At 33.1% G+C, this 144,179-nt stretch overlaps 8 protein-coding genes and 6 long non-coding RNA genes across 14 annotated transcripts; 7 read left to right on the top strand and 7 right to left on the bottom strand.

Moving 5' to 3' along the window:
* Window positions 1-17,488: 17,488 nt before the first annotated feature.
* Window positions 17,489-19,444, top strand: LOC135143923 (uncharacterized). Its single transcript, XM_064075825.1, has 4 exons — window positions 17,489-17,516; window positions 18,558-18,631; window positions 18,684-18,705; window positions 18,921-19,444. Exons 1-4 carry the CDS (start codon window positions 17,489-17,491, stop codon window positions 19,442-19,444), a joined length of 648 nt encoding a protein of 215 aa, XP_063931895.1.
* Window positions 19,445-24,236: 4,792 nt separating this feature from the next.
* Window positions 24,237-26,638, bottom strand: LOC135143924 (piggyBac transposable element-derived protein 4-like). Its single transcript, XM_064075826.1, has 3 exons — window positions 25,334-26,638; window positions 24,982-25,137; window positions 24,237-24,248 (listed from the first exon to the last, which is right to left on the bottom strand). The coding sequence occupies exons 1-3, from the start codon at window positions 26,636-26,638 to the stop codon at window positions 24,237-24,239; spliced, it is 1,473 nt and encodes a 490-aa protein (XP_063931896.1).
* An 8,386-nt stretch (window positions 26,639-35,024) lies between these two features.
* On the top strand, window positions 35,025-35,651 carry LOC135143925 (uncharacterized). Its single transcript, XM_064075827.1, has 2 exons — window positions 35,025-35,375; window positions 35,430-35,651. Exons 1-2 carry the CDS (start codon window positions 35,025-35,027, stop codon window positions 35,649-35,651), a joined length of 573 nt encoding a protein of 190 aa, XP_063931897.1.
* Window positions 35,652-36,910: 1,259 nt separating this feature from the next.
* LOC135143926 (uncharacterized) lies at window positions 36,911-40,156 on the top strand. Its single transcript, XM_064075828.1, has one exon. It carries the CDS (start codon window positions 36,911-36,913, stop codon window positions 40,154-40,156), a length of 3,246 nt encoding a protein of 1,081 aa, XP_063931898.1.
* Window positions 40,157-51,898: 11,742 nt separating this feature from the next.
* LOC135143928 (SET and MYND domain-containing protein DDB_G0277331-like) lies at window positions 51,899-54,827 on the bottom strand. The gene is made up of 3 exons (XM_064075829.1): window positions 54,440-54,827; window positions 53,485-54,389; window positions 51,899-51,986 (listed from the first exon to the last, which is right to left on the bottom strand). Exons 1-3 carry the CDS (start codon window positions 54,767-54,769, stop codon window positions 51,899-51,901), a joined length of 1,323 nt encoding a protein of 440 aa, XP_063931899.1. The 5' UTR covers window positions 54,770-54,827.
* Window positions 54,828-62,832: 8,005 nt separating this feature from the next.
* LOC135143911 (uncharacterized) lies at window positions 62,833-63,734 on the top strand. The gene is made up of 2 exons (XR_010282944.1): window positions 62,833-62,960; window positions 63,013-63,734. It is a non-coding gene; the product is annotated as an uncharacterized LOC135143911 (long non-coding RNA).
* Window positions 63,286-64,393, bottom strand: LOC135143910 (uncharacterized). Its single transcript, XR_010282943.1, has 2 exons — window positions 64,092-64,393; window positions 63,286-64,043 (listed from the first exon to the last, which is right to left on the bottom strand). It is a non-coding gene; the product is annotated as an uncharacterized LOC135143910 (long non-coding RNA).
* Window positions 64,394-65,715: 1,322 nt separating this feature from the next.
* Window positions 65,716-66,988, top strand: LOC135143946 (histone-lysine N-methyltransferase eggless-like). The gene is made up of 4 exons (XM_064075847.1): window positions 65,716-65,897; window positions 66,010-66,445; window positions 66,495-66,697; window positions 66,745-66,988. Exons 1-4 carry the CDS (start codon window positions 65,759-65,761, stop codon window positions 66,858-66,860), a joined length of 894 nt encoding a protein of 297 aa, XP_063931917.1. The 5' UTR covers window positions 65,716-65,758; the 3' UTR covers window positions 66,861-66,988.
* A 244-nt stretch (window positions 66,989-67,232) lies between these two features.
* On the bottom strand, window positions 67,233-67,710 carry LOC135143957 (uncharacterized). Its single transcript, XR_010282958.1, has 2 exons — window positions 67,656-67,710; window positions 67,233-67,608 (listed from the first exon to the last, which is right to left on the bottom strand). It is a non-coding gene; the product is annotated as an uncharacterized LOC135143957 (long non-coding RNA).
* Window positions 67,711-87,455: 19,745 nt separating this feature from the next.
* LOC135143909 (uncharacterized) lies at window positions 87,456-89,088 on the bottom strand. The gene is made up of 4 exons (XR_010282942.1): window positions 88,726-89,088; window positions 88,537-88,675; window positions 88,051-88,485; window positions 87,456-88,000 (listed from the first exon to the last, which is right to left on the bottom strand). It is a non-coding gene; the product is annotated as an uncharacterized LOC135143909 (long non-coding RNA).
* A 34,928-nt stretch (window positions 89,089-124,016) lies between these two features.
* On the bottom strand, window positions 124,017-125,252 carry LOC135143947 (histone-lysine N-methyltransferase eggless-like). The gene is made up of 4 exons (XM_064075848.1): window positions 125,071-125,252; window positions 124,523-124,958; window positions 124,271-124,473; window positions 124,017-124,223 (listed from the first exon to the last, which is right to left on the bottom strand). Exons 1-4 carry the CDS (start codon window positions 125,207-125,209, stop codon window positions 124,108-124,110), a joined length of 894 nt encoding a protein of 297 aa, XP_063931918.1. The 5' UTR covers window positions 125,210-125,252; the 3' UTR covers window positions 124,017-124,107.
* A 1,322-nt stretch (window positions 125,253-126,574) lies between these two features.
* Window positions 126,575-127,682, top strand: LOC135143913 (uncharacterized). Its single transcript, XR_010282946.1, has 2 exons — window positions 126,575-126,876; window positions 126,925-127,682. It is a non-coding gene; the product is annotated as an uncharacterized LOC135143913 (long non-coding RNA).
* Window positions 127,234-128,157, bottom strand: LOC135143914 (uncharacterized). Its single transcript, XR_010282947.1, has 2 exons — window positions 128,008-128,157; window positions 127,234-127,955 (listed from the first exon to the last, which is right to left on the bottom strand). It is a non-coding gene; the product is annotated as an uncharacterized LOC135143914 (long non-coding RNA).
* Window positions 128,158-136,147: 7,990 nt separating this feature from the next.
* On the top strand, window positions 136,148-139,051 carry LOC135143929 (SET and MYND domain-containing protein DDB_G0277331-like). Its single transcript, XM_064075830.1, has 3 exons — window positions 136,148-136,540; window positions 136,591-137,442; window positions 138,974-139,051. The coding sequence occupies exons 1-3, from the start codon at window positions 136,211-136,213 to the stop codon at window positions 139,049-139,051; spliced, it is 1,260 nt and encodes a 419-aa protein (XP_063931900.1). The 5' UTR covers window positions 136,148-136,210.
* The last annotated feature ends 5,128 nt before the right edge of the window (window positions 139,052-144,179 follow it).

Here is a 144,179-nt window from a genome sequence, read left to right on the forward strand (position 1 = left end):
TATTATACATACACTCTATTACCGACATTAAAAAAAGTCTACACTATTTCGTCATATCTGCTGCTTTATTATCAGTTTTCAGTTAGCTACATATTGGATATGAAATTAAGTGAATTTTTTGAATAAATAATAATTTAAAGATCAACCACGAAAATACTCAAGTATAATTATACATTATACATTACCAGTTTATTTTAGAGCCCAAGATTACATTGGAAAAATCTAAACTGAGTGCGAAAGTCAATACACAAAACTCGATGATCAATTATTGTTTCGTATTCAAAGTATTATTTATTTTCCTTACGATGAAAGTGAAGAAATTATTTAATTCATTTTTATTTAAGAACGATATCGCTGACCTTGAAATAGATTAGTTTTTTAATTTCGATTTTTTTCTTTTTGTTGCTTTTGTTGCCGATCAACATATTTTGCATTAGAATTAATAAAATAATGAAATATATCATTTTTTTTTCGAGCTCATTTCAAAATTCTGTATATGTATAATTGTTCCTTTTTGGCAGTGACGCATAGGCAGAGGTTAAAAAATAATGTCTCATTACTAGTCTTAATTCGTATTACCTGTTAGATCGAACATTTTTTAATTCTGATCATAAACTATGTGCATTAAGTCTTTTGTTCTGTTTTATAAAGCGCAGGTCGTTATGGACATATAAAAATAAAATTATAAATAAATATAATTACAGGAAATATAATATGAAAAAAAAAATTAAGAGCAACTCACTATTGGCGTCATCTCGGTTGTGCAAGATTTAAGACAGGGAAGAAATTTCTTTTTTTAAGACTCAGCATCTTTTGTTTATGAATATACTATTTACTTGCAACACAAACATAAATAATAAATATAAAATAGAGCTATATAATACTCGATATGTATGTTTTTAAATGTTTTTTGCTGTTGCCCTGTCACAAACGTTAATTTTCGATTTAACATGCCATTTTGTAAAATCAACTGAAAAACACTTTGCATAATTAACTAATAAAAATAAAATATTCCGAAGCATGTATATATATTAATCAGATATCTGGTAACTACAGTTAACATTACTTATTGGTTACATAACCGTAGTACTCCATTGTGATGTTACAAGGCTTACCTACCAACTATATCGCTGCGACACAATAATGAGATATCTAGTAAATGCAGTTAACATTATGTGTTAGTTACATAACAGGGGTACCACAGTGTGATGTTTAAATGCTTATATGCAAGCTATATCGCTGCGACATAATAATGAGATATGTAGTAAATGTAGTCAACATTACGTGTTTGTCATAGCATGAGTACTCCATTGTGATGTTATATAGCTTACGTTCCAGGTATATCGTTAAGACATAATCATGCGATGTACTTATTGTTCTTTTGTGAGTACGTACCTGTCACGTCAACATCACAACTGGTTTACTGGGAATGCACGAGAGTAAGTACTGCAGATGCACTTCCTACCAACACACTACCAAAAATGTATATAGTTTAATTTTTGTTTTTTTAATTTAGATACAGTTTGGCATCTCAATCTAAACTAACTAATATCCATATAATTCATTTATATATTTCTTTTGTTTAAAATTTCACAAAATTTCACAAAAGGACAGGAGAGGATACCAGCGCAATACTAAAGATTTAAATACTTATTTTTAATTTTTTTCAAAAATTCTAGCTACTTTCGCATCATAACCAAAGTGCATGTACAAGTTTGAGAATACATTTGTCAAATTTACATTTTGGACTGCCACTCCTGAATCACGAATTTTACAAAATTTATCAATACTTTTAGATTTTTCTTAAATAATAGCATAAATTGAAAATTTGTCAATTTCGATTCATGACACCAAAGTGTATACACAATTTTTATAATATACATGCCAAATTTACATTTTGAGCTGTTAGTTGAAAGAAATCACATATACAGTACTTCTGAATTTGACTAAATTCAATAGTACCTTCAAATTTTTCTATACAAACAGCATACATTTAAAATTGGTCACTTTCGATTCATGACGTCAAATTGTATCCACAAATTTGACAATGTATTTGTGAAAATTATATTTTGAACTTCAATTGGCGAAAATCAAATACACAGTACTTCTAAATTATTCACCATAAATGCTAAAGTAGAACTACGTTATGAATATTATTTTAAGAACCGCAATTCTTACTTGTATGAACTCATTCACACCAAATGAATTTAAAAGGCTTCACTAGGAGATCGGTTGTTGTAAAATGCTATTTTCTGTTTAAAAATGTTGATAAATCCATCTAATTCCCGGGAGTAAACACTGTAGATATTCTTCCTAACAACACAATACCAAACATTTAGATAGTTTCAATTTTTTTTCAAATATTTAGGTACAGTTTGGCATCATGAATCGAAAGTGACTAATATCCATATAATTCATTTACATTTCTTTTTTTGTTCAAAATTTCACAGAATTTCACAGAAGTAAAGTAAAGGGTGACAACGCAATACTAAAGATTTAAATACGAAGTATTACTTACCAAGTTGGGCATCATTTATGAAAATTTACAAACAGATGTAGGTATAATTTGTTTTTTTTTGTGCTTAAACTTAAAAGAATATTTATTTCAATTCCTTTCGTTTATTGCCTTAAACTATCTTTTCCTTAAAAATTAGGATTTAACCTACTAATGCGAATTTCGTGAATTACTGTAGATGAACTGACAAAATTTCAATAATTTCAAAATATTATAAATAGTCTAAATCGATACCACAAATTTTTTATTTAAGTTAAGTATTATATTTGCAATAAGTATAAAAAGTTTAAAATTAATCAGACAAAACTTTTCTCGTCCCTGGAGTACAGTTCAACAAATCCTACATCTTCGAAAAATATAAATTCAACAAATTTTATATTTGTTAATTTCGATTCATGATGCCAAACTGTTAAGAACAATCGGTCCAGTAGTTTCGGAGACTACGGGTCTAATAAAAATTGACACAAACGACAGACAACAGACGATAGACGACAGATGACAGACGACAGACGATAGACAACAAGACAACAGACGGCAGACAACAGGCGACAGACAACAGACGACAGAGAACAGACGACAGACAACAGACGACAGACAACAAACGCCAGACAACAGTCAGATGGAAACGGCAGACCCACTTTTTCGTATTCTTAAGTGTCATGAAACGTCGAGAAGATATAAAACTAGCAATGCGTCGAATGGATTCGATTACAATACTTTCTTACCTTACTCTCAGGAAGTAAAATGTTCACCAGATCGTTAAATATCTCAAAATTAGCAAAAGTATTCGAAATGTCAAGTACAAGGAACGGCAGGGGTAAATTTGGTTATTTGTTAGTTTCGATTGATGATGCCAAACTGTGTTTAGATTTTTGACTTTTTTTTTTAATATTCAAATTGTTTATATTATGGTAGCAGAAATCACATGTGCAAAATTCTCTCTCGTGGATTTTTATAAATTTATCAACATTCTAACACTTTTTCTGCAAATATTGCATCGTACGAGAACCGTTCTATTAGACAGTCGTTCCAAATTCATTTGATGGAAGTGAGGTTACGAAAGCAACAATTGCGGTTTCTAAAGAAAATGTGTATAGTATATGTCAATTTTTTAGGGAAGATTCTGCTAAATTTGAGATACCCGGGACAAAAAGAACGTAAATTATTTGCATGTTTGTTAATTTGATATCTGACGCCAAACTGTATTTAAATTTTTTGAGAATATTTAAAAAATTGTTTTGGGTGGTGTATTGCTAAAAATCATATGAAGAGTATATCACTGTCGCGGGTTTGTCTAATTTTTTCAGCCCTTTAAAACCATTAGTATAGATATAGCACTTTACAAAAATCAATTTCATAGTAAGTACTTTCAAATTGATTTCATATGAATTATAGCACGAATCATAGCAGCCTCTAAATATAAAAACTTTAATAATATCGTTAAATATTTAGATAAACTTTAAACACAAAAACGAATGAAATTTTGTTACTTGTTAATTTCGATTCATGACGCCAAACTGTACCTATCTACTACTTCGAAAATATATTTATCAAAATTTACATTTTGAACTCAAATGGACAAAATCACATACACAGAACTTAAGAATTACAAATATGACGGAATTTATCAAAAAGTGTTCTGTTCCGATTCATAACGTCAACTCTATTACCCACTGAAAATACTTCGTTTTGAAATTCAGATTCACAAATTAAGAATGTTTATGATTTTTATAAACCGTAACTTTCTCTGCTCTTCCTCTCTCTTCCCCTCCCCCTCTCCAAGAAATATAAATTTGTTAATAAAACACTTTTCGAATTTTATGATGCCAAATTGTAGTCAACTGCATAGTGCAATTTCGCGTCAAGGGTCAAATTTGATCAAATTTTACTATTATTGTTACTGTTTTATGATTATGCAATTCTACATTTATGTCTAATAAAAGTCCTTTTCTCATCGCTAAGTATCCCTAGTACTTATCATTAAAATTAAATAAGTTAGCGCCTTTAATGCATGTCATCAGCACACTGCTCGTGTAAAACATTGCGTTGTATTATAGGCAAACAACATTTCATATTCTTAATCTCATAGTTTAATAAACCGGAAATGGTAGTAGGGATTATTTTGGAGGGAATAATTGATGAGTCCAAAATGTATGTTAGACACGTTTCCACTTCAGCTTTATGAGGTGGAACTGAAAATATGAATCCAAACTGTATGTTAGACTTATTTTTTGAAGTCAAACTGTTCGTTGTACATACATATATATATATTTCTTATTATATTACATGTATGTATGTAATGCGAGGTTATTTCCGTTTTTTCTTTCTTTTCTTTAGAAGGGAATAAAACTTGAATTGTTTCTCTGTAACTGTAACAACGTTTTTATTAATGTACTCAATCTAATTCCTAATCCTACCTGTAACAACGAAACAACATTCAAAGTTATTATTCACAATCTTTTATATTATTGCATGAAATCTAACTTGCTTCGTCACTCATTGCGACATGCCATAATTAATCATCGCATTCAGAGATCTAACTTACCGACCTAATTGCGCGTTAGATTCAATAAGAGTGAGGATAATTAATCCTTATCCTTACATCTCCCCCCCTTAGATAAAAATTTTGGTACAAAAGTTTTGGTACAAATTATAATACATAAGCAAAAGCAGTTAATAGCTAAGTGCCTGTGGTGGTTTCTTCCTTTGAAGTACTTGGAGCCGGAATGAGTTTGGAGATATGAAATAAATTTGATTCTGATTTTCTATGTGTGGTATCTATTTCGTATATAGAATTTGATATTTTCCTTAGGATTTTGTAAGGTCCAATTCTTAATACATCTAATTTTTTTCGGTTCAATCGGTTACCATTTTCAACATATACTAGTTCTCCGACCTTGAAATTATAATCTATCCTATTTTTGTCATACAGTTTTTTATTGTAGTCGTGATTTTTTTTACTGTTTTCAATGGCAATTGCTCTATCATTCTCTAGATCATTACTATCTTTCTTTTTTTTTCAATTCCTCTGGTAATACTGATGTATCTTTACCTAGTAATAAATATTTTGGACTAAACCCTGTTACTGTATGCTCTGTTTCATTGTATTTATTTACACAGTTATGTGCTATGCTTGTCCATGCACATTTGTTCTTTTTTTCATTTAGTACACATCTAGTTTTATTTACTAAAGTTTGATTGAGTCTTTCATTCAAACCATTCGAGAATGGTGCGTTAACTGCTGTAAAGATCATTGTGATATTTTTTTCTTCTAGGAAATTTTTGAAATCTTTAGAATTTATGCCTGGGTATTGGTCAGTTAAAAGTATTTCGATGTTATGGTTTCTTAGCACATTTTCTGTCAGTTTAATGAAATCCCTCGCGCTTTGTGTCTTTGATGTTACTATGTATGCAAATCTAGTAAAATGATCAACTAGAAGGTGTAAGTATTTTTTAGTGGATCGTGAACCACCGAATGCACCGATTGTATCTATGGAAACCACTCCAAACGGCTTTTTTGCAGGACCGAGATGTGACATTAGGCCAATTTTACTATGTCTTCTTGATTTATTTTGTATGCAAATTTCGCAATTTTTGCAAGCTTTTTCGATATTTTTTGATATATCTTCTGCCGTATAGTAAGGTAGTATTTTGCTTTGCATTTGTTTTATGCCTATGTGGCAAAATTCCTTATGGATATTTTTTTTTAGTTTTTTACAAAACTCTTCTGATAATACAATTTTCTTCTCCTTCCTTTCTTTTCTATAATATATATTATCTTCAAATATTAGATTATTTTTATTATTTGTTAAATTTTCGTTACCCTCTTGGTCTTGTATGATATCCTCTATTTTTATTAGATTGACAATTTTTAATTGATCTTCTTCGTCTTCTTGGGGCTCCAATACTGGGTTTCTGCTTAAGCAGTCTGCTTCCAAGTTATCTCTGCCTGGGCGGTATATTATTTCCATGTCATATTGTTCTAAGTAGAAAGTGAGATCCCCTAATTCTTCGTCCGTTCTAGCTTTAATATTCAATTTTTCTAGTGCCTTATGATCCGAAAACATTTTCAAGTGTTTTCCTATGAGCAAGTGTTGCCAATACTGTACTGCTTCCTTTATTGCTAGGCATTCTAGGTAAATAGCTTTCTTTCTTTTCTGAGATTCATTAAGTTTCTTGGAGAAGTATGCTACTGGTTTTTCTATTTCCGAATTATTATTTAGTTGTGGTTGTTTCATCACAGCTGCTATACCTTGTAAGCTTGCATCTGTGTAAATGTGTATTGGTAATTCCGGATCAAAAATAGCTAAGACCGGCTGCTGGCAGAGGAAATTTTTCATATATTCAAAGGCTTTTTGACATTCTGTAGACCAGGTGAATTTTTGACCTTTTCTTAATAAATTATGTAGAGGTTCCAGAATAATAGAAATTTTCGGTACATATTCATTATAAAAATTTATCTTCCCCAAGAATTGTCGAACATTTTTCTGATTTCTTGGAACCGGAAAATTTCGTATTGAAATCAAATTATCCTTTAGGGGAGAAATTGATTTGTACCCTATTACATGTCCTAAATATTGCACGGAATCCAAGGCAAAGGTACATTTAGAAAATTTTAATCGGAAACCTTCATTCATTATTGCTTCTAGTAATTGCGACAAATGATTAATGTGTTCTTCGAAGGTTTTTGAAAAAATCAGTATGTCGTCTATATAATTGACTGCAAAATCTGATAATTTATGTTTTCTTATTATGTTACTTAATATTCTTTGAAATATAGCTAAGAAGACCTGGACGACCCTCGCACTCCGAATCTGAAGAGTCAAGAAGTCCCAGGATGATTAAAAATCCGGTTGTTCCTAAGCCACTAAACGACGTGCGTCATGATGATATGAGTCATTACCCTGTTTTTGGAAACAAAGGTCGTTGCAGATTTTGCACCACGGGACAAACAAGTGTTCTCTGCGTGAAGTGTAAACTTTGTTTTGTTGAGAAAAGAAATTGTTTTTTTGATTTTCATCATAAAGCCAAATAATAATAAAAACAATGAATTATTATTTAAATTATGTTATATTTTATCTGTTATATGTTATTTATGTTTTTTTTTTTATTCTGTCAAATAATGAATATAAGTATATTTGTAAAAAATTCGTGAGTTGTTTCAATTTGGTGTTCTGGATCTAGTTTGATTATTTTTTATCTATATTTACTCAGATTTTGTTGCTATTTTAGTACAATTAGATCACAGCAACATAAAAATTTAGTTGTATCTTAGGAGATACATCGCCAAGATTGCTTAAAATTGTGGTTGTATCCCACAGTACACACTGCCAGGTTTCGATGAATTTATGCTGTATCCTTAAAATCTGGCAATGTATCTCCACAGATACAGTCCAGTACCCCCTAAACTGGGCAATGTATCTTCTGAGATACATAGTCATAAACAAAAAACGATTGTGTTGAAAATCATTCTGAGCGATTTTTTTACTTTGTGACTTCCATAATGTATTTGGTCGTCCCCCCTAAAAAGTTTATGACGTCACCACAAAATTTTGCTGAATAAATCCTATCTAAAATGTACAAAATATGGTGAGTCTCTTCTTGTGATTTATCATTCCATTCAAATTTTTTCGATTTGCATAATAATAATAATAATAATAATATATTTAATAAAAAACATATACAACAGATATATATGCTAATATGCGTCAAAACAATACAATACAGAATAACGAAAAAAAGAAAGACGATTTACGTATAGTTACATACATTACAAAAAGTAGTCAGATAAACAGTAGCAGTTTTTTTCAAAGAGTAATTGCTTTACATTTCTCTTATAGGTGTGCACATTTTTTACATCCTTAATTACCTGAGGCAATGCATTAAAGAACTTACAGGCATTATAATGCAAACTTTTCTGATACAAAGCAGTAGAGTGTTTCTCTGGTAATAAACGATCTCTGTTACGTGTTTCGTAATTGTGGTTATCCCCACACGTAGTAAAAAGGCTTTTATTTTTAAAAGCAAAGCACAACACTTTGAAAATATACAGACTAGGAAGCGTCAAAATTTTCTGATTTTTAAAATGATGTCGGCAGGAGTCTCGTTTCCTTATATTAACTAGAATTCTTATTGCCCATTTTTGAAGCTTAAATACTCTGACTGTTTCGGCTTCTGAAGATCTAAACCAGTATTCTACTCCATACATAATGATACTCTGAAAACAACCAAAGTACAAGGATTTTAAGATTTCTTTACTGCAGTGCAGCGATGCATTTTTTAACATATAGCAAACATGAGAAAGCTTTCCACAGATGATATCAATATGAGGTGCCCAGGAAAGTTTGTAATCAATGTAAACACCAAGTATTTTTGTAGAAGCTTGTGCTTGAAGATTATGATTAATAGATTTGAGTGCATCATCGATCAATATTTTACTATGGCTACTCTTATCAAACAAAACACATGCAGTTTTATCGTTGTTTACAATTAGCTTATTTTTTACCGACCAGAAAAGGACTCTTTCATATAAAGTTTGAAGCGTACTAATAACTGTGACGACATCCGACTCGGTTATTAAGTAATTAGCATCATCCGCATAGTACACCTGCAGTGCTTTACAGCCTGTTTCTATATATCGTGCCAGATCATTCGTGAATAAAATAAAAAAAGTAGGTCCCAAAATGGACCCTTGCGGGACACCGATATTGACCGTTCTTGAGTCAGATACAGATGAATTATCATATAATAGTTTGTGTGTACGATTAGAAAGGTAAGAGGTAAACCATTGAAGGGCCACGCCATGGAAACCGAGCCTTTGCAGTTTCTGGAGTAAAATTTGATGCGACATAGTGTCAAATGCCTTTGAGTAGTCAATGAATAGACCTAGGGTAACCAATTTGTTATCCATGGACGAGTGGATGGTGTCAATAAATTTACTTAGGGCTGTGTCCACACCTAAATTTTTCCTAAAACCATGCATATACAGGTGACTGAAAAAAATTAATGAATGCGTTAATTGATTTTATTGATTTAATCAGGAATTACAGAACCGAATGCTTTGAAATCTTGGAGATGTTTTAAAGTTATCATAAGCATGGTAATTTTTTTATCAAAATGTATTTGCTCTTCCCCTCTAAAAAATTGATGACGTCACTCCAAAATTTTGCTGAATAAATCCTATCTAAAATGTGAAAAATATGATGAGTCTGTACTTGTGATTTATCATTCCAATCATATTTCTTGGATTTGCATATACAGGGTGACTCAAAAAAATTAATGAATGCGTCAATTTATTTTATTGATTTAATCAGGAATTATAGAACCGAATGCTTTGAAATCTTGGAGATGTTTTAAAGTTATTATAAGCATGGTAAATTTTTTATCAAAATGTATTTGCTCATCCCCCCTAAAAAATTGATGACGTCACCCCAAAATTTTGCTGAATAAATCCTATCTAAAATGTACAAAATATGATGAGTCTGTACTTGTGATTTATCATTCCATTCATATTTTTGGATTTTCAAATACAGGGTGACTCAAAAAAATTAATGAATGCTTCAATTTATTTTATCGATTTAATCAGGAATTACAAAACCGAATGCTTTGAAATCTTGGAGATATTTTAAAGTTATTATAAGTATGGTAAACTTTTGTTCAAAATATATTTGTTCATCCCTCCTAAAAAAATTGATGACGTCACCCTTAAATTTTGCTGAATAAATCCTATCTAAAATGCAAAAAATATGAGTTTGTACTTGTGATTTATCATTCCATTCATATTTTTTAGATTTTCTTAAGAGGTTGCTCAAAAAAATTAATGAAGTCAATTTATTTTATTGATTAAATTAAAGGCAACACTTATTATTAGTATTACATTGGACCAACCCAGTTTGGTAGACACAAAATTTTTTAAAGTAAAAACTCGGTTGAAACATTAAGGTAGCACGCTTATTTACATCGACTATAACATTACAGACCTGCATTTGTTTTATGCGCTCACTAGGTTCCGCGAATGTGGAATAGACATGTTTATAATCAACCAATTGTGAATTCCACCGTCAAAAATTAAAATAAAACCCAATGTTTTATATAATAAGCGGGAGTCGAAGCAATAAAACCGATGGTCGTTTTGTTTACAGTTTCTCTGTTTGACTCCCACGTATGCTGTTACGCTTGTCATCTTAAATTAAGAATGTTTATACATAAACGATTTTCAGTTGCCTCTCATATTACTAGACAGCGGATTTCTGTCGGGCTACGTCACGATTATAGGTGGGGACGCGCTGGATCGCCGAGACTCAGTAGCGGGTGATAGATAATCACTGAATTTAATCGATACTAATTCCATAAATATAATTAACGATTTATTAATCAAACGGCTAAGTTAATGAGAACGGGAATTAACAGCAGAGTGCAACGAAACAGCGTTATTCTAATTTCAAATAAACGAAGTGCAGTCCGTAACCGCAATGAATTCGCATCCCGTACGAGCCGTACCGAGTTTGGCCTTGCCTAGCCCGACAGAAATCCGCTCTCTACATATTACACACCGGCGCCGTATACGTGAGTAAATTGTTTCGTTATTCTTAGTATTACACTACATCTATCCCAACTGATATGCGTGTCCTTGCAAAAATGTTGATATATAATAGGCATGCAGTCGTCAAATTTCCGACAGCGAGGGAAGTACTGTCTAAACTCTTTAGACCAATTTTTTTACAGCAGGATTACTGCAGTAACAGCACAGAGGTTTCTCGAGCGTTTCGCCCATTTTTATACACTTTACACATATAGTAGCAAAACCTTTGACTAAGACATGTCCTGCAAATTGGTTAGAATGAATATAACATGTAATGAATATTGGCATGACTGGCCATTTTACGGTTACTTTACGCAAGAATGGACAATATTACGGTTACTGTGTGCGAACATTGATTATAATATTGTTACTTTGAACGAGCATTCACTTAAAACAGTCTGTTTCATACCAAGGATCCTTAATAGTGACTATGTTAGTGTATACAGCGAGTTTGTGGACAGACCTGTTACAGGGGGAAGGGGGGGCCACCACTCGGTTGTGACGTAGAAAGTACCTCGCTAGGATTTTTGGGATCTTTGTGAACTTCCCTGACCGTGATTACGTCCTGGCTACAAACGTTTTGTAAACACAATACCAGTTTCAACAAAATCGCTCTTGGAAAAAGTAACTAGATTTAAAATTAACCGCGTAGGAGGGACTTTCTACGTCATCAAGATGTCTCTTCAGGGTCATGATATACCCTAACCTAATCACTATAAAGGGATCTTGATTTCATACTAAACTGTCAATTAAGGGAAAACTATGAGTTCGGTTTCTATACCGTAAAATTTTATTCTAAGATTTTGATTTATAACAGATTTGCCCTTTGGTTAAATTTTACAAATAAAATGGAATACAAATTTCAAACACATGTGACTTCGACACATTGTAGACTTGCAGCCTCTTTCGCTAACAGTGCTTGAATGTCTCTGATGTGAATCTAGAGTGAGTAACAAAAGCTGCCCACTCCACAAAGAAGGCAAATCTACCTTACAAAACTGTCATTCTTCATGGCGCTAAATTTAAATTGAACCGGGACACTACACATTTAAATTAGATGTAATTTTCATTCCCCCAGTTAGTAGATCATGTCTTAACAAAATGTTTCGTTAATCGGCGCTCTCGTAAAGTAACTGTTTAATGACGAACTGAAGGTTATAAATTAAAAGTTTGCTCTGAGGTATCGTCATAAAACTGTCAATGAGGATGATTACAAAAAGTTTCGTTAGCTTTTTACCATCTACATGATATACATTACACATATATACAATTTGACAACAATCGATCCAGTAGTTTCGGCGATTATCTGTCTAACAAAAATTGATACAGACGGTGGACAGATAGACAGACAGTTAGACGGACAGACAGACGGAAACGGGAAACCTATTTTTTCATACTCGTAAATATGAAAGTAGTCAGTCGCCCGATAGATTCGATTACAATACTTCCTCAGCTTACGCTCGGGTAATAGAAATATAGAGATAATAAAATACTGGTCACAGCCCAACACATTGAGAAAAAAATAAACGGCTACGTTTGGCATTGAACAGATAAGGGCAGGGCCGCGTGCTCGTCTGAAGCCCACTCAGCCACAAAACTTGATATTCACCTTTACTCTTACGAGATTACTACACTGTGAAATTTTTTTTGTAAAAATTTCTAGAACCTATTCTCCATTTTGTAAAACCCTTACGGGAAAAACTCAAAGCGGATTCGTACATCACAAGTATAGGAGTGAATATATTATTGTACAAAAATTAAATCATTTTGAAGTAGAATCTTTTGAGATAATGTCATCAAATTGTTGATAGGAATGATTAGCCAAATTTTGATTAGCGATTTAACGTCTACATGATCTTTCTAATATACATACAAAATTTTTCAACAATCTGTTCAGGATTTTCGGAAATTATTGATCAAATAAAAATGGGCACAGACAGACAGACAAATGAAAACGGGAGACCACTTTTTCATACTCTAGCGGTCATGAAAATTCGAGAAAACATGTAAGTTTAATTACTCATACAAAACTGAACTCACCCATAAGAAATACAACATTGCTCTTCCATTTTTATGGTTCCCAGTGCCCTCACGACAAGTCTCGGTCCTTCTTGATAGAAAAAAGCGTTAGGGTAACAAGAATGATTAAATACACTGAACAAAAAGTATAATCCGCGTGCGTACGTAATCATTTCGTATCCCTCCACTGTAGGCTCTAGTCGATTTATTACAACCTCATTAATATGAACAACTTGTATGATCAAGGGCAACAAACCCTTAAACATCTCCTCCATGCCCTCCAAATCATTAAACAAATCCGTGTGTTTTTTCAGTAGAACATAAATTATACTAGAAACCCATGCAATAGTAAAGTGCATCCTCAATAACAGCGAATTAGTGTAGGCCTCCATTTTTATCATTTCTTCAAGGTCATGTGATTTGTTCTGACGGAACTGGATTAATACTAATAAAGTTATTTTAAGGCCCAAGGCGAGGCCGTCTTTGATGGATTTTAGGCGATCAAGTACGTCAGACAGGCAACATTCATATTTGTGCGTTTTACTAGCTACAAATTTGCAATATGTGCTACAGTAGAGAGCTTTAGCACATGCGTCGCACGATATTAAGTTATAGCATACTTTTAAACATTCTGAGCAGTAAATGTAGTTGTCTTGTGTCAATACTGCAGTGTACGGTTTATCGACGAGTACTACTTCGCTGATTTCAATATCTCGTGTGGTCGTTACGTGTCTACCAAACTTGTTGTCAGTGTGGATTTTGAAGGAAGTATTATCACATGCAGTTGCCTGTTCATGATAGTTTGGGTATGCAAGTACTTGCGTTTTACGGTTGGAGTTTTGTTTTTTGATGACTTGTGAGCGTCGAAATGCCAGTTTGTGGGTAAATTCCTGCGAATAGTCGTTATAAAACGCTCTTTCAATGTCCTAGAATATTTGGATGAAGTGTGAAAACAGAACAATTACTAGGTACTCACAACTAAACTTTCTTGATACAAGCCAACTTTTGCCAATACTGCGGATCGACCAGAATAAGCTAAGGCTGTGATTCTTTTGCTTTTGGCCCAGGCCATGGCTGTGGTATAGCTCGCAAGCGCTTCTACATACCTATTCTGTTTGAAATGAACGTTGCCACATTTTCGTATTTCTGTCGAATTTGAATAGTTTTTGTTGCTCGTCAGCATTGTCTCTTCGTACATTTCCCACTGGATATTCTGGTTGAGCAATAAGTTTACCCTTTGGAGGTTACATGCACACTTTTCGAAACTATATTTTACTTGTTGGAAGATAGTTTCCATCTCATCCATTTTGGGGGTATTGATAAATTCAACTATGGTTAATTATGGTCGTTTTGATCATGTGATGGAAAATTTACATAAAAACCCGTTTTTTTTTATAAAGGTTTGAAATATTCCACAACTGTTGCTGTAAATTCTGATTATTTCCCAAAAGCAGGGTCGCCAACATTTGTCAACGTCAAACGTTAAAAAAAGGAGTAACAAAAAGGAAATTTTTGCGTGAAACCAGCATAAATGGGTAAAACCGAGTTAGATACGGTTACGCAACATTGAGCTGTAATAGTATAACTGGAGAGGGAGAGTGAATAGCAAAGTCCCTACTCCCTTTAAACATAAGACGAAATGGCAGCCATATATACTAATATATACTAATGCACATAATTAACATTTCATTGAAAGTTCAGCTTACTACTTGGTAAAAAAAATTGGTCTAAACAGTTTAGACAGTTCTTCCCTCGCTTTCAGAACCGAATCTTTATGTCTGTCATAGATTCTTCTCATTAGAGTTCTGTGATGGGATATTTCAATAAATTCGCTTTCACACTGAAAGTCACGGCTCGTTCGTAATTTGATCAATAATAATAACTTGACTGATTCATTAATTTTTTTGAGTCACCCTGTATAAGCAGACCTAAAATAAATTAATGCAATGATAAATTACAAGTATAGTCTGATCATCTTTTGCACATTTTCGAAAGAATTTATTCAGAAAAATTCTGAGATGACGTAACCAACTTTTTGGGGTTGATAAATAGATACATTTTGATTAAAAAGTTAAGATTCTTGCAATAATTTCAAAACGTCTGCAAGATTTCAAGTATTCAGTTTTGCAATTCTTGATTTAATCAATAAAATAAATTGACTCAGAGATAATGACCAGAGACATTTTCGTTAGCGTTTTACCATCAAGATGATATTCCTAATATAAGTACAAAATTTGACAACAATCGGTCTAGTACTTTCGGAGATTCTCTGTCTAATAAAACTCCGGGACGGCAGACAGACGGACTGACGGTAAGACGTACAGACAGACGGAAATGGGAGAGATATTTTTTCTAGGGGTCATGAAAGATACATAATTCGCATTATAAAATGTTTTTTTACTAACACAAAAATCACATTTTCAATGGTAATATTCTTATACCAAAAAATTGGTCTAAAGAATTTAGACAGTACTTCCCTCGCTGTCGGAAACTTGTCAACTGCATGCCTATTGTGTTTTTTTTACTTCCCATTTTTGCAAGGACACGTATATCAGTTGGGATAGATGTAGTGTAATTTACTCACGTATACGGCGTGTACTAGGAGAGGCAACTGAAAATCGTTTATGTATAAGCATTCTTAATTTAAGACGACAAGCGTAACTCTTGCTGAGACTGTATACGTGAGAGTCAAACAGAGAAACTGTAAACAAAACCGATAGTCGTCTAGAGATTTTTATTGTTTCGACTTCCGCTTATCATATAAGACATTGGGTTTTATTACTTCCCGAGCGTAAGCAAAGGAAGTATTGTAATCGATTCCGTCGGCCGACTCTCTACTTTTACGTTTTCTCGATCTTTCATGACCCCTAGAAGACGAGGAAATAGGTCTCCCATTTCCGTCTGTCTGTCCGTCTGTCCGTCCGTCTGTCCGTCTGTCTGCCGTCCCGGATTTTTATTAGACAGATAATCTCCGAAAGTACTGGACCGATTGTTGTGAAATTTTCTAGTTATATTAGGAATATCATGTATTTAGATGGTTAAACGCTAACCAAAATTTGTCTAATCATCCCCACCACTAATGTGATGACGTCACTTCAAAATTGTACATAGTAAATGGGTTTTAAATTGTACAAAATAATATAGTCCTAAACATGTAGTTTACGACTCCGAATTGAGTTTTTACCCGAAACGTCCAGATTTTTGGAAAAAAAATCAAAATTATAAAACAACATTATGCAATTTAATTTTGAATCTGCTAATCCGAATGTTTTGAAATGTTGCAGATGTTTTAAGGCTATAAAGAGCATCATAAATCTTTACTCAAAATATATTTGGTTATCCCCTCCAAAAACTTGATGACGTCAGCTCAAAAAGTTTGCCAAATAAATCCTATGTAACATGTACAAAATATGATGAGTCTGTGCTTGTGATATATCACTCCATTAATATTTTTTGGATTTGCATATACAGGGTGACTCAAAAAAATAATGAAATCTATTGCGAAAAAAAAACATAATAGACATGCAGTCGTCACGTTTCCTACAGCGAGGGAAGTACTGTCTAAACTCTTTAGACCAATTTTTTTCGCAGTGGATTTCAAAGAATTCGGTTTTGTATAAATAAAATAAATATAAATTTTCGCATTCATGAATTTTTTTGAGTCACCCTGTACATGCAAATCCAAACAATATGGGTGGAGTGATAGATCACAGTACAGACCCATCATATTTTGTACATTTTAGATATGATTTATTCGGCAAACTTTTTAGCTGACGTCATCAAGTTTTTGGAGGGGATAAGCAAATATATTTTGACTAAACATTTATTATGCTCTTTATAACCTTAAAACATCTGCAAGATTTCAGAGCATTCGGTTTCGTAGTTCCTGATTAACTCCATAAAATAAATTCACGCATTCATTAATTTTTTGGGTGACTCTGTATATGGAAATCGAATAAATTTGAATGGAATGATAAATCACAAGTACAGACTCATCATGTTTTTCACATTTTAGATAGGATTTATTCACCAAATTTTAGGGTGGCGTCATCAATTTTTTTAGGGGGGGATGAGCAAATAAATTTTGATAAAAAATTTACGATGCTTATGATAACTTTAAAATATCTCCAAGATTTCACAGCATTCGGTTCTGTAATTCCTGATTAATTCAATAAAATAAATTGACGTTTTCATTAATTTTTTTGAGTCACCCTGTATATGCAAATCCAAAAAATATGATTGGAATGATAAATCACAAGTACAGACTCATCATATTTTGTACATTTTAGATAGTATTTATTCAGTAAAATTTTGGAGTGACGTCATCATTTTTTAGGGGGGAAGAGCAAATACATTTTGATAAAAAATTTACCATGTGGTACCGCTTTTACGACCAACCAGGTAATCGCCCGCTAACCTACCCCTTCCTTCGGGCATTGATTAAATACATATAGATAGACCCATGCTATTGTTTGGAGCGAACAGGCCAACGGCCCGCGAACAAGAGATGGCGCACCAACAGTCGGCCGTCAAACGCCGGCGAAAAGCTTGGACACCAATCGCGCGCGTAGATAACCCAAATCGCAGCAACAATACATTTAATAAAGCTACCACTCCACAGAGGGCGACGAAAACAATGTGTAAAAATCTCTAGTAAGCATTTATATAATTTGCAACGTTGCCAGATGAGCCTAGCACAACTTTGCCGTTATTTCTAGTCGATTAGATTTTATTTCGTTTGAAAGTTTCTGGTGAATAAATGGAATTATTAAAATGAATAAACAATACAAACAAATTATTACTTGTTATTTTAAATACTTGTTAGTGTTGATGAAAACATAAATGGTAATTAAAGTTATTCTAAATACGGTCCGGTCCGGTAGCTCAAATTTTACAGTACGAGTGATATGTTTCAGGACGAGTAGGTAGCCGAGTCTTTAATTTCGAAACGAGTACTGCGAAAAGAGTTACCGGACGTATGTTGTTATGTATTTTATTTCATACTGTCAACATACTTTTTTATTCGATAAAATTATTATTATTTTGAGAAAAAATCCAAATCGAGTCACTTTTTCTGACATCGTTAGCAACCGCTCTTTGGTAAATGTTTTAATTTGTTTATTCGTGCAAATCAGCATCATATGTTTAAACACATAGTACTTATAACACTTTACAGGACTTATTGTTTTGTATAATCCGACTCGATGGACGAATGTTTTGTGCAATCCGTCTCGAAGGACCAATGTTTGTGCAACTCGGCTCGTCCTACCAGTATTTTTTGTAATCTGGTTGATACGACAATGTGATACCGAATTGTACTTTGATATTGCTCCAAGGACCTTTGTTTTCTTGCGTGCGAGATAATAGACAGCGTTCGGTTTCGATGTTTAATACAGGACGGTTACAGAAGTACTAAATTTACATTTGTATTTACAATAACAGGTAAAGCAAAAGAGACCCAAAAGGGTCAGTGGCCGCTTCCGGAAATGGAAGACTTGTCCTTTTTGGCCATGGAGGTATAGTCGTCCAGATCGTACTTCGTTTTTATGACTGCACCCTATTGTGTAGGAGTTAAATCCCTTCACAATGGGTCCGTGCCGCAAGTGATCCAGTGCTCATAAACCATCAACAGACCAACTGTCTACACTACACAGGGCCGTACTTTCCCCCAGCATGTTGTTAAAATATGTACCTTATCTTACTATTATTACTTATGGAATTGTTCAGCTGACTATCATTGTGATATGGATGCGACGTTGTACGAATCTTGAGTTAGACAACAATTAATTCCCAATCTTCCTGCAGGAACGGTGATAGTTATGGACAATGCCAGCTATCATTCAAAACTATTAAACAAAATACCAACAACGTCCACAAAAAAAGATGATATTATACATTTTATGAGGCACAATGACATAGACATCCCGGCAGGTAAAGCAACAAAAAAAGATCTTTTAAATTGTATAAAACAACTGAATATGCCAAAACAATATCGAATCGATCAAATAGCCAAAGAACATGGACACATTGTGTTGAGACTTCCGCCGCATTACTGTGTTATGAATCCCATTGAATTAATATGGAGTAGTCTGAAAAGATCAATTCGACGAAATAACACAACCCCTAATTTAAGCGCTCAAGTGGTGGATCTGATTAGACAAGAGGTTAATAACATAACAATAGATTTGTGGAAAAATTGTGTAAAGCATGTAATAGACATTGAAAACAGCTATGTTTCACCTAATTTTCAAGAGTTTGTTGTCCATTTAGAGGACGAAGACAATGACGACGATTTAGTAGACTATTTTTTTGATAGTGATAACGACTGATTTGCAACTACATTTTTTGTTATAAAATAACACTATATGTGGATCTGAAAATAGTATGTAAATTATTTATTTACTTATTAATATTGTTAATTTGTTCTCTTTTGTTTAAAATATTTTGTTTATATTATATGAAAAACTGAATAAATATATTTATTTCACCATTACGCTGATTTTTGTCCACATCCCACACTTCTGTGAATGAAAGCGGATCCGGTCCTGCATAGGTAGCTCTCGAAAACCTTTAAGACGATTTATGAGACGGCTGTTCACACTTTCAATAGACCACCAAATGCTTGCGGTAATTGTTATTGCAGTGCCATAAAAACGGAGTACGACCTGGACGACTTTAGAAGAGTGTCTCTTCTACCTCCGTGTTTTTGGCTCAATTTTATCGGACTTGTCCGTTTTTTTGATTTTACCGGAATAGTTCGATCCAGTAAAACGTCAAACTTGACATAGTATGAAGTAAAATAAATAAATTTTATGATGTAAATACAATTAAGTGTATCGATAATTCGCTACTGAAAATTTATTGAAATATAATTTGTGTTAAAAAAAGATTTTTGTGGTTTTATGGTTTATTAAATGTAATTAAAATAAATAATATCAAGAACTTGTATTATATATCAAAAACATTCATTGTAAATAAGAAAATTATGTAAATAAACCATAAAACCATACAAAATTTTCCTGCGACCTCTATTCAAAATCCCAGTTTACCAATAGGAATTAAGGCACAAAGATGTTTCACTGAATTTATTACCGATTTTTCAAGAAAAGTATGCTTATAAGCCTATAAGCGTCTAATGGGTTAAAACAACAAATAATAATCACAATTTATTTGTTTTATGTGTTCATTACAATAATCTCATTTATTTACCAGAAACTTCTAAATGAAATAATATCTGGTTGACGAGAAATATCCGCAAATTTGTGTTAGGCTCATCTGGCAACGTTTTCGGTAGGTAGGTATCAATGGAATAATGCGATTAGGTATACTGACCGTTTTAAGGAGTGCTCGTCCAATAGTGCGTAAACTAAAAGATTTGGTAATTTTCTTGGAAGAGTTTGTTTCTTCATGAAAATTTATGGTTTTTAATTCTTCGGCCGCTTGAAAGTCTCGCCATGTGAAAATAGATTATTTGATAACCTGTTTCGTAATAATTGTAAATACGAACAAAAGCATATTTGCATATTCTAAACAACTGGCCATATCGATTCCAAACTTGTACAGATATGTTTTTTATTGTTTCTGTTTTCAATGAAATAAATTTTATTTGCAAAATACCTAATGTCTAACGACATATCACGCATACATACTACCCCATTTACTATATTTTCAATCTGTGCATTTTTCGCTTCATTCGTAGGAGCCAAGTAAGAAGTATCAGTGAGACCGGCGGACTTTCAATGGCTCGTAAATGAAAAGATTTAGTAAAGTTTCCTAGAACAGTCTGTCTCTTCATAAAAAAATTTAGACATTTTTACTATGAAATATAGGTACAATACGGTATATTCCACTGTTTGTTTTCTTTGAGATACGACTAGTTCTTGTGCCGAAGTGAAACACCAAAAAGTCTAAAGTCCGGAAATCAGAGTGAATTTTAAAACACATAAAACGACTTCTTTATTTATTTAAATATTGTCCTGTAACGTCCTGTGACGTGGAATGGAGTTTCTTAATGTACAAAAATATGTTAGATAATAACCGAAAAATTTTCTTGATTAAAACTAAAGGAAACACAATTATTACTTGGAATAAAAATAAAGAATATCAAGAACTTGTGGTATGTATTAAAAATATTTAATTTCAAATAAGTAAATTATGTCAATAAACCATAAAACCACAAAAATATTTTTTTAACACAAATTATATTTCAATAAATTTTCAGTAGCGAATTATCGATATACTTAATTGTATTTACATCATAATAGTTATTTATTATACAAGCGGTTAAAGTGAATGTTTAATGAGCGGCCAGTTTAAGGCGAGAGCGCCGTATGCCGCGAGCGCCTTAAGACCACGAATTACACATTCATTTTAACCGCGAGTGTAATTTTTATTCAATTTTGACAACCCCAAGTCCCAAATTGTGAAAAAATTGGTGATTCAAAGTTCACATTCGAGAAAAGTCAGAATTGACAGCGACCAAATAAAAGTTTTATATGCGTAGAATTTAGGTTACAATATCAGGTGTGTGTGTGTAGTATGTGACTCTGGCGACGGTGTTTGTTTATTTTAAACAAACTAAAATTATCGAAAAATTGCAAAATCATGCAAGATTCCAACGGCAAAACTAAACTTGCTACCAAAAAAGAGCAAATCAGAAAGTGTATCAAAAGTTCCTTAGATGGAAAGAGCAGCAAGGCATTAGAGAAATTACAGAAATGGTAACCATGGTTTTAAAACAGTAAAATAAAAATTTTATTTCGCTAGCGGTTTAAAAATTTTATGGTGCTACCGGATAAACCAAAGCTTTAGTGGCCTACTGACGGCAAAATAAACGTTTGTTTACATGTCAAAATTGAATAAAATTTATTTATTTTACTTTATACTATGTCAAGTTTGACGTTTTACTGGATCGAACGATTCCGGTAAAATCAAAAAAACGGACAAGTCCCATAAAATTGAGCCAAAAAGGACAAGTGTTCCATTTCCGGAAGCGGCCACTGACCCTTTTGGGTCTCTTTTGCTTTACCTGTTATTGTAAATACAAATGTAAATTTAGTATTTCTGTAACCGTCCTGTATTAAACATCGAAACCAAACGCTGTCTATTATCTCGCACGCAAGAAAACAAAGGTCCTTGGAGCAATATCAAAGTACAATTCGGTATCACATTGTCGTATCAACCAGATTACAAAAAATACTGGTAGGACGAGCCGAGTTGCACAAACATTGGTCCTTCGAGACGGATTGCACAAAACATTCGTCCATCGAGTCGGATTATACAAAACAATAAGTCCTGTAAAGTGTTATAAGTACTATGTGTTTAAACATATGATGCTGATTTGCACGAATAAACAAATTAAAACATTTACCAAAGAGCGGTTGCTAACGATGTCAGAAAAAGTGACTCGATTTGGATTTTTTCTCAAAATAATAATAATATTATCGAATAAAAAAGTATGTTGACAGTATGAAATAAAATACATAACAACATACGTCCGGTAACTCTTTTCGCAGTACTCGTTTCGAAATTAAAGACTCGGCTACCTACTCGTCCTGAAGCATATCACTCGTACTGTAAAATTTGAGCTACCGGACCGGACCGTATTTAGAATAACTTTAATTACCATTTATGTTTTCATCAACACTAACAAGTATTTAAAATAACAAGTAATAATTTGTTTGTATTGTTTATTCATTATAATAATTCCATTTATTCACCAGAAACTTTTAAACGAAATAAAATCTAATCGAATAGAAATAACGGCAAAGTTGTGCTAGGCTCATCTGGCAACGTTGCAAATTATATAAATGCTTACTATGAGATTTTTACACATTGTTTTCGTCGCCCTCTGTCGAGTGGTAGCTTTATTAAATGTATTGTTGCTGTGATTTGGGTTATCTACGCGCGCGATTGGTGTCCAAGCTTTTCGCCGGCGTTTGACGGCTGACTGTTGGTGCGCCATCTCTTGTTCGCCGGCCGTTGGCCTGTTCGCTCCAAATAATAGCATGGGTCTATCTATATGTATTTAATCAATGCTTCGGGGAAGTGACCAGGGTGTGACCAGAGTCGTCTCCGAACAACCGACGAGAACAGTACGACGAGTGCACTTGTATATAGCAAATAGTTGTTGATGTTGTAAATAAACATATAAAAGCACATTCCATCGTTTTCGTGATTATTGCGCTAACATCATTTTGGTCCTTCGAGCCGGATATGCAAGCCGAACGTGCAAGTTTCACGTGTTAGTGTAATTAATCAATTCTGCAAAATTCAAGTGCGCGTAACCACGACATCAGCAACAGCAAGTTCGCGTTACCGCAACATCAGCAACAGCAAGTTCGCGTTACCCCAACATCTGCAAAAGCAAGTTCGCGTTACCGCAATATCAACAACAGTTCCACGAGGCCAGCATCAGGTCAACAGAAACAACACAGGTCAGATCCTTTTTTCATCATCCTTATTTTACACGGTGTACCTTTCTTTTGGTGTCAACAAACGCATTCATAATCTCTTCAAATCGTAATCATGTCAGAATCATATATAAACAAACGGGCACAAATTATCAATCGTCTCGAGCGAATCGCTTCATTTGTTTCTACAAGTAATGACATTAGTTTAATTAAGGCTAGGTATCAAATACCTCTAGATACATTCAAAGAATTTAATGTTCTTCAGGACAACATTGAAGAACTAGTACCATTGGACAGTTTTGCTGCACAGAATTTGGAAAGAGTTAAATTTGAAGATACTTACTTTTCAACTATCGCCAAAATGGAATTATTAATTGAACAACTTAATGAGGCCAAAAATGCAAGGGTCAGTTCTGGAAGCAAATCGGAACGACAAACGAATCCAAAATTAAAAATCAACCTACCCACAATTGAATTACCTGAGTTCAACGGTAATTACGCAGACTGGTTGTCCTTCCGAGATGTTTTCGAATCTCTCGTTCATAATAATGAAAATCTCAGCAATCTTGAAAAAATGCACTATTTACGCTCAACATTAAAAGGCGAAGCGCTCCGTGCTATCGAGGCGCTTCCCAGTAAACCAGTTGTGATGTTGACGTGACAGGTACGTACTCACAAAAGAACAATAAGTACATCGCATGATTATGTCTTAACGATATACCTGGAACGTAAGCTATATAACATCACAATGGAGTACTCATGCTATGTAACAAACACGTAATGTTGACTACATTTACTACATATCTCATTATTATGTCGCAGCGATATAGCTTGCATATAAGCATTTAAACATCACACTGTGGTACCCCTGTTATGTAACTAACACATAATGTTAACTGCATTTACTAGATATCTCATTATTGTGTCGCAGCGATATAGTTGGTAGGTAAGCCTTGTAACATCACAATGGAGTACTACGGTTATGTAACCAATAAGTAATGTTAACTGTAGTTACCAGATATCTGATTAATATATATACATGCTTCGGAATATTTTATTTTTATTAGTTAACCCTCCAGTGGTGACGTGCTATTTCATGACACCAGTGGTGACGTCGGTCTCACAGACATTTCAACTTTTTCGTGTTTTTTTTTTTAATATTTATTAACTATACTATCTTTACAGCTTATTAATTGTAAACAGAACTGTCAGATTTAGTTTTTTATTTAAGAAAAAAATTAAATTCAATTTTTTTTTGCAAATTCAAATTTTAGAAGACATAACAAAGTACAATTTTCATATTTTTGTGAAATAAAATTAAACAGTTTTACAAGAAAAATAACTATTTATCAATTCTAAACAAGATTAGTTATCGCAAACCAAATTTTTACCGAAACAATCTTCACAGATCATTATACAATGTTCTAGGCACATAAACGTCTTGCAGCTCTTACAGAAGAATCGAGTTTTTCTGTTTTTCTTGGAAGAGCACAATTCACAGCGTCCTGGTTCTGTTGGTTCTTGTGATGTGGAAGCTTCAGGATCAAGATGGCAAAGTTCCCGAATTCTGGTGCGCATTGTTCTTGGTAAATTTTCGGAATAAGCTCGTGCTTTCAAATGGTTATTTATCAGCGCAAAAGATAAGTCTTCTAAAAAGTGTCGACGAAGAGTTCTATCTTCGGGGTTATTTGCGTGAAAAATTACCTCTGAATTTATTGCAGAAATATTTACAAGACTGTAAAAAACCACCATTTGCCACCTCCGGGTATTACGGGCACAATTATAGTTAGCGCACAATTGGTCTACAGTATCCACTCCTCCTTTGGTGGCGTTATAATCAAGAATTATCTGTGGTTTTCCTGTAGCCTCATTGACTAAATCGTCGTCATGCATAGTAGAAATCAGAAGAACGTTTTTATTTTTTTTGGGAATATAAGATACTAGAGTACAATCATCCCTAAAACCAAACATACTAGAACCAATCGGCCGATTTTTTCCTTCAACAAATTCTCGTGGCAACGCACGCTTATTTTTTCTAATTGTTCCTACAGTTGTAATTTTATGGCGCAGCAATAGCTCAGCCAATTCAGTGCTTGTAAAAAAATTATCAGTAGTAAGGTTTCTACCTTTTCCTTTCATTGGTTCACACAGTCTATCGACAACTGCAAGTGCACTGTTATTTTGTGAAAATGGCCCTTCAGGTTGGGCTCCAACGTAGACTTCTAGATTAGCCGTATAAAAAATTTTTGCATCGCAAAGAGCATAAATTTTAATGCCATATTTATTGGGCTTGCTAGGAATATATTGGCGAAAGGAACAACGGCCCCGAAAGCCTTCTAGTTTCTCATCGATTGTTGTGCTATGAGAGAGGCTGTAATTTTTCTTACAGTTGTCTACCACAGCCGTGAACAATTCTCTGATAGGAGCCAGCTTATCCAAAGATTTTCGCTCAGCGCGAGTGCCTATATCATCAAATCTCAGGTATCTCAAAAGAATTCGAAATCTTTGGCACGACATTGTAAGTCTGAATATTTCGGGGCAAGTACCATTCGATTTAAATAAATCTTCAGCGTTCAAGTGATTTGATTTTTTGACACCACTAAGTAACAGAATGCCCAGTAATGCTTGAATTTCTATAAAATTTGTGGGACGAGTATAAGTCGCTCGAGAATAGTTAGCTTCTGCAGTCGCTAAATATTTGTTTGTATTTTCAACTATTATATCTAATACATTCTGATCAAAAAAGTGATGAAAAATTTCAAGTGGTGTTTTGACTAACCGTACAGGACCAATGGGTCCTGGTAATTGAGTAACAAGATTTTTTATTGTTCGTCTAACCTTCCTTTGCTTACAATGTTTTCTCCAAATAGTTCCATCCTTGCCAATAAAAACCAACCTCGTATTTACCTTTCGTTCTTCACTCGATTCTTGATCAGATTCAACGTCGTCAAATTCCAATTCCTGCTCTGTATCTGTATTTTCTTCTCGTTCTTCAAAACGACCGTCTTCAACTTCATCATCTACCGCGTCGTCAGCTTCGCAATCATTTTCATCAGAAAAACACTCTTCCATCAGACGTTGAAGTCTCTGCTGGTCCGCTTCATAACTCATTATTGTTTGCAAATATCTTCTAGAATTGTTTACACTTAAGACAACAGTTTTGTTGCATCTTAAAACTTACCTTTAGCAATAAATTCACTTCACAACACAAAACAAGTAAAAACTTTTTCAATATTACAATTTAACAAAGTGTAGCATAAGTGGTGACGTAGGTCTGAGAGTCCGAAATTGGCAGTTACTTGACAGCTATTAACGCCTGCACGCTATGATGCACACTGCAGGTTCGGAGAACTAAAAAAATAAGCTAAACTGACGCAGAATGACGTATGACGTGCGTAGGCGCTAAAATTCAAAATTTAAATTTTAGTCGGTCTGAGAGACCGTACGTCACCACTGCAGGGTTAATTATGCAAAGTGTTTTTCAGTTGATTTTACAAAATGGCATGTTAAATCGAAAATTAACGTTTGTGACAGGGCAACAGCAAAAAACATTTAAAAACATACATATCGAGTATTATATAGCTCTATTTTATATTTATTATTTATGTTTGTGTTGCAAGTAAATAGTATATTCATAAACAAAAGATGCTGAGTCTTAAAAAAAGAAATTTCTTCCCTGTCTTAAATCTTGCACAACCGAGATGACGCCAATAGTGAGTTGCTCTTAATTTTTTTTTTTCATATTATATTTCCTGTAATTATATTTATTTATAATTTTATTTTTATATGTCCATAACGACCTGCGCTTTATAAAACAGAACAAAAGACTTAATGCACATAGTTTATGATCAGAATTAAAAAATGTTCGATCTAACAGGTAATACGAATTAAGACTAGTAATGAGACATTATTTTTTAACCTCTGCCTATGCGTCACTGCCAAAAAGGAACAATTATACATATACAGAATTTTGAAATGAGCTCGAAAAAAAAATGATATATTTCATTATTTTATTAATTCTAATGCAAAATATGTTGATCGGCAACAAAAGCAACAAAAAGAAAAAAATCGAAATTAAAAAACTAATCTATTTCAAGGTCAGCGATATCGTTCTTAAATAAAAATGAATTAAATAATTTCTTCACTTTCATCGTAAGGAAAATAAATAATACTTTGAATACGAAACAATAATTGATCATCGAGTTTTGTGTATTGACTTTCGCACTCAGTTTAGATTTTTCCAATGTAATCTTGGGCTCTAAAATAAACTGGTAATGTATAATGTATAATTATACTTGAGTATTTTCGTGGTTGATCTTTAAATTATTATTTATTCAAAAAATTCACTTAATTTCATATCCAATATGTAGCTAACTGAAAACTGATAATAAAGCAGCAGATATGACGAAATAGTGTAGACTTTTTTTAATGTCGGTAATAGAGTGTATGTATAATAACTAGAGAGCGGAAAATATGCAGCAAAATTTTGGGAAATATGATCATATGACATGCACCAAATTTATGCAAATATGCAATAACTTTCTTAATATATGCAGAGATATGCAATTGCATATGCTCCAAAAATAAAAAAAAACGTAATAAGCGAACTAAATTTATTTACAAATTGCAAAAACACCTCACCTTTTATTACAAAAAATACATAAATCACATTGCAAAGTGTTTAATTAGATCTCACTGACAAATAAATGACATTTTTTAAGATAATATTCTTATACTCAAAAATAAATATTTGTAAACAGAACGAATTAAAAAATAGTAGTAATCGACTATTTAATTACTATTTTGGTAACAATTTATTTTTAAATATTTTTCGAAATATTCTAACAAAAATTTTTCCGGTGATTCTAAAGTATGTATTTGTAAATAGAAAAACTGCGTACTGCGTCCACAGATGTAAAAATACTTATCGGATTAGAGCAGTCACAACAAAACACAGTTCCTTCTTGAAGAATAAGTTCAGGAAAAGGTTTAATTCATAAATTAATTTGAGTTATCTACACATTGACACACATCTCTATCGCTTTAAATACTTAAATGCAAACTCACGATGAAAAATAATAGGATAACGTCCCTTCGACCATCATAAAACACCATTAATACAACGAACAAAAATATTGAAATGAACGGTATTTCCAAAAGTAATTAGGACCCGAATTTACCTGGAAGGATGGCTTAACACCCGATGGTTCCTCGAAACTACTATAAAACCCAAACCTTTCCCAGTTATTTGAAGCTCAGGACAATATTTGCAATATTATTAATGAAATTTCGTTTTTATAGAAAAATGCCGATCGAATGGCATTTTTTTTTCAAAGTAGCACAAAAATTGATAAAAATGCAAAATATGGACCCGTTACGTGAAATATGCAGCAGAAGGTAAATATATGCAAATATGCAATTTTTTTATAGCTGTTACTTAGTTTATATCGTGGATTTCAAGCCGATTGACTCAGTCCGATCCGATTGAAACTAATGGTATAAACGCTGCAGATCGAATGTTGAAGCGGATTGACTATCAAAATTCGATCCGACAAACTAGTCGGATCGAATCGAACCGATCGGATCTAAGACGGATTCAAATGCTTGAAGATGCGATGTAAACGGGCTTGAACTTTTATAGGTTTATTATTTATGTTGACCACTTCACAGATAAAAAAAAAATAATGTTACACTATTATCTTTCTCCAAACGTCAAACTCAAACCAATTTCAAACTACAAATCAGTAGATCGAACGGACTGTTTTCCGTAATATAAACGCCCGTAGATTAAAGTGAGTTTGACAATTTCGATCGTCTCGAAATTCGATCGGATCGAAATCTACGATATAAACAAACTATGTATTCATTTTTAATTAGCATGATTCGTTCACATATTAAATATCAAGACTTATATGCACAAAATAACGGATATGCAAATTTCATAAAATCCGCTCTCTAATAATAATCAATACATCGGGTATGTTTCTGTTGTTGTCTTCGTTGGACACCACTGTATTTACAGTATCTAAGCAGGTATACGTTTCCGCCCCTAAAATCCCACGTGCGGCATCCTTTGCCCACGTAAATACAGTACCTGGAATGAAAACAGAAACAGAAATAGTTTTACAACACCTTATCAAAATTTAAAAAAACCACTATGGTATTATTTGAAATTTATTGTTAAAGATTATATGGTCAATTAGATGTGGGTCGTCGTATTCTTTAAAAAGTGACCTTCGTCAGTGAGTTCGTAATGCTTAATTAATAATTATATTCAAAGCGAAAAATACAACGGCTTTATTAAAAATATACCAGAGACAAGTTTTTTTCATTGTAATAATTTCTAAGAATTATTTCTGTAAACTTGTTCACTTGAAATGTTATTTTGTAAGTACCTGCTTGGCAAATTATAAATAGAACATCTGTAAGGTGACCAGATTTCAAAAGTCCGAAATCGGAACATTAGTTTCCATTTCCATCGTAATTTGATATATAACTGCTTTGAAAATTTTTAGTTGTAATATACTAACAGTACTGACATATGCTGACATTTAAAACAGTGCTGACAACCATATCGATACAAGTTTTGTTCCCAATTTTTCACAAAATAAAATTACTATTCATGAAAATTAGTGATTTATCCGAGGATTTATTTTTATTCTTATCAGATTTATATAGAAATCGGAACATTCACGGAACGAATGTTTTAATCGGAACATTTATTAGACGAAATTTGAAATAGGAATTATTAGAGTATTGAAATCGATACAGTTCCCATCACATCGGCAAGTCTGGTCACCTTAAACATCTGGGGTAATATAGGGAAGACCCAACGACACAAACAAAGCCATAAAAATTCTTTGCCCATTGTCCCTGAAACGAGACAAGGTTTTGAAGAGTTCATTCGTCGAATTTTGATTTTATAAAGACGTTTATAAAGCGATGATAGGTAGCAAAAAAACTAGAGAGTGGTTAATTTTGATTTTATTAAATTTATTTTATCTAATGAAAAAATAACGCTCAACTTCTGCATTTACTATCCACCAGATGTTTGGGGGGTGCAGTCGGACCTTTGTTGGTTTGGTTTGTCTATGAGTCGGACGATCTCTTTTTTCCGCATTTATGGTTATTGCACTTCACACTCACAGTGAAGCTGTCGAATTCCATTTAGCCATTTCGTTTACAACCACCGAACCTTTCTCGTGAATCCGTAACTCACTTAATTTTTAATGCAGTTTTGTGAAATTGTGCCATTCAGCGTGGGTTGAATTTACACTAGGTAAGTTAATATAATTCTAATGAAGTAATCATTTTAATTTTTACATGCTTCTGTTGTTTTTGATAACTGTACGTAAATAACAACAACAGTTTTTTCAGACAAACTGGAAATACCACCATTAATCACTGAAGATACTCCCGCTGATTTTGAAGAACTTACGGTGATTGTTTTTGAGAGTGAGGCGCTTTGCCATAACATGTTGCAAAGGTATGTTACTGCAATTTTTTATGAACTAGGTGCTAATGAACATAATTTTACTCTAGACTTGAAACAAATACAAAAAATATGTGCGAAATAAAAGAAATTCTAAAGGAAACGAGTGAACAAATCTCCAATATGAAAACGTCATCAAATGTGACAAATCAAAGTAATAGAAGATATGCCGCCAAGACCACAAGTAACCAAATTTTGAGGAATTAGAAGATTATCTCTGCCTACTACAACAAGCAGGTTTCTTTGTAAGTTAAAAAAATACAATTAGTCCAGTCAAATTAGCGATCAACCTCGGAATGAGAGATAATAAGCTGAATTTTCGTATATACCTTCATTTTAGCGTTCTAAAAGTTGTCTCAAAAGTCTCATAAAATCTCGTGTCTGCGTCGTAAATTATTCAAGGTCAAAGGTCAAGAAAAACATTATTTTGCGATTATCTCGGTTTCTATTGCTCTAATGATGTTAACACCTATTATCATAATTGTAGAGCACAAAATTTGGGACAAATTTTATTTGAAACATTTTTTGATACACTTAATTGTTTTTGAGATAGAGGGCAGTGGGCGCGCAGCGTTCATCAATACATACTGTAATGCAATCAACCGTGAATATCTGTGAATACTACCTTGAATTTTGAAAAATTTGTATTATTTATCAGTTAATACATTGCATTTAATAACATTTTGCATATTTTCAATACATTTATTTAATGATACTTACCTACTTTGTGTAATTAAAAACTCTTTAAATGACATTTATTGTAGGTATATCTTAGGTTAGATTATTGTATATCTTAAAGTTATATTAATTTTTTCAAAGTAAATTTTAAGGAAGTAAAACGAGTTAATATATTTTAATTTTATCTTTATTCAGCAGCTGTACATTTCTTACGATTGAAATTGAATTGCAGTGAAAATCTATAAATTTTTAATAATTTAAAGAACAAAAGTATCAATTTTCTTCTTCTTTACCGTCATCTTCTGGACGTTCGGGAATTTCTGTTTCATCTTCGTCATCTTCGGTGCCCTGAATTGTTGTTTCCAGACCTTCCAGTTATAATCATGATAGAAAAATAAGTATTTAAAAACTTACACATTTTAAAGATATAAATAAATTGAGATATACAATAAATATTTCATTAAATGAGTTTTTAATTACACAAAGTAGGTAAGTATTAGTCTATGAATATATTGAAAATATGTAAAATGTTATTAAATACAATGTATTAATTGATTAATAATACAAATTATTCAAAATTCAAGGTAGTATTCACAGATATTCACGGTTGATTGCATTACAGTACGTATGGACGAGCGCTGCGCGCTCACTGTCCTCTATCTCAAAAACGATTGAGCGCATGAAAAAATATTTCAAATCAAATTTGTTCCAAATTTTGTGCTCTACAATTATGATAATAATTGTTAACATCATTGGAGCAATAGAAACTGAGATAATTGCAAAAAACTGTTTATCTTGACCTTTGACCTTGAATAACTTACGACGCAGACACGAGATTTTATGAGACTTTTGAGACAACTTTTAGAACGCCAAAATTAAGGCGTATACAAAAATTCAGCTTATTGTCTCTCATTCCGAGGTTGATCCCTTTTTTATGCTAAAATGACTGGACTAAATATATTTATATGTACTTACATATAACATAATTTTCGATATTATATACAGGTAGATGCCTGTAATACTATAACACTTTTTAGTCACCTACTAAACATGACACATTTCGCTTAACACGTTACATACATAGTGGGTTGCAGAAAAGTCTTATAGTGAAGCACCCTGTATGTTATACATACGCGGTGACTTCCAAATAGATTCGGAAAAAAAAACCTTTAATTGTCACACGGATTCAAAGTAATTAAATTGCTGCTCCAGTTTCGAGAAACAAATACGGAACATCTTGTTAAATGTAAATCATGCGGCAATGATTTATTCAGTTTCCATTGTGACTAAATTTTTTCTTTATTTTTGCTGTGTGTTGCTTAGATGAAAACAAATGGCACTGAATGATATTTTTTCCCCTGAATTAGGACTAGATAAAAGAAATTACTTAAAATTTTCTCTACTTCGTGATGTTGTGGTTTTATTTTCCGAACTTATTTCAGAGTCACTCGATATATACACATAAAAATATTTTCTTCTTTTCTTATTTCAGGAACTGCTATCGTCCCAGACAGGTGGTAATGGGAAAAAGAACAATGTGGGGGGTATATTAAAAAAAAAAAAAATTCAGTGAATTTGCTGTAGCTTGTTGTTTGTTCGGTAGGAAAATTCCAAAGTGGCTGGGACAAAAACAATGAATATTATGAAAGGTATTTTTTTTTTGCAATAAATATAATTATTACAATTTTTATTTTTGAAGAAATTACAATGAAGACCCATTCCGCAATAGAAAAAGAAGTAGAACAACGCTGCTCAGAGTGGCTACGGCATTCTAGTCAACGCCTGAAGAAAGAAAAAACAACGACAGTTTATAGTTTCTGTGTCTTTTTTTAAGTGTAAATTATATTGTATTATTTTCGAATTAGGAAATCATATATATATTTATTTATTTATATTATGAATTTATATTAATTTTTATATTTTATTACTTATTACATATTATATTTTTTCAAACATTGAATAAAATAATAATTTACTGTAAGCTCTAAATTTTACTCTCCATATCCATATCCCTAAATGGTAACTAGATTTTCTGAAATGCCTATTCATATCGCATAGATCATGTTAATAAAATATACTGAGAGTCATATGTTTACGATGTTGCGATATATACGTAACGTCTATGTCCATTTAATACGTTATATTGGCGTTTAAAATAAAACGTAACAGATACATCAAAATGTAGAGAATCTATCGACATACTAACACAACGTTATGATGATGTACCAGCGAGCACGTCTCTAGTCTGAAACAGTGTGGATGTCACCAGTATGTTACAAGCATGGGTCACTGTTGATTACATTACATAGCACAGGGAAAGCAAATGTACGCAGTTTGGGATGTAACAGCTAACAAGATCGTAGACAGAGTTAAGTGGCATTAACATCGTTACGACGTAACTGTGTTTACTGGGTTACAATATCAAGTGCTAATTACGATTCGGCTTGGGATCTTATAACAAAACGCTTTGAAAATCATCATCTGTTGATAGAGGCACATATACGAAATATTTTAAATGCTCCCACAATAACAAAAGGTTTTTATGACTCTTTACGTAAATTAATTGACGACGTAAAAATTAACTTGGAAGCTCTTAAGGTTTTACAACTTCCTACTCATGAATGGGATGCAATTTTAGTAACATGCTTGGGTGATAAATTAGATTTTCAATCGAATCGAGATTGGCAAGGTAAATTAACAACTAACCTTCCCACATTTGACGAATTAATAGAATTTTTGGAGACTCGTTGTCGTTATCTTGAATCTGTTAATAGCAAAGCACGTCCAAATATTCCAGTTATGTTCAAATCAAACAAATTCAATATTAAACATACAAATCAGACACATTCTTCAGTACATGTTACCGTAAAAAACAATTCATGTTTTGTTTGCAAGGGGAATCATTTTATGCATCAGTGTAATGAATTTCTGCAGATGAATATTAACAATCGCATTGAAAAAACAAAACAGTTGAAACTTTGTTCTAATTGTCTCAGAAAACACAATATCTCAGACTGTAGATCATCACATAATTGTCGCACATGTAATTCACGTCATAATACCTTACTCCATCAAGATCAAGTGATAGTTCAATCAACTAGTAATCATGTGTCATCATTTATTAACAATATTGAAAATTTGCTGTCCACGGCAGTGGTATTTATTATGGACAACCTTGGTTATTTTCACAAATGCAGAATACTATTAGACAGTGGTTCGCAATATAATCTAATAACTAGAGCATTTTCCAAGAAACTAGGACTAAAAACAGGCTTCACTAATCACAAACTAACTTTTGTCAATCAGTCTGAATCCAAGGTTACAGAAATGACAAGCGTAAGTTTAAAAACAAGGTTGAGTGACTATACAGCCAACATTAATTGTTTAATTCTAGAAACAATAACAGAACCACTACCCCTAAATTCATTCTCCGCTCAACAATTAAGTATTCCAAATACCTTGAATCTAGCCGACCCCACATTTAACATTAGCGGTCCTATCGATTTACTCATTGGTTCGGAATTATTCTTGGATATATTAACAGCCGGTAAAATCCTATTAAAACCGTTACTTTATCTGCATAATACCACCCTCGGATGGATTTTGTCGGGGCCTTTGAGTGTAGGATTTTCTAAGGAATTCCCAGCTTCTAATAATACTTCCTGCAATAACAATACAGTGACCATAAATTCTGATCTCGAAAATTTATCTAAACAGGTAGCAAAATTTTAGGAAACAGAGGATTATCACACTAATAAACCAGTACCCGTCCAGCAAGATATTATTTGTGAATCACATTTCAAGGCAAACACAAAAAGGGACGCCAACGGTCGTTTTTGGGTTTCCCTGCCCATAAAAGACAATTGCAAGCAATTAGGGTCTTCCTCCGAAATGGCTCGCAAACGATTTCTCAGTTTAGAAAAGAAACTAAATAAGGATCCAAATTTAAAATGAAAATACGTTGAGTTCATGCGTGAATACGAGGAACTTGGTCACATGGAAAAGGTTCCAAATGATCAATTACATAATCCAAATACATATTACATACCACATCATTCGGTCTTCAAGGGAACAAAAATTCGGGTAGTTTTTGATGGTAGCATGAAGTCCGACAACGGTTTGGCCTTAAATCAAAATTTACTTGCGGGTCCAGTTATTCAGCAGGACATTTTCGACATAACACTTAGGTTCAGAACATTTCAATACGTTATCAACGCTGACATTGCTAAAATGTATCGGCAAATTTATTTAAATACACCCGATCGCGATTACCACCGAATATTTTGGCGTGAAAACAGGGAAGATCCCATGCAAGTCTACCGTTTGACAACAGTCACATATGGGACCACCAGTGCCCCATTTTTAGCAATACGATCACTTCAACAATTAGCACACGAAAACCGGGAGTCATTTCCAAATGCAAGTGCCAAAATCATTCGAGATTTTTGTGTTGGTGACTTACTATCAGGTGCTGATTCCCTGCCACAAGCCATGGAATTACAATCACAAATTGACAACATTTTACGCTCAGGAGGTTTTCATTTAACAAAATGGGCATTTAGTGACATAAATTTAATACCTGAAGTTGATCGCACCTTTACCGACAATTTTAATTTCGACAAGCATGACACAAATTGTTCCGGTTCGAAGTTTGTTAATATTTTGTTTTGATTTTGTTTGTTTTCCCGCGGATTGCTGACAAGTGTATTTTGGTCACTTTCCACTAGAGGCGCCATAGTACCGAGCAAAAGGGCCCGGTACTTGGGGTTGGCGCTGTTATCGGAGAGTCATCGAGAAACCCTCAGAGAGGTAACATCGCTAAGGTGGGCGTTAAGTGAACGCAGTTGCCATCTTGTGTGACGTCAATCGCGAATTGTTGTCGCGAAACTTAGACACGTGGTTCCTTTGTGCATGCGGTCTACAAACCCTCAACCCAGGAGGCTGAACAAAACAAGGTAGGTGACCTTTTGATGCGTTTGTCAGCTTCGATCCAAGTTTTAATATTATTTTTTTTGGAGTTGTAAAATCGCCGCGAAAAAAAAGGTGTTTTCAAAGCCTTTACGTTCAACATATGGTCCTTCGAGCCGGATTTAGGGTAATTACGAGAGATTTGTAGATTCCAGCACAAATTTGTTCTAGTTTTGCTAAGCGTGATTAGCACGCATTTTCATTTGATTTTAAATTATCGGAATACGTAAATTCGAGTTTACATAATGGCTACCGTCGCCGCGCTAAGTAATGGACGCGCTAGTTTGATCAAACGCGTGGAGGCTTTAGTGAATCTATCGCAACAAGCCAGAGTCCACGAAACTGTACGAGGAGAGTTTTTTATTCGAGCCGCGGACTTAAACCACATTGTTGCCCAGTTTGAGCAGCGACAGTTGCAAATTGTCGAATTATGCACCACCCCTGAGGAGCTAGACGAACAATACGAGGTGCAATCAAGATTTGACGATATGCAGTATTCAATTAAATCGGTTGCAGCGGAATTAAATCGCGAGGCCGCGCAGTCATCCGCACCTAGGGGCAATTTAACATCAAACAACGTCAAATTGCCCAAAATTCAAATTCCGACGTTTGACGGTCAGATCAAAAACTGGCCCACATTTTATGATTTGTTTCGGTCGCTTATCCACAATAACCCAAATCTTAGCGCAACTGAAAAATTTCAATATTTGTCGACGTCATTGTCTCGCGAGGCGTCTACCGTCATCAAAAATTTGCCGATTTCGGCGGCAAATTATGCTATCGCATTCGATGCGCTGGTGGCGCGTTATAACAATAAGCGCGTATTATTGACGAATTATTGGCAAGCGATCTATAGTGCACCCAAAGTGAATGGAGATTCGCCGAGTTTGTTGCGAAATTTGTTAAACGTGTTCTCGGAAAATTTGGCCGCGTTGAAGCAGTACGATGAAGTCGATTTGTGGGACTTCACCTTGTTAAATTTAATGTTACAAAAACTGGACACCACGTGGAAACAGAAATTTGAGTTGAGTATTGTAGGAAATTCCGTACCTGCTTACAATGACCTCCAAGAATTTTTGCTTAAACATTGTACCGCGTTGGAAACTTCCGTTATGACAATGGGTCATAATTCCGCATCCGCCCTTCATAAACCCACAGCTGCATCTTCCGTACCTGCTAAGCGTCCCGTGACGTCATCGTTTGTCACGCGATCACCGATCAGCAAGGAACAATGTCTTAATTGTTCGGATGAGCACCCATTAACGAAATGCGATGCTTTCTTAGAAATGGAACCACGGGATAGACATAATTTCGCGCGTAAGAAAAATCTGTGTTATAATTGTTTGTCGAGGGTACATGCTGTTAGCAAATGCCCATCTAAAGTAAACTGTCGGGTATGTAATTGTAGGCATCACACATTATTACATTTTGTCCCCAAACCTAGTGCAGAGTCGGGAGAGGCGTCAGGGGTTGTGGAAAACCCATCTACCGACGACGGTGTCAAAGTTATGACTAACGCGATTCCGACCCGAAGTTTCATTCTGCTGGCGACCGCGCGAATAATTGTGGTGGATTCGCGAGGTAAATACCGTGCATTTAGGGCGCTTTTGGACACTGCCAGCGAGGCCACCTTTGTCACAGAGCGCTGTGCAAAGGTTTTAGGGCTTCCTCAAACTAACGCGGTGGTACCTATTCAAGGCTTAAATCAAATGTCGACAAGCAGTACGTCGGGTGTATTAAAATGCGAAGTGCGGTCGCATTTAGTGCGTAATTTCTCGTTGAAGGCCGAGATGGTAGTTGTGCCTCAAATTTGCGGTGACGTCCCCACAATGGCAGTGTCTCAAGATCAGTTGAGACAATTTCGTCACCTACGCAATTTGGAATTGGCTGATCCGGAATTCGGTACACCACAGCAGGTAGACGTTTTGTTAGGCGCTGATGTTTACGGACAAATCGTGACATCCGGTTTCAAGAAAGGTAGGCTCGAGGAACCGTCCGCGTTAAATACTGTTTTCGGTTGGGTATTGATCGGGAGTATTAAACGTAATAAGCAGAAAACCGTGGTCAGGTCCTTTTGTACGTCCATAGATAACTCTGTAGACGCGGCATTAAAACGCTTTTGGCAGCCTGAGCAAGGCTCACAACGCAGTATGGCGGCCCCGCAAGACGCTTGGTGTGAGGAAAAAGTCACGTCGGCGATCTCACGTGACATCCAAGGTAGATACAACATTCAATTACCTTTCGCCGACAAGACACAGTCCTTATTAGGTCGGTCCTCCGAGTCAGCAGTGCGCCGTTTTCTCGTCCCTGAGTCGCGCCTCTTTGCGGCCGACCTATTGTCATTTGCCCGGGAAACCCTCAAGGGTGTGTTGAACACACACAGGGTGTGTGCATGGCCCGACTTAAGAGTAACGCTAACGGGAATTAAGTCGCGGCCCGGTCATTGGACCACTTTTGTTGCAAATCAAATCGCGCCCATACAAGGTATATTCGAACCTTCGGCATGGAATCATGGAAGCGGCCCTGATAACCCAGCCGACTGCGCCTCGAGGGGGTTACTCCTACAGGAGCTTGTCACACAGCCGCTATGGTGGGCGGATCCCACGTGGTTGACAGGCACTGAGTGGCCTCTACAAGTAGACCTAGAAGTTCCTACCGGTACGGAACTTGAATTACACAGAAGGGAATTGCATCATGCGTTGTTAATACCTGTGCGAATGGTACAAAGTAAGGTGTTTGCCAATGAAGTTCGTTCATTGCAAAAGAATAGCACGTGTTCAAAACCATTCCGCAAACTGACCCCCTTCCTCGACGACGGTTTGATTCGCGTTACCGGAAGATTGCACCAAACGGAACTCCTCTATGAAACTAAGCACCCCTTGTTATTGCCGCGCTCGCACAGTCTAACCGAACTAATCATAGAGGCCGCTCATCGGAAACATTTACATGTCGGATTCCGGACATTACAGTATTTGTTATTGCAAGCAGCGGCCGGTAACTGTACCTTCAAATGGCATTTTAACCCCCCGTCGGCCCACCATATGGGAGGATTATGGGAGCCGGGGGTCAAATCTTTCAAATCCCATCTTAAGCGCGTTGTAGGCGAGCAACCCCTAACCTTCGAAGAATTTAGTACCGTGTTGGCGCAAATTGAAGCCGTATTGAATTCGCGACCCCTGTGTCCGGCCTCCGCGAATAATCCCGATGAACCGTTGGAGACAATGCGGTTAAATCGGTTAAGTAGATGGCAGCTCGTGCAACGGTTGCACCAGGATGTTTGGCATAAGTGGAACACGTCGAATAACCTGCCGTCGGTAGGTGTGCTGGTCGTATTCAAGGGTGATTCGGTGGCCCCGTTGCAATGGCAATTTGGCCGAATTGTCGCGCTGCACCCGGGAAAAGACGGTATAGTGCGAGTTGCACAAGTACGTACCACTTGCGGCATGATCACACGTCCTCGAGTGAAGCTGTGCCCGCTTCCTCGTCAATAGTTTGCATTCATATTGTATTTAGTTTTAGTCATTAGTTTTTAGATTGTCAATTAATCTTATATTGTGCTGGAACCTACGTTTAAAAAAAAAAAAAAAATTTGTTTCATTTTCTTTTGGTGGGCGGAATGTTCCGGTTCGAAGTTTGTTAATATTTTGTTTTGATTTTGTTTGTTTTCCCGCGGATTGCTGACAAGTGTATTTTGGTCACTTTCCACTAGAGGCGCCATAGTACCGAGCAAAAGGGCCCGGTACTTGGGGTTGGCGCTGTTATCGGAGAGTCATCGAGAAACCCTCAGAGAGGTAACATCGCTAAGGTGGGCGTTAAGTGAACGCAGTTGCCATCTTGTGTGACGTCAATCGCGAATTGTTGTCGCGAAACTTAGACACGTGGTTCCTTTGTGCATGCGGTCTACAAACCCTCAACCCAGGAGGCTGAACAAAACAAGGTAGGTGACCTTTTGATGCGTTTGTCAGCTTCGATCCAAGTTTTAATATTATTTTTTTTGGAGTTGTAAAATCGCCGCGAAAAAAAAGGTGTTTTCAAAGCCTTTACGTCCAACACAAATAAAACATTAGGTTTATATTGGAATTTTAGTCAAGATACATTAGGGTATAAATTCAATATTAACACCAACACATCTTCTACAAACATAACAAAAAAACACATTTTATCAACCATCTCAAAGGTGTTTGACCCCTTGGGTCTAATAAGTCCCATTGTAGTAAAGGCAAAATTGCTATTACAACAATGTTGGTCGGCAAATTTAAGCTTGGATCAGAGGGTTGCCCAAAACATTCATGGTGAATGGCTAAATCTCATTCACGATTTAACACATCTGGATAAAATTCGTATCAGTCGCAAAACAATACCTCCAAACGTCACTAATATAGAGTTACATGGATTTTCGGACACTTCCGAAAAGGCTTACGGTGCAGCTATCTATTTACGAACTGTCGGCATTGACGGAAATGTTCAAATTTAATTATTGACCTCAAAATCGCGCGTCGCGCCAATCAAAAGAGTGACAATTCCAAGATTGGAGCTAATGGCGACAGTACTTTTATCCGATTTAACAACTCGCATTTCTCAAATATTAGACATCACTATATCAGCTAAATTCTTTTGGACGGACTCGACCATAGTTTTACATTGGTTGTCTAAACCGGCTACACACTGGCAAATTTTTGTAGGTAATCGAGTAGCGCAAATACAATCTAATTGCAACATTGACCAGTGGCGTCTTGTTAACGGTGTCGATAATCCCGCCGATATAGTTTCACGAGGCATGTCCCCAGAACAATTGTCAAAATGTACTCTATGGTGGCACGGGCCACATTGGTTAACAAAAAACTCAAACAATTGGCCAGGTAAATTTCAACTCGATGTTATGCTACAAGATGTTCCCGAAACACGTAAAAGAGTAACAACAACGATAACAAATAATAATTGATCGTTCACGTTAATTGAATCTTTCTCTAATTACAATAGACTCATTAAGTGTGTAGCGTATTTTTTTCGGTTTATTGAATTCATTACCTCGCCGTCAAAAAATAATTTTAACAAAAGATCATTACATCCACAAGACTTCGATGAGGCGCGCATCAAAATCGTCAGATTTGTTCAAAAACAAGCTTTTAGTAACGAATTTAGCGACTTGAAAGCAGGTGGTGAGGTTAGTAAAAAAAGTAAACTGTTAAGTTTAAGTCCATTTCTAGATCAAAATAACATTATCAGAGTTGGCGGAAGAATAAAAAATTGGTCTAAAGAGTTTAGACAGTACTTCCCTCGCTGTCGGAAACTTGACGACTGCATGCCTATTGTGTTTTTTTTTCTCATTACATTTTTGTAGTGGGAATTTAAAAAAAAATTGTGATGACGTCATCAACATTTTTGCAAGGACACGTATATCAGTTGGGATAGATGTAGTGTAATACTAAGAATAAAATTATTGTATTCCCAAATTTTCGGGAAAATGAATTGGGTCGTTTTGAATATTGATTTCTTATAATCAATAAAATAACGAAACAATTTACTCACGTATACGGCGCCGGTGTGTAATATCTAGAGAGCGGATTTCTGTCGGGCTAGGCAAGGCCAAACTCGGTACGGCTCGTATGTACGGGATGCGAATTCATTGCGGTTGCGGACTGCACTTCGTTTATTTGAGATTAGAATAACGCTGTTTCGTTGCACTCTGCTGTTAATTCCCGTTCTCATTTACTTAGCCGTTTGATTAATAAATCGTTAATTATATTTATGGAATTAGTACCGATTAAATTCAGTGATTATCTATCACCCGCTATTGAGTCCCCGCGATCCAGCGCGTCCCCACCTATAATCGTGACGTAGCCCGATAGAAATCCGCTGTCTAGTAATATGAGAGGCAACTGAAAATCGTTTATGTATAAACATTCTTAATTTAAGATGACAAGCGTAACAGCATACGTGAGAGTCAAACAGAGAAACTGTAAACAAAACGACCATCGGTTTTATTGCTTCGACTTCCGCTTATTATATAAAACATTGAGTTTTATTTTAATTTTTGACAGTGGAATTCACAATTGGTTGATTATAAACATGTCTATTCCACATTCGCGGAACCTAGACAGCGCACACGTCTGTAATGTTAAAGTCGATGTAAATAAGCGTGCTACTCTTATGTTTCAACCGAGTTTTTACTTTAAAAAATTTTGTGTCTACCAAATTGGGTTGGTCCAATGTAATACTAATAATAAGTGTTGCCTTTAATTTAATCAATAAAATAAATTGACTTCATTAATTTTTTTGAGCCACCTGTTAAGAAAATCTAAAAAATATGAATGAAGTGATAAATCACAAGTACAGACTCATCATATTTTTACGCTTTAGATAGGATTTATTCGGTAAACTTTCGAGCTGACGTCTTCAAATTTTTCGAGGGGGGATTAGCAAATACATTTTGATAAAAAAGGTAATGTGCTTATGATAACTTTAATACATCTCCTATGTTACAAAGCATTCGGTTTTGTAGTTCCTGATTAACTCAATAAAATAAATTCACGCATTCTTTAATTTTTTGAGTCACTCTGTATATGCAAATCGAAAAAATTTGAATGGAATGATAAATCACAAGTACAGACTCATCATATTTTGTACATTTTAGATAGGATTTATTCAGCAAAATTTTGGGGTGACGTCATCAATTTTTTAGGGGGGATGAGCAAATACATTTTGATAAAAAATTTACCATGCTTATGATAACTTTAAAACATCTCCAAGATTTCAAAGCATTCGGTTCTGTAATTCCTGATTAAATCAATAAAATAAATTGACGCATTCATTAATTTTTCTGAGTCACCCTGTATATGCAAATCGAAAAAATTTGAATGGAATGATAAATCACAAGAAGAGACTCACCATATTTTGTACATTTTAGATAGGATTTATTCAGCAAAATTTTGGGGTGACGTCATCAATTTTTTAGGGGGGATGAGCAAATACATTTTGATAAAAAATTTACCATGCTTATGATAACTTTAAAACATCTCCAAGATTTCAAAGCATTCGGTTCTGTAATTCCTGATTAAATCAATAAAATAAATTGACGCATTCATTAATTTTTCTGAGTCACCCTGTATATGCAAATCGAAAAAATTTGAATGGAATGATAAATCACAACAAGAGACTCGCCATATTTTGTACATTTTAGATAGGATTTATTCAGCAAAATTTTGTGGTGACGTCATAAATTTTTTAGGAGGGGACGACCAAATACATTTTGATCAAAAATTTACCATGCTTATGATAATTTTAAAACATCTTCAAAATTTCAAAGCATTCGGTTTTGTAGTTCCTGAGTAAATCAGTAAAATAAATTTTGCGCATTCATTAATTTTTTTGAGTCACCCTGTATATGCAAATCCAAAAAATATGAATGGAGTGATATATCACAAGTACAGACGCATCATATTTTGTACATTTTAGATAGGATTTATTCGGCAAACTTTTGAGCTGAAGTCATCAAGTTTTTGGAGGGGATAACCAAATATATTTTGACTAAAGATTTATGTTTGTATTGATGAGGCTGATACTTGTTTAAACTCCATATTAATTTTAATAATAATGAAAAAACTTTCAGAGTTTAAATGATATATTTGTAGTCACTGCTACACGTGTTTCGGTACACAGTACCGTCTTCAGGCAGAAGAGAAACTGGGGTTTTACAGAGCTATTCCTGAATTTATACCTGATTTAACAATGGTGTTTTTAAAATTTATGTTAAGTAAGGGAGACTTGTTTATTTCGGTTTGGTCGTTCATTAGTGTATTTAATTTATTGTACCTATTTATTTCCAGACATTCTAACGCGTTTAATTTTGCTCCTTTATTTTCTATGTGTAAAATTTTGAATTTGTCGTTGAAATTATGCTGTTCTTGGATAAGGTGGTTCGCGTACGTAGAATTTGATTTTTTTTTTTTGATTCAATCAAATTCTACGTACGCGAACCACCTTATCCAAGAACAGCATAATTTCAACGACGAATTCAAAATTTTACACATAGAAAATAAAGGAGCAAAATTAAACGCGTTAGAATGTCTGGAAATAAATAGGTACAATAAATTAAATACACTAATGAACGACCAAACCGAAATAAACAAGTCTCCCTTACTTAACATAAATTTTAAAAACACCATTGTTAAATCAGGTATAAATTCAGGAATAGCTCTGTAAAACCCCAGTTTCTCTTCTGCCTGAAGACGGTACTGTGTACCGAAACACGTGTAGCAGTGACTACAAATATATCATTTAAACTCTGAAAGTTTTTTCATTATTATTAAAATTAAAGATTTATGATTCTCTTTAGAGCCTTAAAACATCTGCAACATTTTAAAACATTCTGGTTGGCAGATTCAAAATTAAATTGCAAAATGTTGTTTTATGATTTTGATTTTTTTTCCAAAAATCTGGACGTTTCGGGTAAAAACTGAATTCGGAGTCGTAAACTACATGTGTAGGACTATGTTATTTTATACAATTTAAGACCCATTCTTTTATCCTTTCCTCAAATTTTCTCCCTGTTTGTCCGATGTATACTAAGGGGCAGTCACTACAACTTAACATGTAAACTCCAGAATTCGATTTCTTAGGTGACTTGTCTTTACTATTGTTTATCAATTTATGTAAAGAATTGTTGGTACGGAAGGAAATTTTATCGCCTGCATTTTGCAGTATTTTTGCAGTTTTAATAGAAAGTTTTCCAAAATGAGTTATAATGTTATACTGATTGGTTTCTTTAATTAAAGGATATATTAATGTTGATGTGACTTTTTTAATTTTCTTTTTTAACATATTATCTATGATCTCGTCGGACGAGAAGAGAGCAAAATTTGAATTTTTTCGTCACAAACGCCCCGCAACATTCGCAAACTAACATAACTATACTTGTTCTTAATATAGTGTCAATTCGTTCGAAATTATCAGAATTTGAAGTTCTTTTGGCGGAAGAAAACTGCTCACTAGTTGGAGTATCAGAACATTTGTTGTATGACCAAGAACCGGAAACTCTGACTATACAGAACTTCTCTACAAAATCGTACTATTCCAGAAAACCCTCGAAGCACGGAGGCTCTCTAATACTTTCCAGAAATGACGTAAACTGTAAGAGTATTGAACAACTAACTCAACTCTCCGTAGAGAATCACTGTGAAGTGTTAGTATCATTGGAGTAGTGTTTATAAACTTGTACAGGCCACCATCTGGTGATTTTGACTTATTTTTGAATGTTTTGTCCAAATTATTCGGCATAAGTAACTCACTTGAATTAAATGTTGTATTAGCAGGTGACTACAACGTCAGGTTCGACTACGACAATCAGCAAAAAAATTTGTTGTGCGACTTTATGCGCTGTCACGGGTTAGAATATATTGTAAACTTTCCAACTCGGAAAGACTCGTGTTTAGACAATATTTTTACCAATATAGATTCATCACACTACGAGATAAGTCCAGTCAAAGCACAAATATCTGATCATCAATCAGCAATAAAACTAAATTTGAAGCTTTCTACATCTTCAAATAGAAAATTGTTAACACAAAAAACCATAAGACCGATTACTGAACTTGGTAAAAATAACTTACATAATTCACTAACAACCGTTGACTGGAGTTTTGTCGATGACACTAGCTTAGATATTAACATTAAATTTTCTAGGTTTACTGAAATCGTTACGTATTACGCAAATCTTGCTTTTCCAGAAGTTCACAAAAAAATTAATAACAGCAAAAGCTTTAATAAAATAAATTGGTTTGATAAAGAATTATTTGAAATGAGAAACACGTTGAATTCTTTAAACACAATGGATTCTGTTTTAAAAACCGAACAAACTAGAAAAGCAAGAAACGAGTTTCGTACTCTATACAAAAGTAAGCTAAAGTCCAAGAAAACTTACTATAATAAAAAAGCTATCGAAAACTCTAATAATAAGAACAAGGTAATGTGGAAAACGTAGTAAATACTCACAAGCAATAAACAATCTAGATTGCTCAATTACTAGTAATGAATTTAATAATTACTTTACAAATCTGGCACCCCAACCTCCTGCAACAATATCAAAAATAGATGCTTTAAACTTACTAGCACAAAAAGTCCCACTATCCAATTCAGAAACTTTTAGTTTTAGTGAAATTTCTTGCATAACAACCAGAGATGTCATAAATAGTTTAAAGAAAAACAATTCGAATGATTTCTATAACCTTAATACTAACCTGTTGAGTACAGTTAAAAACGTACTAATTTCCCCCCTAACAAAGTTAATAAATATCTGCATTTGGGAATCTATTTTTCCTGATTGTTTAAAAATGGCGGTTGTAGTTCCGATATATAAAAAAGGTGACTTGAATAACCCAAGTAATTTCCGCCCAATTGCACTACTGCCAATTTTTTCGAAGGTAATAGAAAAGGTACTATTTCTTCAATTGAGCCGCTATTTCGAAAGTAAAAATCTATTCACGGGAAATCAATCGTCACCTTAGAACTGGTTTGCCGCATATCCAGATCGCGTCCGAGGGATTTTCGCCTCTACTGTTTGGTGCAGATTTGCCGCATGTCGCACTTGGGCGAAGCGAAACATAGTTTAGATTCAGTGCTGATTTGCCCCATGTCCAAGCAGAAATCGATACAGTACCGTTATCCGTTTTTACGTACTTCCTTGCTGTTTTGCTTTTCAGCGTTAGGTTTGGGGTTGGGAAAGAAATCGTATTCAACTCAGATTATTTATCCATTTTTATGAAAAGAATACAAATAACTCTGAGTCTCTACACTTTTCGAATAAAAAATATTTAATTGCTTCCCACAAACCAACGAAAAGGTGCAAAAACCACAGAATTTGCTTTATTAGCATAAATTTTAATTCATATGATCTAGAGCTGATTTAAATATACCTATTAATCAATTAATTAATAAAGTTATGCTCAAATCTGGGATGAGAGATTCCTAAAACTTTAACATACAACTGTTCGTCGTAAGAAAACCGTGCTTAAATATTTAAACTTTATAAGAAATTCTACAATGTCGTTAGAGAATTAGAGATTCTTATGTTCCTATCAGCATTGCAAAACTGACATTTTCATTGTCCTAATGTTTTCAAGTTAACTTAAAAGTTTTAATACATAACCTTGGCAATGCAGATGCAGTGAACACCTTTTCTCGCGTCTAATTAATGCACACTAAATGCATTCAGGATCCCTGTTCAGCATTGTGCAGTTTCACCGTGAGATTAAAAAATTCGATCTGATTGGTTTAAGGACGGTAGGCGTTGGTGCCTCCGCTGGCGCTTTGATAAAGCACTGTTGACTACTGTCTTTCTCAAAAACATATTATCACCACTGACTAATTATACTGAAGACATCCGTCTATCTGAGGCATGCCTCTGTCTGAAGCTGGCCTACACGGTGATGATCAGCGCTTATTCCTGTCGAAAGCGCGCACTTCAAAATATGTTACCAAGACGCGTTTTAAAAAATCACAGTGTTCTATAAATAAAAATTATTTGCCATATCGTTAAAATATATTTGAAGTTGACAGATATTAAAACAAAAACTAATAGTCAATTTTTCCAGGGAAGGCACTGCCTCCCCTGCCTCCCCTGACGAGCCGCCACTGCTAAGCACCCAGATTTAATTGAATTACCATAACCCTAATTTCTTGAGATTTTTACAGATTTTAAAACAGGAGATACTACATACTACATAAAGAAAGTTAAAAGAATTTGAAGTAATGTAATGATACTCTTTTTAGATCAACATACTATTATTTATCAATTAATTGGGCATCGTCCAAAATACTGTTCATAAATTATAAGTGCAGGAAGTTTATGCAAAAGCATGCAAATACATTTTTTGCGTATAATAATATGTATTGCTTTATTATTAAATATCTACTCATTACAAGAATTATTAAAATTAGTAAAAAAAGTATTCAAGTCTCTGTCTAGTTTAATACCTTACCTTATTAAAATAATAAGTTTAATCAATTATGTAGTTAGCAAACAATGACGTTTAATTTATACTTAGTAGGGTTCACGGCATTAACTTTTCACATTGCATGTTTAATTCGGAGTTATAATTTGAGAATATAATTTACCCGTTTATTTTTGTAGTTTAGTAGTACTTCAGCAAATTTAGAAAACTGTATGTTATTTAAAAATACGTGACAAATCACGAGGCCAGGCAATCTAGAGATCTGACTGCTGGTTTGCGCGGGAAATACTGCATACTTTTTAGATAAGAGTCTATGATAAGCGCACGTAGGAGATGATAGACAGAGAGCTAATATATAGAGCTAATGTATTGGAAAGAAATAGGACAAGTTTACGTGCGCACATCACAGCCTCCCTTTCTTCTCTAAACAGTTTGGGATCATACCATAGTATCATAAATAATAATTGACAAATAGTTCGCAAAGGAATCCAACGGAAATATTTATACAATTGTTTACAACTACCAGTACAAATAATTCTTTCATTTTCAACTGAAAAGCGTATAACTATATTAAGTACTAGATATTATGGAGTTAGGGGTAATCAAATAGATTTGGGTTGCAGTCAACATAATTGTCACTGATACATAAGACATGGAAACGAATGATATCAGTGCTAATTTTCTCTGGTTGCCCGACAATAGCTACTTGTAGTCAATATCCACGTAATGTAATAAAATACTGGAATCTAATTGTTTGAGACAACAACCTATTTTTACCCGAGTGTTCTTTATCAGTTTGAATATTTTATATAAAAAATTACATATTAAGCTGCAATTTTCGTAGGACTGCAGCGAGTCAACGAGCCGCCATTACTCCGCCAATGCAAAGAAAATATCATTTTATTATCCTTTGTAAAAATAATTCCTTTCTGTAAAACACATTTAAATTTGGTACTCCGTATTTCGTTCACAATTCACCATTTAACAATGGAAATTAACAATGCAATATTTGGATTCTACAATTTTTAGGTAAAATGAATGACTGCAATGAGTTTTATCAAATGTAGATTTTATATAAAAATAAAGAAAAATAAGTCTCTTTATTTTAAAAATATTTAGAAAAACTCGAATCAAAACTTCAATAACTTAACATTCATTGTTCGTTATACTTAGTTAACTACTTCACCACGCGATTTCTAATATCGTTTCAATTTTTCATTTATTTCACATTATTAGTCCTTGCCGTAGTACTTGTACTGTTAAGTAAAAAATTAAATTATTTGTTTAACGAGCAACAAATCTATTTGAAATTTAAATTTGTAAAATTTCGAATCTAATAATTTGAAACTCAATCTTTCTTAAAATTTGTAATATCTATAACAACAGAAAAAGAGTTGCACAAATTACAGTTGCTTTTTTTTAATTTCAGATTCATCAAAATTGTTAAGTCTCTTTTTTATTTATTTCACATTATTCTTATTGTTCTGCGCGTGAAGTTGAATACGATTTCTTTCCCAACCCCAAACCTAACGCTGAAAAGCAAAACAGCAAGGAAGTACGTAAAAACGGATAACGGTACTATATCGATTTCTGCTTGGACATGGGGCAAATCAGCACTGAATCTAAACTATGTTTCGCTTCGCCCAAGTGCGACATGCGGCAAATCTGCACCAAACAGTAGAGGCGAAAATCCCTCGGACGCGATCTGGATATGCGGCAAACCAGTTCTAAGGTGACGCAATTCGGATATCGAAAAAGCTTGTCCACGGTAGACGCTGTTCTTAAGTTACAAAAGTATATAACATCCTGCTTCGAAACAGAAGAAACAGCAGTCGTGACATTTCTTGATCTGTCGAAGGCTTTCGATTGCGTGTCACATAACATCCTTCTGGAAAAATTATCTGCGTATAAGATTGATGAAGAAAGTTGCAAATTACTAAAATCATATCTAGGGAATCGTCAACAGTTAGTTAAATTTAACAAAACATTTTCGGAACATCTGCCGATTTATCAAGAAGTACCCCAAGGTTCCATTTTAGGACCTCTCCTATTTTTAATTTTTGTGAACGATCTTCCAACTAACATAAACTCGGATTCAGTATTATACGCAGACGATACAACATTGTTGAACAAATTAATATCGGACGTAGCACCAGAAACGGTCAGTGCTGAAGCGCAGTCGGAAGCCTTTGATTGGTTCACAGCGAACAATCTTGTTCTGAATGTTGACAAATCAACTACGATGATTTTTTTTTACTTTGAAGAAAGTAGATATCCCTCGCAGCTTTCAATCGAACACTAACTTTCTGGGCTTTAGTTTGGACTCTAAACTCTCATGGGTTAGTCATGGAGAAAATACTGCAAAGAAAGTCAGCAAAAATATCTTCCTATTGCGACATTTGAAAGAAAATTTACCCAGAGAATATTTACGCAACATTTACTTCCCTTTATGTGAGTCACACTTGCTATATGGAATATTATTATGGGGACATACTAGTATACGTCATAGACTCTTTCAATTGCAAAGAATAGCAATTCGAATTGTTTCAAACTCAAAGTACAGAGAAGATTGCCGAGAACAATTTAGGAAGCTAAATATAATGACGCTACCTTCTTTGTACATTTTTACTTGCCTAAACTACTATAAAAAACATGAAAATGAATTTTCTGCCCATAGTGACTTTCATGAATACAACACAAGACATAAAAACAATTTGTGCCCGAAAGAAATAAGACTAAGGAAGTCCCAGAATGCGGTTAATTATTTCATTATAAAGTTTTATAATAAGATTCCACATTACCTTAAAAAATATAACTCAAAGAATTTTAATAAAGCAATAAAAAAATTGTTAATAAGCAGTGCCTACTAGAGTTACGACGAATTTCTGGAAGACAAATCTATTGTGTAGTAAAATGTTTTGTTTTTATGTTGTTGGTATTTATTCACGTTGTATTTATCGTATTTTATAAATTTTACATTATATTTAATTATATAATATACTTTTCCCGACATGTACAAATATCCCGTCTGGGATGTAATGTATGAATAAAATTATTATTATTATTATTATACACTTTACACATATAGTAGCAAAACGATTAAGACATGTCCTGCGAATTGGTGGGAATGAATACAACATGTAATGAATATTGGTGTTACGGTTACTTTTCGCAAGCATGGACAATATTACAGTTACTGTGAGCGAACAATGATTATAATATTGTTACTTTTAACGAGCATTCACTTAAAACATTCTGTTTCATACCAAGGTTCCTTAATAGTGACTAGGTTAGTGCATACAGCGAGTTTGTGGACAGACCTGTTACAGAGGGAAGGGGGGCCACCACTCGTATAGCCGTGGTTACGTCCTGGCTACAAACGTTTTGTCAACACAATGCCAGTTTCAACAAAATCGCTCGTGGAAAAAGTGACTAGATTTAAAATTAACCGCGTAGGAGGGACTTTCTACGTCATCAACATGTCTCTTCAAGGTCATGATACACCCTAACCTAATCACTATAAAGGGACCTTGGTTTCATACTAAACTGTCAATTAAGGGAAAACTATGAGTTCGGTTTCTATACCGTAAAATTTTATTCTAAGATTTTGATTTATAACAGATTTGCCCTTTAGTTAAATTTTACAAATAAAATGGAATACAAATTTCAAACACATGTGACTTCGACACATTGTAGACTTGCAGCCTCTTTCGCTAACAGTGCTTGAATGTCTCTGATGTGAATCTAGAGTGAGTAACAAAAGCTGCCCACTCCACAAAGAAGGCAAATCTACGTTACAAAACTGTCATTCTCTCTGGCGCTAAATTTAGATTGAACCGGGACACTACACATTTAAATTAGATGTCATTTTCATTCCCCCAGCTAGTAGATCATGTCTTAACAAAATGTTTCATTAATCGGCGATCTCGTAAAGTAACTGTTTAATGACGAACTGAAGGTTATAAATTAAAAGTTTTACAGCATCTGCTCTGAGGTATCGTCATAAAACTATCAATAAGGATGATTACAAAAAGTTTTGTTAGCTTTTTACCATCTACGTGATATACATTATACATATATACAATTTGAGAACAATCGGTCCACTAGTTTCGGAGATTATCTGTCTAACAAAAATTGATACAGACGGTGGACAGATAGACAGGTAGATAGACAGACAGTTAGACGGACAGACAGACGGAAACGGGAAACCTATTTTTTCGTACTCGTAAATATGAAAGTAGTCAGTCGCCCGATAGATTCGTTTACAATACTTTCTCAGCTTACGCTCGGGTAATAGAAATATAGAGATAATAAAATACTAGTCACAGCCCAACACATTGAGAAAAAAATAAACGGCTACGTTTGGCATTGAACAGATAAGTGCAGGGTCGCTTGCTCGTCTGAAGCTCACTCAGCCACAAAACTTGATATTTAACTTTACTCGTACGAGATTACTACACCTTGTAATTTTTTTTTGTAAAAATTTGTAGAACCTATTCTCCATTTTGTAAAACCCTTACGGGAAAAACTCAAAGCGGATTCGTACATCACAAGTATAGGAGTGAATATATTATTGTACAACAATTAAATCATTTTGAAGTAGAATTTTTTGAGATAATGTCATCAAATTGTTGATAGGAATGATTAGCCAAATTTTGATTAGCGATTTAACGTCTACATGATATTTCTGATATACATACAAAATTTTTCAACAATCTGTTCAGGATTTTCGGAAATTATTGATCAAATAAAAATGGGCCCAGACAGATAGACAGACAAATGAAAACGGGAGACCACTTTTTCATACTCTAGCGGTCATGAAAATTCGAGAAAACATGTAAGTTTAATTACTCATACAAAACTGAACTCACCCATAAGAAATACAACATTGCTCTTCCTTTTTTATGGTTCCCAGTGCCCTCACGACAAGTCTCGGTCCTTCTTGATAGAAAAAAGCGTTAGGGTAACAAGAATGATTAAATCCACCGAACAAAAAGTATAATCCGCGTGCGTAAGTAATCATTTCGTATCCCTCCACTGTAGGCTCTAGTCGATTTATTACAACCCCATTAATATGAACAACTTGTATGATCAAGGGCAACAAACCCTTAAACATCTCCTCCATGCCCTCCAAATCATTAAACAAATCCGTGTGTTTTTTCAGTAGAACATAAATTATACTAGAAACCCATGCAATAGTAAAGTGCATCCTCAATGACAGCGAATTAGTGTGGGCCTCCATTTTTATAATTTCTGCAAGGTCATGTGACTTGTTCTGACGGAACTGGATTAATACTAATAAAGTTATTTTAAGGTCCAAGGCGAGGCCGTCTTTGATGGATTCTAGGCGATCAAGTACGTCAGACAGGCAACATTCATATTTGTGCGTTTTACTAGCTACAAATTTGCAGTATGTGCTACAGTAGAGAGCTTTAGCACATGCGTCGCACGATATTAAGTTATAGCATACTTTTAAACATTCTGAGCAGTAAATGTAGTTGTCTTGTAGCAGTACTGCAGTGTACGGTTTATCGACGAGTACGACTTCGCCGATTTCAATATCTCGTGTGGTCGTTACGTGTCTACCAAACTTGTTGTCAGTGTGGATTTTGAAGGAAGTATTATCACATGCAGTTGCCTGTACATGATAGTTTGGGTATGCAAGTACTTGCGTTTTACGGTTGGAGTTTTGTTTTTTGATGACTTGTGAGCGTCGAAGTGCCAGTTGGTGGGTAAATTCCTGCGAATAGTCGTTATAAAACGCTCTTTCAAGGTCCTAGAATATTTGGATGAAGTGTGAAAACAGAACAATTACTAGGTACTCACAACTAAACTTTCTTGATACAAGCCAACTTTTGCCAATACTGCGGATCGACCAGAATAAGCTAAGGCTGTGATTCTTTTGCTTTTGGCCCAGGCTATGGCTGCGGTATAGCTCGCAAGCGCTTCTACATACCTATTCTGTTTGAAATGAACGTTGCCACGTTTTCGTATTTCTGTCGAATTTGAATCGTTTTTGTTGCTTGTCAGCACTGCCTCTTCGTACATTTCCCACTGGATATTCTGGTTGAGCAATAAGTTTACCCTTTGGAGGTTACATGTACACTTTTCGAAACTATATTTTACTTGTTGGAAGATAGTTTCCATCTCATCCATTTTGGGGGTAATGATAAATTCAACTATGGTTAATTATGGTCGTTTTGATCATGTGATGGAAAATTTACATAACAACGCGTTTTTTTTATAATGGTTTGAAATATTCCACAACTCTGGCTGTTAATTCTGATTATTTATTTTCCAAAAGCAGGATCGCCAACAGTTGTCAACGTCAGACGTTAAAAACAGGAGTAACAAAAAGGAAATTTTTGCGTGAAACCAGCATAAATGGGTAAGGTTAGACCGAGTTAGATACGGTTACGTAACATTGAGCTGTAATAGTATAACTGGAGAGGGAGAGGGAATAGCAAAGTCCCTACTCCCTTTAAACATAAGACGAAATGGCAGCCATATATACTAATATATACTAATGCACATAATTACCATTTCATTGAAAGTTCAACTTACTACTTGGTAAAAAAAATTGGTCTAAAGAGTTTAGACAGTACTTCCCTCGCTTTTAGAACCGAGTCTTTATGTCTGTCATAGATTCTTCTCATTAGAGTTCTGTAATGAGATATTTCAATAAATTCGCTTTCACACTGGAAGTCACGGCTCGTTCGTAATTTGATCAATAATAACTTGACTGATTTATTATTTTTTTTGAGTCACCCTGTATAAGCAGATCTAAAAAAAATGAATGCAATGACAAATTACAAGTATAGTCTGATCATCTTTTGCACATTTTGAAAGAATTTATTCAGCAAAATTCTGAGGTGACGTAACCAACTTTTTGGGGTTGATAAACAGATACATTTTGATTAAAAAGTTAAGATTCTTACAATAATTTCAAAACGTCTGCAAGATTTCAAGTATTCAGTTTTGCAACTCTTGATTTAATCAATAAAATAAATTGACTCAGACATAATGACCAGAGACATTTATTCCTAATATAAGTACACAATTTCACAACAATCGGTCCAGTACTCTCGGAGATTATCTGTCTAATAAAAATCCGGGACGGCAGACAGACGGACAGACAGACGGAAATGGGAGACCTATTTCTTCGTCTTCTAGGGGTCATGACAGATCGAGAAAACGTAAAAGTAGAGAGTCGGTCGACGGACTCGATTACAATACTTCCTTTGCTTACGCTCGGGAAGTAAAAATGGTAGTAATCGACTATTTAATTACTATTTTGGTAACAATTTATTTTTAAATATTGTTCGAAATATACTAACAAAAATTTTTTCGGGTGATTCTAAAGTATTATTTGTTAATAGAAAAACTGCGTACTACGTCCACAGATGTAAAAATACTTAGCAGTTTAGAGCAGGCGCGAAAAAACACAGTTCCTTCTTGAGGAATAAGTTCAGGAAAAGGTTTAATCCATAAATTAATTTGAGTTATCTTCGACATTTTGACAGACCTGGATCGCTTTAAATGCTTTCAATGCAAACTTACGATGAAAAATAATAGGATAACGGCCCTTAGACCACCATAAAATATACCATTAATATACTTAAGTAACGAACAAAAATATTGGGAATGAACGGTATTTCCAAGAGTAATTAAGGACCGATTTTACCTCCAAACTATCATAAAACCCAAACCTTTACTAGTTATTTGAAGCTCAGGACAATATTTGCAATAGCAACATTAATCAAATTTCGTCATTCTAGACAAATGCCGATAGATGACAATAATTTTTTTTCAAATTAGCAAAAAAATTGATAAAAATGCAAAATATGCACCTGTTACGTGAAATATGCAACAGAAGGCAAATATATGCAAATATGCAATTTTTTTATAGCTGTATTCTTTTTTAATCAGCATGATTCGTTCACATATTAAATATCAAGACTTATATGGAAAAAATAACGGATACGCAAATTTCATAAAATCCGCTCTCTAATTATTATTATTATTTATATATACATGAGGGAGAGAGTTGCTCTTTCACATGCATCAACTAACGGCAAATGACAATTAACAAGTTGTGAAAACGATTTTATTTTATTTATTTAAAATACTTGATCTCTCTCTCTCTCTCTCTCTCTCTCTCTCTCTCTCTCTCTCTCTCTCGGATATGTACGTATATAGATATATAAAAATTGGTCTAAAGAGTTTAGACAGTACTTCCCTCGCTCCTGACCAGGTACGACCATCAGATTTTACAAAAGAGATAAAAAATACGAAATTTAAAGAAGCTCTCATTGATTTCTTTATTAAACATTGGTGTAGTGATGAACTGGTATGTATCATTTGTCGGTAATCAACTGATACATTTGAACTTTCGAAACTGTCATTCTTATCGAACTGTTAATGATATTATACAATCAAATATCAATTTTTAAAAACAACAATAAATTTAATTTCAAGCAGATGAAATAAATGTAAGATATAATGCGTCATTTTTATATATCTGCTCGGGTAGTAGTTAAGATTTTGTTATCAGCTGAAGTGTATAGGTACTCAATAAAAACGTCTGCCGTGATAAATATAATATTTTAAGACTACAATCAACAAAATATATTAATGGCAGACTTGGTCAAAATTAGTTTGAAAATTTTATATTTTTTGGCACTTTCAAAATTGTCTGCCACGATGTTAGACGCGTGATAATGGTCTGCCATGGTTATTTTTTAACAAAAATAAACATATATTTTAAAATTTCCAAATGGCAGACATGGTCAAATGCATTTAAAATTAGTCATTTTTTGATACCTGGCGTACCATTTTTCATTTAACATATCTCATTTTCATTTCCTGTCATTTCTCAGTGCTCATTTCACATTTCACATTTCTCGTTTGATATTTCACATTTATCATTTCTCACTTCGTGTCATTTCTCATTTCATAATTTACATTTCTCATTTTTCATTTTTTCTCATTATTCATTTCCCATTTCTCATTTCTCATTTAACATATCTCATTTTCACTTCGTGTCATATTTCATATTTCTCATTTCTTACAATGTGTCATTTCCCATTTCATAATTCATATTTCTCATTTTTCATTTATTATTCATTTCTCATTTCATATTTCACATTACTCATTTGATATTTCACATTCATCATTTCTCACTTCGTGTTATTTCTCATTTCATAATTTACATTTCTCATTTTTCATTTTTTCTCATTATTTATTTCCCATTTCTCATTTTTCATTTAACATATCTCATTTTCACTTCGTGTCATATTTCATATTTCTCATTTCTCACATACCGTCATTTCTCATTTCATAATTCATATTTCTTATTTTTCATTTATAATTCATTTCTCGGTTCTCATTTCACATTTCCCATTTCTCAATTAACATATCTCATTTTCACTTCGTGTCATATTTCACATTTCTCATTTCTCACAATGTATCATTTCCCATTTCATAATTCATATTTCTCATTTTTCATTTTTTATTCATTTCTCAGTTCTCATTTCACATTTGTCATTTCTCACATCGTGTCATTTCTCATTTCATAATTCATATTTCCATTTTTCATTCCTTCTCACTGTATCTTTCTCATTTATATTCATTATTTATTTCTCACATTTCTCATTTTTCATTTATTATTCATTTCAAAGTTCTCATTTCTCATTTCTCACTTCGTGTTATTTCTCATTTCATAATTTACATTTCTCATTTTTCATTTTTTCTCATTATTTATTTCCCATTTCTCATTTCTCATTTAACATATCTCATTTTCATTTCGTGTTATATTTCACATCTCTCATTTTTCACAACGTGTCATTTCTCATTTGATAACTCATATTTCTCATTTTTCAGTTATTATTCATTTCTCAGTTCTCATTTCACATTTCCCATTTTTCATTTCTCATTTAACATATCTCATTTTCACTTCGTGTCATATTTCACATTTCTCATTTCTCACATCGTGTCATTTCTCATTTCATAATTCATATTTCTCATTTTTCATTCCTTCTCATTGTATCTTTCTCGTTTCTCATGTTTCTCATTTCATATTTCTCATTTTTCATTTATTATTCATTTCCCAGTTCTCATTTCTCATTTCATATTTCACACTACTCATTCGATATTTCACATTTCTCATTTTTCATTTTTTCTCATTATTCATTTCCCATTTCTCATTTATCATTTAACATATCTCACTTTCAGTTCGTGTCATATTTCACATTTCTCATTTCTCACATAGTGTCATTTCTCATTTCACAATTCATATTTCTCATTTTTCATTTATTATTCATTTCTCAGTTCTCACATCACATTTCCCGTTTCTCATTTAACATATCTCATTTTCACTTCGTGTCATATTTCACATTTCTCATTTTTCACAATGTGTCATTTCCCATTTCATAATTCATATTTCTCATTTTTCATTTATTATTCATTTCTCAGTTCTCATTTCACATTTCTCATTTTTCATTCCCCCTCATTGTATCTTTCTTATTTCTCATATTTCTCATTTTTCATTTTCCAGCTCTGATTTCATATTTCACATTTCTCATTTCTCACTTCGTGTCATTTCTCATTTCATAATTCATATTTCTCATTTTTCATTTATTATTCATTTCTCAGTCCTCATTTCTCACATTTGTCGTTTCTAACATTTCTCATCATCCTAATATCTCGTATTTCTCATATTTCGTTTATTATTCATTTCTCAGTTCTTATTTCTCATTTTATATTTCATATTTCACATTTCTTATTTCTCACTTCGTGTCATTTCTTATTTCATAATTCATATTTCTCATTTTTCATTTATTATTCATTTCTCAGTTCTCATTTCTCACATTTATCGTTTCTAGCATTTCTCATCATCCTAACATCTCGTATTTCTCATTTTTCGTTTATTATTCATTTCTCAGTTCTTATTTCTCACTTCGTGTTATTTCTCATTTCATAATTCATATTTCTCATTTTTCATTTCTTCTCATTTCATCTTTCTCATATTTCTTATTTCTCGTTTATTATTCATTTCGCAGTTCTCATTTCTCATTTCATAGTTCACATTTCTCACTTCGTGTCGTGTCTCATTTTTCATTTCTTCTCATTCTTCAGTTCCCATTTCACATATCTCATTCCTCATTTCGTGTCATTTTTCATTTCTTCTCATTTCACCTTTCTCATTTCTCACATTCATCGTTTCTCACATTTCTCACCATCCTAATTTCTCATATTTCTCATTTATCATTTCCCATTTCTCATTGTCCATATTTTTCATTTCTCATTTCACATATCGCATTTCTCACTTCGTGTTACTTCTCATTTCATCTCTCTCATTTCTCAGATTTGTTGTTTCCCATATTTTTTATTTCTTCTGATTCCTCACTTTTCTCGTTTCATGACTCATATTTCTCATTCCACATTCCTCATTCATCATTTCTTATTTCATAATTCTCACATTTTGCATTACAATTTCCTATTTTATATTTCTCATTTCATAATCCATATTTCTCAATCCAAACATTTCTCACATTTTTCATTTATCATTTCCTCTTTCTTCTCATTTCTTATTTCACATCTGAATTTCTCATTTAGCATTTCCCATTTCGCTTCACATTCTACATTTCCCATTTCCAGTTTCGCAGCTGGCACTTCGCATTTCTCATTTTACATTTCGGATTTCGGATTTCTTTTTCGAATCCCTCATTTCACATTTTGCTTTACCTTTCACATTCTCGATTTCTCATTTCTCATTTTGCATTCCGCATTTCCCATTTCGCAGTTCGAATTTCTCATTACGCATTTTTTATTTCCTATTTCGCTTCGCATTCCACATTTCACTTTTCGCATTTCTCGTTTCTCATAAATCATTTCTTATTTCGCATTGATCATTTCTCATTACTCATTTTACATTTCTCATTGCCCATTTTGCTACGCATTCCGTATTTCTCATTTCACACTTGCATTACTAGCAAATTTAACGTTTATAAGTCAATAATTTCTGACATCTGTCATTTTTGATGATATGTACCATAGAAATAATATTATATGGAAGTAACTTAGAGAGAGACGCGCGTTGCCAACACAGTGGGACAGAGATAGGGCTCTCTGGGTGGCAAAACATTGACGCGAAGCTGCAGAGCACTGTGTTTCTGGCGGTTTCTTTCGTGCTGTCGCATGGTGTTTAAAGGTGTATTTTTGCAAATTTACGCTTTTTAGGCTCAAGTTACCGTATTTAAATGACTACAGTCTTCTTAAGTTGTATTTTATCGAACTATTTGTTAAACATCGTGAAATCGTGTTGTGCGTATAATTGCAAAGAACGTGCAAAGAAAGCAATCCTGTTTCATTTCATAGGCAATAATCACATATAGAGACGAAGGATTTCGTAATTATAATTTAAAAATTTTGTTAGATTTCCTAAACATTCCGAATTACGAAAAAAATGGATTGTTGCTACAAAAAGAGGGAATTTTATATCTATTGATTATTGTTTTAGTTATTTGTACGTGGATTTAGAAAATAGATTTTGCTAGAAAATTCCACCCTCTTTAATATGTTCAATTTAATTAGGCACCCTGTCACTTTTATCGAAAGTTTAATTAATTTTATCCTAAAAATTTCAGATTTACCAATGAACATACACTACAAAATTAGTTAACTTGTAGAAGATTATTGTATTAACTGAATTCGTAATATATTGTAGATTGTGTATACATTTTATTTTATTAAAAGACTATCTCCACCACTTAACATGATTTTTGTTGTTTAATATTTCACATAATTTTAATGTAAACTGTAAAAATATAGTTTTCATTAACAAACGTTTGTTATAATTGATTGTTTGAACAAATTCGTAAGAAAACGTATTAATTCCCGTTCAAATGAAGCGTTTTTTGCCACCCAGCACGTGCTAGTGGTCAGCCGTCCTTTTCCCACTGATGCCATAACAACTCTTGCTATTTCTTTCTTGTGTTGATTACACTCGCTCGCGTATGGAAACGTATACAAGGCTCCATCCACTCCTTTATTAGATCAATGATATGTACACAATATACCCTCATTCTCTGCTCTCGTAGGGATATAACCCAAACTGTATTATTGGTTGCCTAAAGCAAATTTTTAGCTACCTTTACGAATTGTATTACAGGCTTGCCAACTTTAAGGTAACTTCAACAACAACTCCTACGGATATTTAGACAACGCTGTGATAATGTATTATAGATATGATAACATGTCTTCTTCCAAAGAACCGCATGGTAAACTAATGCGAGCAGAAAGTGTAGAAATTAAGCCAACAACAATATTAACCCTTATACAGGGTCATTATAAAATATTGTAGTCGAAGAAGGCCATGATTTTGGTGACATTTTGTGCCGCCTTTTTCAGTTTTGTGGAAAGGATTACACTAATATTGGAATTTTTATTTTTAGCGCCACATTAGTTGACATTAGCACCAGTGTTGCCACTTCTACCGAATTTTCGGTAGATCTACCGATTTTGGGCTCTGTCTACCGATCTACCGATTGAAACACAAAATCTACCGAAAAGTCTACGATAATTCAAGAATTTATTTTTAATGTATTTATAAATTTTCAATAATTTTTTTTATATAATTTTATTTCTTAATATTTTTTTCAGTATAGATTTAGTTCTGCGGATTTGTTTAGTTCCCTCTATTACGCACCAGCGTAACCACTATACATTTTTACAGATAGCGCCAAATATCTATTCTTTTTAAGCGCGTTATAATTAAAAGGGGATTTTTTTTAATTAGTTAGACAAAATTCAGTATATCCCCGAAACAGTTCAGCACCTGAGGCAATAATTAAGGGGAATATTATAGTTTCATTGTGTTTTTATTTTTAACAAAATGTTCCTACTACCTTTAGCATGCTTACTCATAGATATATTTTTTTAAATGATCTATGTTAATATTTGTTTTTTATTTGTTTCTTTTTAATAACAAAATATTTCTACCTTCTTCATATATGATAAAAAAAAAACGTACCTATTATTTATGTGTAATACCTTTTCTATCACAAAAAACCGATCTACCGAAAAAATGCCGAAATTTACCGAAAATTATCCAAGAAATCTACCGATAGTAAGTAAAACGGCGTGGCAACGCTGATTAGCACAGACATTATTAATTCTGTCAGATGTCAATAATTTTTTGTTTGTACTGGTACGTTTTCCCTCACTTTGTGCGTTAATTGACTTGTCTTGTTTTCATTTTTGCTGTCTTCCCCATTGTTAGAACTTTAATAAGTGTCTCAAAAAACAGTTTTTATCAAAACTACAGATCATTGTGGAATAATCTCAGGTAATGAACAGAGAGGAATAACTATGGTTAGTGTTACAAATGATTTTTTTAGTTCTTTGGCGCAATCATCATGCCTATTACCGTAATGGGGTGTTAAATGAGGATGGGGATGGAGTGTACTCTGTGGAGGCGTCTAAAAACGAGTATCTAGTGAAATGTTCTGTTGTCATTGATGAAGAATCTTTGAAGACGCTATATGGCGAATTATGGCCAGATTTAACGACACTGGTAGCATTTCTAAGTGAAAACCGACGGGGAGACCTCAAGTTAGTGAAGACGTTGTTGAAGATTTAAGGATGAGAATGGAACAAAGTCCGAATAAAGCTTTGTCAAAAATCTTTACTGTCCGGAGTACCATACAGCCCATGTCAGAAAATCGTAAAAGAGAAGTTACATATGCATCCATACAAGATTTTGTTGGTTCAGGAGCTGCAACCAGCTGATTTTCCTTGCCGCGTTGGGTATTGTAGTTGGTTTCAAGCTGATATGGACGATAACGGGATTCTCGATTTGTCGTTCTTTTCTGATGAAGCCTGGTTTCATCTGTTAGGCTATTATGTCAACTGACAGAACTTCAGAATTTGGTGTATAGAAAATACTCACGCTTTTGAAGAAACACCATCACACGCAATGAAGGTTGGTGTGTGGTTAGCTGTTTCCAGACGACGATTCATAGGCCTGATACTTTTTCAAGTAAATGAATGTGATCAATAAACAAAATTAGATGTAGAAAGTGTATGTAGGTACTGCAATAAAGTTTTTTATTTTCAGTAACTTTCATTTTTCTTTCGGTGTTAGTTGCATTTTCTTAATTTAAAACTTACTTCAACTTACTGTTTAGTAATAATTGTAATTTTACTATTAGGAAAGTTAAAAATCTTTATTAAACATTCTGTTGTTTCAAGAGATCTCATAATCATCTACAGAACTCTTAACACTATGCTCCTGAAATTTTATTGGTTTTTTCATCTTTTTTGTTATAGAAATTTTGAAAAATCTTGATATTAGGATGGCCATGTGGGCGTGTTTTGGGTAGAACCTCTTTGACATTCCTGTTATGCAGATCTGGCATGTTTCAGATATCTAGAAACTGCAAAGCTGAAGGTAATGTTTGGACATAGCAGTTTTCACCTATTGTAGGGATGAAGATCAAGGCTTTCAGTTGTAAGGTGACCAGACGTACTCCTTTGAGGAGGACAGTCCTCCTTTCATGTATGCTGTCCTCCTAGCGTAAATGTCCTCCTCGTGTCCTCCTCAAATAAAAAATATCCTCCTTTTTGATTGATCAATTAAGTTGCTTTACTTTTTTACGGTTTACGTTAGTTCTATGGTAAATTAATTTAAATCTAGAAAATTTACTGTAGTTGTGTTCGTATTCCGAGTGCAAACCTCAGTGAATGGACAAAACATACAGAAGATCTTGATGTTATGAATTGGACTTTACTGAGATCAAATTTTACGTGGGAAGAAGTTCAGACGACGATACAATTTGCATTGGAAAAATGTAATTGTGTTATTGACGACAATCGTTTATTCGACGCAATACGGAGATTACAAATTTATTGCAACACAAAATTTGAAGAGTGGAACGAACAAATAATGGACTGTGATAAAAGATGGCTTGTTGTATTCAACCATTTTAAAAATCAGTATATTCCGTGTGAAAATTTAAAAATATTAGTTGAATTATTTCTTTGTTTGCCAGGCACAAACGAGTCGGTCGAAAGAGTCTTCTCCATTGTTAATGACGTTTGGACTACCGAAAAATCGCGCTTAACAGTAGAGACTCTTTCGGCAATGACTGTTGTAAAATGTAACATTAATATGACATGTCAGGAGTTTTCTAAAATGTTATCAGAAAATGAAGTACTTTAAAAAAAAAAACATTCTAGTGATAAGTATACATAGTAATTTCTATAGTTTACCTTATTAACCCATGTAAATTAGTATTAAAAAGTTAAAAAAAATCCATGTGTATTTTATTATTATTATTATTACGCGTCCTCCTCAGCAATTTTGAAATTCTGGTCACCTTATCAGTTGTGTTTTTTCAAGAGAAAAGCACCGGTTACAAACCATGTCTGCACCAATATTTTGACGATTCCTTACAATTTACAAACAGAACTTTCGCGGGATCACAACTTTGGCAAAATTATTTACTGCAAAAACTCATTAGGTACTCATAGTGTTCGTTAACTGTGATAAGACTTGCTCTGCCATTGTCCATTACGTGATTTTTCACAATTTTTACCTTCAGGGTACCTATAAAAATGTAATTTTTTAAATAATTACCGTGTTCATTGGTTTCGACAAACTTAACCTCACTTTTTGGATTTCATTATTTGAAAAATTATTGCTTCTTTGCAAAACAGACCAGATGATTTATTCTGTTCAACTCCAATCGACTTTCCAAGGTGTAATTCATGACAAAGCCCTTAAACGTTTTTCATAGGTGAGTTGACTACAGTATTTTATAATGACCCTGTATAAATCAGAAATAAATTTTCCAATTTGTTATTTTTTCCTTCAACTGATTGTTTCCTAGCAGTATAGACATTCAATAAACGCAACACCTTAAGTTTCGAAAACTTAATGCACAAAAAACAAACATAACCTGGAATTTAGTTACTTTTCAAGTTAATCCTTGATTGAAAAATAATCATAGTTACAATGGCACCCGTTACCAAAGCAACGACACCATTATAAAAACAAAAAATCAACACACCTTGTTTGTCAATGTTCCGAAAGTCACATTTCTTCCGTCAATTTTTTTTGTTGCTGTTACTAAGAATCAGATAATGGACCCTGAAGAAAGAAATTTGAGCTTCAACGAAACCACCAAAAAGTGGCATTGGTCTCCACCTAAGACAATAGAATACCACAGGCGTGACCACCGGGAGACGCTAGACCTGCTGAAAAAACTAATTCAGTGCCCGGGTAAGTAGCACATGCGCAGAAATATTTTACAGTTACACACGGGTTTTTCAAGCGTGAAAACGGCACTACCATTTACTAATTTGTATTTGTTCAACTTGAACTACTTGCTTAGACCTCCAAGTGGAACACATTGCTCCCCTACGACCCATGCCCAAACCCTTACCCCTAGCCCTCAACTCCCTAAAAACCGAGTCTGCTGTCGAATCCATGTTCCCGTTCGGCAGCACCCTGGACCCCAAACCCCCCAAATTCGAACTCATGGAAACCTACCTCACCCCCAACAAAAACAACAAAAAGTGGGTAAAAGCCAAACTTATCCACGTCGGCGAAGACGTCGTCCACCTCGCCGACAACCAAACCTTCAACGACATAATAACCACCAAAAAAAACATAGCCTACCCTGAACCGCCCACCCGAGTCCTAGAGGTTGGCAGCCGTGTCGTGGCTTTGAAAAAACAACTATCGACCACCGGCGAACTGTCACGAGGACGACGCAAGCACGAAAAGGGCGTGGTTATGGAATTTCCAACCAACCAGAACCTACAAAGGTCTGTCAAAGTAACGACTCGGCGCGTGTAATGTCGCGATTGGTTGTAGATATTTGGTGGTTTTCGACGACGGCGACTGGGCTTACGTGAAGCCGGATGAAGTGTGGCTTCTGTGTTATCAAAGTCCGAGGGCTTGGGACGACGTACCTGAGGAAAATAAGCACATCGTGAGGTACTTTTTACACGGGTTATATCAAGCAATAACGGACTTCGAAAAGGGTGATTTGGTCGTGTACGAAATGAGACCCAATGGTAAGTTACGTGGTATGACTAACACGTTTTTTTATGACACTTTTCAGAATACCAACATGGCGTCGTTATAAAAGTTGACGTTTCTATCTTGTACGTGTGGTTTTCTAAATATTGTAAGTGTGTGACACTTTATAAAGGTCTTGCAAGTTTTAGAGGTTGTTGACAGTTTGTTCTATTTTTAATAAATAATTTATTTTATTTGTGTTATTACGATTAAAATTAGTACATCGCCAGGAGACACTCTGTTATCACCACAGTAGATCAGTAACGAAACTTCAGCAATATTTGCGGAACGGGTACACAAAAATAAAAATGGGTGGCATGTACTAGTGACATTGGCCACTTTTTTCTTTCTTATAAATTATTAATATATTCAAGCAAAACATTTTTATTCAATTTTGACGTTTTAAACTGCGTTTATTAAATCCTTAACAAGTCTGACAAATAAGTTGTTATCCACAAGTGAATTGCAAAATTTTTATTTCACTCTTAATATTTTTAAATCACTCACAAAAAAATAAAAAACAACCTCAGGAACATAAATATTTTGCTTATTATTTTTAATAGTTTTCACAGAATACAATTTATTTACAATTTTCACTAAAAGGTTGCTGCAACTAAATCAGTATTGTTTGACATATGTATTTGTTTGGCTCTGTGAGACGTCAATTTGGGAATTGTATAAATCCCACACCAATATAATTCCAAAGTGTGTTTCGGAAACTATTTACTACAGATTATTTCGATACGAGTGCAAGAACCAACTGTGAAACACTATTTTATTTGAAATGAAAAATTTGCTAAGGTGTTCTTTTAAACAAACTTCCACAACACATCTCCCCTGTATTCCAGCCTCTTCAACAATCATTAAGTGATGTGAGTTACCGGAAACTCACCTTGAAAGAACACAACTGTTTATGGTATGTTTGTGGATACTCATTAATATGAAAATTCTTACACCACCACTTCTGCGAAGTTTGTTGTGAACTTTGCACATTCTTACGAAGTGGTACATACAGGTATATATGTATATAACCCCGGAACTTTGGCACGGTCGGCACACTATGGCAACACTGTAGTAGATCAAACGCATAAATTAGTCAGTTTCGCACATAAGGAAAATACGGCATAGTTCAGCCCCTCGACGATAGATGGCCAAACAAAATTTAATTATATTTAAAAGGCACTTTGGCATTTATATTTAAAATGTTATAATTAATAAAGTTTGCGGTAAGTTTCAACAAAATTGTAAATCCAAAAAACAAAAGGATTTGTGTTACGTATAAGAATATTCTAAGTACGTCACCCCTAGAATTACTTTTTTAAAAAATAAAACATTTCGACACAATTGTTTGTATCTGGAAATTCAAAGTGGTTTTAGATGTTCCAATAGCCCAAGTCAAGCGGAAATTGAAACCTTTAACAAATAGAAAATACTAGGGAAGTAAAGGCATTATTTGTTGTCTTTATTTCGCATTTTGCTAACAGTGACCGGGACTAAAGTGTGTGCCAAACTACCTGTTGTATGCGTTCGGTACGCATTTAACAGGGAGTTTCGCATGACATTTATTTTCCCCCAAAATTTTAAATCAAAAAGGAAGTGATTTTTAAGAACAAAACACTCTATGTTACTCATAAGAATATTCTAAGCACGCTGATTATACTGTATTTGCTTAAAAAACTAGGAATTTCTATGGGATAGATTGTATCTGGGTGTGCTAATGGTTTTCGATGTTCCAATAGCCCAATTCAAGCGGGAATTAATATTACCTACAAGATATTCCTAATATAAATACAAAATTTGACAACAATCGGTGGCTCGTAGATTATCTGTATCATAATTCATAAAAATCCGGGACCGCAGACAGATGTACAGACAGACGGCCAGACAGACAGAAACGGGACACCTTCGTACTGTAGGTGTCACGGAAGGTAGAGAAAACGTAAAAGTAGAGAAAACCGCTTTTTTTAGATTTACAGTTTTGTGGAAAAATACAAATCATGCGAAACTGCCTGTTAAATACGTACCGCATGCATGCAACAGGCATTTTGGCACAAACTTATTTACCTGACAGTGTCAGCAAAATGCGAAAATTATGACAATTAATGACGTTTTTAGTTTCCAAGTATGCCACTCTTGCTGAAATTTTAAATTTTCGCTTGAATTGGTCCATTACACCATTAAAAACCTCTAATTAGTTTGTCCAATAAATACGTAAATCCCTGGCAATTTAAGCAAAATGCTAAAGTAGTGAAACTTAATTTTGTTTTTACTTCCCTAATCACTTCTGTTTGCTAAAGATGTCAATTTCCGCCTGAGTGGGTCTGTTAGGACATCAGCACCCACTTAACATGTCCAGACACAATTCATAAAGTGGAAATATACTTTTTTTTTTAAACACATACTGCAGACTACTTACATTTAACTTGCTCAGAATATTCTTATGCGTAATATGAAGCCTTTTGTTGTTAAAAATCCCTTTTTTTGATGATGAAATATTATAGGAAAAAAAAAACATGCGAAACTGCATGTTAAATACGTACCGTATGCATGCAACAGGCAGTTTAGCACCAAAGATACCTGTCAACGTCATCAAAATACGAAAATTATTCCAATTAATTACACCCTAACTTCCCTAGTATCTCCTGTTTGTTTAAGATGTAAATTACAGTTTGTATTAGGCTATTGAAACATTAATAAACCGATTATTACGTTCAAATACATTACTTACTGCAGAAGTTGCTTGTTTTCGAAAAAATTCAGTAAGTACTGCATTATGCGTACTGTACGCAAGCAGCAACAGTTTGACACACACGCTAAAATTTATCAAAATGTCATAGTCAGCAAAATGAGAAAATTATGACAATTAATGACGTTTTTAATTTCTAAGGGTGGGTTTTTCCATCTCTAGTTAACTTACGGTTTAACCTAACTCACAGTTAACTAGGCCTGCAGTGTTTTTCCATTTTCGTTAACTAACAGTTTAAAGTTAACTTCTAATTTCATTTAACCAGAACTCAAAGTATCAGTTAACTAATAGTTTCATATTTTGACGTTTGATTTTATAAAACAGTCATCAGTAAAATGATGGATTTCATCGATATTAACGTTTATAGCGACGATGAGGAGGTGCCTGTACGAAAACAAAGAATTTTAAGGGAACGTATAAACCATTTTGAAAAATGGGATAGAAAAGAATTTGTCGAAGTTTGTATAAATGAATAAAGACCAGCGAACAGTAAGATAAATATATTGCTAGTGACAAGTGTTAGATAAATAAGAATAATAAGAATGGAATAGTATATGACCGTGCGGTCGAGATAGTTGAATGTTAGTTACGAATTGAGAATTGAGAATTGAATGTGTACGAATGAGTTAAGAATTAAGAATGAATGCTACCCTGTGTCTCAAGGTGGGGGTGGCTCTGGCTCCCACCCTTACGGGTGGGGAGGGGTGAAACAGGTCCCCGCCAGAGGCTCTAACAGAATTCTTACAAAGATAAACGTTTTCAACTTTTTTTTTAAATTGGCGTATTTGCATTTTAAAATTTGGACCCCTTTAAATTGCCCCCAACAGTGGAATTGAATTCATCTGCAATGGTACGCCAGGAATTTGCCTTCTGCTCCCATGTTACCTGGCCACTTTTTTTGCATTCAATTATATTTCTATTTTTATGAACCAATTGGCTCAAAATCCTTTCCTCTTCTTTCGTAAAGTTAGAACACCGCTTTGTTTTCTCTGTGTTACTCATTTTTGTACAAAATAATCACACCAGAAGAATTTGAATGACATTTATCACAATAAACAACAGATTTGTGAAACGTTGCCATAGATACCAAATATAAATCATAGTTAACTGTTAGTTTTCTAACCAGATTTACAAATTTTTTGGAAAAACGCATTCAAAATTAACTGCTAGTTAACTTGGAGTTAAAGTTAACTAAAAGTTACGAAACCAGAGGTTAACTACATTTTGGAAAAACCCACCCTAAGTATATCACTTTTGCTGAAATTTTAAGTTTTCGCTTGAATTGGACTTTTACACCATTAAAAACCTCTAATTAGTTTGTCCAATAAATACGTAAATCCCTGGCAACTTAAGCAAAATGCGAAAGTAATGAAACTTAATTTTGTTTTTACTTCCCTAATCACTTCTGTTTGCTAAAGATGTCAATTTCCGACTGAGTAGGTCTATTAGGACATCAGCACCCACTTAACATGTTCAGACACAATTCATAATGTAGAAATATTCTTTTTTTTTAATAACAAAACATAGACTGCATAACACTTACACTTAGCTTGCTCAGAATATTCTCACGCGTAATATAAAATCTTTTGTTGTTAAAAATCCCTTTTTTTAAAGATGAATTATTTTAGGAAAATATAAAAATCATGCGAAACTGCCTGTTAAATACGTACCGTATGCATGCAACAGGCAGTTTGGCACCCAAAATACCTGTCAAGGTCATCAAATTACGAAAATAATTACAATTAATTACACCCTTACTTCCCTAGTATCTCCTGTTTGTTTAAGATGTAAACTCCAGTTTTTATTAGGCTTTTGAAACATTAATAAACCGATTATTTCGTTCAGATACATTATTTACTGCAGAAGTTGCTTGTTTTCGAAAAAATTAAGTAAGTACTGCATATTGCGTACTGCACGCAAGCAGCAATATTCTAACCATTTTTGACACACACGTTAAAATCTATCAAAATATCATAGTCAGCAAAATGCGAAAATTATGACAATTAGTGACGTTTTTAGATTCCAAGTATGTCACTCTTGCTGAAATTTTAAATTTTCGTTTGAATTGGACAATTACACCATTAAAAACCTCTAATTAATTTGTCCTATAAATACGTAAATCCCTAGCAACTTAAGCAAAATGCTGAAGTAGTGAAACTTAATTTTGTTTTTACTTCCCTAATCACTTCTGTTTGCTAAAGATGTCAATTTCCGACTGAGTAGGTCTGTTAGGACATCAGCACCCACTTAACATATCCAGACACAATTCATAATGTAGAAATATACTTTATTTTTAATAACAAAACATATACTGCATATTACTTACACTTAGCTTGCTCAGAATATTCTTACGCGTAATATAAACTCTTTTGTTGTTAAAAATCCCTTTTTTTAGAGATGAAATATTTTAGGAAAAAATGAAAATCATGCGAAACTGCCTGTTAAATGAGTACCGTATGCATGCAACAGGCAGTTTGGCACCAAAGATACCTGTCAAGGTCATCAAAATACGAAAATTATTACAATTAATTACACCTTTACTTCCCTAGTATCTCCTGTTTGTTTAAGATGTAAATTACAGTTTGTATTAGGCTATTGAAATATTAATAAACCGATTATTACGTTCAAATACATTACTTACTGCAGAAGTTGCTTGTTTTCGAAAAAATTAAGTAAGTACTGCATTATGCGTACGTACGCAAGCAGCAACAGTTTGACACAGACGCTAAAATTTATCAAAATGTCACAGTCAGCAAAATTTTTTTTTATTTTATTTTATTTTATTCAAATGAGAAAATTATGACAATTAATGACGTTTTTAATTTCTAAGTAAATCACTTTTGCTGAAATTTTAAGTTTTCGCTTGAATTGGACTTTTACACCATTAAAAACCTCTAATTAGTTTGTCCAATAAATCCGTAAATCCCTGGCAACTTAAGCAAATTGAGAAAGTAGTGAAACTCAAGTTTGTTTTTACTTCCCTAACCACTTCTGTTTGCTAAAGATGTCAATTTCCGACTGAGTGGTTCTGTTAGGACATCAGCATCCATTTAAGATGTCCAGACACAATTCATAATGCAGAAATATTCTTTTTTTTTAATAAAAAAACATATACTGCAAAATACTTACACTTAGTTTGCTCAGAATATTCTTACGCGTAATATAGAGTCTTTTGTTGTTAAAAATCCCTTTTTTTAACGATGAAATATTTTAGGAAAAAATAAAAATCATGCGAAACTGCCTGTTAAATGCGTACCGCATGCATGCAATAGGCAGTTTGGCACCCAAGATACCTGTCAAGGTCATTAAAATGCGAAAATTATTACAAGTAATTACACCCTTACTTCCCTAGTATCTCCTGTTTGTTTAAGATGTAAACTCCAGTTTGTATTAGGTTATTGAAACATTAATAAATCGATTTTTACGTTCAGATACATTATTTACTGCAGAAGTTGCTTGTTTTCGAAGAAATTAAGTAAGTACTGCATTATGCGTACTGTACGCAAGCAGCAACAATTTGACACACACGCTCAAATTTATCAAAATGTCACAGTCAGCAAAATGAGAAAATTTTGACAATTAATGACGTTTTTAATTTCTAAGTATATCACTTTTGCTGAAATTTTAAGTTTTCGCTTGAATTGGACTTTTACACCATTAAAAACCTCTAATTAGTTTGTCCAAGAAATACGTAAATCCCTGGCAACTTAAGCAAAATGCGAAAGTAGTGAAACTTAATTTTGTTTTTAATTCCCTAACCACTTCTGTTTGCTAAAGATGTCAATTTCCGACTGAGTGGGTCTGTTAGGACATCAGCACCCACTTAACATGTCCAGACACAATTCATAATGTAGAAATATACTTTCTACTTCCCGAGCGTAAGCAAAGGAAGTATTGTAATCGAGTCCGTCGGCCGACTCTCTACTTTTACGTTTTCTCGATCTTTCATGACCCCTAGAAGACGAAGAAATAGGTCGCCCATTTCCGTCTGTCTGTCCGTCTGTCCGTCTGTCCGTCTGTCCGTCCGTCTGTCCGTCTGTCCGTCTGTCCGTCCGTCTGTCCGTCTGTCCGTCTGTCCGTCCGTCTGTCCGTCTGTCCGTCCGTCTGTCCGTCTGTTGTCCCGGATTTTTATTAGACAGATAATCTCCGAAAGTACTCGACCGATTGTTGTGAAATTTTGTACTTATATTAAGAATATCATGTAGATGGTAAAACGCTAACCAAAATTTGTCTAATCATCCCCACCACTAATGCGATGACGTCACTTCAAAATTGTACATAGTAAATGGGTTTTCAATTGTATAAAATAACATAGTCCTACACATGTAGTTTACAACTCCGAATCGACTTTTCACCCGAAACGTCCAGATTTTTGGAAAAAAAATCAAAATTATAAAACAACATTTTGAAATTTAATTTTTAATCTGCTAACCAGAATGCTTTGAAATGTTGCAGATGTTTTAAGGCTATAAAGAGCATCATAAATCTTTAGTCAAAAAATATTTGCTTACCCCCTCCAAAAACTTGATGACGTCAGCTCAAAAGTTTGTGGAATAAATCATATCTAAAATGTACAAAATATGATGAGTCTGTACTTGTGATCTATCACTCCATTCATATTTTTTGGATTTGCATATACAGGGTGACTCAAAAAAATTAATGAATGCGTAAATATATTTTATTGATTTAATCAGGAACTACAAAACCGAATGCTCTGAAATCTTGCAGATGTTTTAAGGTCATAAAGAGCATAATAAATGTTTAGTCAAAATATATTTGCTTATCCCCTCCAAACACTTGATGACGTCAGCTCGAAAGTTTGCCGAATAAATCTTATCTAAACTGTACAAAATATGATGAGTCTGTACTTGTAATTTATCACTCCATTCATATTTTTTGGATTTGCATATACAGGGTGACTCAAAAAAATTAATGAATGCGTAAATTTATTTTTTCGATTTAATCATGAACTGCAAAACCGAATGCTTTGAAATCTTGCAGATGTTTTAAGGTTATAAAGAGCATAATAAATGTTTGGTCAAAATACATTTGCTTATCCCCTCCAAAAAATTGATGACGTCAGCTCGAAAGTTTGCCGAATAAATCATATCTAAAATGTACAAAATATGATGAGTCTGTACTTGTGATCTATCACTCCATTCATATTTTTTGGATTTGCATATACAGGGTGACTCAAAAAAATTAATGAATGCGTAAATTTATTTTACTGATTTACTCAGAAACAACAAAACCGAATTCTTTGAAATCCACTGCGAAAAAAAAACATAATAGGCATGCAGTCGTCACGTTTCCGACAGCGAGGGAAGTACTGTCGAAACTCTTTAGACCAATTTTTTTTAAATAACAAAACATATACTGCATAATACTTACACTTAGCTTGCTCAGAATATTCTTACGCGTAATATAAAGTCTTTTGTTGTTAAAAATTCCTTTTTTTAACGATGAAATATTTTAGGAAAAAATAAAAATTATGCAAAACTGCCTGTTAAATGCGTACCGTATGCATGCAACAGGCAGTTTGGCACCAAAAATACCTGTCAAGGTCGGTCATCAAAATACGAAAATTATTACAATCAATTACACCCTTACTTCCCTAGTATCTTCTGTTTGTTTAAGATGTAAATTGCAGTTTGTATTAGGCTTTTGAAACATTAATAAACCGATTATTAGGTTCAGATACATTATTTACTGCAGAAGTTGCTTTTTTTCGAAAAAATTAAGTAAGTACTGCATTATGCGTACTGTACGCAAGCAACAACAATTTGACACACACGCTCAAATTTATCAAAATGTCACAGTCAGCAAAATGAGAAAATTTTGACAATTAATGACGTTTTTAATTTCTAAGTATATCACTTTTGCTGAAATTTTAAGTTTTCGCTTGAATTGGACTTTTACACCATTAAAAACCTCTAATTAGTTTGTCCAAGAAATACGTAAATCCCTGGCAACTTAAGCAAAATGCGAAAGTAGTGAAACTTAATTTTGTTTTTAATTCCCTAACCACTTCTGTTTGCTAAAGATGTCAATTTCCGACTGAGTAGGTCTGTTAGGACATCAGCATCCATTTAACATGTCCAGACACAATTCATAATGCAGAAATTTCCTTTTTTTTTATAAAAAAACATATACAGCATAATACTTACACTTAGTTTGCTCAGAATATTCTTACGAGTAATATAAAGTCTTTTGTTGTTAAAAATCCCTTTTTTTAGAGATGAAATATTTTAGGAAAAAATAAAAATCATGCGAAACTGCCTGTTAAATGCGTACCGTATGCATGCAACAGGCAGTTTAGCACCAAAGATACCTGTCAAGGTCGGTCATCAAAATACGAAAATTATTACGATCAATTACACCCTTACTTCCCTAGTATCTTCTGTTTGTTTAAGATGTAAATTGCAGTTTGTATTAGGCTTTTGAAACATTAATAAACCGATTATTACGTTCAGATACATTATTTACTGCAGAAGTTGCTTGTTTTCGAAAAAATTAAGTAAGTACTGCATTATGCGTACTGTACGCAAGCAGCAACAGTTTGACACACACGCTAAAATTTATAAAATGTCATAGTCAGCAAAATGAGAAAATTTTGACAATTAATGACATAGTCAGCAAAATGAGAAAATTTTGACAATTAATGACGTTTTTAATTTCTAAGTATATCACTTTTGCTGAAATTTTAAGTTTTCGCTTGAATTGGACCATCCCACCATTAAAAACCTCTAATTAGTTTGTCCAATAAATACGTAAATCCATGGCAACTTAAGCTAAATGCGAAAGTGGCGAAACTTAATTTTGTTTTTACTACCTTAACCACTTCTCTTTGCTAATGATGTGAATTTCCGACTAAGTAGGTCTGTTAGGACATCAGCACCCACTTAACATGTCCAGACACAATTCATAAAGTAGAAATATATTTTTTTTTAATAACAAAACATATACTGCATAATACTTACACTTAACTTGCTCAGAATATTCTTACGCGTAATATAGGGTCTTTGTTGTCAAAAATCCCTCTTTTTAACCATGAAATATTTTAGGAAAAAATAAAAATCATGCGAAACTGCTTGTTAAATGCGTGCCGTATGCATGCAACAGGCAGTTTGGCACCCAAGATACCTGTCAAGGTCGGTCATCAAAATACGAAAATTATTACAATCAATTACACCCTTACTTCCCTAGTATCTTCTGTTTGTTTAAGATGTAAATTGCAGTTTGTATTAGGCTTTTGAAACATTAATAAACCGATTATTAGGTTCAGATACATTATTTACTGCAGAAGTTGCTTTTTTTCGAAAAAATTAAGTAAGTACTGCATTATGCGTACTGTACGCAAGCAACAACAATTTGACACACACGCTCAAATTTATCAAAATGTCACAGTCAGCAAAATGAGAAAATTTTGACAATTAATGACGTTTTTAATTTCTAAGTATATCACTTTTGCTGAAATTTTAAGTTTTCGCTTGAATTGGACTTTTACACCATTAAAAACCTCTAATTAGTTTGTCCAAGAAATACGTAAATCCCTGGCAACTTAAGCAAAATGCGAAAGTAGTGAAACTTAATTTTGTTTTTAATTCCCTAACCACTTCTGTTTGCTAAAGATGTCAATTTCCGACTGAGTAGGTCTGTTAGGACATCAGCATCCATTTAACATGTCCAGACACAATTCATAATGCAGAAATTTCCTTTTTTTTTATAAAAAAACATATACAGCATAATACTTACACTTAGTTTGCTCAGAATATTCTTACGAGTAATATAAAGTCTTTTGTTGTTAAAAATCCCTTTTTTTAGAGATGAAATATTTTAGGAAAAAATAAAAATCATGCGAAACTGCCTGTTAAATGCGTACCGTATGCATGCAACAGGCAGTTTAGCACCAAAGATACCTGTCAAGGTCGGTCATCAAAATACGAAAATTATTACGATCAATTACACCCTTACTTCCCTAGTATCTTCTGTTTGTTTAAGATGTAAATTGCAGTTTGTATTAGGCTTTTGAAACATTAATAAACCGATTATTACGTTCAGATACATTATTTACTGCAGAAGTTGCTTGTTTTCGAAAAAATTAAGTAAGTACTGCATTATGCGTACTGTACGCAAGCAGCAACAGTTTGACACACACGCTAAAATTTATAAAATGTCATAGTCAGCAAAATGAGAAAATTTTGACAATTAATGACATAGTCAGCAAAATGAGAAAATTTTGACAATTAATGACGTTTTTAATTTCTAAGTATATCACTTTTGCTGAAATTTTAAGTTTTCGCTTGAATTGGACCATCCCACCATTAAAAACCTCTAATTAGTTTGTCCAATAAATACGTAAATCCATGGCAACTTAAGCTAAATGCGAAAGTGGCGAAACTTAATTTTGTTTTTACTACCTTAACCACTTCTCTTTGCTAATGATGTGAATTTCCGACTAAGTAGGTCTGTTAGGACATCAGCACCCACTTAACATGTCCAGACACAATTCATAAAGTAGAAATATATTTTTTTTTAATAACAAAACATATACTGCATAATACTTACACTTAACTTGCTCAGAATATTCTTACGCGTAATATAGGGTCTTTGTTGTCAAAAATCCCTCTTTTTAACCATGAAATATTTTAGGAAAAAATAAAAATCATGCGAAACTGCTTGTTAAATGCGTGCCGTATGCATGCAACAGGCAGTTTGGCACCCAAGATACCTGTCAAGGTCATAAAAATACGAAAATTATTACAATTAATTACACCCTTACTTCCCTAGTATCTCCTGTTTGTTTAAAATGTAAATTACAGTTTGTATTAGGCTATTGAAACATTAATAAACCGATTATTACGTTCAAATACATTATTTACTGCAGAAGAGTTGCTTGTTTTCCAAAAAATTAAGTATGTACTGCATAATGCGTACTGTACGCAAGCGGCAACAGTTTGACACACACGTTAAAATTTATCAAAATGTCATAGTGTGCAAAATGAGAAAATTATGACAATTAATGACGTTTTTAATTTCTAAGTATATCACTTTTGCTGAAATTTTAAGTTTTCGCTTGAATTGGACCATTACACCATTAAAAACCTCTAATTAGTTTGTCCAATAAATACGTAAATCCATGGCAACTTATAACTAAATGCGAAAGTAGTGAAACTTAATTTTGTTTTTACTTCCTTAACCACTTCTGTTTGCTAATGATGTGAATTTCCGACTGAGTAGGTCTGTTAGGACATCAGCATCCATTTAACATGTCCATACACAATTCATAATGCAGAAATATTCTTTTTTTTTTAATAACAAAACATATCCAGCATAATACTTACACTTAGCTTGCTCAGAATATTCTTACGCGTAATATAAAGTCTTTTGTTGTTAAAAATCCCTTTTTTTAACGATGAAATATTTTAGGAAAAAATAAAAATCATGCGAAACTGCCTGTTAAATGCGTACCGTATGCATGTAACAGGCAGTTTGGCACCAAAGATACCTGTCAAGGTCGGTCATCAAAATACGAAAATTATTACAATCAATTACACCCTTACTTCCCTAGTATCTCCTGTTTGTTTAAGATGTAAATTGCAGTTTGTATTAGGTTATTGAAACATTAATAAACCGATTTTTACGTTCAGATACATTATTTACTGCAAAACTTGCTTGTTTTCGAAAAAATTTAGTAAGTACTGCATAATGCGTACTGTACGCAAGCAGCAACAGTTTGACACACACGTAAAAATCAACCAAATGTCCTAGTCAGCAAAATGCGAAAATTATAACAATTAATGACGTTTTTAATTTCTAAGTGTATCACATTTGCGGAAATTTTCAATTTTCGCTTGAATTGGACCATTACACCATTAAAAATCTCCAATTAGTTTGTCCAATAAATACGTAAATCCCTGGCAACTTAAGCAAAATGCGAAAGTAGGGAAACTTAATTTTGTTTTTACTTCCCTAACCACTTCTGTTTGCTAAAGATGTCAATTTCCGACTGAGTAGGTCTGTTAGGACATCAGCATCCATTTAACATGTCCAGACACAATTCATAAAGCAGAAATTTTCTTTTTTTTTTATAAAAAAAACATATACAGCATAATACTTACACTTAGTTTGCTCAGAATATTCTTACGAGTAACATAAAGTCTTTTGTTGTTAAAAATCCCTTTTTTTAGAGATGACATATTTTAGGAAAAAATAAAAATTATGCGAAACTGCCTGTTAAATGCGTACCGTATGCATGCAACAGGCAGTTTGGCACCAAAAATACCTGTCAAGGTCGGTCATCAAAATACGAAAATTATTACAATCAATTACACCCTTACTTCCCTAGTATCTCCTGTTTGTTTAAGATGTAAATTGCAGTATGTATTAGGCTTTTGAAACATTAATAATCCGATTTTTATGTTCAGTTACATTATTTACTGCAGAAGAGTTGCTAGTTTTCGAAAAAATTAAGTATGTACTGCATAATGCGTACTGTACGCAAGCGGCAACAGTTTGACACACACGTTAAAATTTATCAAAATATCAAAGTCAGCAAAATGAGAAAATTATGACAATTAATGACGTTTTTAATTTCCAAGTATATGACTTTTGCTGAAATTTTAAGTTTTCGCTTGAATTGGACCATTGCACCATTAAAAACCTCTAAATAGTTTGTCCAATAAATACGTAAATCCATGGCAACTTAAGCTAAATGCGAAAGTAGTGAAACTTAATTTTGTTTTTACTTCCTTAACCACTTCTGTTTGCTAATGATGTGAATTTCCGACTGAGTAGGTCTGTTAGGACATCAGCACCCACTTAACATGTCCAGACACAATTCATAATGTAGAAATATACTTTTTTTTAAATAACAAAACATATACTGCATAATACTTACACTTAGCTTGCTCAGAATATTCTTACGCGTAATATAAAGTCTTTTGTTGTTAAAAATCCCTTTTTTTAGAGATCAAATATTTTAGGAAAAAATAAAAATCATGCGAAACTGCCTGTTAAATGCGTACCGTATGCATGCAACAGGCAGTTTGGCACCAAAGATACCTGTCAAGGTCATCAAAATACGAAAATTATTACAATTAATTACACCCTTACTTCCCTAGTATCTCCTGTTTGTTTAAGATGTAAATTGCAGTTTGTATTAGGCTTTTGAAACATTAATAAACCGATTGTTACGTTCAGATACATTATTTACTGCAGAAGTTGCTTCTTTTCGAAAAAATTAAATAAGTACTGCATTATGCGTACTGTACGCAAGCAGCAACAATTTGACACACACGCTCAAATTTATCAAAATGTCACAGTCAGCAAAATGAGAAAATTTTGAAAATTAATGACGTTTTTAATTTCCAAGTATATGACTTTTGCTGAAATTTTAAGTTTTCGCTTGAATTGGACCATTGCACCATTAAAAACCTCTAAATAGTTTGTCCAATAAATACGTAAATCCATGGCAACTTAAGCTAAATGCGAAAGTAGTGAAACTTAATTTTGTTTTTACTTCCTTAACCACTTCTGTTTGCTAATGATGTGAATTTCCGACTGAGTAGGTCTGTTAGGACATCAGCACCCACTTAACATGTCCAGACACAATTCATAATGTAGAAATATACTTTTTTTTAAATAACAAAACATATACTGCATAATACTTACACTTAGCTTGCTCAGAATATTCTTACGCGTAATATAAAGTCTTTTGTTGTTAAAAATCCCTTTTTTTAGAGATCAAATATTTTAGGAAAAAATAAAAATCATGCGAAACTGCCTGTTAAATGCGTACCGTATGCATGCAACAGGCAGTTTGGCACCAAAGATACCTGTCAAGGTCATCAAAATACGAAAATTATTACAATTAATTACACCATTACTTCCCTAGTATCTCCTGTTTGTTTAAGATGTAAATTGCAGTTTGTATTAGGCTTTTGAAACATTAATAAACCGATTGTTACGTTCAGATACATTATTTACTGCAGAAGTTGCTTCTTTTCGAAAAAATTAAGTAAGTACTGCATTATGCGTACTGTACGCAAGCAGCAACAATTTGACACACACGCTCAAATTTATCAAAATGTCACAGTCAGCAGAATGAGAAAATTTTGAAAATTAATGACGTTTTTAAATTCTAGGTATATCACTTTTGCTGAAATTTTAAGTTTTCGCTTGAATTGGACCATTACACCATTAAAAACCTCTAAATAGTTTGCCCAATAAATACGTAAATCCATGGCAACTTAAGCTAAATACGAAAGTGGCGAAACTTAATTTTGTTTTTACTTCCTTAACCACTTCTGTTTGCTAAAGATGTGAATTTCCGACTGAGTAGGTCTGTTAGGACATCAGCACCCACTTAACATGTCCAGACACAATTCATAATGTAGAAATATACTTTTTTTTAAATAACAAAACATATACTGCATAATACTTACACTTAGCTTGCTCAGAATATTCTTACGCGTAATATAAAGTCTTTTGTTGTTAAAATCCCTTTTTTTAGAGATGAAATATTTTAGGAAAAAATAAAAATCATGCGAAACTGCCTGTTAAATGCGTACCGTATGCATGCAACAGGCAGTTTGGCACCAAAGATACCTGTCAAGGTCATCAAAATACGAAAATTATTACAATTAATTACACCCTTACTTCCCTAGTATCTCCTGTTTGTTTAAAATGTAAATTACAGTTTGTATTAGGCTATTGAAACATTAATAAACCGATTATTACGGTCAAATACATTATTTACTGCAGAAGAGTTGCTTGTTTTCGAAAAAATTAAGTATGTACTGCATAATGCGTACTGTACGCAAGCGGCAACAGTTTGACACACACGTTAAAATTTATCAAAATGTCATAGTGTGCAAAATGAGAAAATTATGACAATTAATGACGTTTTTAATTTCTAAGTATATCACTTTTGCTGAAATTTTAAGTTTTCGCTTGAATTGGACCATTACACCATTAAAAACCTCTAATTAGTTTGTCCAATAAATACGTAAATCCATGGCAACTTAAAACTAAATGCGAAAGTAGTGAAACTTAATTTTGTTTTTACTTCCTTAACCACCTCTGTTCGCTAATGATGTGAATTTCCGACTGAGTAGGTCTGTTAGGACATCAGCACCCACCTAACATGTCCAGACACAATTCATAATGTAGAAATATACTTTTTTTTAAATAACAAAACATATACTGCATAATACTTACACTTAGCTTGCTCAGAAGTTTTTGTTGTTAAAACTCCCTTTTTTTAGAGATGAAATATTTTAGTAAAAAATAAAAATCATGCGAAACTGCCTGTTAAATGCGTACCGTATGCATGCAACAGGCAGTTTAGCACCAAAGATACCTCTCAAGGTCATCAAAATACAAAAATTATTACAATTAATTACACCCTTCATTCCCTAGTATCTCCTGTTTGTTTAAGATGTAAATTGCAGTTTGTATTAGGCTTTTGAAACTGTTAGAATAAGTATTTTTATTTGTGAATTTAAAGTTTGCTTGTTTTTGTTGGGAGACGAATGACGTCAGACGCTGCAAAGCGGATGCAGGTGTCTCGCTCCCTACTCTTTGTTTTATGTCGTTGGAATGTAGTCGAAGTAAGTCTCTGATTGTCGTCGCAAGAAGACGTTTCAATAAAGCTAGACAAGTTTATTCTCCTCAATTAGTTTTGGCCAATTCCAATGTATTCACAGTAGTATTCACAGAAACATTAATAAACCGATTATTACGTTCAGATACATTATTTACTGCAGAAGTTGCTTGTTTTCGAAAAAATTAAGTATGTACTTCATAATGCGTACTGTACGCAAGCGGCAACAGTTTGACACACACGTTAAAATTTATCAAAATGTCATAGTCAGCAAAATGAGAAAATTATGGCAATTAATGAAGTTGTTAATTCCTAAGTATATCATTTTTGCTGAAATTTTTTGTTTTCGTTTGAATTGGACCATTACGCCATTAAAAACCTCTAATTAGTTTGTCCAATAAATACGTAAATCCATGGCAACTTAAGCTAAATGCGAAAGTGGCGAAACTTAATTTTGTTTTTACTACCTTAACCACTTCTCTTTGCTAATGATGTGAATTTCCGACTGAGTAGGTCTGTTAGGACATCAGCACCCACTTAACATGTCCAGACACAATTCATAATGTAGAAATATACTTTTTTTTAAATAACAAAACATATACTGCATAATACTTACACTTAGCTTGCTCAGAATATTCTTACGCGTAATATAAAGTCTTTTGTTGTTAAAATCCCTTTTTTTAGAGATGAAATATTTTAGGAAAAAATAAAAATCATGCGAAACTGCCTGTTAAATGCGTACCGTATGCATGCAACAGGCAGTTTGGCACCAAAGATACCTGTCAAGGTCATCAAAATACGAAAATTATTACAATTAATTACACCCTTACTTCCCTAGTATCTCCTGTTTGTTTAAGATGTAAATTGCAGTTTGTATTAGGCTTTTGAAACATTAATAAACCGATTATTACGTTCAGATACATTATTTACTGCAGAAGTTGCTTGTTTTCGAAAAAAATAAGTAAGTACTGCATTATGCGTACTGTACGCAAGCAGCAACAGTTTGACACACACGCTAAAATTTATAAAATGTCATAGTCAGCAAAATGAGAAAATTTTGACAATTAATGACGTTTTTAAATTCTAGGTATATCACTTTTGCTGAAATTTTAAGTTTTCGCTTGAATTGGACCATTACACCATTAAAAACCTCTAATTAGTTTGTCCAATAAATATGTAAATCCATGGCAACTTAAGCTAAATGCGAAAGTAGTGAAACTTAATTTTGTTTTTACTTCATTAACCACTTCTGTTTGCTAATGATGTGAATTTCCGACTGAGTAGGTCTGTTAGGACATCAGCACCCACTTAACATGTCCAGACACAATTCATAATGTAGAAATATACTTTTTTTTAAATAACAAAACATATACTGCATAATACTTACACTTAGCTTGCTCAGAATATTCTTACGCGTAATATAAAGTCTTTTGTTGTTAAAATCCCTTTTTTTAGAGATGAAATATTTTAGGAAAAAATAAAAATCATGCGAAACTGCCTGTTAAATGCGTACCGTATGCATGCAACAGGCAGTTTGGCACCAAAGATACCTGTCAAGGTCATCAAAATACGAAAATTATTACAATTAATTACACCCTTACTTCCCTAGTATCTCCTGTTTGTTTAAGATGTAAATTGCAGTTTGTATTAGGCTTTTGAATCATTAATAAACCGATTATTACGTTCAGATACATTTTTTACTGCAGAAGTTGCTTGTTTTCGAAAAAATTAAGTAAGTACTGCATTATGCGTACTGTACGCAAGCAGCAACAGTTTGACACACACGCTAAAATTTATAAAATGTCATAGTCAGCAAAATGAGAAAATTTTGACAATTAATGACGTTTTTAATTTCTAAGTATATCACTTTTGCTGAAATTTTAAATTTTCGCTTGAATTGGACCATTCCACCATTAAAAACCTCTAATTAGTTTGTCCAATAAATACGTAAATCCATGGCAACTTAAGCTAAATGCGAAAGTGGCGAAACTTAATTTTGTTTTTACTACCTTAACCACTTCTCTTTGCTAATGATGTGAATTTCCGACTGAGTAGGTCTGTTAGGACATCAGCACCCACTTAACATGTCCAGACACAATTCATAATGTAGAAATATACTTTTTTTTAAATAACAAAACATATACTGCATAATACTTACACTTAGCTTGCTCAGAATATTCTTACGCGTAATATAAAGTCTTTTGTTGTTAAAATCCCTTTTTTTAGAGATGAAATATTTTAGGAAAAAATAAAAATCATGCGAAACTGCCTGTTAAATGCGTACCGTATGCATGCAACAGGCAGTTTGGCACCAAAGATACCTGTCAAAGTCATCAAAATACGAAAATTATTACAATTAATTACACCCTTACTTCCCTAGTATCTCCTGTTTGTTTAAGATGTAAATTGCAGTTTGTATTAGGATTTTGAAACATTCATAAACCGATTATTACGTTCAGATACATTATTTACTGCAGAAGTTGCTTGTTTTCGAAAAAATTAAGTAAGTACTGTATAATGCGTACTGTACGCAAGCAGCAACAGTTTAACCATTTTTGACACACACGTTAAAATCTATCAAAATATCATAGTCAGCAAAATGCGAAAATTATGACAATTAATGACGTTTTTAATTTCCAAGTATATCATTTTTGCTGAAATTTAAAATTTTCGCTTGAATTGGACCATTACACCATTAAAAATCTCTAATTAGTTTGTCCAATAAATACGTAAATCCCTGGCAACTTAAGCAAAATGCGAAAGTGTTGAAACTTAAGTTTGTTCTTACTTCCCTAACCACTTCTGTTTGCTAAAAATGTCAATTTCCGACTGAGTAGGTCTGTTAGGACATGAGCATCCATTTAACATGTCCAGACACAATTCATAATGCAGAAATATTCTTTTTTTTTTTTAATAAAAAAACATATACTGCATAATACTTACACTTAGTTTGCTCAGAATATTCTTACGCGTAATATAAAGTCTTTTGTTGTTACAAATACCTTTTTTTAACGATGAAATATTTTAGGAAAAAATAAAAATCATGCGAAACTGCCTGTTAAATGCGTACCGTATGCATGCAACAGGCAGTTTGGCACCAAAGATACCTGTCAAGGTCGGTCATCAAAATACGAAAATTATTACAATCAATTACACCCTTACTTCCCTAGTATTCCTGTTTGTTTAAGATGTAAATTGCGGTTTGTATTAGGCTATTGAAACATTAAAAAACCGATTTTTACGTTCAGATACATTATTTACTGCAGAACTTGCTTGTTTTCGAAAAAATTAAGTAAGTACTGCATAATGCGTACTGTACGCAAGCAGCAACAGTTTGACACACACGTTAAAATTTATCAAAACGTCACAGTCAGCGAAATGAGAAAATTATGACAATTAATGACGTTTTTAATTTCTAAGTATATCATTTTTGCTGAAATTTTAAATTTTCGCTTAAATTGGACCATTACACCATAAAAAATCTCTAGATGTCAATTTCCGACTGAGTTGGTCTGTTGGAACATCAGCAACCACTTAACATGTCCAAACACAATTTATAATGTGATGTTTTTTTTTTAATAAAAGAAATATATATACTGTACGTATAATACTTACACTTACCTTGCTCCGAATATTCTTACGCGTAATATAAAGTCTTTTGTTGTTAAAAATATTTTTTTTAATGATTAAATATTTTAGGAAAAAATAAAAATCATGCGAAACTGCCTGTTAATTGCGTACCGTACACATGCACCAGGCAGTTTGGCACACAAGAAAATAGCTGTCAGTCACCAAAATACGAAAATTTAAACAGTTAATAATGCCTTTGGTTCCCAGTACTAGAATTGTTTGTTAAAAATTTGAATTACTGCTTGAATTGGTCGCCGAACTTTGGCATTATTCACTATTTTCCGATTTTGCTTATGATAAATATTCTCATATTGCCATCTACCTGTGGAAAGAAGAAATTCTGCTTTCAATTAATGATTTTCTGTTGCATGTTTGTCGATCCAATACCATGTTGCCAAATCACGTGCCGAACTGCCGACCGGGTGCGGTGGTAGTTTGGCACCAGTGCGAAAGTGCACAAAATATGCCAAACTGACTGAAATTTACTCGAAAAATGTGCGGAATATATATATATATATATATACGTCAATAATAACTTTTGGCCTCGCGCCAGATTTAGGCAACAAGTAATGGGAGAATATGAAAACCACATCCTAGCCTCAAACCTGTCATATCAGTGTTCAAATTTGTATTTATGGTTGCATCATTTACAACAAGCGAATGCTTGACACGTTTTAAAGTAGGTAAATATTTGGAGTTATAGTTTAAACTGTTTTCGAGTAAAAGAAAGAAAAAGTGGTATGAATCAGTTTATTCAGAAATAATTTTTTGGAATTAAAACAGCCACATAGAGGCTGAAGAAATTAAGATAATCAAAGAGAAAAGAAAACAACTTAAAACTAGGAAAGCTTACTTCGTAGTAAGTGCAATTATATTCTATGAACATTTAATACTACTATAAAACACCAAAGTAGATTATTCATATTTCTTATGAAGTTAGAGATTGCAATTATTAACAAAGTTGACAACGTATGGATAAAGTTAAATATATATCTTTTAGTCAAAAGAGGTGTCTGCATAATTTGTTACAGTGTGTTTGCAGGTATATTTGTACAATGCAGCAGCTGCTGCATTCACTATCCAAATGTAATGTATAAATAATGATTTGTCTGGTGTATGGTGCAGTCTTAAAATTAGGTATTTTTACTATATTTCAATTGGATAAATATTTTTACACATATTTGTAAATTCTCGTGCTTTGCCAGTTTTAGACGTTGGAATTTTAATTATTAGCGTATCGTTTTTGTCTTGAATGCCGTCATTATTTTTCAATTCATCCATTCCACATGCTCCTACAACTTCTAATAAAAAATAAACCTAAAACATAATGATTTATAGACAATGTGATTGACCTTGTTTGAGATCACCTTTAACATCGGGTACATTTAATCACGGGCTTCTGTTAAAAATTTTGGTAAGTCTTCTCTTGTAAATATATTTGATTTCTTGGCAATGTAACCTATATTTTTTGCTTGAAAACTTGGTGTACTTAGATATATCTATGCTGTTTTTTATTAACAGAGTTGACTTTAACTACGACTATGCAGCCCAAAGTGTTAAAGATTTCACAGAATTTGCTTTTTCAGCGAAATACTCGTATGCAATGAGGTGTTCTCCATATATTTTGCATGGTTGTTTCTGCGCAAAAAAAAAATTCATACCGCTTTTCATAAACTGTGGCTGAGTTTTTAGGTAATAAATTTTATATATTATCTGCCAGTTTTTGCAAGTTCGGTCGAATGCATGTAAACTGCTTGTTATTATTGCTATCCATCTCTATTTTGCAATTGCTACAGATCTTTCTGCAAGTAAAAATATTAAAAGTGCCGAAAAATAAGAGGTATGCTTCATACTTTCATTTAAAATGGGCATGTAAGCTAATAATCTGTTCTGTAATAATAATAAAAGCTTATTATAGGTTATGTAGATACAAGAAAATTGTTCAAATTCTTCCATTCCGCATACTCCTACAACTTCGAATAAAAAATATACCTAAAACATTATGTTTTATAGACAATGTGATTGACCTTCTTTGAGATTACCTTTGACATTAGGTACATTAATCACGGGCCTCTGTTAAAAATTTTCGTAAGTTTTCTCTTGTAAATATATTTGATTTCTGGGAAACATAACCTATATTTTTTGCTTGAGAACTTGGTGTACTTAGATTATATCTATGCTGTTTTATATTAACAGAGTTGACTTTAACAACGACTATGTAGCCCAAAATGTTGATTTCACAGAATTTTCTTTTTCAGCGAAATACTCGTATGCAAAATGAGATATTCTCCATATAATGTTTTCCATGGTTGTTTCTGCACCGAACAAAAACTTATTACAGGTTATGTGGATACACATTGTTCGCTGCCATAGAATGTCGCTGCACTTCAAGAAATCCGCTGTTGCCATGCATGGTTGCGACGTTGCGAGATTACGCGCAAATTTATTTAATAAATTATATTTATAAAATTAATAAACCGGATGTGTTTCTAATAACTAATAAAAAGGGTTAACAAAGAGTACAGAATTACTGCTAAACCGAAAAACAATTTATAACCTTGTAAAATGTAATTGTGGAGGTAGATAATACTAATATGACAACACCGCATTTAATTTCTGTGCCGATTTTTGAACATAGAAAAAGCACATTACTGCGCGATTTCGAAAAAAGAAACATTACTATTTTTTAGCAGCTTTTAACCTCTCTTTTTATATTTCTCCAAGAAAGGCGTACATGTCAATTTTAAAATACCAGTTTAAGTTGGAGTAAGAAATTTACTATTATGGTTGTGTGTACAGGCACTTCTACAATTAGCAGTACAAGTTTTTGTTAATCTCTTAAATTATTTTTCTACTTATGGAGCCAATCTGGATATTTGCTTAAGGGTGTGCTTTAAATTTTAGGAATTAATATCTTGGAACGTCATGCATTGTTTCCATACATTTTTGAGCTTCTGTTTTATTTTCTAATCACTTGGAATTTCATTTCCAAAAACAAAAATTGTACTTGAAATGATAGCTATGAAGCTCATTATTCCGAAACATGTAATTATAAGATCAAATGTTACTATGCATGAAATGTATTATTTGATATAAAGTAACTTTTGATATCGCATTCTTTAGATTTTTTTCATGGGTACTTTACAGTTAATAGTATCACCATGAAATTGTCTCTTAGATTTGTTTTTCTTTCTTCCGGTATTTGAATCACAATTTGATAATCTTAAAACAACGACAATTAATTTAACTTTAGCTTGAGTTGTGAACCTGAAAGTTGTTTTGTATGAATTTGTGTGACAAAAGTGTACTAAAGATGAAAATAATTACTTATACTCTTTTATAATCATTAATTACATTTGTAGCAATTTTTGGCCTCTCGTATTTTATATTATTTTATCCAAGAAACAAGCGAAATTTGAAAAACCAGTTTAATATTTTAATGGAGCAGTAATTATGAACCCAAATGTTGCTATGGATAAAAACTATTATTTGACTTAAATTAACTTTTGGAATCACAGTCTTTGGATTTTTTTCGTAGATACTCCACAGTAAACAACATAATTATAAATCTGTCCCTTTGATTTATTAATTTCTCAATCCGCCGATATTTGAAAGACGATTTGGTATTCTTAAAACAAGGGTTACTAATTTAATGTTTCCTTGGACTGTGAGCCTGAAAGTTGTTTTGTATGAATCCATATGGGGTCAAAGTGTACTAAAGATGAAAAGAATGACTTCGTTTATAGCAACTTTTGGCCTCTCGTGTTTAATATTTCTCCAAGAATGTTTTTAATTTTGTAAGATATTGGGCCAATAAAACATACACCGACAACATTATTTGCAATTCTTCCAACCACCTATGAATTCATAAAATATCAACTTTTGCATCTTTAATTGAAATATTGTTCAATTCTAATCTAAACCATGAAAACTATAATAAAGAACTTCAGTCCATAAAACAAATTGCAATAAATAATGACTTTAAACTAAAATTAATCCACAATCTAATTGACAAAATAAGATACAAAATTAAAAAAAAAAACAATGTTGCTCGTTGTTCAAAACGGACCATGATACTAAGGAAGACATAGGTAGATATTATTTTCTGGATTTTATTGAAACATTATCTTACAAAATTAAAAACATACTAAATAGAGTGAATAAAAATGTTAATATTTCATTTAGAAAAATTAATTCAACCAGAAATCAGTTACTGAACAACAAAGATAAAATTACTTAACTAGATAAAGCCGGAGTCTATCAATTACAATTTGAATGTTGAGATTGTGCCTTAAATTTTACGAATCCATATCGTGAAATAATACACCTCATGAATTTCACTGGCTTGTGTTGAAATTTCGGGTTTCCAATTTTAAATTTATTAATCTAGTACTTCGTTCCAAAAACAAAATTGTGCCCGGAATGATGGGTTAATTACCTGTTTTCACATATACGAAGCGCACGAGTCCGAAAGTTACCTAACATGCAATTATGAGGCTAAATGTTGCTATGGATGAAAACTATTATTTGAATTAAAGTAACTTTTGGCATCACAGTCTTTAGATCTTTTTTCATAGGTATTTTACACTTAACAACATCATTATGAATTTATTTCTTAGATTTATTTCTCAATCCACCAATATTTGTCTTAACCTCATAGAAAATGTTTCGTCTTATGGAAAAAATCTGAATCTTTACACTTGGGGGTGTGCCTGAATATATAGCACCGAATATTGCCTCACATGAATTTTACTGCCTCGATTTGACCAAATTTTGGGTTTCCGATTTTAGATTTAATCATGTACCTAGTACTTTAAAATATGTTAGCACATGAGTCCGAAATTATGAGGCCAAAAGTTTCTATGGATGAAAGCCATTATTTGATTTAAAGTAACTTTTGGCATCACATTCTTTAGATTTTTTTAATAGTTACTTCACAATTAATAACATAATTATGACTTTTTCTTTTAGGTTTATTTCTCTTATCTGTTATTAAAATAACTGCTATTAAGTTAATTTTAGCCTGGGTTGTAAGTTTGAAAGTTGTTTTCTACGATTCTGTGAGGCCAAAGTCTACAAAAGATGAAAATAATTTTAGGCCAGATAGTTCAACACTCAGCCAATTATTTATTTTTATTTATACTATTTTCGTGTGGTATAGCAAGAATAATGGTCAAAAATCAAGTATTTTAGGATCAAAAAACGGCACATCATTTTCCAGATAATATTAACACTAATAAGTCTAAAAATCTAACCAAATATTGACTTTTTTAAAGTGTTATAAGTTTACTGACGAGGTGGCTGAGAAAGGGGATGAACCCTGAAACTGGTATCACCAAAATAGTATAAATAAAAATAAATAATTGGTTGTTTGCAGAACTACCTAACCCAACTTTATACCCACGCTAATATGGAAACACACATATCAAAATAGTTAGCTCATTTATAGCAACTTTCGAACTCTGGTATTTTATATTTGGCTAAGTAGCAAGTACTTAAAAAATGTAAATTATCACTTTAACTTTGAATAAAAAATATTTTTATGAATGCGTCTACAGATACTTCTACCATTCACAGTCTAATTTTGTTTTAACTTCATACAAAATATTTCGTATTATGGAAAAAATCTGAATCTTTACACTTGGGGGTGTGCCTGATTATATAGCACCGAATATTGATTCACATGAATTTTACTGCCTCGATTTGTCCAAATTTTGGGTCTCCGATTTTAGATTTATTCATGTACCTTGTACTTTACTGTATGTTAGCACATGAGTCCGAAAGTTATTCATAATGTAATTATGAGGCCAAAAGTTTCTATGGATGAAAGCCATTATTTGATTTAAAGTAACTTTTGGCATCACAATCATTAGATTTTTTTAATAGTTACTTCACAATTAATAACACAATTATGACTTTTTCTTGTAGGTTTATTTCTCTTATTTGTTATTAAAATAACTGCTGTTAAGTTAATTTTAGCTTGGGTTGTAAGTTTGAAAGTTGTTTTCTACGATTCTGTGAGGCCAAAGTCTACAAAAGATGAAAATAATTTTAGGTTAGATAGTTCACCACTCTGCCAATTATTTATTTTATTTATACTATTTTCGTGTGGTATAGCAAGAATGATGGTCAACAATCAAGTATTTTAGGCTCAAAAAACGGCAGATCAAATTCCTGATAATATTAACACTAATAAGTCTAAAAATTTAACCAAATATTGACTTTTTAAAGTGTTATAGGTTTACTGACGAGGTGGCTGAGGAAGGGGATGAACCCTGAAACTGGTATCACCAAAATAGTATAAATAAAAATAAATAATTGGTTGATTGCAGAACTACATAACCCAACTTTATACCCACGCTAATATGGAAACACACATATCAAAATAATTAGCTCATTTATAGCAACTTTCGAACTCTCGTATTTTATATTTGTCTAAGTAGCAAGTACTTAAAAAATTTAAATTATCGCTTTAACTTTGAATAAAACAATATTTTTATGAATGCGTCTACAGATTCTTCTACCATTCACAGACTAATTTTGTCTTAACTTCATACAAAATGTTTCGTATTATGGAAAAAATCTGAATATTTACACTTGGGGGTGTGCCTGAATATATAGCACCGAATATTGATTCACATAAATTTTACTGCCTCGATTTGACCAAATTTTGGGTTTCCGATTTTAGATTTATTCATGTACCTTATACTTTAATGTATGTTAGCACATGAGTCCGAAAGTCATTCGTCATGTAATTATGAGGCCAAAAGTTTCTATGGATGAAAGCCATTATTTGATTTAAAGTAACTTTTGGCATCACAATCTTTAGATTTTTTTAATAGTTACTTCACAATTAATAATACAATTATGACTTTTTCTTGTAGGTTTATTTCTCTTATTTGTTATTAAAATAACTGCTATTAAGTTAATTTTAGCATGGGTTGTAAGTTTGAAAGTTGTTCTCTACGATTCTGTGAGGCCAAAGTCTACAAAAGATGAAAATAATTTTAGGTTAGATAGTTCAACACTCTGCCAATTATTTATTTTTATTTATACTATTTTCGTGTCGTATAGCAAGAATAATGGTCAACAATCAAGTATTTTAGGCTCAAAAAACGGCAGATCAAATTCCTGATAATATTAACACTAATAAGTCTAAAAATTTAACCAAATATTGACTTTTTTAAAGTGTCATAGGTTTACTGACGAGGTGGCTGAGGAAGGGGATTAACCCTGAAACTGGTATCACCAAAATAGTATAAATAAAAATAAATAATTGGTTGATTGCAGAACTACTTAACCCAAATTTATACCTACGCTAATATGGAAACAAACATTTCAAAATAATTAGCTCATTTATAGCAACTTTGGACCTGTCGTCCTTTATATTTGGCTAAGTAGCAAGTATTTAAAAAATTTTAATTACCACTTTAACTTTGAATAAAAAATATTTTTATGAATGCGTCTACAGATACTTCTACCATCCACAGTCTAATTTTGTTTTAACTTCATACAAAATGTTTCGTATTATGGAAAAAATCTGAATCTTTACACTTGGTGGTGTGCCTGAATATATAGCACCGAATATTGATTCACATGAATTTTTCTGCCTCGATTTGACCAAATTTTGGGTTTCCGATTTTAGATTTATTCATGTACCTTATACTTTAATGTATGTTAGCACATGAGTCCGAAAGTCATTCGTCATGTAATTATGAGGCCAAAAGTTTCTATGGATGAAAGCCATTATTTGATTTAAAGTAACTTTTGGCATCACAATTTTTAGATTTTTTTAATAGTCACTTCACAATTAATAATACAATTATGACTTTTTCTTGTAGGTTTATTTCTCTTATTTGTTATTAAAATAACTGCTGTTAAGTTAATTTTAGCTTGGGTTGTAAGTTTGAAAGTTGTTTTCTACGATTCTGTGAGGCCAAAGTCTACAAAAGATGAAAATAATTTTAGGTTAGATAGTTCAACACTCTGCCAATTATTTATTTTTATTTATACTATTTTCGTGTGGTTTAGCAAGAATAATGGTCAACAATCAAGTATTTTAGGCTCAAAAAACGGCAGATCAAATTCCTGATAATATTAACACTAATAAGTCTAAAAATTTAACCAAATATTGACTTTTTTAAAGTGTCATAGGTTTACTGACGAGGTGGCTGAGGAAGGGGATGAACCCTGAAACTGGTATCACCAAAATAGTATAAATAAAAATAAATAATTGGTTGATTGCAGAACTACCTAACCCAAATTTATACCCACGCTAATATGGAAACAAACATATCAAAATAATTAGCTCATTTATAGCAACTTTGGACCTGCCGTCCTTTATATTTGGCTAAGTAGCAAGTATTTAAAAAATTTTAATTATCACTTTAACTTTGAATAAAAAATATTTTTATGAATGCGTCTACAGATACTTCTACCATTCACAGTCGTAATTTTGTCTTAACCTTATAGAAAATGTTTCGTTTTATGGAAAAAATCTGAATCTTTACACTTGGGGGGTGTGCCTGAATATATAGCACCGAATATTGATTCCCATGAATTTTACTGCCTCGATTTGACCAAATTTTGGGTTTCCGATTTTAGATTTATTCATGTACCTTGTACTTTAATGTATGTTAGCACATAAGTCCGAAAGTTATTCGTCATGTAATTATGAGGCCAAAAGTTTCTATGGATGAAAGCCATTATTTGATTTAAAGTAACTTTTGGCATCACAATCTTTAGATTTTTTTAATAGTTACTTCATAATTAATAACACAATTATGACTTTTTCTTGTAGGTTTATTTCTCTTATTTGTTATTAAAATAACTGCTATTAAGTTAATTTTAGCTTGGGTTGTAAGTTTGAAAGTTGTTCTCTACGATTCTGTGAGGCCAAAGTCTACAAAATATGAAAATAATTTTAGGTTAGATAGTTCAACATTCAGCCAATTATTTATTTTTATTTATAATATTTTCGTGTGGTATAGCAAGAATAATGGTCAAAAATCAAGTATTTTAGGATCAAAAGACGGCACATCAATTTCCAGATAATATTAACACTAATAAGTCTAAAAATCTAACCAAATATTGACTTTTTTAAAGTGTTATAAGTTTACTGACGAGGTGGCTGAGAAAGGGGATGAACCCTGAAACTGGTATCACCAAAATAGTATAAATAAAAATAAATGATTGGTTGATTGCAGAACTACCTAACCCAACTTTATACCCACGCTAATATGGAAACAAACATTTCAAAATAATTGGCTCATTAATAGCAACTTTGGACCTGTCGTCCTTTATATTTGGCTAAGTAGCAAGTATTTAAAAAATGTAAATTATCACTTTAACTTTGAATAAAAAATATTTTTATGAATGCGTCTACAGATACTTCTACCATCCACAGTCTAATTTTGTTTTAACTTCATACAAAATGTTTCGTATTATGGAAATAATCTGAATCTTTACACTTGGGGGTGTGCCTGAATATATAGCACCGAATATTGATTCACATGAATTTTTCTGCCTCGATTTGACCAAATTTTGGGTTTCCGATTTTAGATTTATTCATGTACCTTATACTTTAATGTATGTTAGCACATGAGTCCGAAAGTCATTCGTCATGTAATTATGAGGCCAAAAGTTTCTATGGATGAAAGCCATTATTTGATTTAAAGTAACTTTTGGCATCACAATCTTTAGATTTTTTTAATAGTTACTTCATAATTAATAACACAATTATGACTTTTTCTTGTAGGTTTATTTCTCTTATTTGTTATTAAAATAACTGCTGTTAAGTTAATTTTAGCTTGGGTTGTATATTTGAAAGTTGTTTTCTACGATTCTGTGAGGCCAAAGTCTACAAAAGATGAAAATAATTTTAGGTTAGATAGTTCACCACTCTGCCAATTATTTATTTTTATTTATACTATTTTCGTGTGGTATAGCAAGAATGATGGTCAACAATCAAGTATTTTAGGCTCAAAAAACGGCAGATCAAATTCCTGATAATATTAACAGTAATAAGTCTAAAAATTTAACCAAATATTGACTTTTTGAAGTGTTATAGGTTTACTGACGAGGTGGCTGAGGAAGGGGATGAACCCTGAAACTGGTATCACCAAAATAGTATAAATAAAAATAAATAATTGGTTGATTGCAGAACTACATAACCCAACTTTATACCCACGCTAATATGGAAACACACATATCAAAATAATTAGCTCATTTATAGCAACTTTCGAACTCTCGTATTTTATATTTGTCTAAGTAGCAAAGTACTTAAAAAATGTAAATTATCACTTTAACTTTGAATAAAAAATATTTTTATGAATGCGTATACAGATACTTCTACCATTCACAGTCTAATTTTGTTTTAACTTCATACAAAATGTTTCGTATTATGGAAAAAATCTGAATCTTTACACTTGGGGGTGTGCCTGAATATATAGCACCGAATATTGATTCCCATGAATTTTACTGCCTCGATTTGACCAAATTTTGGGTTTCCGATTTTAGATTTATTCATGTACCTTGTACTTTAATGTATGTTAGCACATGAGTCCGAAAGTTATTCGTCATGTAATTATGAGGCCAAAAGTTTCTATGGATGAAAGCCATTATTTGATTTAAAGTAACTTTTGGCATCACAATCTTTAGATTTTTTTAATAGTTACTTCATAATTAATAACACAATTATGACTTTTTCTTGTAGGTTTATTTCTCTTATTTGTTATTAAAATAACTGCTATTAAGTTAATTTTAGCTTGGGTTGTATGTTTGAAAGTTGTTCTCTACGATTCTGTGAGGCCAAAATCTACAAAAGATGAAAATAATTTTAGGTTAGATAGTTCAACATTCAGCCAATTATTTATTTTTATTTATAATATTTTCGTGTGGTATAGCAAGAATAATGGTCAAAAATCAAGTATTTTAGGATCAAAAAACGGCACATCAATTTCCAGATAATATTAACACTAATAAGTCTAAAAATCTAACCAAATATTGACTTTTTTAAAGTGTTATAAGTTTACTGACGAGGTGGCTGAGAAAGGGGATGAACCCTGAAACTGGTATCACCAAAATAGTATAAATAAAAATAAATGATTGGTTGATTGCAGAACTACCTAACCCAACTTTATACCCACGCTAATATGGAAACAAACATATCAAAATAATTGGCTCATTAATAGCAACTTTGGACCTGTCGTCCTTTATATTTGGCTAAGTAGCAAGTATTTAAAAAATGTAAATTATCACTTTAACTTTGAATAAAAAATATTTTTATGAATGCGTCTGCAGATACTTCTACCATCCACAGTCTAATTTTGTTTTAACTCCATACAAAATGTTTCGTATTATGGAAAAAATCTGAATCTTTACACTTGGGGGTGTGCCTGAATATATAGCACCGAATATTGATTCACATGAATTTTACTGCCTCGATTTGACCAAATTTTGGGTTTCCGATTTTAGATTTATTCATGTACCTTGTACTTTAATGTATGTTAGCACATGAGTCCGAAAGTTATTCGTCATGTAATTATGAGGCCAAAAGTTTCTATGGATGAAAGCCATTATTTGATTTAAAGTAACTTTTGGCATCACAATCTTTAGATTTTTTTAATAGTTACTTCATAATTAATAACACAATTATGACTTTTTCTTGTAGGTTTATTTCTCTTATTTGTTATTAAAATAACTGCTATTAAGTTAATTTTAGCTTGGGTTGTAAGTTTGAAAGTTGTTCTCTACGATTCTGTGAGGCCAAAGTCTACAAAAGATGAAAATAATTTTAGGTTAGATAGTTCAACATTCAGCCAATTATTTATTTTTATTTATACTATTTTTGTGTGGTATAGCAAGAATAATGGTCAAAAATCAAGTATTTTAGGATCAAAAAACGGCACATCAATTTCCAGATAATATTAACATTAATAAGTCTAAAAATCTAACAAAATATTGACTTTTTACTTCCCGAGCGTAAGCAAAGGAAGTATTGTAATCGAGTCCGTCGGCCGACTCGCTACTTTTACGTTTTCTCGATCTTTCATGACCCCTAGAAGACGAAGAAATAGGTCTCCCATTTCCGTCTGTCTGTCCGTCTGTCCGTCTGTCCGTCTGTCCGTCTGTCCGTCTGTCCGTCTGTCCGTCTGTCCGTCTGTCCGTCTGTTGTCACGGATTTTTATTAGACAGATAATCTCCGAAAGTACTCGACCGATTGTTGTGAAATTTTGTACTTATATTAAGAATATCATGTAGATGGTAAAACGCTAACCAAAATTTGTCGAATCATCCCCACCACTAAAGCGATGACGTCACTTCAAAATTGTACATAGTAAATGGGTTTTCAATTGTATAAAATAACATAGTCCTACACATGTAGTTTACAACTCTGAATCGACTTTTCACCCGAAACGTCCAGATTTTTGGAAAAAAAATCAAAATTATAAAACAACATTTTGAAATTTAATTTTTAATCTGCTAACCAGAATGCTTTGAAATGTTGCAGATGTTTTAAGGCTATAAAGAGCATCATAAATCTTTAGTCAAAAAATATTTGCTTATCCCCTCCAAAAACTTGATGACGTCAGCTCAAAAGTTTGTGGAATAAATCATATCTAAAATGTACAAAATATGATGAGTCTGTACTTGTGAACTATCACTCCATTAATATTTTTTGGATTTGCATATACAGGGTGACTCAAAAAAATTAATGAATGCGTAAATTTATTTTATTGATTTAATCAGGAACTACAAAACCGAATGCTTTGAAATCTTGCAGATGTTTTAAGGTTATAAAGAGCATAATAAATTTTTAGTCAAAATATATTTGGTTATCTTCTACAAAAAACTGATGACGTCAGCTCAAAAGTTTTCCGAATAAATCGCATCTAAAATGTACAAAATATGATGAGTCTGTACTTGTGATTTATCATTCCATTCATATTTTTGGATTTGCATATGCAGGGTGACTGAAAAAAATTAATGAAGGCGTGAATTTATTTTATCGATTTAATCAGGAATTACAAAACCGAATGCTTTGAAATCTTGGGAATATTTTAAAGTTATTATAAGCATGGTAAACTTTTGTTCAAAATGTATTTGTTCATCCCTCCTAAAAAAATTGATGACGTCACCCTTAAATTTTCCTGAATAAATCCTATCTAAAATGCAAAAAATATGATGAGTTTGTACTTGTGATTTATCATTCCATTCATATTTTTTAGATTTTCTTAAGAGGTGGTTCAAAAAAATTAATGAAGTCAATTTATTTTATTGATTAAATTAAAGGCAACACTTATTATTAGTATTACACCCCAACCAACCCAATTTGGTAGACACAAAATTTGTTAAAGGAAAAACTCGGTTGAAACATAAGGGTAGCACGCTTATTTACATCGACTTTAACGTTACAGATCTGCATTTGTTTTATGCGGTCACTTGGTTCCGCGAATGCGAAATAGACATGTTTATAATCAACCAATTGTGAATTTCACCGTCAAGAATTAAAATAAAACCCAATGTTTTATATAATAAGCGGAAGTCGAAGCAATAAAACCGACGGTCGTTTTGTTTACAGTTTCTGTGTTTGGCTCTCACGTATGCTGTTACGCCTGTCATCTTAAATTAACAATGTTTATACATACACGATTTTTAGTTGCCTCTGATACGTAGGTATACGTGAGTAAATTGTTTCGTTATTTTATTGATTATTACAAATCAATATTCAAACGACCCAATTCATTTTCCCGAAAATTTGAGAATATAATAATTTTATTCTTAGTATTGCACTACATCTATCCCAACTGATATACGTGTCCTTGCAAAAATGTTGATGACGTCATCGCAATTTTTTTTTAAATTCCCACTACAAAAATGTAATGAGAAAAAAAACACAATAGGCATGCAGTCGTCAAGTTTCCGACAGCGAGGGAAGTACTGTCTAAACTCTTTAGACCAATTTTTTAAAGTGTCATAGGTTTACTGACGAGGTGGCTGAGAAAGGGGATGAACCCTGAAACTGGTATCACCAAAATAGTATAAATAAAAATAAATGATTGGTTGATTGCAGAACTACCTAACCCAACTTTATAGCCACGCTAATATGGAAACAAACATATCAAAATAATTGGCTCATTAATACCAACTTTGGACCTGTCGTCCTTTATATTTGGCTAAGTAGCAAGTATTTAAAAAATGTAAATTATCACTTTAACTTTGAATAAAAAATATTTTTATGAATGCGTCTACAGATACTTCTACCATCCACAGTCTAATTTTGTTTTAACTCCATACAAAATATTTCGTATTATGGAACAAATCTGAATCTTTACACTTGGGGGTGTGCCTGAATATATAGCACCGAATATTGATTCACATGAATTTTACTGCCTCGATTTGACGAAATTTTGGGTTTCCGATTTTAGATTTATTCATGTACCTCGTACTTTAATGTATGTTAGCACATGAGTCCGAAAGTTATTCGTCATGTAATTATGAGGCCAAAAGTTTCTATGGATGAAAGCCATTATTTGATTTAAAGTAACTTTTGGCATCACAATCTTTAGATTTTTTTAATAGTTACTTCATAATTAATAACACAATTATGACTTTTTCTTGTAGGTTTATTTCTCTTATTTGTTATTAAAATAACTGCTATTAAGTTAATTTTAGCTTGGGTTGTAAGTTTGAAAGTTGTTCTCTACGATTCTGTGAGGCCAAAGTCTACAAAAGATGAAAATAATTTTAGGTTAGATAGTTCAACATTCAGCCAATTATTTATTTTTATTTATACTATTTTCGTGTGGTATAGCAAGAATAATGGTCAAAAATCAAGTATTTTAGGATCAAAAAACGGCACATCAATTTCCAGATAATATTAACACTAATAAGTCTAAAAATCTAACCAAATATTGACTTTTTTAAAGTGTCATAAGTTTACTGACGAGGTGGCTGAGAAAGGGGATGAACCCTGAAACTGGTATCACCAAAATAGTATAAATAAAAATAAATAATTGGTTGATTGCAGAACTACCTAACCCAAATTTATACCCACGCTAATATGGAAACAAACATATCAAAATAATTAGCTCATTTATAGCAACTTTGGACCTATCTTCCTTTATATTTGGCTAAGTAGCAAGTATTTAAAAAATTTAAATTATCACTTTAACTTTGAATAAAAAATATTTTTATGAATGCGTCTACAGATACTTCTACCATCCACAGTCTAATTTTGTTTTAACTTCATACAAAATGTTTCGTATTATGGAAATAATCTGAATCTTTACACTTGGGGGTGTGCCTGAATATATAGCACCGAATATTGATTCACATGAATTTTTCTGCCTCGATTTGACCAAATTTTGGGTTTCCGATTTTAGATTTATTCATGTACCTTATACTTTAATGTATGTTAGCACATGAGTCCGAAAGTCATTCGTCATGTAATTATGAGGCCAAAAGTTTCTATGGATGAAAGCCATTATTTGATTTAAAGTAACTTTTGGCATCACAATCTTTAGATTTTTTTAATAGTTACTTCATAATTAATAACACAATTATGACTTTTTCTTGTAGGTTTATTTCTCTTATTTGTTATTAAAATAACTGCTATTAAGTTAATTTTAGCTTGGGTTGTAAGTTTGAAAGTTGTTTTCTACGATTCTGTGAGGCCGAATTGTACAAAAGATGAAAATAATTTTAGGCTAGATAGTTCACCACTCTGCCAATTATTTATTTTTATTTATACTATTTTGGTGTGGTATAGCAATAATAATGGTCAACAATCAAGGATTTTACAATTTACTTCCTTTATCGCATCCCCTTTGCTCCAGCCTTACTCCGCTCTTTTCCACTCCTTTCATCCACCCAGCTTCTCTTCCATCTTCATTCAATATTTCTGTTATACTTTCCTTTTTTCTTTAATTTCGCCCTAGTCTTGTAGCATGTATTCTAAAGTCTCTTGCACTTCTCCACACATCCTATATATTCTTCTGCTTTCGCTTAAGCAAAAGTTATTGTTTCTTTCTTCATGTCCACCCCTCTGTCTAGCAATTACTTTTTCTCCTTCGTTCTTTCTCTCTCTAGGTACCTTGGCGTTGTTTCTGATATTATCTTTAGACGAGTATAACCCCCATTGTACCTAGGTTCCTTTATACTCGCCATTGGACGTATTTGTCCTTGTCGCCACTTTCGAGGAGACCTTTACTTTTCCACATCTCATTCATTATTTCACACAGTCTTTCAATCAAATCATCCGTTCTAAACGTCCATACATCAATTACCAATCCATTCCTCCCTGGTCTTTTCCCTCTTTTCGACCCTCCAACTTGTTTCCATATTTTTTCCACTGTAATGTTCGGCCATTCTTTCTCTCTCAGCATTCTCGGTTTAACTCTTTTGCGCTACAATACTCTCATTTCCACTCATTAGTTTCATGAAATGGTACTTCCATTGTATTATTAGCATTTCTTCACTGATCATGTTTTTGTTTTTCCTTATTTTGGTTCTTGCTCTGATTTTATGGCTTTTATTTTATTTCTTCTTTCGGAATCTCTTCTTTTTTTTCTTCACACCGACCTGTTATTATTTCTTGCTGGACAGTACTCTTCTTTTTTATCTTTCCCTTTTTACACCTTCGTAAACATTTTCTTTCTTATGTTTTTAAATCTCTGCATCTATTAACCCGCCATTTGTTTCTCTTTTCTGATTTCTTAGTTATAAATCCTTTTCTTATTGCTGCTTTTTCAGTTGTTGTTTTTAATTCTTCTATTTTATTTCAGCTTACTTCTTTTGAATTCAATTTCCAACATCTTTTATAATACTCAGTTCCCTTCTCCTTTTTATCTACTTCCTTACTTCTATCCCTCAATTTTACTTCTTATAGCATGTGGTCGGAATCAATTCTTTCTCCTAATTTAAATGTTTCGGCTTCTTCATCAGCTACTGGGTTACATATACAGGTAAATTCTTTATCTTCATCCCCCTCCTTCACCCCATTCAAGACTACCAAACTCTTTCTTCAATTAATTTCCATAGAAATTTTCTGTCTTTATTTAAAATTTTATCTTTAGATTTTTCTGTGCGTTCTCCGCTATATTCCCTGCTTTTGTTGCCTATTTTGGCGTTAAAACCATCTCCTATCAGAAGAAATTCTTCGTTAGACTCTTCAATTTTTTCTTAAATTTTTTTCTTCAAATTTTTTTTAATTGCAATGCAATACAATATGCAAATTCTTTTTTTCTTTTATCTTTCTTTCCACTATGCGTTCCACTTCTATTACCTGCTCTTCGATTTGTTTTATATCTTTTGTCACCCCTGTTATGGATCCCCCACTTGCTTCACCCTCAACTTTTCCTTTTTCCTTGTTCAATTTATTCCCCTTACTCTTTAGTATCCATGTTTCTGTTAATCACACAAAATCAAAATTTTATGTACTCATTAAATAAATTCTGTTTATTTTTCTTAATAATGCAATATTTCAAACAAGCAATTTTAAACCCCATTTGTCCTCCCCGCTTTTCTTTTCCATTCCCTCTCTATTTTTTTTTTATAATTATTACCCCTTCTCTTTATGCTTCCTTGCTCAGTTAATTCCAACTCTCTTTGTAAAATTTTTCATCCAAATTTCCCTGTCTTCATTCCATGTCCTCAACTTTCCGTTTCTTACATTCTATAGCTGTTGTGTATCTTTTTTTTTCTTTCTTACTCTCTAACTTCTTTCTGAATTTTTGGCTCTTCTACTGTCCAATTGTTTTCAGTTGCTTTATATTTTCTTTAATTTTAGATAAATTTCCAACATTCTTCTGGAAATTACTACCTTCAAACAACTTCCCGTATTTATATAAAACCTAGTCATAATATTAGCTTTGTTAAGTAAATCATCTATGCAACCAACTTTTATACTTAACAATCTTTTCTCAAACCAAAATTGTTAAAATTACTGTTAAAAGATGTCACTGGATGTGCGTGAGTCCAAATGTTACGTTGAATGTGTGAGTCACTTCGGCCTCAAAAGCTACGGCGAGGCCGAAACTTCCAATTTGAGCCCAAAAGTATATATAATAAGCATTCACGTTCGGTAGAAGTAACTGACAGAAACTTTTCTGTGGTTAAGTTGCAATCTTAAGATCACTAGAAATTTAAGATTGGCATCTACTGTCTAATTTTCTAATTCAAATGTCAAATCTGAATTGTGTGGAAAAAACGAAGTTTTTCTAATTTCAACACGCTTCGTTTCTAGAAAATCCTTAAATACAGCGTGGAAACAGTTTCCATAAAAGTAATCACGAGAAAGCTCATTTTAAAGGAAAAGAAACAAGAAATATTTCGTGGTTTTCAAAAAATTGGGTATAACGGAAACAGTTAAACTGGTGGCAGAAATATTCTCCGCAAAGTTCGCTAGTGTTGTCGAGTGTTTTTCGAATTTTAAAATAATACAGATACAGCGGCGCTTGTGCCGTTAATATTATAAACAGAATCAGAAAGACGACTACGCAGATTTATATACCTACATGCTTTGTTGGTTCCGTTCTACAATTGGTTTTTAAGTTTTATATAATCGTTATTGTTTTGTAAGAGGTAAAACACTTGGCTTTGAAAATAATTGTACATAATACACGTATAAATTTAGGTTTCCGAAGGCGAAGTTTTTCACATTTTAAACACGTTATAGCTGCCAGAATCAAATTTCTAAGGCGGTACCTATCTCCAATTGCGTGATTGTGGTGAAGATTTACTTTTCATTTTCTTGAATGAGACATGGATATACCAGAACGGATCCATGGTGAAATGATGATGACATCAAAGCTTGTCCTCCTAAAAAAACTAGTGAAGGGAAAAGATTCAAAATTTTACATGCGGGTTGCTCTTTGGGCTTTTAGAGGGATGCGATTTTCTCCTTGGTTCAAAAATAGATTCACCAGATTACCACAAAACCATCACATTTTCGATATTTGACCTTTACTTACTTACATGTCACATTTTTGATAGCTACTTTCTGACATTCCAGTAATACATTATACACTAGAACAATTATGTCCGCAGTTACACAGCTTAAAAAAAAAAGTTACCAAATCTAGTTACATCTACCGAACGTGAATTCCTTATACGTGAGAGAATTTGAGGTCGAAAGTTATCATTAACATATATATATATATATTCCGCACATTTTTCGAGTAAATTTCAGTCAGTTTGGCATATTTTGTGCACTTTCGCACTGGTGCCAAACTACCACCGCACCCGGTCGGCAGTTCGGCACGTGATTTGGCAACATGGTATTGGATCGACAAACATGCAACAGAAAATCATTAATTGAAAGCAGAATTTCTTCTTTCCACAGGTAGATGGCAATATGAGAATATTTATCATAAGCAAAATCGGAAAATAGTGAATAATGCCAAAGTTCGGCGACCAATTCAAGCAGTAATTCAAATTTTTAACAAACAATTCTAGTACTGGGAACCAAAGGCATTATTAACTGTTTAAATTTTCGTATTTTGGTGACTGACAGCTATTTTCTTGTGTGCCAAACTGCCTGGTGCATGTGTACGGTACGCAATTAACAGGCAGTTTCGCATGATTTTTATTTTTTCCTAAAATATTTAATCATTAAAAAAAATATTTTTAACAACAAAAGACTTTATATTACGCGTAAGAATATTCGGAGCAAGGTAAGTGTAAGTATTATACGTACAGTATATATATTTCTTTTATTAAAAAAAAAACATCACATTATAAATTGTGTTTGGACATGTTAAGTGGTTGCTGATGTTCCAACAGACCAACTCAGTCGGAAATTGACATCTAGAGATTTTTTATGGTGTAATGGTCCAATTTAAGCGAAAATTTAAAATTTCAGCAAAAATGATATACTTAGAAATTAAAAACGTCATTAATTGTCATAATCACGGTGGTAGAAGTAAGGTGTGGAAACCTCATTCATAACTTTCCTCAAAATCATTGGTAGAAAACACAAATCGCGTGGTTTGGATTATATGTCATTCGCTGTCCACACCGCAGCGACGTCTAGAGAGATCAGTTGAAATTAAGTAATAGAAAACTGCATTAAATCTTTGACATTTATGCCAATGTCATTTATTACCCAATCACAAATGTCGAATCATCCACCAATCACACGATTCACACCAAGGACCAACCACAAACCGTTGTGCTGTGATTTATTTTCCCTCCAACGAATCTGTCACTTAATTCATTCATAAATACACTGACAAGTTGAAATGTTAATACATAGATGGACATACTGTGCTGCATACTATTTCGTAGTAAATAAGCCTACTGGGATGCGTGTTTTATTCAACAAATTGGAGCGGCTTGTTTCCACACCTTACTTCTACCACCGTGGTCATAATTTTCTCATTTCGCTGACTGTGACGTTTTGATAAATTTTAACGTGTGTGTCAAACTGTTGCTGCTTGCGTACAGTACGCATTATGCAGTACTTACTTAATTTTTTCGAAAACAAGCAAGTTCTGCAGTAAATAATGTATCTGAACGTAAAAATCGGTTTTTTAATGTTTCAATAGCCTAATACAAACCGCAATTTACATCTTAAACAAACAGGAATACTAGGGAAGTAAGGGTGTAATTGATTGTAATAATTTTCGTATTTTGATGACCGACCTTGACAGGTATCTTTGGTGCCAAACTGCCTGTTGCATGCATACGGTACGCATTTAACAGGCAGTTTCGCATGATTTTTATTTTTTCCTAAAATATTTCATCGTTAAAAAAAGGTATTTGTAACAACAAAAGACTTTATATTACGCGTAAGAATATTCTGAGCAAACTAAGTGTAAGTATTATGCAGTATATGTTTTTTTATTAAAAAAAAAAAAGAATATTTCTGCATTATGAATTGTGTCTGGACATGTTAAATGGATGCTCATGTCCTAACAGACCTACTCAGTCGGAAATTGACATTTTTAGCAAACAGAAGTGGTTAGGGAAGTAAGAACAAACTTAAGTTTCAACACTTTCGCATTTTGCTTAAGTTGCCAGGGATTTACGTATTTATTGGACAAACTAATTAGAGATTTTTAATGGTGTAATGGTCCAATTCAAGCGAAAATTTTAAATTTCAGCAAAAATGATATACTTGGAAATTAAAAACGTCATTAATTGTCATAATTTTCGCATTTTGCTGACTATGATATTTTGATAGATTTTAACGTGTGTGTCAAAAATGGTTAAACTGTTGCTGCTTGCGTACAGTACGCATTATACAGTACTTACTTAATTTTTTCGAAAACAAGCAACTTCTGCAGTAAATAATGTATCTGAACGTAATAATCGGTTTATGAATGTTTCAAAATCCTAATACAAACTGCAATTTACATCTTAAACAAACAGGAGATACTAGGGAAGTAAGGGTGTAATTAATTGTAATAATTTTCGTATTTTGATGACTTTGACAGGTATCTTTGGTGCCAAACTGCCTGTTGCATGCATACGGTACGCATTTAACAGGCAGTTTCGCATGATTTTTATTTTTTCCTAAAATATTTCATCTCTAAAAAAAGGGATTTTAACAACAAAAGACTTTATATTACGCGTAAGAATATTCTGAGCAAGCTAAGTGTAAGTATTATGCAGTATATGTTTTGTTATTTAAAAAAAAGTATATTTCTACATTATGAATTGTGTCTGGACATGTTAAGTGGGTGCTGATGTCCTAACAGACCTACTCAGTCGGAAATTCACATCATTAGCAAAGAGAAGTGGTTAAGGTAGTAAAAACAAAATTAAGTTTCGCCACTTTCGCATTTAGCTTAAGTTGCCATGGATTTACGTATTTATTGGACAAACTAATTAGAGGTTTTTAATGGTGGAATGGTCCAATTCAAGCGAAAATTTAAAATTTCAGCAAAAGTGATATACTTAGAAATTAAAAACGTCATTAATTGTCAAAATTTTCTCATTTTGCTGACTATGACATTTTATAAATTTTAGCGTGTGTGTCAAACTGTTGCTGCTTGCGTACAGTACGCATAATGCAGTACTTACTTAATTTTTTCGAAAACAAGCAACTTCTGCAGTAAAAAATGTATCTGAACGTAATAATCGGTTTATTAATGTTTCAAAAGCCTAATACAAACTGCAATTTACATCTTAAACAAACAGGAGATACTAGGGAAGTAAGGGTGTAATTAATTGTAATAATTTTCGTATTTTGATGACCTTGACAGGTATCTTTGGTGCCAAACTGCCTGTTGCATGCATACGGTACGCATTTAACAGGCAGTTTCGCATGATTTTTATTTTTTCCTAAAATATTTCATCTCTAAAAAAAGGGATTTTAACAACAAAAGACTTTATATTACGCGTAAGAATATTCTGAGCAAGCTAAGTGTAAGTATTATGCAGTATATGTTTTGTTATTTAAAAAAAAGTATATTTCTACATTATGAATTGTGTCTGGACATGTTAAGTGGGTGCTGATGTCCTAACAGACCTACTCAGTCGGAAATTCACATCATTAGCAAACAGAAGTGGTTAATGAAGTAAAAACAAAATTAAGTTTCACTACTTTCGCATTTAGCTTAAGTTGCCATGGATTTACATATTTATTGGACAAACTAATTAGAGGTTTTTAATGGTGTAATGGTCCAATTCAAGCGAAAACTTAAAATTTCAGCAAAAGTGATATACCTAGAATTTAAAAACGTCATTAATTGTCAAAATTTTCTCATTTTGCTGACTATGACATTTTATAAATTTTAGCGTGTGTGTCAAACTGTTGCTGCTTGCGTACAGTACGCATAATGCAGTACTTACTTATTTTTTTCGAAAACAAGCAACTTCTGCAGTAAATAATGTATCTGAACGTAATAATCGGTTTATTAATGTTTCAAAAGCCTAATACAAACTGCAATTTACATCTTAAACAAACAGGAGATACTAGGGAAGTAAGGGTGTAATTAATTGTAATAATTTTCGTATTTTGATGACCTTGACAGGTATCTTTGGTGCCAAACTGCCTGTTGCATGCATACGGTACGCATTTAACAGGCAGTTTCGCATGATTTTTATTTTTTCCTAAAATATTTGATCTCTAAAAAAAGGGATTTTTAACAACAAAAGACTTTATATTACGCGTAAGAATATTCTGAGCAAGCTAAGTGTAAGTATTATGCAGTATATGTTTTGTTATTTAAAAAAAAGTATATTTCTACATTATGAATTGTGTCTGGACATGTTAAGTGGGTGCTGATGTCCTAACAGACCTACTCAGTCGGAAATTCACATCTTTAGCAAACAGAAGTGGTTAAGGAAGTAAAAACAAAATTAAGTTTCGCCACTTTCGCATTTAGCTTAAGTTGCCATGGATTTACGTATTTATTGGACAAACTAATTAGAGGTTTTTAATGGTGTAATGGTCCAATTCAAACGAAAACAAAAAATTTCAGCAAAAATGATATACTTAGGAATTAACAACTTCATTAATTGCCATAATTTTCTCATTTTGCTGACTATGACATTTTGATAAATTTTAACGTGTGTGTCAAACTGTTGCCGCTTGCGTACAGTACGCATTATGAAGTACATACTTAATTTTTTCGAAAACAAGCAACTTCTGCAGTAAATAATGTATCTGAACGTAATAATCGGTTTATTAATGTTTCTGTGAATACTACTGTGAATACATTGGAATTGGCCAAAACTAATTGAGGAGAATAAACTTGTCTAGCTTTATTGAAACGTCTTCTTGCGACGACAATCAGAGACTTACTTCGACTACATTCCAACGACATAAAACAAAGAGTAGGGAGCGAGACACCTGCATCCGCTTTGCAGCGTCTGACGTCATTCGTCCCCCAACAAAAACAAGCAAACTTTAAATTCACAAATAAAAATACTTATTCTAACAGTTTCAAAAGCCTAATACAAACTGCAATTTACATCTTAAACAAACAGGAGATACTAGGGAATGAAGGGTGTAATTAATTGTAATAATTTTTGTATTTTGATGACCTTGAGAGGTATCTTTGGTGCTAAACTGCCTGTTGCATGCATACGGTACGCATTTAACAGGCAGTTTCGCATGATTTTTATTTTTTACTAAAATATTTCATCTCTAAAAAAAGGGAGTTTTAACAACAAAAACTTCTGAGCAAGCTAAGTGTAAGTATTATGCAGTATATGTTTTGTTATTTAAAAAAAAGTATATTTCTACATTATGAATTGTGTCTGGACATGTTAGGTGGGTGCTGATGTCCTAACAGACCTACTCAGTCGGAAATTCACATCATTAGCAAACAGAGGTGGTTAAGGAAGTAAAAACAAAATTAAGTTTCACTACTTTCGCATTTAGTTTTAAGTTGCCATGGATTTACGTATTTATTGGACAAACTAATTAGAGGTTTTTAATGGTGTAATGGTCCAATTCAAGCGAAAACTTAAAATTTCAGCAAAAGTGATATACTTAGAAATTAAAAACGTCATTAATTGTCATAATTTTCTCATTTTGCACACTATGACATTTTGATAAATTTTAACGTGTGTGTCAAACTGTTGCCGCTTGCGTACAGTACGCATTATGCAGTACATACTTAATTTTTTCGAAAACAAGCAACTCTTCTGCAGTAAATAATGTATTTGACCGTAATAATCGGTTTATTAATGTTTCAATAGCCTAATACAAACTGTAATTTACATTTTAAACAAACAGGAGATACTAGGGAAGTAAGGGTGTAATTAATTGTAATAATTTTCGTATTTTGATGACCTTGACAGGTATCTTTGGTGCCAAACTGCCTGTTGCATGCATACGGTACGCATTTAACAGGCAGTTTCGCATGATTTTTATTTTTTCCTAAAATATTTCATCTCTAAAAAAAGGGATTTTAACAACAAAAGACTTTATATTACGCGTAAGAATATTCTGAGCAAGCTAAGTGTAAGTATTATGCAGTATATGTTTTGTTATTTAAAAAAAAGTATATTTCTACATTATGAATTGTGTCTGGACATGTTAAGTGGGTGCTGATGTCCTAACAGACCTACTCAGTCGGAAATTCACATCTTTAGCAAACAGAAGTGGTTAAGGAAGTAAAAACAAAATTAAATTTCGCCACTTTCGTATTTAGCTTAAGTTGCCATGGATTTACGTATTTATTGGGCAAACTATTTAGAGGTTTTTAATGGTGTAATGGTCCAATTCAAGCGAAAACTTAAAATTTCAGCAAAAGTGATATACCTAGAATTTAAAAACGTCATTAATTTTCAAAATTTTCTCATTCTGCTGACTGTGACATTTTGATAAATTTGAGCGTGTGTGTCAAATTGTTGCTGCTTGCGTACAGTACGCATAATGCAGTACTTACTTAATTTTTTCGAAAAGAAGCAACTTCTGCAGTAAATAATGTATCTGAACGTAACAATCGGTTTATTAATGTTTCAAAAGCCTAATACAAACTGCAATTTACATCTTAAACAAACAGGAGATACTAGGGAAGTAAGGGTGTAATTAATTGTAATAATTTTCGTATTTTGATGACCTTGACAGGTATCTTTGGTGCCAAACTGCCTGTTGCATGCATACGGTACGCATTTAACAGGCAGTTTCGCATGATTTTTATTTTTTCCTAAAATATTTGATCTCTAAAAAAAGGGATTTTTAACAACAAAAGACTTTATATTACGCGTAAGAATATTCTGAGCAAGCTAAGTGTAAGTATTATGCAGTATATGTTTTGTTATTTAAAAAAAAGTATATTTCTACATTATGAATTGTGTCTGGACATGTTAAGTGGGTGCTGATGTCCTAACAGACCTACTCAGTCGGAAATTCACATCATTAGCAAACAGAAGTGGTTAAGGAAGTAAAAACAAAATTAAGTTTCACTACTTTCGCATTTAGCTTAAGTTGCCATGGATTTACGTATTTATTGGACAAACTATTTAGAGGTTTTTAATGGTGCAATGGTCCAATTCAAGCGAAAACTTAAAATTTCAGCAAAAGTCATATACTTGGAAATTAAAAACGTCATTAATTGTCATAATTTTCTCATTTTGCTGACTTTGATATTTTGATAAATTTTAACGTGTGTGTCAAACTGTTGCCGCTTGCGTACAGTACGCATTATGCAGTACATACTTAATTTTTTCGAAAACTAGCAACTCTTCTGCAGTAAATAATGTAACTGAACATAAAAATCGGATTATTAATGTTTCAAAAGCCTAATACATACTGCAATTTACATCTTAAACAAACAGGAGATACTAGGGAAGTAAGGGTGTAATTGATTGTAATAATTTTCGTATTTTGATGACCGACCTTGACAGGTATTTTTGGTGCCAAACTGCCTGTTGCATGCATACGGTACGCATTTAACAGGCAGTTTCGCATAATTTTTATTTTTTCCTAAAATATGTCATCTCTAAAAAAAGGGATTTTTAACAACAAAAGACTTTATGTTACTCGTAAGAATATTCTGAGCAAACTAAGTGTAAGTATTATGCTGTATATGTTTTTTTTATAAAAAAAAAAGAAAATTTCTGCTTTATGAATTGTGTCTGGACATGTTAAATGGATGCTGATGTCCTAACAGACCTACTCAGTCGGAAATTGACATCTTTAGCAAACAGAAGTGGTTAGGGAAGTAAAAACAAAATTAAGTTTCCCTACTTTCGCATTTTGCTTAAGTTGCCAGGGATTTACGTATTTATTGGACAAACTAATTGGAGATTTTTAATGGTGTAATGGTCCAATTCAAGCGAAAATTGAAAATTTCCGCAAATGTGATACACTTAGAAATTAAAAACGTCATTAATTGTTATAATTTTCGCATTTTGCTGACTAGGACATTTGGTTGATTTTTACGTGTGTGTCAAACTGTTGCTGCTTGCGTACAGTACGCATTATGCAGTACTTACTAAATTTTTTCGAAAACAAGCAAGTTTTGCAGTAAATAATGTATCTGAACGTAAAAATCGGTTTATTAATGTTTCAATAACCTAATACAAACTGCAATTTACATCTTAAACAAACAGGAGATACTAGGGAAGTAAGGGTGTAATTGATTGTAATAATTTTCGTATTTTGATGACCGACCTTGACAGGTATCTTTGGTGCCAAACTGCCTGTTACATGCATACGGTACGCATTTAACAGGCAGTTTCGCATGATTTTTATTTTTTCCTAAAATATTTCATCGTTAAAAAAAGGGATTTTTAACAACAAAAGACTTTATATTACGCGTAAGAATATTCTGAGCAAGCTAAGTGTAAGTATTATGCTGGATATGTTTTGTTATTAAAAAAAAAAGAATATTTCTGCATTATGAATTGTGTATGGACATGTTAAATGGATGCTGATGTCCTAACAGACCTACTCAGTCGGAAATTCACATCATTAGCAAACAGAAGTGGTTAAGGAAGTAAAAACAAAATTAAGTTTCACTACTTTCGCATTTAGTTTTAAGTTGCCATGGATTTACGTATTTATTGGACAAACTAATTAGAGGTTTTTAATGGTGTAATGGTCCAATTCAAGCGAAAACTTAAAATTTCAGCAAAAGTGATATACTTAGAAATTAAAAACGTCATTAATTGTCATAATTTTCTCATTTTGCACACTATGACATTTTGATAAATTTTAACGTGTATGTCAAACTGTTGCCGCTTGCGTACAGTACGCATTATGCAGTACATACTTAATTTTTTGGAAAACAAGCAACTCTTCTGCAGTAAATGATGTTTTTGAACGTAATAATCGGTTTATTAATGTTTCAATAGCCTAATACAAACTGTAATTTACATTTTAAACAAACAGGAGATACTAGGGAAGTAAGGGTGTAATTAATTGTAATAATTTTCGTATTTTTATGACCTTGACAGGTATCTTGGGTGCCAAACTGCCTGTTGCATGCATACGGCACGCATTTAACAGGCAGTTTCGCATGATTTTTATTTTTTCCTAAAATATTTCATGGTTAAAAAGAGGGATTTTTGACAACAAAGACCCTATATTACGCGTAAGAATATTCTGAGCAAGTTAAGTGTAAGTATTATGCAGTATATGTTTTGTTATTAAAAAAAAATATATTTCTACTTTATGAATTGTGTCTGGACATGTTAAGTGGGTGCTGATGTCCTAACAGACCTACTTAGTCGGAAATTCACATCATTAGCAAAGAGAAGTGGTTAAGGTAGTAAAAACAAAATTAAGTTTCGCCACTTTCGCATTTAGCTTAAGTTGCCATGGATTTACGTATTTATTGGACAAACTAATTAGAGGTTTTTAATGGTGGGATGGTCCAATTCAAGCGAAAACTTAAAATTTCAGCAAAAGTGATATACTTAGAAATTAAAAACGTCATTAATTGTCAAAATTTTCTCATTTTGCTGACTATGTCATTAATTGTCAAAATTTTCTCATTTTGCTGACTATGACATTTTATAAATTTTAGCGTGTGTGTCAAACTGTTGCTGCTTGCGTACAGTACGCATAATGCAGTACTTACTTAATTTTTTCGAAAACAAGCAACTTCTGCAGTAAATAATGTATCTGAACGTAATAATCGGTTTATTAATGTTTCAAAAGCCTAATACAAACTGCAATTTACATCTTAAACAAACAGAAGATACTAGGGAAGTAAGGGTGTAATTGATCGTAATAATTTTCGTATTTTGATGACCGACCTTGACAGGTATCTTTGGTGCTAAACTGCCTGTTGCATGCATACGGTACGCATTTAACAGGCAGTTTCGCATGATTTTTATTTTTTCCTAAAATATTTCATCTCTAAAAAAAGGGATTTTTAACAACAAAAGACTTTATATTACTCGTAAGAATATTCTGAGCAAACTAAGTGTAAGTATTATGCTGTATATGTTTTTTTATAAAAAAAAAGGAAATTTCTGCATTATGAATTGTGTCTGGACATGTTAAATGGATGCTGATGTCCTAACAGACCTACTCAGTCGGAAATTGACATCTTTAGCAAACAGAAGTGGTTAGGGAATTAAAAACAAAATTAAGTTTCACTACTTTCGCATTTTGCTTAAGTTGCCAGGGATTTACGTATTTCTTGGACAAACTAATTAGAGGTTTTTAATGGTGTAAAAGTCCAATTCAAGCGAAAACTTAAAATTTCAGCAAAAGTGATATACTTAGAAATTAAAAACGTCATTAATTGTCAAAATTTTCTCATTTTGCTGACTGTGACATTTTGATAAATTTGAGCGTGTGTGTCAAATTGTTGTTGCTTGCGTACAGTACGCATAATGCAGTACTTACTTAATTTTTTCGAAAAAAAGCAACTTCTGCAGTAAATAATGTATCTGAACCTAATAATCGGTTTATTAATGTTTCAAAAGCCTAATACAAACTGCAATTTACATCTTAAACAAACAGAAGATACTAGGGAAGTAAGGGTGTAATTGATTGTAATAATTTTCGTATTTTGATGACCGACCTTGACAGGTATTTTTGGTGCCAAACTGCCTGTTGCATGCATACGGTACGCATTTAACAGGCAGTTTTGCATAATTTTTATTTTTTCCTAAAATATTTCATCGTTAAAAAAAGGAATTTTTAACAACAAAAGACTTTATATTACGCGTAAGAATATTCTGAGCAAGCTAAGTGTAAGTATTATGCAGTATATGTTTTGTTATTTAAAAAAAATTGGTCTAAAGAGTTTCGACAGTACTTCCCTCGCTGTCGGAAACGTGACGACTGCATGCCTATTATGTTTTTTTTTCGCAGTGGATTTCAAAGAATTCGGTTTTGTTGTTTCTGAGTAAATCAGTAAAATAAATTTACGCATTCATTAATTTTTTTGAGTCACCCTGTATATGCAAATCCAAAAAATATGAATGGAGTGATAGATCACAAGTACAGACTCATCATATTTTGTACATTTTAGATATGATTTATTCGGCAAACTTTCGAGCTGACGTCATCAATTTTTTGGAGGGGATAAGCAAATGTATTTTGACTAAACATTTATTATGCTCTTTATAACCTTAAAACATCTGCAAGATTTCAAAGCATTCGGTTTTGCAGTTCATGATTAAATCGAAAAAATAAATTTACGCATTCATTAATTTTTTTGAGTCACCCTGTATATGCAAATCCAAAAAATATGAATGGAGTGATAAATTACAAGTACAGACTCATCATATTTTGTACAGTTTAGATAAGATTTATTCGGCAAACTTTCGAGCTGACGTCATCAAGTGTTTGGAGGGGATAAGCAAATATATTTTGACTAAACATTTATTATGCTCTTTATGACCTTAAAACATCTGCAAGATTTCAGAGCATTCGGTTTTGTAGTTCCTGATTAAATCAATAAAATATATTTACGCATTCATTAATTTTTTTGAGTCACCCTGTATATGCAAATCCAAAAAATATGAATGGAGTGATAGATCACAAGTACAGACTCATCATATTTTGTACATTTTAGATATGATTTATTCCACAAACTTTTGAGCTGACGTCATCAAGTTTTTGGAGGGGGTAAGCAAATATTTTTTGACTAAAGATTTATGATGCTCTTTATAGCCTTAAAACATCTGCAACATTTCAAAGCATTCTGGTTAGCAGATTAAAAATTAAATTTCAAAATGTTGTTTTATAATTTTGATTTTTTTTCCAAAAATCTGGACGTTTCGGGTGAAAAGTCGATTCGGAGTTGTAAACTACATGTGTAGGACTATGTTATTTTATACAATTGAAAACCCATTTACTATGTACAATTTTGAAGTGACGTCATCGCATTAGTGGTGGGGATGATTAGACAAATTTTGGTTAGCGTTTTACCATCTACATGATATTCTTAATATAAGTACAAAATTTCACAACAATCGGTCGAGTACTTTCGGAGATTATCTGTCTAATAAAAATCCGGGACAACAGACGGACAGACGGACGGACAGACGGACAGACGGACGGACAGACGGACAGACGGACAGACGGACGGACAGACGGACAGACGGACAGACGGACGGACAGACGGACAGACGGACAGACGGACAGACAGACGGAAATGGGAGACCTATTTCTTCGTCTTCTAGGGGTCATGAAAGATCGAGAAAACGTAAAAGTAGAGAGTCGGCCGACGGACTCGATTACAATACTTCCTTTGCTTACGCTCGGGAAGTAAAAAGTATATTTCTACATTATGAATTGTGTCTGGACATGTTAAGTGGGTGCTGATGTCCTAACAGACCCACTCAGTCGGAAATTGACATCTTTAGCAAACAGAAGTGGTTAGGGAATTAAAAACAAAATTAAGTTTCACTACTTTCGCATTTTGCTTAAGTTGCCAGGGATTTACGTATTTCTTGGACAAACTAATTAGAGGTTTTTAATGGTGTAAAAGTCCAATTCAAGCGAAAACTTAAAATTTCAGCAAAAGTGATATACTTAGAAATTAAAAACGTCATTAATTGTCAAAATTTTCTCATTTTGCTGACTGTGACATTTTGATAAATTTGAGCGTGTGTGTCAAATTGTTGCTGCTTGCGTACAGTACGCATAATGCAGTACTTACTTAATTTCTTCGAAAACAAGCAACTTCTGCAGTAAATAATGTATCTGAACGTAAAAATCGATTTATTAATGTTTCAATAACCTAATACAAACTGGAGTTTACATCTTAAACAAACAGGAGATACTAGGGAAGTAAGGGTGTAATTACTTGTAATAATTTTCGCATTTTAATGACCTTGACAGGTATCTTGGGTGCCAAACTGCCTATTGCATGCATGCGGTACGCATTTAACAGGCAGTTTCGCATGATTTTTATTTTTTCCTAAAATATTTCATCGTTAAAAAAAGGGATTTTTAACAACAAAAGACTCTATATTACGCGTAAGAATATTCTGAGCAAACTAAGTGTAAGTATTTTGCAGTATATGTTTTTTTATTAAAAAAAAAGAATATTTCTGCATTATGAATTGTGTCTGGACATCTTAAATGGATGCTGATGTCCTAACAGAACCACTCAGTCGGAAATTGACATCTTTAGCAAACAGAAGTGGTTAGGGAAGTAAAAACAAACTTGAGTTTCACTACTTTCTCAATTTGCTTAAGTTGCCAGGGATTTACGGATTTATTGGACAAACTAATTAGAGGTTTTTAATGGTGTAAAAGTCCAATTCAAGCGAAAACTTAAAATTTCAGCAAAAGTGATTTACTTAGAAATTAAAAACGTCATTAATTGTCATAATTTTCTCATTTGAATAAAATAAAATAAAATAAAAAAAAATTTTGCTGACTGTGACATTTTGATAAATTTTAGCGTCTGTGTCAAACTGTTGCTGCTTGCGTACGTACGCATAATGCAGTACTTACTTAATTTTTTCGAAAACAAGCAACTTCTGCAGTAAGTAATGTATTTGAACGTAATAATCGGTTTATTAATATTTCAATAGCCTAATACAAACTGTAATTTACATCTTAAACAAACAGGAGATACTAGGGAAGTAAAGGTGTAATTAATTGTAATAATTTTCGTATTTTGATGACCTTGACAGGTATCTTTGGTGCCAAACTGCCTGTTGCATGCATACGGTACTCATTTAACAGGCAGTTTCGCATGATTTTCATTTTTTCCTAAAATATTTCATCTCTAAAAAAAGGGATTTTTAACAACAAAAGAGTTTATATTACGCGTAAGAATATTCTGAGCAAGCTAAGTGTAAGTAATATGCAGTATATGTTTTGTTATTAAAAATAAAGTATATTTCTACATTATGAATTGTGTCTGGATATGTTAAGTGGGTGCTGATGTCCTAACAGACCTACTCAGTCGGAAATTGACATCTTTAGCAAACAGAAGTGATTAGGGAAGTAAAAACAAAATTAAGTTTCACTACTTCAGCATTTTGCTTAAGTTGCTAGGGATTTACGTATTTATAGGACAAATTAATTAGAGGTTTTTAATGGTGTAATTGTCCAATTCAAACGAAAATTTAAAATTTCAGCAAGAGTGACATACTTGGAATCTAAAAACGTCATTAATTGTCATAATTTTCGCATTTTGCTGACTATGATATTTTGATAGATTTTAACGTGTGTGTCAAAAATGGTTAGAATATTGCTGCTTGCGTGCAGTACGCAATATGCAGTACTTACTTAATTTTTTCGAAAACAAGCAACTTCTGCAGTAAATAATGTATCTGAACGAAATAATCGGTTTATTAATGTTTCAAAGGCCTAATAAAAACTGGAGTTTACATCTTAAACAAACAGGAGATACTAGGGAAGTAAGGGTGTAATTAATTGTAATTATTTTCGTATTTTGATGACCTTGACAGGTATTTTGGGTGCCAAACTGCCTGTTGCATGCATACGGTACGTATTTAACAGGCAGTTTCGCATGATTTTTATATTTTCCTAAAATAATTCATCTTTAAAAAAAGGGATTTTTAACAACAAAAGATTTTATATTACGCGTGAGAATATTCTGAGCAAGCTAAGTGTAAGTGTTATGCAGTCTATGTTTTGTTATTAAAAAAAAAGAATATTTCTACATTATGAATTGTGTCTGAACATGTTAAGTGGGTGCTGATGTCCTAACAGACCTACTCAGTCGGAAATTGACATCTTTAGCAAACAGAAGTGATTAGGGAAGTAAAAACAAAATTAAGTTTCATTACTTTCGCATTTTGCTTAAGTTGCCAGGGATTTACGTATTTATTGGACAAACTAATTAGAGGTTTTTAATGGTGTAAAAGTCCAATTCAAGCGAAAACTTAAAATTTCAGCAAAAGTGATATACTTAGGGTGGGTTTTTCCAAAATGTAGTTAACCTCTGGTTTCGTAACTTTTAGTTAACTTTAACTCCAAGTTAACTAGCAGTTAATTTTGAATGCGTTTTTCCAACAAATTTGTAAATCTGGTTAGAAAACTAACAGTTAACTATGATTTATATTTGGTATCTATGGCAACGTTTCACAAATCTGTTGTTTATTGTGATAAATGTCATTCAAATTCTTCTGGTGTGATTATTTTGTACAAAAATGAGTAACACAGAGAAAACAAAGCGGTGTTCTAACTTTACGAAAGAAGAGGAAAGGATTTTGAGCCAATTGGTTCATAAAAATAGAAATATAATTGAATGCAAAAAAAGTGGCCAGGTAACATGGGAGCAGAAGGCAAATTCCTGGCGTACCATTGCAGATGAATTCAATTCCACTGTTGGGGGCAATTTAAAGGGGTCCAAATTTTAAAATGCAAATACGCCAATTTAAAAAAAAAGTTGCAAACGTTTATCTTTGTAAGAATTCTGTTAGAGCCTCTGGCGGGGACCTGTTTCACCCCTCCCCACCCGTAAGGGTGGGAGCCAGAGCCACCCCCACCTTGAGACACAGGGTAGCATTCATTCTTAATTCTTAACTCATTCGTACACATTCAATTCTCAATTCTCAATTCGTAACTAACATTCAACTATCTCGACCGCACGGTCATATACTATTCCATTCTTATTATTCTTATTTATCTAACACTTGTCACTAGCAATATATTTATCTTACTGTTCGCTGGTCTTTATTCATTTATACAAACTTCGACAAATTCTTTTCTATCCCATTTTTCAAAATGGTTTATACGTTCCCTTAAAATTCTTTGTTTTCGTACAGGCACCTCCTCATCGTCGCTATAAACGTTAATATCGATGAAATCCATCATTTTACTGATGACTGTTTTATAAAATCAAACGTCAAAATATGAAACTATTAGTTAACTGATACTTTGAGTTCTGGTTAAATGAAATTAGAAGTTAACTTTAAACTGTTAGTTAACGAAAATGGAAAAACACTGCAGGCCTAGTTAACTGTGAGTTAGGTTAAACCGTAAGTTAACTAGAGATGGAAAAACCCACCCTTAGAAATTAAAAACGTCATTAATTGTCATAATTTTCTCATTTTGCTGACTATGACATTTTGATAAATTTTAGCGTGTGTGTCAAACTGTTGCTGCTTGCGTACAGTACGCATAATGCAGTACTTACTGAATTTTTTCGAAAACAAGCAACTTCTGCAGTAAGTAATGTATTTGAACGTAATAATCGGTTTATTAATGTTTCAATAGCCTAATACAAACTGTAATTTACATCTTAAACAAACAGGAGATACTAGGGAAGTTAGGGTGTAATTAATTGGAATAATTTTCGTATTTTGATGACGTTGACAGGTATCTTTGGTGCTAAACTGCCTGTTGCATGCATACGGTACGTATTTAACATGCAGTTTCGCATGTTTTTTTTTCCTATAATATTTCATCATCAAAAAAAGGGATTTTTAACAACAAAAGGCTTCATATTACGCATAAGAATATTCTGAGCAAGTTAAATGTAAGTAGTCTGCAGTATGTGTTTAAAAAAAAAAGTATATTTCCACTTTATGAATTGTGTCTGGACATGTTAAGTGGGTGCTGATGTCCTAACAGACCCACTCAGGCGGAAATTGACATCTTTAGCAAACAGAAGTGATTAGGGAAGTAAAAACAAAATTAAGTTTCACTACTTTAGCATTTTGCTTAAATTGCCAGGGATTTACGTATTTATTGGACAAACTAATTAGAGGTTTTTAATGGTGTAATGGACCAATTCAAGCGAAAATTTAAAATTTCAGCAAGAGTGGCATACTTGGAAACTAAAAACGTCATTAATTGTCATAATTTTCGCATTTTGCTGACACTGTCAGGTAAATAAGTTTGTGCCAAAATGCCTGTTGCATGCATGCGGTACGTATTTAACAGGCAGTTTCGCATGATTTGTATTTTTCCACAAAACTGTAAATCTAAAAAAAGCGGTTTTCTCTACTTTTACGTTTTCTCTACCTTCCGTGACACCTACAGTACGAAGGTGTCCCGTTTCTGTCTGTCTGGCCGTCTGTCTGTACATCTGTCTGCGGTCCCGGATTTTTATGAATTATGATACAGATAATCTACGAGCCACCGATTGTTGTCAAATTTTGTATTTATATTAGGAATATCTTGTAGGTAATATTAATTCCCGCTTGAATTGGGCTATTGGAACATCGAAAACCATTAGCACACCCAGATACAATCTATCCCATAGAAATTCCTAGTTTTTTAAGCAAATACAGTATAATCAGCGTGCTTAGAATATTCTTATGAGTAACATAGAGTGTTTTGTTCTTAAAAATCACTTCCTTTTTGATTTAAAATTTTGGGGGAAAATAAATGTCATGCGAAACTCCCTGTTAAATGCGTACCGAACGCATACAACAGGTAGTTTGGCACACACTTTAGTCCCGGTCACTGTTAGCAAAATGCGAAATAAAGACAACAAATAATGCCTTTACTTCCCTAGTATTTTCTATTTGTTAAAGGTTTCAATTTCCGCTTGACTTGGGCTATTGGAACATCTAAAACCACTTTGAATTTCCAGATACAAACAATTGTGTCGAAATGTTTTATTTTTTAAAAAAGTAATTCTAGGGGTGACGTACTTAGAATATTCTTATACGTAACACAAATCCTTTTGTTTTTTGGATTTACAATTTTGTTGAAACTTACCGCAAACTTTATTAATTATAACATTTTAAATATAAATGCCAAAGTGCCTTTTAAATATAATTAAATTTTGTTTGGCCATCTATCGTCGAGGGGCTGAACTATGCCGTATTTTCCTTATGTGCGAAACTGACTAATTTATGCGTTTGATCTACTACAGTGTTGCCATAGTGTGCCGACCGTGCCAAAGTTCCGGGATTATATACATATATACCTGTATGTACCATTTCGTAAGAATGTGCAAAGTTCACAACAAACTTCGCAGAAGTGGTGGTGTAAGAATTTTCATATTAATGAGTATCCACAAACATACCATAAACAGTTGTGTTCTTTCAAGGTGAGTTTCCGGTAACTCACATCACTTAATGATTGTTGAAGAGGCTGGAATACAGGGGAGATGTGTTGTGGAAGTTTGTTTAAAAGAACACCTTAGCAAATTTTTCATTTTAAATAAAATAGTGTTTCACAGTTGGTTCTTGCACTCGTATCGAAATAATCTGTAGTAAATAGTTTCCGAAACACACTTTGGAATTATATTGGTGTGGGATTTATACAATTCCCAAATTGACGTCTCACAGAGCCAAACAAATACATATGTCAAACAATACTGATTTAGTTGCAGCAACCTTTTAGTGAAAATTGTAAATAAATTGTATTCTGTGAAAACTATTAAAAATAATAAGCAAAATATTTATGTTCCTGAGGTTGTTTTTTTATTTTTTTGTGAGTGATTTAAAAATATTAAGAGTGAAATAAAAATTTTGCAATTCACTTGTGGATAACTGTGAATTGCAAAATTCTGATCTACTGTGGTGATAACAGAGTGTCTCCTGGCGATGTACTAATTTTAATCGTAATAACACAAATAAAATAAATTATTTATTAAAAATAGAACAAACTGTCAACAACCTCTAAAACTTGCAAGACCTTTATAAAGTGTCACACACTTACAATATTTAGAAAACCACACGTACAAGATAGAAACGTCAACTTTTATAACGACGCCATGTTGGTATTCTGAAAAGTGTCATAAAAAAACGTGTTAGTCATACCACGTAACTTACCATTGGGTCTCATTTCGTACACGACCAAATCACCCTTTTCGAAGTCCGTTATTGCTTGATATAACCCGTGTAAAAAGTATCTCACGATGTGCTTATTTTCCTCAGGTACGTCGTCCCAAGCCCTCGGACTTTGATAACACAGAAGCCACACTTCATCCGGCTTCACGTAAGCCCAGTCGCCGTCGTCGAAAACCACCAAATATCTACAACCAATCGCGACATTACACGCGCCGAGTCGTTACTTTGACAGACCTTTGTAGGTTCTGGTTGGTTGGAAATTCCATAACCACGCCCTTTTCGTGCTTGCGTCGTCCTCGTGACAGTTCGCCGGTGGTCGATAGTTGTTTTTTCAAAGCCACGACACGGCTGCCAACCTCTAGGACTCGGGTGGGCGGTTCAGGGTAGGCTATGTTTTTTTTGGTGGTTATTATGTCGTTGAAGGTTTGGTTGTCGGCGAGGTGGACGACGTCTTCGCCGACGTGGATAAGTTTGGCTTTTACCCACTTTTTGTTGTTTTTGTTGGGGGTGAGGTAGGTTTCCATGAGTTCGAATTTGGGGGGTTTGGGGTCCAGGGTGCTGCCGAACGGGAACATGGATTCGACAGCAGACTCGGTTTTTAGGGAGTTGAGGGCTAGGGGTAAGGGTTTGGGCATGGGTCGTAGGGGAGCAATGTGTTCCACTTGGAGGTCTAAGCAAGTAGTTCAAGTTGAACAAATACAAATTAGTAAATGGTAGTGCCGTTTTCACGCTTGAAAAACCCGTGTGTAACTGTAAAATATTTCTGCGCATGTGCTACTTACCCGGGCACTGAATTAGTTTTTTCAGCAGGTCTAGCGTCTCCCGGTGGTCACGCCTGTGGTATTCTATTGTCTTAGGTGGAGACCAATGCCACTTTTTGGTGGTTTCGTTGAAGCTCAAATTTCTTTCTTCAGGGTCCATTATCTGATTCTTAGTAACAGCAACAAAAAAAATTGACGGAAGAAATGTGACTTTCGGAACATTGACAAACAAGGTGTGTTGATTTTTTGTTTTTATAATGGTGTCGTTGCTTTGGTAACGGGTGCCATTGTAACTATGATTATTTTTCAATCAAGGATTAACTTGAAAAGTAACTAAATTCCAGGTTATGTTTGTTTTTTGTGCATTAAGTTTTCGAAACTTAAGGTGTTGCGTTTATTGAATGTCTATACTGCTAGGAAACAATCAGTTGAAGGAAAAAATAACAAATTGGAAAATTTATTTCTGATTTATACAGGGTCATTATAAAATACTCTAGTCAACTCACCTATGAAAAACGTTTAAGGGCTTTGTCATGAATTACACCTTGGAAAGTCGATTGGAGTTGAACAGAATAAATCATCTGGTCTGTTTTGCAAAGAAGCAATAATTTTTCAAATAATGAAATCCAAAAAGTGAGGTTAAGTTTGTCGAAACCAATGAACACGGTAATTATTTAAAAAATTACATTTTTATAGGTACCCTGAAGGTAAAAATTGTGAAAAATCACGTAATGGACAATGGCAGAGCAAGTCTTATCACAGTTAACGAACACTATGAGTACCTAATGAGTTTTTGCAGTAAATAATTTTGCCAAAGTTGTGATCCCGCGAAAGTTCTGTTTGTAAATTGTAAGGAATCGTCAAAATATTGGTGCAGACATGGTTTGTAACCGGTGCTTTTCTCTTGAAAAAACACAACTGATAAGGTGACCAGAATTTCAAAATTGCTGAGGAGGACGCGTAATAATAATAATAATAAAATACACATGGATTTTTTTTAACTTTTTAATACTAATTTACATGGGTTAATAAGGTAAACTATAGAAATTACTATGTATACTTATCACTAGAATGTTTTTTTTTTTAAAGTACTTCATTTTCTGATAACATTTTAGAAAACTCCTGACATGTCATATTAATGTTACATTTTACAACAGTCATTGCCGAAAGAGTCTCTACTGTTAAGCGCGATTTTTCGGTAGTCCAAACGTCATTAACAATGGAGAAGACTCTTTCGACCGACTCGTTTGTGCCTGGCAAACAAAGAAATAATTCAACTAATATTTTTAAATTTTCACACGGAATATACTGATTTTTAAAATGGTTGAATACAACAAGCCATCTTTTATCACAGTCCATTATTTGTTCGTTCCACTCTTCAAATTTTGTGTTGCAATAAATTTGTAATCTCCGTATTGCGTCGAATAAACGATTGTCGTCAATAACACAATTACATTTTTCCAATGCAAATTGTATCGTCGTCTGAACTTCTTCCCACGTAAAATTTGATCTCAGTAAAGTCCAATTCATAACATCAAGATCTTCTGTATGTTTTGTCCATTCACTGAGGTTTGCACTCGGAATACGAACACAACTACAGTAAATTTTCTAGATTTAAATTAATTTACCATAGAACTAACGTAAACCGTAAAAAAGTAAAGCAACTTAATTGATCAATCAAAAAGGAGGATATTTTTTATTTGAGGAGGACACGAGGAGGACATTTACGCTAGGAGGACAGCATACATGAAAGGAGGACTGTCCTCCTCAAAGGAGTACGTCTGGTCACCTTACAACTGAAAGCCTTGATCTTCATCCCTACAATAGGTGAAAACTGCTATGTCCAAACATTACCTTCAGCTTTGCAGTTTCTAGATATCTGAAACATGCCAGATCTGCATAACAGGAATGTCAAAGAGGTTCTACCCAAAACACGCCCACATGGCCATCCTAATATCAAGATTTTTCAAAATTTCTATAACAAAAAAGATGAAAAAACCAATAAAATTTCAGGAGCATAGTGTTAAGAGTTCTGTAGATGATTATGAGATCTCTTGAAACAACAGAATGTTTAATAAAGATTTTTAACTTTCCTAATAGTAAAATTACAATTATTACTAAACAGTAAGTTGAAGTAAGTTTTAAATTAAGAAAATGCAACTAACACCGAAAGAAAAATGAAAGTTACTGAAAATAAAAAACTTTATTGCAGTACCTACATACACTTTCTACATCTAATTTTGTTTATTGATCACATTCATTTACTTGAAAAAGTATCAGGCCTATGAATCGTCGTCTGGAAACAGCTAACCACACACCAACCTTCATTGCGTGTGATGGTGTTTCTTCAAAAGCGTGAGTATTTTCTATACACCAAATTCTGAAGTTCTGTCAGTTGACATAATAGCCTAACAGATGAAACCAGGCTTCATCAGAAAAGAACGACAAATCGAGAATCCCGTTATCGTCCATATCAGCTTGAAACCAACTACAATACCCAACGCGGCAAGGAAAATCAGCTGGTTGCAGCTCCTGAACCAACAAAATCTTGTATGGATGCATATGTAACTTCTCTTTTACGATTTTCTGACATGGGCTGTATGGTACTCCGGACAGTAAAGATTTTTGACAAAGCTTTATTCGGACTTTGTTCCATTCTCATCCTTAAATCTTCAACAACGTCTTCACTAACTTGAGGTCTCCCCGTCGGTTTTCACTTAGAAATGCTACCAGTGTCGTTAAATCTGGCCATAATTCGCCATATAGCGTCTTCAAAGATTCTTCATCAATGACAACAGAACATTTCACTAGATACTCGTTTTTAGACGCCTCCACAGAGTACACTCCATCCCCATCCTCATTTAACACCCCATTACGGTAATAGGCATGATGATTGCGCCAAAGAACTAAAAAAATCATTTGTAACACTAACCATAGTTATTCCTCTCTGTTCATTACCTGAGATTATTCCACAATGATCTGTAGTTTTGATAAAAACTGTTTTTTGAGACACTTATTAAAGTTCTAACAATGGGGAAGACAGCAAAAATGAAAACAAGACAAGTCAATTAACGCACAAAGTGAGGGAAAACGTACCAGTACAAACGAAAAAATTATTGACATCTGACAGAATTAATAATGTCTGTGCTAATCAGCGTTGCCACGCCGTTTTACTTACTATCGGTAGATTTCTTGGATAATTTTCGGTAAATTTCGGCATTTTTTCGGTAGATCGGTTTTTTGTGATAGAAAAGGTATTACACATAAATAATAGGTACGTTTTTTTTTTATCATATATGAAGAAGGTAGAAATATTTTGTTATTAAAAAGAAACAAATAAAAAACAAATATTAACATAGATCATTTAAAAAAATATATCTATGAGTAAGCATGCTAAAGGTAGTAGGAACATTTTGTTAAAAATAAAAACACAATGAAACTATAATATTCCCCTTAATTATTGCCTCAGGTGCTGAACTGTTTCGGGGATATACTGAATTTTGTCTAACTAATTAAAAAAAAATCCCCTTTTAATTATAACGCGCTTAAAAAGAATAGATATTTGGCGCTATCTGTAAAAATGTATAGTGGTTACGCTGGTGCGTAATAGAGGGAACTAAACAAATCCGCAGAACTAAATCTATACTGAAAAAAATATTAAGAAATAGAATTATATAAAAAAAATTATTGAAAATTTATAAATACATTAAAAATAAATTCTTGAATTATCGTAGACTTTTCGGTAGATTTTGTGTTTCAATCGGTAGATCGGTAGACAGAGCCCAAAATCGGTAGATCTACCGAAAATTCGGTAGAAGTGGCAACACTGGTGCTAATGTCAACTAATGTGGCGCTAAAAATAAAAATTCCAATATTAGTGTAATCCTTTCCACAAAACTGAAAAAGGCGGCACAAAATGTCACCAAAATCATGGCCTTCTTCGACTACAATATTTTATAATGACCCTGTATAAGGGTTAATATTGTTGTTGGCTTAATTTCTACACTTTCTGCTCGCATTAGTTTACCATGCGGTTCTTTGGAAGAAGACATGTTATCATATCTATAATACATTATCACAGCGTTGTCTAAATATCCGTAGGAGTTGTTGTTGAAGTTACCTTAAAGTTGGCAAGCCTGTAATACAATTCGTAAAGGTAGCTAAAAATTTGCTTTAGGCAACCAATAATACAGTTTGGGTTATATCCCTACGAGAGCAGAGAATGAGGGTATATTGTGTACATATCATTGATCTAATAAAGGAGTGGATGGAGCCTTGTATACGTTTCCATACGCGAGCGAGTGTAATCAACACAAGAAAGAAATAGCAAGAGTTGTTATGGCATCAGTGGGAAAAGGACGGCTGACCACTAGCACGTGCTGGGTGGCAAAAAACGCTTCATTTGAACGGGAATTAATACGTTTTCTTACGAATTTGTTCAAACAATCAATTATAACAAACGTTTGTTAATGAAAACTATATTTTTACAGTTTACATTAAAATTATGTGAAATATTAAACAACAAAAATCATGTTAAGTGGTGGAGATAGTCTTTTAATAAAATAAAATGTATACACAATCTACAATATATTACGAATTCAGTTAATACAATAATCTTCTACAAGTTAACTAATTTTGTAGTGTATGTTCATTGGTAAATCTGAAATTTTTAGGATAAAATTAATTAAACTTTCGATAAAAGTGACAGGGTGCCTAATTAAATTGAACATATTAAAGAGGGTGGAATTTTCTAGCAAAATCTATTTTCTAAATCCACGTACAAATAACTAAAACAATAATCAATAGATATAAAATTCCCTCTTTTTGTAGCAACAATCCATTTTTTTCGTAATTCGGAATGTTTAGGAAATCTAACAAAATTTTTAAATTATAATTACGAAATCCTTCGTCTCTATATGTGATTATTGCCTATGAAATGAAACAGGATTGCTTTCTTTGCACGTTCTTTGCAATTATACGCACAACACGATTTCACGATGTTTAACAAATAGTTCGATAAAATACAACTTAAGAAGACTGTAGTCATTTAAATACGGTAACTTGAGCCTAAAAAGCGTAAATTTGCAAAAATACACCTTTAAACACCATGCGACAGCACGAAAGAAACCGCCAGAAACACAGTGCTCTGCAGCTTCGCGTCAATGTTTTGCCACCCAGAGAGCCCTATCTCTGCCCCACTGTGTTGGCAACGCGCGTCTCTCTCTAAGTTACTTCCATATAATATTATTTCTATGGTACATATCATCAAAAATGACAGATGTCAGAAATTATTGACTTATAAACGTTAAATTTGCTAGTAATGCAAGTGTGAAATGAGAAATACGGAATGCGTAGCAAAATGGGCAATGAGAAATGTAAAATGAGTAATGAGAAATGATCAATGCGAAATAAGAAATGATTTATGAGAAACGAGAAATGCGAAAAGTGAAATGTGGAATGCGAAGCGAAATAGGAAATAAAAAATGCGTAATGAGAAATTCGAACTGCGAAATGGGAAATGCGGAATGCAAAATGAGAAATGAGAAATCGAGAATGTGAAAGGTAAAGCAAAATGTGAAATGAGGGATTCGAAAAAGAAATCCGAAATCCGAAATGTAAAATGAGAAATGCGAAGTGCCAGCTGCGAAACTGGAAATGGGAAATGTAGAATGTGAAGCGAAATGGGAAATGCTAAATGAGAAATTCAGATGTGAAATAAGAAATGAGAAGAAAGAGGAAATGATAAATGAAAAATGTGAGAAATGTTTGGATTGAGAAATATGGATTATGAAATGAGAAATATAAAATAGGAAATTGTAATGCAAAATGTGAGAATTATGAAATAAGAAATGATGAATGAGGAATGTGGAATGAGAAATATGAGTCATGAAACGAGAAAAGTGAGGAATCAGAAGAAATAAAAAATATGGGAAACAACAAATCTGAGAAATGAGAGAGATGAAATGAGAAGTAACACGAAGTGAGAAATGCGATATGTGAAATGAGAAATGAAAAATATGGACAATGAGAAATGGGAAATGATAAATGAGAAATATGAGAAATTAGGATGGTGAGAAATGTGAGAAACGATGAATGTGAGAAATGAGAAAGATGAAATGAGAAGAAATGAAAAATGACACGAAATGAGGAATGAGATATGTGAAATGGGAACTGAAGAATGAGAAGAAATGAAAAATGAGACACGACACGAAGTGAGAAATGTGAACTATGAAATGAGAAATGAGAACTGCGAAATGAATAATAAACGAGAAATAAGAAATATGAGAAAGATGAAATGAGAAGAAATGAAAAATGAGAAATATGAATTATGAAATGAAAAATAACACGAAGTGTGAAATAAGAACTGAGAAATGAATAATAAACGAAAAATGAGAAATACGAGATGTTAGGATGATGAGAAATGCTAGAAACGATAAATGTGAGAAATGAGAACTGAGAAATGAATAATAAATGAAAAATGAGAAATATGAATTATGAAATAAGAAATGACACCAAGTGAGAAATAAGAAATGTGAAATATGAAATATAAAATAAGAAATAAGAACTGAGAAATGAATAATAAACGAAATATGAGAAATACGAGATGTTAGGATGATGAGAAATGTTAGAAACGACAAATGTGAGAAATGAGGACTGAGAAATGAATAATAAATGAAAAATGAGAAATATGAATTATGAAATGAGAAATGACACGAAGTGAGAAATGAGAAATGTGAAATATGAAATGAGAGCTGGAAAATGAATAATAAATGAAAAATGAGAAATATGAGAAATAAGAAAGATACAATGAGGGGGAATGAAAAATGAGAAATGTGAAATGAGAACTGAGAAATGAATAATAAATGAAAAATGAGAAATATGAATTGTGAAATGAGAAATGACACTATGTGAGAAATGAGAAATGTGAAATATGACACGAACTGAAAGTGAGATATGTTAAATGATAAATGAGAAATGGGAAATGAATAATGAGAAAAAATGAAAAATGAGAAATGTGAAATATCGAATGAGTAGTGTGAAATATGAAATGAGAAATGAGAACTGGGAAATGAATAATAAATGAAAAATGAGAAATATGAAATGAGAAACATGAGAAACGAGAAAGATACAATGAGAAGGAATGAAAAATGAGAAATATGAATTATGAAATGAGAAATGACACGATGTGAGAAATGAGAAATGTGAAATATGACACGAAGTGAAAATGAGATATGTTAAATGAGAAATGAAAAATGGGAAATGTGAAATGAGAACTGAGAAATGAATAATAACTGAAAAATGAGAAATATGAGTTATCAAATGAGAAATGACACGTTGTGAAAAATGAGAGATGTGAAATATAACACGAAATGAAAATGAGATATGTTAAATGAGAAATGAGAAATGGGAAATAAATAATGAGAAAAAATGAAAAATGAGAAATGTAAATTATGAAATGAGAATTAACACGAAGTGAGAAATGAGAAATGAGAACTTTGAAATGAATAATAAATGAAAAATGAGAAATGTGAGAAATAAATAATGAATATAAATGAGAAAGATACAGTGAGAAGGAATGAAAAATGGAAATATGAATTATGAAATGAGAAATGACACGATGTGAGAAATGACAAATGTGAAATGAGAACTGAGAAATGAATAAAAAATGAAAAATGAGAAATATGAATTATGAAATGGGAAATGATACATTGTGAGAAATGAGAAATGTGAAATATGACACGAAGTGAAAATGAGATATGTTAATTGAGAAATGGGAAATGTGAAATGAGAACCGAGAAATGAATTATAAATGAAAAATAAGAAATATGAATTATGAAATGAGAAATGACGGTATGTGAGAAATGAGAAATATGAAATATGACACGAAGTGAAAATGAGATATGTTAAATGAAAAATGAGAAATGGGAAATAAATAATGAGAAAAAATGAAAAATGAGAAATGTAAATTATGAAATGAGAAATAACACGAAGTGAGAAATGATGAATGTGAAATATCAAATGAGTAATGTGAAATATGAAATGAGAAATGAGAACTGGGAAATGAATAATAAATGAAAAATGAGAAATATGAAATGAGAAATATGAGAAATGAGAAAGATACAATGAGGGGGAATGAAAAATGAGAAATGAAAAATGAGAAATGTGAAGTGAGAACTGAGAAATGAATAATAAATGAAAAATGAGAAATATGAATTATGAAATGGGAAATGACACATTGTAAGAAATGAGAAATATGAAATATGACACGAAGTGAAAATGAGATATGTTAAATGAGAAATGAGAAATGGGAAATGAATAATGAGAAAAAATGAAAAATGAGAAATGTAAATTATGAAATGAGAAATGACACGAAGTGAGAAATGATAAATGTGAAATATCAAACGAGAAATGTGAAATGTGAAATGAGCACTGAGAAATGACAGGAAATGAAAATGAGATATGTTAAATGAAAAATGGTACGCCAGGTATCAAAAAATGACTAATTTTAAATGCATTTGACCATGTCTGCCATTTGGAAATTTTAAAATATATGTTTATTTTTGTTAAAAAATAACCATGGCAGACCATTATCACGCGTCTAACATCGTGGCAGACAATTTTGAAAGTGCCAAAAAATATAAAATTTTCAAACTAATTTTGACCAAGTCTGCCATTAATATATTTTGTTGATTGTAGTCTTAAAATATTATATTTATCACGGCAGACGTTTTTATTGAGTACCTATACACTTCAGCTGATAACAAAATCTTAACTACTACCCGAGCAGATATATAAAAATGACGCATTATATCTTACATTTATTTCATCTGCTTGAAATTAAATTTATTGTTGTTTTTAAAAATTGATATTTGATTGTATAATATCATTAACAGTTCGATAAGAATGACAGTTTCGAAAGTTCAAATGTATCAGTTGATTACCGACAAATGATACATACCAGTTCATCACTACACCAATGTTTAATAAAGAAATCAATGAGAGCTTCTTTAAATTTCGTATTTTTTATCTCTTTTGTAAAATCTGATGGTCGTACCTGGTCAGGAGCGAGGGAAGTACTGTCTAAACTCTTTAGACCAATTTTTATATATCTATATACGTACATATCCGAGAGAGAGAGAGAGAGAGAGAGAGAGAGAGAGAGAGAGAGAGAGAGAGAGAGAGATCAAGTATTTTAAATAAATAAAATAAAATCGTTTTCACAACTTGTTAATTGTCATTTGCCGTTAGTTGATGCATGTGAAAGAGCAACTCTCTCCCTCATGTATATATAAATAATAATAATAATTAGAGAGCGGATTTTATGAAATTTGCGTATCCGTTATTTTTTCCATATAAGTCTTGATATTTAATATGTGAACGAATCATGCTGATTAAAAAAGAATACAGCTATAAAAAAATTGCATATTTGCATATATTTGCCTTCTGTTGCATATTTCACGTAACAGGTGCATATTTTGCATTTTTATCAATTTTTTTGCTAATTTGAAAAAAAATTATTGTCATCTATCGGCATTTGTCTAGAATGACGAAATTTGATTAATGTTGCTATTGCAAATATTGTCCTGAGCTTCAAATAACTAGTAAAGGTTTGGGTTTTATGATAGTTTGGAGGTAAAATCGGTCCTTAATTACTCTTGGAAATACCGTTCATTCCCAATATTTTTGTTCGTTACTTAAGTATATTAATGGTATATTTTATGGTGGTCTAAGGGCCGTTATCCTATTATTTTTCATCGTAAGTTTGCATTGAAAGCATTTAAAGCGATCCAGGTCTGTCAAAATGTCGAAGATAACTCAAATTAATTTATGGATTAAACCTTTTCCTGAACTTATTCCTCAAGAAGGAACTGTGTTTTTTCGCGCCTGCTCTAAACTGCTAAGTATTTTTACATCTGTGGACGTAGTACGCAGTTTTTCTATTAACAAATAATACTTTAGAATCACCCGAAAAAATTTTTGTTAGTATATTTCGAACAATATTTAAAAATAAATTGTTACCAAAATAGTAATTAAATAGTCGATTACTACCATTTTTACTTCCCGAGCGTAAGCAAAGGAAGTATTGTAATCGAGTCCGTCGACCGACTCTCTACTTTTACGTTTTCTCGATCTGTCATGACCCCTAGAAGACGAAGAAATAGGTCTCCCATTTCCGTCTGTCTGTCCGTCTGTCTGCCGTCCCGGATTTTTATTAGACAGATAATCTCCGAGAGTACTGGACCGATTGTTGTGAAATTGTGTACTTATATTAGGAATAAATGTCTCTGGTCATTATGTCTGAGTCAATTTATTTTATTGATTAAATCAAGAGTTGCAAAACTGAATACTTGAAATCTTGCAGACGTTTTGAAATTATTGTAAGAATCTTAACTTTTTAATCAAAATGTATCTGTTTATCAACCCCAAAAAGTTGGTTACGTCACCTCAGAATTTTGCTGAATAAATTCTTTCAAAATGTGCAAAAGATGATCAGACTATACTTGTAATTTGTCATTGCATTCATTTTTTTTAGATCTGCTTATACAGGGTGACTCAAAAAAAATAATAAATCAGTCAAGTTATTATTGATCAAATTACGAACGAGCCGTGACTTCCAGTGTGAAAGCGAATTTATTGAAATATCTCATTACAGAACTCTAATGAGAAGAATCTATGACAGACATAAAGACTCGGTTCTAAAAGCGAGGGAAGTACTGTCTAAACTCTTTAGACCAATTTTTTTTACCAAGTAGTAAGTTGAACTTTCAATGAAATGGTAATTATGTGCATTAGTATATATTAGTATATATGGCTGCCATTTCGTCTTATGTTTAAAGGGAGTAGGGACTTTGCTATTCCCTCTCCCTCTCCAGTTATACTATTACAGCTCAATGTTACGTAACCGTATCTAACTCGGTCTAACCTTACCCATTTATGCTGGTTTCACGCAAAAATTTCCTTTTTGTTACTCCTGTTTTTAACGTCTGACGTTGACAACTGTTGGCGATCCTGCTTTTGGAAAATAAATAATCAGAATTAACAGCCAGAGTTGTGGAATATTTCAAACCATTATAAAAAAAACGCGTTGTTATGTAAATTTTCCATCACATGATCAAAACGACCATAATTAACCATAGTTGAATTTATCATTACCCCCAAAATGGATGAGATGGAAACTATCTTCCAACAAGTAAAATATAGTTTCGAAAAGTGTACATGTAACCTCCAAAGGGTAAACTTATTGCTCAACCAGAATATCCAGTGGGAAATGTACGAAGAGGCAGTGCTGACAAGCAACAAAAACGATTCAAATTCGACAGAAATACGAAAACGTGGCAACGTTCATTTCAAACAGAATAGGTATGTAGAAGCGCTTGCGAGCTATACCGCAGCCATAGCCTGGGCCAAAAGCAAAAGAATCACAGCCTTAGCTTATTCTGGTCGATCCGCAGTATTGGCAAAAGTTGGCTTGTATCAAGAAAGTTTAGTTGTGAGTACCTAGTAATTGTTCTGTTTTCACACTTCATCCAAATATTCTAGGACCTTGAAAGAGCGTTTTATAACGACTATTCGCAGGAATTTACCCACCAACTGGCACTTCGACGCTCACAAGTCATCAAAAAACAAAACTCCAACCGTAAAACGCAAGTACTTGCATACCCAAACTATCATGTACAGGCAACTGCATGTGATAATACTTCCTTCAAAATCCACACTGACAACAAGTTTGGTAGACACGTAACGACCACACGAGATATTGAAATCGGCGAAGTCGTACTCGTCGATAAACCGTACACTGCAGTACTGCTACAAGACAACTACATTTACTGCTCAGAATGTTTAAAAGTATGCTATAACTTAATATCGTGCGACGCATGTGCTAAAGCTCTCTACTGTAGCACATACTGCAAATTTGTAGCTAGTAAAACGCACAAATATGAATGTTGCCTGTCTGACGTACTTGATCGCCTAGAATCCATCAAAGACGGCCTCGCCTTGGACCTTAAAATAACTTTATTAGTATTAATCCAGTTCCGTCAGAACAAGTCACATGACCTTGAAGAAATTATAAAAATGGAGGCCCACACTAATTCGCTGTCATTGAGGATGCACTTTACTATTGCATGGGTTTCTAGTATAATTTATGTTCTACTGAAAAAACACACGGATTTGTTTAATGATTTGGAGGGCATGGAGGAGATGTTTAAGGGTTTGTTGCCCTTGATCATACAAGTTGTTCATATTAATGGGGTTGTAATAAATCGACTAGAGCCTACAGTGGAGGGATACGAAATGATTACTTACGCACGCGGATTATACTTTTTGTTCGGTGGATTTAATCATTCTTGTTACCCTAACGCTTTTTTCTATCAAGAAGGACCGAGACTTGTCGTGAGGGCACTGGGAACCATAAAAAAGGAAGAGCAATGTTGTATTTCTTATGGGTGAGTTCAGTTTTGTATGAGTAATTAAACTTACATGTTTTCTCGAATTTTCATGACCGCTAGAGTATGAAAAAGTGGTCTCCCGTTTTCATTTGTCTGTCTATCTGTCTGGGCCCATTTTTATTTGATCAATAATTTCCGAAAATCCTGAACAGATTGTTGTAAAATTTTGTATGTAAAGTCGCGATCTTTTCTATAGAACCACTCCCTAGTGTAAATTTTCAAAATTTGTTTGGTGTAAGTGACCTTGACGGGTTTCTGGGGGAAAACATATGTGTCAAAAATTTGACAGGTTAGATGGCCCCATTGTTAATGTAGATATTTTATTTTAATAAATAGATGAACAGAACATACAGTCTGCACAGGATACAGTGCGGCATATTTGAGGGCAACCAAAACATTCGTGTTGTGCTAGTTTCGATTGCCATATCACTACCGCTACCAACCGCCTCCGGCGTAAAGTACTAGATGACAGGGCTACCAACCTGACTTTTTATCGAGTGGTTCCGTAGAAATGACCGCTACTGTATATCAGAAATATCATGTAGACGTTAAATCGCTAATCAAAATTTGGCTAATCATTCCTATCAACAATTTGATGACATTATCTCAAAAAATTCTACTTCAAAATGATTTAATTGTTGTACAATAATATATTCACTCCTATACTTGTGATGTACGAATCCGCTTTGAGTTTTTCCCGTAAGGGTTTTACAAAATGGAGAATAGGTTCTACAAATTTTTACAAAAAAAAATTACAAGGTGTAGTAATCTCGTACGAGTAAAGTTAAATATCAAGTTTTGTGGCTGAGTGAGCTTCAGACAAGCAAGCGACCCTGCACTTATCTGTTCAATGCCAAACGTAGCCGTTTATTTTTTTCTCAATGTGTTGGGCTGTGACTAGTATTTTATTATCTCTATATTTCTATTACCCGAGCGTAAGCTGAGAAAGTATTGTAAACGAATCTATCGGGCGACTGACTACTTTCATATTTACGAGTACGAAAAAATAGGTTTCCCGTTTCCGTCTGTCTGTCCGTCTAACTGTCTGTCTATCTACCTGTCTATCTGTCCACCGTCTGTATCAATTTTTGTTAGACAGATAATCTCCGAAACTAGTGGACCGATTGTTCTCAAATTGTATATATGTATAATGTATATCACGTAGATGGTAAAAAGCTAACAAAACTTTTTGTAATCATCCTTATTGATAGTTTTATGACGATACCTCAGAGCAGATGCTGTAAAACTTTTAATTTATAACCTTCAGTTCGTCATTAAACAGTTACTTTACGAGATCGCCGATTAATGAAACATTTTGTTAAGACATGATCTACTAGCTGGGGGAATGAAAATGACATCTAATTTAAATGTGTAGTGTCCCGGTTCAATCTAAATTTAGCGCCAGAGAGAATGACAGTTTTGTAACGTAGATTTGCCTTCTTTGTGGAGTGGGCAGCTTTTGTTACTCACTCTAGATTCACATCAGAGACATTCAAGCACTGTTAGCGAAAGAGGCTGCAAGTCTACAATGTGTCGAAGTCACATGTGTTTGAAATTTGTATTCCATTTTATTTGTAAAATTTAACTAAAGGGCAAATCTGTTATAAATCAAAATCTTAGAATAAAATTTTACGGTATAGAAACCGAACTCATAGTTTTCCCTTAATTGACAGTTTAGTATGAAACCAAGGTCCCTTTATAGTGATTAGGTTAGGGTGTATCATGACCTTGAAGAGACATGTTGATGACGTAGAAAGTCCCTCCTACGCGGTTAATTTTAAATCTAGTCACTTTTTCCACGAGCGATTTTGTTGAAACTGGCATTGTGTTGACAAAACGTTTGTAGCCAGGACGTAACCACGGCTATACGAGTGGTGGCCCCCCTTCCCTCTGTAACAGGTCTGTCCACAAACTCGCTGTATGCACTAACCTAGTCACTATTAAGGAACCTTGGTATGAAACAGAATGTTTTAAGTGAATGCTCGTTAAAAGTAACAATATTATAATCATTGTTCGCTCACAGTAACTGTAATATTGTCCATGCTTGCGAAAAGTAACCGTAACACCAATATTCATTACATGTTGTATTCATTCCCACCAATTCGCAGGACATGTCTTAATCGTTTTGCTACTATATGTGTAAAGTGTATAATAATAATAATAATAATTTTATTCATACATTACATCCCAGACGGGATATTTGTACATGTCGGGAAAAGTATATTATATAATTAAATATAATGTAAAATTTATAAAATACGATAAATACAACGTGAATAAATACCAACAACATAAAAACAAAACATTTTACTACACAATAGATTTGTCTTCCAGAAATTCGTCGTAACTCTAGTAGGCACTGCTTATTAACAATTTTTTTATTGCTTTATTAAAATTCTTTGAGTTATATTTTTTAAGGTAATGTGGAATCTTATTATAAAACTTTATAATGAAATAATTAACCGCATTCTGGGACTTCCTTAGTCTTATTTCTTTCGGGCACAAATTGTTTTTATGTCTTGTGTTGTATTCATGAAAGTCACTATGGGCAGAAAATTCATTTTCATGTTTTTTATAGTAGTTTAGGCAAGTAAAAATGTACAAAGAAGGTAGCGTCATTATATTTAGCTTCCTAAATTGTTCTCGGCAATCTTCTCTGTACTTTGAGTTTGAAACAATTCGAATTGCTATTCTTTGCAATTGAAAGAGTCTATGACGTATACTAGTATGTCCCCATAATAATATTCCATATAGCAAGTGTGACTCACATAAAGGGAAGTAAATGTTGCGTAAATATTCTCTGGGTAAATTTTCTTTCAAATGTCGCAATAGGAAGATATTTTTGCTGACTTTCTTTGCAGTATTTTCTCCATGACTAACCCATGAGAGTTTAGAGTCCAAACTAAAGCCCAGAAAGTTAGTGTTCGATTGAAAGCTGCGAGGGATATCTACTTTCTTCAAAGTAAAAAAAAATCATCGTAGTTGATTTGTCAACATTCAGAACAAGATTGTTCGCTGTGAACCAATCAAAGGCTTCCGACTGCGCTTCAGCACTGACCGTTTCTGGTGCTACGTCCGATATTAATTTGTTCAACAATGTTGTATCGTCTGCGTATAATACTGAATCCGAGTTTATGTTAGTTGGAAGATCGTTCACAAAAATTAAAAATAGGAGAGGTCCTAAAATGGAACCTTGGGGTACTTCTTGATAAATCGGCAGATGTTCCGAAAATGTTTTGTTAAATTTAACTAACTGTTGACGATTCCCTAGATATGATTTTAGTAATTTGCAACTTTCTTCATCAATCTTATACGCAGATAATTTTTCCAGAAGGATGTTATGTGACACGCAATCGAAAGCCTTCGACAGATCAAGAAATGTCACGACTGCTGTTTCTTCTGTTTCGAAGCAGGATGTTATATACTTTTGTAACTTAAGAACAGCGTCTACCGTGGACAAGCTTTTTCGATATCCGAATTGCGTCACCTTAGAACTGGTTTGCCGCATATCCAGATCGCGTCCGAGGGATTTTCGCCTCTACTGTTTGGTGCAGATTTGCCGCATGTCGCACTTGGGCGAAGCGAAACATAGTTTAGATTCAGTGCTGATTTGCCCCATGTCCGAGCAGAAATCGATATAGTACCGTTATCCGTTTTTACGTACTTCCTTGCTGTTTTGCTTTTCAGCGTTAGGTTTGGGGTTGGGAAAGAAATCGTATTCAACTTCACGCGCAGAACAATAAGAATAATGTGAAATAAATAAAAAAGAGACTTAACAATTTTGATGAATCTGAAATTAAAAAAAAGCAACTGTAATTTGTGCAACTCTTTTTCTGTTGTTATAGATATTACAAATTTTAAGAAAGATTGAGTTTCAAATTATTAGATTCGAAATTTTACAAATTTAAATTTCAAATAGATTTGTTGCTCGTTAAACAAATAATTTAATTTTTTACTTAACAGTACAAGTACTACGGCAAGGACTAATAATGTGAAATAAATGAAAAATTGAAACGATATTAGAAATCGCGTGGTGAAGTAGTTAACTAAGTATAACGAACAATGAATGTTAAGTTATTGAAGTTTTGATTCGAGTTTTTCTAAATATTTTTAAAATAAAGAGACTTATTTTTCTTTATTTTTATATAAAATCTACATTTGATAAAACTCATTGCAGTCATTCATTTTACCTAAAAATTGTAGAATCCAAATATTGCATTGTTAATTTCCATTGTTAAATGGTGAATTGTGAACGAAATACGGAGTACCAAATTTAAATGTGTTTTACAGAAAGGAATTATTTTTACAAAGGATAATAAAATGATATTTTCTTTGCATTGGCGGAGTAATGGCGGCTCGTTGACTCGCTGCAGTCCTACGAAAATTGCAGCTTAATATGTAATTTTTTATATAAAATATTCAAACTGATAAAGAACACTCGGGTAAAAATAGGTTGTTGTCTCAAACAATTAGATTCCAGTATTTTATTACATTACGTGGATATTGACTACAAGTAGCTATTGTCGGGCAACCAGAGAAAATTAGCACTGATATCATTCGTTTCCATGTCTTATGTATCAGTGACAATTATGTTGACTGCAACCCAAATCTATTTGATTACCCCTAACTCCATAATATCTAGTACTTAATATAGTTATACGCTTTTCAGTTGAAAATGAAAGAATTATTTGTACTGGTAGTTGTAAACAATTGTATAAATATTTCCGTTGGATTCCTTTGCGAACTATTTGTCAATTATTATTTATGATACTATGGTATGATCCCAAACTGTTTAGAGAAGAAAGGGAGGCTGTGATGTGCGCACGTAAACTTGTCCTATTTCTTTCCAATACATTAGCTCTATATATTAGCTCTCTGTCTATCATCTCCTACGTGCGCTTATCATAGACTCCTTTTATCTAAAAAGTATGCAGTATTTCCCGCGCAAACCAGCAGTCAGATCTCTAGATTGCCTGGCCTCGTGATTTGTCACGTATTTTTAAATAACATACAGTTTTCTAAATTTGCTGAAGTACTACTAAACTACAAAAATAAACGGGTAAATTATATTCTCAAATTATAACTCCGAATTAAACATGCAATGTGAAAAGTTAATGCCGTGAACCCTACTAAGTATAAATTAAACGTCATTGTTTGCTAACTACATAATTGATTAAACTTATTATTTTAATAAGGTAAGGTATTAAACTAGACAGAGACTTGAATACTTTTTTTACTAATTTTAATAATTCTTGTAATGAGTAGATATTTAATAATAAAGCAATACATATTATTATACGCAAAAAATGTATTTGCATGCTTTTGCATAAACTTCCTGCACTTATAATTTATGAACAGTATTTTGGACGATGCCCAATTAATTGATAAATAATAGTATGTTGATCTAAAAAGAGTATCATTACATTACTTCAAATTCTTTTAACTTTCTTTATGTAGTATGTAGTATCTCCTGTTTTAAAATCTGTAAAAATCTCAAGAAATTAGGGTTATGGTAATTCAATTAAATCTGGGTGCTTAGCAGTGGCGGCTCGTCAGGGGAGGCAGGGGAGGCAGTGCCTTCCCTGGAAAAATTGACTATTAGTTTTTGTTTTAATATCTGTCAACTTCAAATATATTTTAACGATATGGCAAATAATTTTTATTTATAGAACACTGTGATTTTTTAAAACGCGTCTTGGTAACATATTTTGAAGTGCGCGCTTTCGACAGGAATAAGCGCTGATCATCACCGTGTAGGCCAGCTTCAGACAGAGGCATGCCTCAGATAGACGGATGTCTTCAGTATAATTAGTCAGTGGTGATAATATGTTTTTGAGAAAGACAGTAGTCAACAGTGCTTTATCAAAGCGCCAGCGGAGGCACCAACGCCTACCGTCCTTAAACCAATCAGATCGAATTTTTTAATCTCACGGTGAAACTGCACAATGCTGAACAGGGATCCTGAATGCATTTAGTGTGCATTAATTAGACGCGAGAAAAGGTGTTCACTGCATCTGCATTGCCAAGGTTATGTATTAAAACTTTTAAGTTAACTTGAAAACATTAGGACAATGAAAATGTCAGTTTTGCAATGCTGATAGGAACATAAGAATCTCTAATTCTCTAACGACATTGTAGAATTTCTTATAAAGTTTAAATATTTAAGCACGGTTTTCTTACGACGAACAGTTGTATGTTAAAGTTTTAGGAATCTCTCATCCCAGATTTGAGCATAACTTTATTAATTAATTGATTAATAGGTATATTTAAATCAGCTCTAGATCATATGAATTAAAATTTATGCTAATAAAGCAAATTCTGTGGTTTTTGCACCTTTTCGTTGGTTTGTGGGAAGCAATTAAATATTTTTTATTCGAAAAGTGTAGAGACTCAGAGTTATTTGTATTCTTTTCATAAAAATGGATAAATAATCTGAGTTGAATACGATTTCTTTCCCAACCCCAAACCTAACGCTGAAAAGCAAAACAGCAAGGAAGTACGTAAAAACGGATAACGGTACTGTATCGATTTCTGCTTGGACATGGGGCAAATCAGCACTGAATCTAAACTATGTTTCGCTTCGCCCAAGTGCGACATGCGGCAAATCTGCACCAAACAGTAGAGGCGAAAATCCCTCGGACGCGATCTGGATATGCGGCAAACCAGTTCTAAGGTGACGAT

The sequence above is a fragment of the Zophobas morio genome, unplaced genomic scaffold, assembly GCF_036711695.1.
Source record: "Zophobas morio isolate AGI-343-1 ecotype UQ-CSIRO unplaced genomic scaffold, CSIRO_AGI_Zmor_V1 ptg000078l, whole genome shotgun sequence".
NCBI lineage: Eukaryota > Metazoa > Arthropoda > Insecta > Coleoptera > Tenebrionidae > Zophobas > Zophobas morio.

Coding starts and splice junctions, on each gene's coding strand:
- LOC135143923 (XM_064075825.1), top strand. CDS start 17,489: ATGTGGTACCGCTTTTACGACCAACCAG. Junction 17,517..18,557: donor CCGCTTTTACGACCAACCAG/GTAATCGCCCGC, acceptor TTACAATAACAG/GTAAAGCAAAAGAGACCCAA. Junction 18,632..18,683: donor TGTCCTTTTTGGCCATGGAG/GTATAGTCGTCC, acceptor CCTATTGTGTAG/GAGTTAAATCCCTTCACAAT.
- LOC135143924 (XM_064075826.1), bottom strand. CDS start 26,638: ATGAGTTATGAAGCGGACCAGCAGAGACTTCAACGTCTGATGGAAGAG. Junction 25,138..25,333: donor CCAAAGGAGGAGTGGATACT/GTAGACCAATTG, acceptor ACCATTTGAAAG/CACGAGCTTATTCCGAAAAT.
- LOC135143925 (XM_064075827.1), top strand. CDS start 35,025: ATGACAAGCGTAAGTTTAAAAACAAGGTTGAGTGACTATACAGCCAAC. Junction 35,376..35,429: donor CTTCCTGCAATAACAATACA/GTGACCATAAAT, acceptor GCAAAATTTTAG/GAAACAGAGGATTATCACAC.
- LOC135143926 (XM_064075828.1), top strand. CDS start 36,911: ATGGCTACCGTCGCCGCGCTAAGTAATGGACGCGCTAGTTTGATCAAA.
- LOC135143928 (XM_064075829.1), bottom strand. CDS start 54,769: ATGGATGAGATGGAAACTATCTTCCAACAAGTAAAATATAGTTTCGAA. Junction 54,390..54,439: donor TGTATCAAGAAAGTTTAGTT/GTGAGTACCTAG, acceptor CAAATATTCTAG/GACCTTGAAAGAGCGTTTTA. Junction 51,987..53,484: donor CAATGTTGTATTTCTTATGG/GTGAGTTCAGTT, acceptor AAACGTTTGTAG/CCAGGACGTAACCACGGCTA.
- LOC135143946 (XM_064075847.1), top strand. CDS start 65,759: ATGGACCCTGAAGAAAGAAATTTGAGCTTCAACGAAACCACCAAAAAG. Junction 65,898..66,009: donor AAAACTAATTCAGTGCCCGG/GTAAGTAGCACA, acceptor CTACTTGCTTAG/ACCTCCAAGTGGAACACATT. Junction 66,698..66,744: donor GTACGAAATGAGACCCAATG/GTAAGTTACGTG, acceptor GACACTTTTCAG/AATACCAACATGGCGTCGTT.
- LOC135143947 (XM_064075848.1), bottom strand. CDS start 125,209: ATGGACCCTGAAGAAAGAAATTTGAGCTTCAACGAAACCACCAAAAAG. Junction 124,959..125,070: donor AAAACTAATTCAGTGCCCGG/GTAAGTAGCACA, acceptor CTACTTGCTTAG/ACCTCCAAGTGGAACACATT. Junction 124,224..124,270: donor GTACGAAATGAGACCCAATG/GTAAGTTACGTG, acceptor GACACTTTTCAG/AATACCAACATGGCGTCGTT.
- LOC135143929 (XM_064075830.1), top strand. CDS start 136,211: ATGGATGAGATGGAAACTATCTTCCAACAAGTAAAATATAGTTTCGAA. Junction 136,541..136,590: donor TGTATCAAGAAAGTTTAGTT/GTGAGTACCTAG, acceptor CAAATATTCTAG/GACCTTGAAAGAGCGTTTTA. Junction 137,443..138,973: donor AAGAAGGACCGAGACTTGTC/GTGAGGGCACTG, acceptor TACTCACTCTAG/ATTCACATCAGAGACATTCA.